We start from the raw sequence: 114,170 nt of genomic DNA, 5'->3' as shown, positions 1-114,170 counted from the left end.
GATTCTGGGACAGGCTCCAGCCCACTCATGACCCAAGAAAGGTAAGTAGTATAGAAAATGTAAGATTCACTAATTTGGGCTTCAAAATGTGTCTTTAAATGTATCAGTGGTGCCACAAAGACTCAGAAAATAATAATTTAAATTAAATCAGGCTGTTGATGTAGACAAAATAAGTGCACTTAAGTCAATTTCACATACAGATTAGAGGACCTGAGTATATGTGTAGTCACAATACCCGCAACATTTTTGCGATATTTGAACATGCATTTTATCTGCTGCTCAGTTCACTCACAAACACCTTCTGACTTCACGTTGCCATGTCTGATTTGAAGCCTGTCAGAACCGCTCACTGACAGACTCAACTTGTGAATACGAGCCATACAAACACCCACACACACAGCTCCACCCACACTTCTGCTCCTCACCTCCTGCCTTTATCCATCACTCCCTACCTCCATCTCTTGGTTTGGCTTTGTGAGCCGGTAGCCTTGTACCTTTTCTCTTCGTTTTTCAATATCCAGTTTATTTTTAGCAGCCAGGGCACAGAACAGGGGGCAGAAGTTTTTCACTAGAGCTCTTTAGTTGTGTTCAGAGTTCTCTGTCTCACCAAGGTCCCTGGATTATACTTAGACTTGCAGCAGAACATGGGGACAATATCTCAGTAAATAGCCAAGATATTTCTATTGAGGATGGAGTCCGCCATGAGAGGCGTTATTATACTCTATGAGAATGAACATGTGTCAGTGCTCAAGGACAAGATCAGTATCAGAAAAAATCAGAGATGTGCTACTGCAGTTTTTAAGGTAAAACATGCATCACTCTTAAATTTGAATGCAAGAAAAACCTGTGAACACTCTGGAAAGCATTTGTTAAACATGTAATATTTAGAAGTATATATTTGCATGTAAATATATGTTCTTATAATTGGGTAATTTGGACCCGTGTGTCTTTTTTCTTGTTGTGGACACATGCAGAGTACTGTACTGTGACATACCAGCACAGACACAGACTCTTTCTCTCCACAGTAAGTTGGTGCTGATGCGGGGTTGCCATGGTGACGTGATGTAGATGTGTTACATCACGAGAGACCTCCTAGCAGCAGATCTTTCATTGAGACTCCCTCTCCACCTTTTTTCTTTCCCCGTTTCTCTCTCTGCGCTCCTCTCGATTAGCTCGCAGCCTCATTTTCAGACAAGATCAAGATCAGATCAGATCAGATCATTTGGTGTTATCTCACATGCTCATTTTTGATGTGTATCGTCTGGACATATGTTTAAGATTAGCAGATAGAGCAAGGAGTTGCATAACAAAAGCAGAGAGTGGGCTGATTAGAGTGAGGGAGGAGCAGATGTGCTGAATGGGCTTCATATCAGCCAATATTTGTATTGTTCTTGTTCTTTTCTTAGCCTCAGTCCATTTGTCCTCTTTTCCCTTGCTGTCCTTGCTCAAAATACACCTCTATTGACCTGTCGTTTTGATACCGATCATGTGACACCTCTCACAAATCTGCCATTATTGTTTACTCCATTTTGTTCTCCTCTTCCGTGTTGTCTACAGCGACCAATTTACTGATTCATTCATCCTGGGCTGATTCATGAATGGATGGGGTCAACTACTAGCCAGCTGTGGCTTGTTCATTTCTTCCCATTGAGGCCTGCTCTCTATTTATGGCGCTCCAAAAATACATTCAAACAAAAACAAGACCTGCATGGTGTCAACAGGCTGGAAAACAGGTAACAAGTTATAGCATTTTTGTCTGGCAAACTGCCTTTTTTTGTGGACATTATGCTCCTATTGGTTTGCTAAAATACTAAATTAGAAATGACTATAACAAGCAAGTTTGGATGAATTGACAAATATTAGAAGTTTGTTGTGATTTTATGCATTTTAGGAGAGGTTGTTGGGTAGACGTGAGGGGTCCTGTGGACAGTTATTTAGTGGAGTATTTCATTACATCAGAACATTTGTTTGGGTTATTGAGTATAATGCACACTGCTAGATTAAATTGCCAAATATTATGTTATTAACTGTTCAAATAAATTGCATCTAAGCCAGATACAACATTAAAATGCTTCCATACTTGTTTATACACCTGTAATAATAATGATAATGCGATATTGTAATATATGACAATGTAAGTGTGACAAGGACCGTTTTGCTGCTTAATTCTTAGTTTTTATATTTAAACGTTGTTGGATAATGTTATGTCAAATTTGCTTCCTCATTATTAGAGGTCCCACTGCTGCATGCATAAAAATGACAACAATAGCTGCAAAAGTAACCTTTTTATTCAAATATATATTTTCATTTCTTCTGACCTTATTAAAGCCAGATATGAAGATGAGTATTAAAGTGATAATCATTTCTTTTATCACAAACTGAACTTACACAATGACGATTACAAAATACATAAATGACCATAAATTATTGTTATTACACCAAATAGGGAAATATTTCACATTTTATAAGTTGTATCAGATCTGACTAAACAAACAATATGTTCTCTTTGCTTGCCAAAAAGGTAATTATCAAAGAAATGTTCAGTGCGTTATTCGTGCCATTATTTGTATTTGGGATCAAACTTTTAACAAAAGGTATAAAACTCCAATAAAAGAAATCATTATAGACATATTTTAGATTTGGGAGGGGTAGTGTTGGAGAAAACTTTCTGTCAACATTACCCACAGATGCAGAGCTTTTGAATATCAGTTATATTAAAACCGTATTTTACAACAGGCGCCTCTGAGACCACAAACACAAGAAAAGAATCATTTTCTGCAGGTGACAGATGAAACATGTTGTCACTTCAAAACCACGTTTAACGCTCTGGAGTCCAGGTTGATTTTGACTATCCATGTGTTCCTTTTTGACTTTGTTTTGCACCTTTTAAACTGTCCGCAGCCCACATGCACGGTATCCTTTTGTAGCACAAACTCAGCTACAAGTCTGACATCTCATTTCTCATTTCCTACCAGAGCTTATAAAGCTGCAGAAATATAGGTACCCATAAAAATCTACCTATTTTTATAGAACTGCTTTAGGTTGTAAAAACAAATCACTCTTTATACACAGAAATACAGACAAAGGATGCAAGAAGTTTTCTCAGCTTGTGTTCAGTTATGTAATTCTAGATAAAATATGTTCATTATAGGCATCAGTGAATAGACAGACTCCAGAGCAGCATCATGACATGTTAGGAGGAAACGTTATGAAGTATCTCGCTGATAAAATAATAAAGTATGTTTACTGTGCTGTTAAAGAGGCCCTGGGGTCAAAAGATCACGGTTAGATAATATTTTACTTAAGTAAAGGATCTGAATACCTCTTCCGCCCCTGCCTGTGGGAGTCTTCCATTCAGACTGACTCTTTATGAGTTTTGGAGCAACATTTTAACCAGGATAAAACTGTTCTGCACACTGCCTGGTGAATCCACAATGAGCTGTATTTTTTCACCCGAATTCAACAAAGATGCCTCAGCAGCCCATATTTCATAATCACAGCCCAAATATCTGTTTCACAATCAGTTTCTGTTTTGTGATTCACAAAAAAAAAATCCTCTCCAGCTTCTGATCCCTGCCGTTCACACACCTTCAAGTTTTTTCATTTTTGTTATTTTTCTCAGGGCTGAATGTCTTTTCAGCATAGGTCTCTTTTGCCGCTATACACCCACACACCCATAGCAACACGTTGTCGTTTCTTGGTAACCACATTTACGGAATGAGTAAAGAAACTGAAGGTAGAGGAGGCATGGGTAAGGTCTAGCTGAGAGCTTTATACAAATCTGTCCTCATGCAATCAAGTATCTCAGCTTAACTTTAGTTTGTTTGAATGACAGAGACAGATAGAGATGCTTTTGGGGCCTGTGTTTTATTTGTCTCCACATAGGGAACCTACTGTGTGTGCAGTCATCCTCTCAGTCACCTACACAGTCACAGTATATTTAATTACAATGCTGTTTATCACTGACACGTGACCCATTATCCTGCTCGCTGCAAAAGCCTGCACTAAATTCCCAGGGTGTTCGTAGGCGATTACACTGACCCGAGGTAATGAACATGCCCAGCAATTGAACCTGTAATTGGACCAGACTGATAAACTAATTATTTCCAGAGCTAACAAGAAATGTTGTATTACAGGGAGACAATTTGGAGAGTATATCGCATGTAAGCTCCTGTGTGATATGTGGAGGTCACTTCTGCTCAACAAATGCACGAACAAATATTCATATTAGAAATAATGAGCGGAAAATCCCACAGGATTTATTTCTAAATTATAGGAAATCCATTAAAAAATCAATATGTTAAGAAATGTAAATCTAACACGCTAAACTAGGATGATGAACATGTTATAAGCATTATACTTATATAAGCATCAGTATGCTAGCATTGTGAACATGTTAGCATGCTGTTGTGTATAAGTACAGTCTTGTCACAAGGCCAGTTTATAAAAATATTGCACTATGGATAAACCTTATATCATAGGTCTATAGCAGTAGTTATTAAGATTTAAAAACAATGAGGCTCTCCTGTTGGTTTCCGAGATCAGTGGTTCCCAGTCTGCTTTTGTTTTTTCTGACATATCTTCCTTTGTTTCTGTATAACAGCTTTTCTATATTTCTTAAATCTTCTACGGAAAAACATAAAGTTTACAGCAAATATTGAATGTAGCCTATTATGTGTCGGTAAAGGCCAGTAGGCACTGAATGCAAACTCATATGCATCATGTTTGTTGGGTGTCTTGTTTTTTAAAGTAGTCACTGAAGTGATTGTTAATGTAGTATTGTGTACTTGTCCTCTCTCCATATATCTATATACTGTATGCAAATCTCCAGAGGAGAGGGCCATTTTCTGCCTCATGCCCTCACTAATTTGCACTCCCTAATCACCAGGCCCTCTTTGTATTGTGCAGCCTGTTTTTGATGTCCTACAGATTCCACTGCCCGCTCTTTTCGTTAATGAACTAATCTCAGTGCTCGGAGGTTGTGGGTGGAGGAAAATGGCACTCCACTTCGCTCTTTCATTCATAAATATAATACCTGCATTGTGGTGTAGTGGAGGGGGAAGGCATCGAGGGCTTTTTGTAATGCAGCAGGAGGAGATCAAAGCGTTAGACCTGGGAACAGATTGCTCCTCCATCATGGCAGCATGTCTCAAACGGGGCAACAGAACAGCATTGTGTAACATGGAAAAGGTGTCTTTTCTGCCCGCCATGTTTGTTCCACCGTGGTTGGTGGACTCTGGCCCGCATGGTCCTTCGTTTCTCCGCTTCCGGCCCCACGCCGTCCCCCACTGCGGCCTACAGGGCACGGCTTGCCCAGAAATGAGATCATACTTGAGCAAAGGTGCCAAAAAATATGAGGCCTGGGCACTCCAGCACTCCCCTCTGCCACCCCAAACACTCCTCCCACTTGTCTGTGTGGGCAATGCCACTCACAAACACATGCTGTCCTATGTGAACACCCACATCATGCACACACACGGGCACATGAACACTGACACAGACACAAGCAGATATTGGATGCAAACACAGACCTACAGCACAGATATACAAATGCTTTATTTGAACCCTGCAGTTACATTACTACACTCACACACACACACACACACACACACACACACACACACTGTCTCTCCTCTGTGCCCACTGTACTGACACAGTGTCCATGGATGGATTATAATACAATGGACACATAAAAGGCCCCTCACCTCTACTACACAGACAAAATGGCTGCAAACATCTTGCATCTATAGAGTCTGTAGTAGTTTGGTGTTTGGCCTCACTCATTTTAAGTCTCATTGTGGTTGTTTTATGTGTATTTTTAGTTGCTTAGCATCTCTTTGTGGTCTTTTGTGTCTCTTTGTGGTCATTTTGCGACTCTTTGTAGGAATGTCTTGTCTATTTTTTGTCATTTTGCATCATTTTTTGTCATTTTGCATCTATTTTTAGTCTCTTAGTGGTCCTTTGCATCTCTTTGTGGGCCTTTTGTATGTCTTTGTGGCCATTTTACATGCCATTTTGGTCAATTCTAATCTATTTATAGTCATTTACATCTAAGTGGTGTTTTACTTCACTTTGTGGTCATTTTGCGAAAATTACTTTTGTCTGGAGGTTTCTGTGTCTTTTTGTAGCCGTACTGCGCCTCATTCCGGCTGTTTTTGCATCTATTTTTAGTAATTTTGCATCTCTTTGTGGTCACTTAGAGTTTCTGTCAGTGATATTTTGCAGGTGAGGCCCCTGGTCCTGTGCCCGGTAGGCCCATTCAGTAATCCATCTATAACAGTCTCAACCTGTTTCAGTCTGGTTATCTTTCTGTCTGACTGCCAACAGGAAGTAACTGGAGACCACTACACTCTCTGAATGTGAGCACACACACCTCCTACCCTACTTCACTCTTTAACACCATCACCAGACTCTGTTATCATTGTTCTCCATCATCACAAGATGCAAAGTTATGCAAGAAAAAGTCTGTGCTACAATATACTGGAAAATATTTGTATGCTGTAGTTTCTGTATTGTACATTATTTGTGAGAAGTAGACAAAGTTGCCATCACTTTTTCCTCCCACAGGTGTGAGTTCATGGAAAACGGGAGAAAATGTAGGCTCACTAGTCAATTAGGTTATAAAACCAACACTCTCTCCTCAGGTTGTTGCTATTCCTGGACTGCTGCTGTGAGAGGAGATCTGTGTGATCTGCTGCCCCCTGGTGTCTGAACGCAGTCTGCTCTGATTACATAAAACAGGGCTGTGTGTGTGAGTCATCACCCCCCAGTGAGGACAGATGGGAGGTGTGTGTGGTGTGTTTGTGTGTAGGACTGGGCGGAGCAAACAGCAGTGGACTGTGAAATAAGGGCTTTCCCCTCTCTCTTTTTCTCCCTCTCTCTCTTTTTCCTTATTTTTTTTGTGGGTCAGGAGAATCACTTGGGAAAGTGAAGTGCTGTGACAGTAAAAATAGAACAAAAGGCTGCAGAGCTTCAGTCTTGTCAGGTTTAAACTGCAGCCATTTGCTGCCTTGCGTCTCTAATTTGAGCTTGTTAGTAAATTGATTCAGGATTACTCTGCCTCTTCCAGGAGCAGAAATTAAACATTTTAATATTATTATTGAAGAAGAGAGAAATCAAGATGGGGAAGTAATCTTTCGGTCTTTTTTGTATGCTGATATGATTCCAGGATGAGGGATGGTGTTAGCTGATGATCGTGTAGAAAGAGGCAAACATATTTTGCTATGGAGGTCCGTGTTGAGTGTGTGGGCACAGATCAATCTATCTTCTGACCTTCTGTCTTTCTCTCTTTATATAAAACTCGTCTAAAACCCAAAGATATTCGGTTTGTAATAGTATCAAACATAAAAGGTGCAAATCTACTGGAGAGACTGGAACCAGCAAGGCATCTAATGCAGTTCAGTCCTACAATAGATCCTGCCTCCATGAGGATTATAATGTTCTGTTTTTGTTGAAACTGTTTTAGAGATGTGATAGATTCAGCTGTATGGTCATTTTGGAAGATGTAGGGGTTGTGGTTTCTATTAAACTGTACTGCGGTGATGTAGTCTAGCTTTCTTTAGTCTAGAACACAAAGATATTCAGTTTATAATCGTATGAACCACTACCAGGGAATGTTTTGCATTTTTTCTTGAAATATAACTGAATTGTTTGATCAAATATCAGAATAGTGAACTAATTAACTAATTGTTTTACTGTGAAGAGGTCCCAGAGGGAGGGATGCAGAGATGAAAAGGTATATTGTTTTATTTGGGTTTAAATTTTAGACAAAAAAGTACAACACAAACAGCAATGTGACAAACCTACAAAAGGCAGTGATGGAGAGCATGAACATACAAATGAACAGTGGAGGGTGAAGGAGGAGCGCGGATGCTGAGGTCTGATCTGAGTGGTTACTGAATCACGTCTGTCAACAGGAAACAGGGCCGACAAGAATAAAGTGACAAACAGAGCGGAACCGAAGATAAGGATGTAAACTGGTGAAAACAGATTAATCTAGTGACGCTGGGCGTGAATCACTCCACCAGAAGGCAGACAGAAAATATGCCACACAGATGTGTTATAACCCTGAAACCAGACTGATGAAAATAAATCTTCAGGATGAAATCCCTTTTTATACACACTGAGCACAGAGTGGTGTTGTCAGATAGCTGTTAAGTAAAAAAAAAACAAACAAAAAAAACAACCGTAAACATGACACATTAAACACAAGGGAGCAAATTTGTCTGCACTAATTACTTCAAGGCTGTTATCTATCTGTGAGACATTAATGTACTGGTGTACTGTACATGTGCATATTCTTACACATAATATGGAGCGGTGACAGAAATGTGTGGCTTTCTTTAGACAACTAAGTACAAAAAGCTAAGAGTGTAAAATCACAGTGACTGGTTGAACTGCATCGACCACTTTGGTTTTACAGCCCCATTTTCCTTTTTTGCATCTGTGTTTCTCCCCAGCTCTCTCTTTCTTTCCATCTTTCTCTGTCCCTCCACTCTTCTTCTTCTTTAAAAGGTGTACGGCCCGACGTAGATGGAGAGTCTGAGGGCGGAGCTGGTCTGGTAGCTGCCCTGGTAGCTGAGCAGAGGGTTGACTGACACCATCTCCAGGTCCAACGTGTACTCTCTGGGCCCCGAGACAGCACGAGCCAGCACCAGCATGGCGCTGATATTATTGATTTGCTGGAGAAAACAAAACAAATATTGCTGAACACATTTCTCACAGAGGAAAGACTATTTCTATGTGAGCGACATGAGGTCATGGGTGTTTTACACATCCAGGAATAGTTTGACATTTTGTAAAATATACACATTCCTGTATAAAGACTGGAAAAAAAGGGGGAAATAGTTACCCTGCTCTGCCTAAAGAGGAAAAAACATCTACAAGCAATTCTAAGGCTCAGAAATAAACATCTTATATCTTTAAACTTTAAGTCTTTGTGCTATGCTAATCTTGCTGTAGCTTCATATTTACCATACAGACATGGTAGGAATCTTCTCATCTAGTTATTAGCGAAAAGCAAATGAGTGTATTTCCCAAAATGAACTATTCCTTTAAGAAGCTCTGTAAGAATGTTAAGGGTGTAAGTTGCCCCACCCTAACAGGACAGAGTTAATCAGCCTGCATGTGCCCACACAATCCTGAGAAAAGATCTAATTAGGTTAAACACTATGATATATCTGGTTTTAATTTGAAGAGGATGTATGGACATGTGTCCTCTGACTACAGGTTTGCAGAAATAATTCTCACCCTGATATAGAAGTCTCCGTTTTCGTCACCAGAGCGGATGCGGAAGGTGTTGTAAGCCCCCGGAGACACACTGGTGGCCTGAATCTGGAAGATATCGGAGGGCACAGAGCGCTCCGAGGTGATGCTCATGTAGCGGTGGACAATGGAGAAGGGCAGATCTCGACAGGCAGGCTTGTTGACAGGACACACACAGCGGCTGCACACACAGACACACACACACACAAAAGTAAACAACAACAGTGAGAATTCACTTTGAGTGTTGCACAGGAAACTGTAGTGATATTTGGTGCAGAAAAAGATTAGTAGTTCATAGATCAGCCAGCAGAGGGAGTAATATGACTGAGTGGAAAGTTCTCCTAAAATCTAAACAAAAATTGAACAGTAGCCATTTTTTGCCTCATGTTTTTCTAAAACACATTTTATATTGGCAAATCATCTGGGATATGTTAGTAGTGACCCACACCTGTTACCAATCCAACACTTGTTCACGTCTGTAATAGTTTTCTTATTGCACTGGACCTTGTTCAAAAGAAAAGGTTGCAAGTTGGACTCATATGTGGAAAAAGTAATTGGGGTAATCTTGCAGTCCGAGCTATACTCAATACAGGGGTTGATTATATTCTGAGCTGATGGCCAGCACATATTTCAGTAATTGGGAAAAGCTGTGTGAAAGTGTGTGTTTGTGTATGAACACACACAAGCTTTCATGAGGTGTCACTCACTTCTCAGACACCTGTACATAAGGGTCTTGGCATCGGTTTGTGTCCACACACTGGTATCTTCCATGGATATTCACGCAGGTCTGTGTGTCGGTACACTGGTGTTCTCCCGTTTCACATTCATTTATATCTGCAGAAGAAAAAAAAGCTCATGATGTTCGATCGAACAGGAACAGGATCAGAGTGGAGCTGCTGTCAAAGAATGAATAAGTATTGACTCAGTGCAGCATTTGTGACTCTGAAAGCACAGAGAGGTAGGTGTTAGTTTTGGGAGGAAATGGAGGCGGGTGTGCTTACCCTGGCATAGTCTGGTGCCCAGCAGCTGGTATCCTTCTGGGCACACGCAGGAGAACTTTCCCGGTTCGTTGACACACTGGTACTGGCACAGGTAACTGGAGTAGCTGCACTCATCGATGTCTGTCAAGTTGCAAGTTTTATTAATTGTTCACAATTAGAGGTGGAACGGGAACAGAAAACAGAGCAGATTGGCATCACAAATGCTTTACAGACAGAGTGGGTCTCTTACCGTTACAGGCAAAGCCATCAGGGCCCAGCTCGTAGCCCTGGTCACAGCGACACAGGAAGGTGCCGTACGTGTTGTAACACCTTTGAGAGCAGGGGGCACCCATATCACATTCATTCACATCTGAAAAGAGGGAGGGTAGATTCAATAACTCATCTTTGTAACTTGACGTATTCCAAAAAGTACATAAATAAATAAAAGCTGTTACAGGATCAAAGCTCAAACTGAAAGCAGAAGTCAGAATGATAGCACCCAATACATTTAAAGGCCTTGAAAACAAATGTTCTCAATCAGTTTGTTGCTATGAGTGATGGAGTCCAATTTGAAAACCAATTTTCTGTCAAAGTTGGAACAATTTTAGTTTCTCTCTGTGCTGTTTTTCCTCACTGGTTTAAATGTAATGACAGATATGTGATTGTTGTTGATGTTGTCAGGCCACCGTCACATTAAAAGTGATCAAACCACAAGTGATGAAGCAAAGTCACTCAGTTTTTGTTGTTCTCTTTCAAGACCCTTTAACAGAAATGGTTTGAAACCACAAAGGCTTGAAGACATTTGACAAAGCTGAGTGAGTCTCTGTGGGACTGAAATTGATTGGAAGGTATCAGTACAGTGTGCAGACCTTTTGCCTGATTTCAGAGAGTGGCTGTGACAGCTCAGTCTTGTAATCAGTTGCAGAAGGCGTCACTCACCGATGCAAGACCTGTTATTTCCTGCCAGCTGGAAACCAGGTTCACACTGACAAGAGAAGGAACCAGGGACATTGACACAGCGATGTTGGCAGTACCTGTACCTGCACTCATCGATGTCTGAGAGAGAGAAATAGAGTCAGAAGAGAGATATTCATAATACTTTTTCTGAGTTGCCATATTTAAGCCTGCTTAGCTGCACTAGTTCAAGGATAAATTCTGATTATCTCACCAATGCACTCTGTGCCAACCTTGCGGTAACCATCTGGACACTGACAGGTGAAGGCACCCAGTGAGTTGATACACTGCTGGCTGGGCTGACAGTCGTGTTCGTCTCGCTCACACTCATCGATGTCTGTGTTTGTGGGTGAAGCAAAACAAGGACACACACACAAAAAATACGTGTGAGCAAACGCAGCATCATTCAGTGTGACAGGAAGATACAGCGTGGCTGTTGGAGGGCAGACGATAGCGACTGTTCCCCTCATTTGCACCCAACAGCTGAAAATATAACATCATGTTGAATCATGTTTGCTGTCTCATGCGGGCCACATGAGCACCTCTCCAAGGAGGTTTCCTGCTGCAAGCCTGGTTCTTAAAACACAGCAGCTGTTCTCGCGTGAAATCTTCCAAATTCCTACACTGTCTGTCTGCCCCCCGTGGACTCATACTCACTCACACCCACACAAATTGCACCAACATGCTGCCTCCAGTGCCAGCACCTGCTACAGCCACCTGTCCCTCACATTCTGTGGCCCCAGACAATAAATTTACACAATCACACACACACACACACACACACACACACACAAAGACGCTTAATGATCACTCATCCTGTGGCCACCTGTCCACCTCCAACCCCCAAACCTACAAACCTACAAACCAGACACCCACCCACACAGCTGTCTCCCTGCGCCTCGTAGCCCAGAGGGCAGGGGTTAAGGGTCTCTGTAGGCGTGATGGCGGGCTCTGGGGCCGGGATGACTGACGCAGAGCGGGGAAGGCACAGGTACCCTCCATAGTGGTTGAAGCACTTCATTTCCCCTTTGCAGGCATCTGGAATGGTCTCACACTCATTTATGTCTGATGGGAGACGCAGAGACAGAACTTAAGGTACTAACCATACCGAATGAAAAGGATATGACAGGATGTGAAGAGCAACAGGATGATCAAAGCTGTTACTGTTACATAATAATTAGGTGGTGAGGTGGAATAAATGCAGGTGAAGAGAGCTTTACCTTTGCAGTGCTCAGTCTGAGGGTCCCAATGGTACCCATCTGTGCATTCCTACAAAGATCAGCAGAGAGAGAGAAAGAGAGTGTGAGAAAATGACAGAAAGGAAGATGTGAACAGGCGCTCTGAGCCAAGTAGTTGCATAATAAATTCATAATGCATAATAAATCCCCAGTAGTGGGATGCAAAAAAGACACAGAGGACAGAGAAACTTGTTTCCTCTGGAGTCATGTAGGAGTGCTGGGCAAGAAAGACAAGACGTCTGCTGCTGTTAAAGGATTTGTGACATTTTAAACTTCTTCTCTTAAGCCAAATGTCACTTAAAAACAAAGAACTTAAGACTGCTCTTTGGAAAAAGGGTCATTATCGTTCTGGAAGAAATACACTGCTGTGAGCTTCATGGAAAGAAAAAGTGAGGCCTAAAGAAACATGGAATTAAAACAAAAATAACCCCCAGCTATGACTTAAATATAAAAAGGGGAAACTGCTGTGGAATATTAAACACAAAGAGGATGAGGAAATAAATGGAGCAAAGATTTGAAGCCAGCATTTGAACACAAAAACATTAATATCAATTGACAGGTGTGATATTTATTTATATGTGTGATATTTTATAAGTGGAAAAGAAGAAGAGAAGATGCAAGGAAAAAGAGGAGAGAGAGAGAGATTCATCCATCCTTACCGTGTAGGTGTCACTTTCTGTAGGTGGCTGTGAAATAGCACTGCGGAGGAGCACAGACACACATATGCACACGCACAAGATTGACACACAAGCACCCTGCATACTAATGCACTAATTTGTAGGCGACGGGGCAGGAACACACATATAACATGCACACAAACACACCAAGACACACGCACACACACACACACACACACACAGCTATCAGACAGGTAGCTCTGCTTTAAAGATGAGAGAGGCAGCTGACTTTGTGATGTGCAGCGCAGCCAAGAAGTGGTATCTGTATTTCAAAGAGAAACAGGGGGAAAGACATAAAAAAAAAGGCAACATTAGAAACGTAGAAGTCACAAAATGGTTCGATTCAGTCTAAAAAAAAAACACTCTGGTTCTATAAGCTGTTCCCACTGATGAAATGGATAAATCAACTCGGAGCTAAAGCGCTGGAGCCAATTTTTAAGTAGTCAGTCACAACACAAACAGTTAGCTTCTTGGACCTGATTCACTGTTTGTCAAGCAAACAGTTCCCCCTTGATCGCAGCAGGAATAAATTGAATGAATCACTTTGCCAGGTAAAAACATAAACATTGTGACGTACTCAATCCTTCTGCTGAAAATAACAAAGTCAACAACACAGAAATACTTTCATATTAGCTGCTCACAGAAAGCCCTCTGTGTCTGCAGACTGGCAGACTACAACTCACTGGAATGATAAGTTTCGCTGAGTGCTGCCTCCAGAGGTTCGGTTTACTGTGCATCAGAGCAGCGTTAGTGGGAGCACATGAATCCTGGCTCTTACTCACATATTTTACAACAGCATCTCCTGTTCAGCTGCTTTAATTTCTGAGATAAATTTGACAGTGTTGTGTCTCTGTAATGTAAGAGGGCATATGTCTTTGACAGTCATGGAAAATAAATCTATTCAAGTACCTCATGAGAGTGTAAATTGTATTGTTGCTCTATTTATTTGTTTAATTCATTAATTGTAGCATTTCCACTTTGTCTTACTTTATACTCAACTACATTTCATTGAATTATTAGTATACAATAAAATGTGCCAGCGGTTTGGCGAGCATCACTTGGCTCTGCAGTGGGTACCAGGCTGTGCTGTCAAAAACTTACTAGGGCCCCATGACAGGCAACGCGATGCTCTAGCCATGACACAACTTACTTTGAAGCTGCGTTTCACTCCTCCTGTCACTGAAGCAGAGGGCTGATACTCGGCAGCGGAATCCAGCCTGATATCTACATTATATCTGCTCAGGTTGAGCTACAGCTGCTGGCCCTCATCTTCATCTGAAAGCCACTGGCCACACAGCTGTCCACCCAGCATCCCTGTGCCACTGGTTCCACTGGCCCCTTGACCTTTCTTACCAAATAAGTTATACCAAAACTACTACTACTACTACTACTAGTGTGTAAGAGTGCAGCGAAGTCTACAGATCCATGCTCAGTGTTTTCCGTTGCCCCACTTTACCTCTACCCACAAGACTCAACACACCTGTAGCAGGTTATATTCATTTTTGTCTATTATACCAACAGCTAACAGCATGCTAACAAACTACACCATGTCAAGGTAGTTAGCATGTTGCTCAACCCACCAAGCAGCACCCAAATAATCATCTTAGCAAGCAGTAAGGCACACACACTCTTAGGTACTACATCACCTTAGGCTGACTAGCATGCTACCATGGCTAACTAGCATGTCTACTAAATGAACCAAGCAACCTGTTAAACTTGCCAGCCCACAAAGCTTGCTAGCATGCTAACTCAGTGCTAAGCTAACCAATGTACTGTCTGAGCCACCAGACAGTACACAGCATTTTTGACCCAACTACCATGCTAGTTAGCATAACATACTAACAGCTAGTTAGCTTTTGGACATATTTTACTTTGTGCTCCACTACATTTATCCGATGACTTAAATTGATTGAACATTCAAATTATTGTGGATTAACGCCCACACAGGTGGTTTCAATCACATGGCTGATTAGATGGGCACAGGTTGGACTTAAGAGGTCACCAGTGACAAGCTGTAACCTGGACAGGAGTGGATCTTTTACTTTGCAGACTTTAAGTACTTCTTCCACCACTGGCCTTTTCTACAATGGTCTGTACAGTGCAATGATTTCTGATGTAAATTTATAGTGAATTATGTTTGGTGAGCATGCCAAAGGACTGGGCTTTTCTCCCAGCAGAGACACAGCTATCGTTCAGTTAATGTTCCTGGAGAGAGGCTATAGCTGACCCTAAACATAAACAAATCACTTATTCCAGCGCCCGCAGACCAAAAACGTAGAAAAAAAAACAGGCCAGTTCAAGGAATTCAAAAAAATTCTGAGCAAGTGCTGTTTGCAATGTCAGTGAGCTCCAGTTAAAATACATGACAGGAAAGTTATAATCACTGCCTGTCTACGTGCATAGACACACGCTCTGATGTAAACTCCACAGGCCACATTTACAGTCATTGCTTATTGTTGTATTGCATGATGAGACAAACAGAGGGCCAAAGGGTAATGCGGACAACCTCAAATACTCAACGGATGACATCACAGGCCATTCATGACCTTTGCATGGTGAGAAGCAGCAAAAGACATCTTCACCCTGTAAGCACAGACGGTAACACATACCACAGTGCAATCAGAAAGCCGCAGTACGTGACCTCTCTGAATTGGATCGGTGACCACTTACAACCAGCGAGAATGTGACCCAAAACCACCCAAAAACAAACTGACCATTGGTCCGGGGTCCAGTCAGTCACTGGCTACTGAATGTGGGCAGCAGGGATGCATGGGTGTTGCCTGCTGCCGCTGGAGATCAAGTGGCGGTGGACCTCTGGAATGCCCGTGGCAAGGATGTGGGCGCCAGTTCCCAGCTGGGATGCCCTGCCACGGCAGTGGTTCCCAGAGTATCAGGTTCTGGGAAACCCCCCATGGTTCACACAAGAGGATAGCTGGTGCCAAACCTCCAGCCACTGATCCCCTAACCCCTCATCTCTCCTCGTTGTGTAGGAGGATGTCAGAGGATGTGGCCAGAGTGCAGAAATTCATTGTCTGGGTTTTGACTACCAGTGACGTAGAGAAACAGGTTGACTGTAAAACAACCTCTCATGACAAATAAGCGGCAAGTATTTTGATTACTCATTTCTGTAATTTATCAATCAAAAATGCCATTGTTGGTTCCAGCTTCTCAAATTATAAGGATTTGCTGCTTTTCCTTATCATGTATGATAGCAAATGAAATCTCTTTTGGTTTTAGACAAAACAAGACCTCTGAAGACATCATCTCGGGTCAAAAGAACTTGGTATGAGCATTTTTACTACTGACTGTTGATATCTACTAAACAAAACAATGAATACCGCCACTTGATCTCCAGCGGCAGCAGGCAACACCCATGCATCCCTGCTGCCCACATTCAGTAGCCAGTGACTGACTGGACCCCGGACCAATGGTCAGTTTGTTTTTGGGTGGTTTTGGGTCACATTCTCGCTGGTTGTAAGTGGTCACCGATCCAATTCAGAGAGGTCACGTACTCCTATTATGTTGCTCTAGTTGAAAACTCAAGATGTTACTGCTTCAACGCCTGTTAAGTACAGTATTGACACCTCTCATGATAAAATAATTATAATCTAATATGATTAGGCTTGTGTTGGCTTCAGTAACAGCAGGCTGACCCATTTTTAGAATCACACAGTCAGCACAATTCAGCAAGCAAAATGTTATAAAAGTGACCACATGGGGACACACACTTGGACCACACACACACACACACACTGTATTCTGTAAACTGCAGAATGGTCATGTGTTGTAGTGTATACATGGCTAGGTTTGTGTTGTTCTGCTCGGTTGTGCGTGGAGCAGCCTGAGAACACGGTGGCCCAGCGCGCTCAAGCTGCGCTTTGTTACCATTGTGGCAGTGAACCTGCAAATCCACAACCAGGGGGTCACCATCTCTCACACAGACTTAACTCCTGTTCTGGGAAACACCACAGCCAATAATGGATTGTGGCCTGTAGGAGAAGTTCACACAGTGTAACTGTAAGTCCCTCCTGAGCTGCTCTGTTCTCCCAGTGGTGATACTGCTCTGTCTCCCAGCGTAAAGGCTGTTTAAAGGCTGTGATGTATTAGTGTATGCATGCATTGTGGCAGGAGATGATGGGTCGCACTCAGGGGAACAGAGCTCCTTCCTGTCACCTTTATAATCCCACCTGAGTAATTATGGTGAGGGTGGAACTGTCACATGCTGGCTATTAGGAGTATACTGTATAAACAGTGATAAAATACACTGTCAAATATTAGTAAGGCAGCAGCCTAGAGTGTGTGTGATCCATTTTCCAAGCGTGGTTTACGTGTATGTGTTCCCATAGCTGGCACCTGTTTCTCTTGTTCAGGAGCTGCAGTTCTCTTTACTTTTCTCTTTCTCTCAGAAATTCAAGTTAGAACTTGTTGTTTTTTCTCTCTCCTCCCAAGCGACCAAACTGAGAATGTGACACTGACTTTAAATGTTGTTGAAGGTGGAAGAATTTTGCAACATACTGTTCAATAATACATGCCCTGTGACTCATTGCCTCTCTTCCTGTCTACCCTCCTATTACAGTCTGAGAAACACAGAGCCAAGAAGCAAACTACACAGACTGTAGGCCACGTTATCTTGGCTCTTGTAAGGAGCCAAGTGTAGCTGGGAGAGCAGAGCAGAGGAGAGAGCAGAGCAGTGGTGCAACTGTGACGTGTATGGCCTGTACCAGAAAAGTGGGTAAGAGGCACATCTCACCTCTGTTTCTTCTCCCTAAAAGTCTCGTAAACATGATAAGTCACCAACCCGTTCTCTATTTGACACAAATCTCTTTTACCGTGGTTATTAGACCTTAAACAAACACAGGAAAACTCACAGATGAATCTTTTCGGATGGGTCTTTTGTCTGTCTGTCTCCTTCTGACCAATGTGTCCTTCTGCTGGCTGCAGTCGTCCCGGCTGAGCTGGCGTACAGAAGTGGTCCCTTAAACTCCTGCCTGTATGACCCTGAGAGAGTGAGTGGGGAGACCGACAGCTGGAGCAGCTGAACACATGCAAAGGGAGGGAGAGAGAGAGCGAGCGAGAGACAGAGAGGAGAGAGAGAGAGAGGGAGGAGAGAGGGACAGCCCATTCTTACCCCCCCGGCCCCCTGCACTGCCATCCTCCACTCTCAAAACCCCCTCTCCCCGACCCCCCCAGGATGCGAATTCCTGGTCTGCGGGCCAAATACCAAAATTCCAAATCCGTCCAAATCGCAGGCGGAACAACAACTCACAGATTCACACACTTGCCCCCCCATCTTCTTACAAAATGCCCCCTCTCACTGGTCCCACAACACACCTGGTTTCATTTAAACTAAACCCCCACAAAAGCCCCAAGCTCTCCCACCCTTTTCTCCCTCCCTTTTCCCATTTACCCCCCATCTATCTATACTTGCCTCCCACATCTTTTCCTTTTTTCCTCCATAAAGCGACTAAAGCCCTTGCTCTCGTCCAATCTGACATGCAGGATATTTATAGCGGGGGAGAGAAAAGTTAATGGAATGTGGACAAAAATTAGAGAGTAGAAGACAGAGAGAGAGAGAGAGTGTGGAGACCTATTCGGAAAATGTGTCAGCTTATTTTGCAGAATAAAGTGGTGGCGCTTTCTGGGATGAAATACTGAAAATAAACTACTATAATTATTCTTGACCAACGAACCAACTTTGCTGTTCCACATTTGCACATGACTAATCCATTACAGCAAGTGGAATCACTTTTGGCAGTATTTTTTTCTTGCAAAATTTGCAGTCTGTTATGTTGCAAACTGGTTAAGATGTTGCTTAACCCACATTACACTTCATTAGTCTGACTCAACTACAAAAGTCAAAGTTTACGGTCACCCACAAAATAAAAGCCTCTTCAAAATTAAATGCGCAGCAAGCACATTACTACAATTGCAGGATTCATTCCAAGATACGTTCAGAAATGTAACACCCATTACGAAATTATTACCTGCATTAAAGTTTAAGACCCAATATTCTTAAATAGACATAGATATTTTTAGAGAGTGCGATAGTTCTATTTTTTAAATTATGGGAGTGATTACTGTATTTTTCTCCTGTGTTTGCTTCTTAGCCTCAGAATGTTTATCTGCCCTGTCCTTCTGGGTGGTGGCAGAGATGGCAGCTGCCATTACAGGGAATGTTGTTAAAAATCACACTGATAACCCCCCAGTTGGTCCCTTATTCCCATGACCACACACAGGCATCCCACACGCTGGCTGAGGCCTCACTTCACATCATATGTAATCTACTGGTCATATTTAACATCTTTACAAATCTGCTTTGGTGATTTATATCGTCTCTCTCTTTATCTCTAATCTCCATCCGAAACTCACAAGATCAATAAATCTTGTCCCTGGGATGGGTTAATGATAACATCTCTTCCAAATAACACAGCAGATAAAACATAAAACAGAATGACATTTTCATGTAAATATGTAAAATTTTATTTACAAACCAATTTTACAGACACTGCGGAGACACTAGGGCTTTGGACAAAGAAGCTGAGAGCGATAATTGGGATTGAGAAGCAGAATTCATCATAGCTGACAAAACAAAGCCGAACAAGCACAAACTGAGGGGCTAGCATAACGACTTCAGCGGGGGGAACAGAGAGAAAACAAACCGAGGGAAGAGCGGGGAGTGGGGCGAAGAAAAACCTTCAGTCGTGATACATTTTGAAGATACAGCTTTTGATGACGCCCATGTATCTTTCCCACACAACCTGATGTCTGAGGGGCACAAAACAAACAGACAGAAAGAGAGCAAAGTGTAAGTAAATGGAGCAAGGAGGTAGTATAAGTCTCATGACAAACTGTAATTGTGAAATCTGAGTGAGGAGCGTAAATGAGGCAATCTTTGTCCACTCTGTGTAAATGGAGGGGGGGGATGTTTCTTTTTATGAATATCTCTTTGTTAAGCATGTAGTGGTGCAGGGCTGTGTAAACCCTTAACTACATTCCAGAGTGTTTGCATGAGAAACAAGGTAACTACAGTTTAAGAAATCAGGGCGAGATAGGGTGACACCCACTGGTAGAACAGAGACGTCAATATTAGAGAGGATTTTAACATACAGCTTTATCCTTGCGCAGAGTTTAATGACTGCCCAAGTGTTATTATCAGTTAGTTTTATCAAAGTCCTCTACAAAACCCTGACTGTATTTTTAGCATGGGTAGCCCCCATGGGAACTGATAACCCCGGCAGGATTGGTGACAGGCTCTACTCTACCTAAACTTTACAGAATAAAAGCACATTAACTCACTTGAATGTGTCGAGTATGTGTGCAGAGTTGGTGTAGTGAGTGAGGTAGAGTCTCATGTCTGCAGCTGTCCATCGGTCGGAACGACACGGCTCAATAAACTGGGGGAGAAAAAGGAGGGGAAGAGACGTTACATCACACGGCCTCAAAGACAGACTTTAAAAGTGGACCCTGCCTCAGAAAAAAGGGTTGAATGATCTGCCTTTGCTTGAAACAGTTGGAAAAAAGAAACTATATTTTGTAGTACACACCTTCTCCACAAGGTCGATGAAGAAATCTCTAACATCTTTTGTGTTTGTTAACTTGGCGGCGATGTTGACAAGGCCTCTGGAAAGATTCTATTAGAGGAAAAAAAGAATAACATTCAAAAACTGTTATTCCCTTTCATCACAGATGTTACAGATCAAGTAAATTCAGGATAGTATGATGGTGTGATGTTTCTCACCTTGAAATTAGCCTCCATCTCATTAAAACCTTTAGTTTTTCCTCTGAGGGCTGTACAGACCAGACTAAAGAGAGGGAAAAGAATGGGAGAGAAGTTGTTAATGACAGGGTGTGGATAAAATTATAATTAAAAGTCAGTATGTTTGTCAGTAATCAGCACAAATGTGTAGATTTTTCTGCACATGTGTTACCTTTTGTGCTGATCCAGAAGATCTTTGTCAGTGATTAAAATCTTCAATTCTTTCAGCTCTTGTAAAAACTCTTTGTCGAGATCCACATCCATGTCTTCCACCATGTTATCTACAAAGGAAACCCAAGTCAAACACGGTCAAATCTGTTTAAAGGATGTCTTTTCTAATTACTATTATCGCTTGTTGTGCTTTTTCTTATAATCATTCAATTAGAGTGCTATTACTCAAATTCAGCCCGACCCAAATGACATCTTTCAGTTATAACTGGCCAATTGGCAACTTACAAATTTCAAATCTTCATTCTAAAGAGGATCTGCAAAACCTGAAGGACCTCTGGTGGTCAGTGAGTCTCACTGAAGGAGGCGCCACTCTAAATGCTCCTTATTCATTATAACCAACGTAGACAGCATACCTCTTCTTCTTATGCCAGACATTTTTTAAGTCATTTTAATATTTTGTGTCAAGTTCCAATTGGTTTTTTTTGTACTTTTGTTCTTCTTGGAGTTTCTACAAAAGCGTTATCACTCTGTTGGCCTAGTTCAGATAGTTCCAGCTGAATAATATATCTATTATGTAACTGATTAAAAATGTTATATGTACCCCTCACATTTCAGATAAAAATGTCAGCAAACGGCCAAAACAAACAAGTGAAAATGGCTCACCAACAGCCCCAACAGTCCAGTTGTTGATAAGCTGCCCAGCACAGAAAGCAAAGTCCTGGAAAGTGAGATATTGTAGCTTTCTTTTCCCTGTCTCAAAGCGATTGTTGGCAAAGAAAACAATGGCAGCATAATCCCTGAAACAAACAGAGACAGCATTATAGGAGCTAACACACAAAAAAACAAAAGAGGGAGACTTAGACTATCATAAAACTAGTTTGAATATCCTGAATACGTCATGCCTTTTCAGGTGCTGTTTTGTTAGACTTAGCCAACAATGCAAACCCATGTAGTAATTCATCACGAAATAAAACAAATTTGAAGCAATACCAATGCTTTGGGAAATAAACCTGAGGCAGGTGGGCTTGTGCTTTGTTCTTCTTATTGATTACCTTGCAAGCTTGTCAGAGAGAAGAAAATGCTGACGTATGTTCTCCACCAGGGGTCCCTTCAGCTCTTCCACAACTTTGAAAACACGTTTGAAGTTGTCAAACTGGAATTAAACGAATTGCGCAGGAGTTTTACTAAAATTACAACAATGTGACGTGTGTAAAACCAGCATGCGTACTTGCTCTACAGACATCCAGCTGCCTCAGCACAACCAATAACCTGAACTCACTGCTAGACAATATATTAGACAATAAAAGGTGTCAATTGAAAATGTTAAATGTCAGAAATTCAGCTTGTCACTAAAACTCATACAAATAGAAACCAACTACAGTGTAGTTAGTTTGTTGATCAAGACATCACATGCAATACCAATATAAAACTAAAAGCCAGATTTTAGGAGCAGGATCAAATCTCAGCAGTTCACAACAAAACAGAGCAGGATCTTTTAAAACTGCATGAGGCTCCACTGATAAAGCAGTGACCATTTTAAAACTGATAATAAGGATGAACAGTTAGATCTTAGAAAAGAGGCACTTACCGACATTGAATAGGACAAAGTTGACTAATTTCAGTTTCACCAAATTATTCTGGCCCTGTCAACAAACATGCTAGCATTTCAACCTAGTGGCCTTCATCAGAGCGGAATAAACTGGTGAAATGAGATTAGCCAGCTTTGCCCCTGAAGATCTGTGTGTGTGTGTGTGTGTGTGTGTGTTACCCTTTAGTTTGGGCGATTTAACGTTAACACAGATGTTCCAAGTGCACTTACCTGCCGTCTGCAGCTCTTCAGTGTCACACTTGTCTTGGCACTGATATCATCCAAGTCTTTCTTGGTTCCTTTGGAGAGTTTCTTTCCCAAAACTTCACGGACAAATGAATCATCAAAGGCGTAATATCTAAACAGGGAAACAGAAAAGTGAAACTTATTAAGAATATATTATCATTTACTACGTCAAGAAATAAGAATAAAGTAATGGGGTTTACTAACAAACATATGCCAAGGTAACATCTCCCTTAAGAGGAGAATAACCTAGTTGAAGGACTAGATATATTCCAAGGATAGAAAAATCCATAAATCCTTAATTAAACGAGACATGTATGACATACATTTAAATCAGCCACTGGAAACACATCAGATAATTGAAGGAGAATTACAGAGAGCACCATTACTGCACCTCTCTATGAGGATGGCTTGTCGATGAGGTGGGATCTGGAACAGCAGCTGGTTGGCTAGTTTGGACGGGCTGTGCAGCAGACGCTCACACATCTGGAAAGTCCTGTACTGGTCCATGGTGTCACTCAGCAGAACATCTGCACTCGTCTCACACTCCTCCATCACCCCTCCCTCCATCCGTACCTTCACTGCATCATTAACTGTTGGATAAGTCAGACCACTGCATTAAATTATGTTTTTAAACAATCTCCTCCCCTCTGGGGCCCAGATTGTGTGCATCTTTGCAAAACATCTCTTGACAAACAAGGAATCTGTAAAAGCAGCTCTACTCATCTGTATATACACCTGGAGTACTCTATGACCCAGAGATCCATACATCTATGGTGTGACCCATACCTGTGTATCCATCCAACCAGAGCTGGTAAACCTCCTCATCCATGATAGTGGTGTTACCCACGAACACATCCAGCTCTACTGCCATCTACGTGGAGGCAAAGAAGTAAACGCAAGTGGGTAATGAGATGTATAACATGCGTTCGTCTTAAATCAGATTAGTTGATCACTGAAAGAGCCTAACAAAACCAACAGGGCGACACAGTACCTTGTTTTGAGCGTAGTCCCAATCAGTTTCAAGCACTGGGCTACAATACAAGCTAGCATGCAGAGTATACCGTTAAATTCTACTGGTTGAATTTATTTCTTCTTTCCATGGCGTCCTAATTAGCGAACATCCTCTATTAAAGCCTGCCTAGCAGCTTAGCCTGCTGTGCTAGCTAACGTCACGATGTTAGCAGCGCCAGAGGAGACTAAACTGACAACCCGACAGCAAAACGGCAGATTAACAATGAAATTAACATGACGGTATAATCAGGTAACTGGTGGAGGTTATTTAAAACACGAACATGTGCTAAAATAGTTGCGTCGCTGTATTACTATGGGTGCGCAGTGTCAACAACAGCAGTCATGCAGCAGCTTCTTCCGGTTTGGTCACGTCACAGGAAATGCTGCTCCAAGCATCATGCAGTACTCAAGTACAGGTAACGACGACCATCAATAGCTCAGGTGCTTCACTTCGCTATTTTATTTGCTACTTTATAGCCGCTGGGTAAGATCTTACATGACTCAAATCAAATTCATTCAAATTTCATTTAGGTTAGAAAACATCATCATCAATATTTATTAAATAGTGGTTTCTGCTGTGACTGGAACAATCAATTGAGTTGGACTTCATTGAAAAAAATTGAACAAGGCTGGTTTGTATATTCTGTAATTGCCAAACTGTTGCTTACACCTGCCACAGCTGTCTCAAGAAGACCTCCTATTCTCAGGTTGTTTGTGTATTATCTGTGTGATGCAGCACTGATCTCACGTCTGTCAGTGCTCATGATGAAAAGTGCTTGGTGCCAAATAAAGATGTCTTGCCATGTACAATAGTTAATTATGTATTTTTTGATTACAGCACTGAGGGCAAAGTTTAGCTGAAGACTAATCTCTTGTCTTCGTCCAGGCTATATGTCGATGTACATGATACGTGGAACATGAAGTCTAGATTAATGTTTAATAAGCATCACTTATTGTCAGAGTAAAACACTACAGACACACAACTTGCAACAATATTACCTTTTTTGCTTTAGTGCAGGGAAATAGTTGATGTTGTGTTTAGAGACTTCTCCTTTATTTTTGACTTGTCAGAAGCCCACAGCAATTATAGTCATAGTCATGTAGTTTCCATGTATGTACTGTAAATAAAGACAGTGAAACTTTGGATTGTGTCTATAGAGCTTTAATGTTGACAACTAAAATGGCCAATTAGAGTACTTCATTATTTCAGCCAATCAGAGATCTCCTTTCTTTTGACTAATCAGAGAGGTCCTTTCTTTCAGCCAATCAGAGTGTTTCTTTCTTTCCCTTAGCCACCAATGCTTAGTACCTGATAAGGATGACTTGCTAAGTACAATAGTTAATTACATATTTAAGGATCGCAGCACTGAGTGAAAAGTTTGGTAGCAGACTAATCTCTTGTACTCCTCTTAACCAGCGCCTTTGACAGAGAGTAGCGACACTCGCAGAGACTTCTGTTGTGTAATGCGGAAGTAACGTGTGTCATGAAGAGAGCAACAGTTCTGAACAGGTGTAGATCAGATCGGTAATATGTGTCATCACCACGCCACTTTTTTAAGGAAAACAATCCTCTGTCCCAGTTAGACGGTGACAGAGTCCGTGACAGCTGAAACGATCCTGACAGAAGGGTTTTATGGCTCCAAGCTACATGCTAATGCTACAGCGCTACTGTGCCGCTTATCTGCCAATGTGTGAAATAAGCAAATAGAAATTAAAAACCCGTTAAAGAGGAGCTTTTAGTTGGACCCGTGTTGTTTATAGGCCACTAGCAGTTAATTAGTGGTTGAAGTTCAGGCTACACTGACCGGGTAATTTACTAACCTGGAGCTTCAGTAAGGTAAAGTCAAGTGTCCATCAGGCTGATGTTTACATACACCAGAGAGTGGATCAAAAACATCTTTTAGGTGTGTCTTGCGCTTTTTAGGTCAATTAGAGTGGATGTATATCTGCTTGACATGGTCATTTTTTAAAGTAATTTCATTCAGGTGATTTTTTTATTGTTGTTTGGTACTGAGATTTTACATTAAAGCCTATGGAGGAGGATGTTCTTAAATACAGTATATTTTGTGCAGTTCCATCTCAGTAGTAAAAAGATACAGTGTGTGTAGTAACCCAAAACCTACATCAATGGTCACATTTTAAATATTATTACCACACTGCTCAGAATGCCTGTTGATTTTTTGTTTTGTAGGATTATATGTCCTACAAATGCTTTTATTCTGGAACAATCATACGACAAATTTTTGCTCTGCATCGGTGCATCCGTGTGTTAGCAGCTCCTCCCCTGACAGAGCTTCTCATTAGTAGTCGGCTTCCACATTTTTATCTATCTGCGTTCCTTCTGCGCTTCTTGTTGCCTCCTGTTCGCTACACTGTGACACTGTACACTGTTATCGTAACAATGCAGCGACAATGATTGCATGTGTGCGCCACTGTTGTTATTCAGCCTGTTCCAGCTACAGCTACAGTCATAGCCATGTCCATGGTTACAGCAGAGCCAAGGCAGACGACTCCCAACCTTTGTGGCTACAATCTGACACAATGGCGACAATAATAACGCACCAAAATTGTATTACAATAACAATAACACCAAAAAGCCATTTATTTCTAATTCACTGTTTTTTCTGACCAGCAAACACACACACACAGATATATAGATATAGATATATAGACAAAATCGCAGTGCAGACAAATTTAACAGTTGAACAATCTAAGATAAAGCAGTAATGGTCAGTGTTCTTTGGGTTTCTATCAATTAAATTATATTGATTCTAATTAGAGATAGTGCACAAACAGTCCAGTACTTTATTTGAATACCATTATTATCGAAAGCATGAAAACCAGTTTCATTTGGTGAACTGATGTGGGCTATATAGGTTTACCTCAGGTTGTCATGCTTTATAATATACATTCTTTGTGCTGCCCCCATTTCTAAACCCAGGCATAATATTGGGGGTGGCTTGCAGCATGCCGACCCACCTTACAGCCTGGTCAGGGTTGACTGTGAACCTTAAAGTAAAGTTTTGGCAAAAACAATATGACCATTTGGCCTGCTTCCTACGACCTGGGTAGCCTACTTGGACGATGACTTCAACATCCAAGGAGCGGATTGTAGCCTAAACCCAATAGATGACTACATCCAGAGCTATATCACTTTACAGTATAGTCCCAAGTGCTGTCACTCAACACAAACATGCCATGAAGTGAGAACGTCATGAATAGCCAGACGAAAATCAAACGACAATGGAATTATGTGAAGATTCAAATTACAACCTCGCATTTGTCTGCCATGCAGTAGCCCATTGTTGATTTCTGCCCTTTTATTTGTACTCGGGGTTATTTTATGTGTCAGATCAGAGATAGGCCTCTGTGTGAGCACCGGCCCCCCTGTGTGCTTTGCTTGCTGCGTGTACACAATCTGCTCTCTTTTCCTCTGGCGATTAATCTAAATAAATCCCTGCAAATCCCTCTCCTCGCCCTCCCTTTTCTGTGTTTCTGAATGTGTCCTTCAAAATCACAACATAAGGGAAAACGACTCAGTCAACGTGTCTTTTTGTCGGATCTCTCGCCGCACATCAACACTCTCATTTCTAACCTCACATGACACCCTGATTCCACCCCCAGTTCCCCCTTGCACGGTTAACACCCTACATTGTTATGGCCTCAGTGAAACAATGGAGGTGGGACAGAGGGCGGAAGGATGTGGCTGAATGCCTCAGCATAAACCCATGGAAAAAAGCCTGCAGTCACACTTTCCGACAGAGTCCTGAAAAGAAATGAGTACAACCAGGAATCAGTCGTGATGGGCTGCAACTACATTGTACTGTACATGTCTATCAGAGGTGGCGTGTAGGGCCTACTGACGTGTCTCTCCTGTTTTATAAAGGGGTGGGGGTTTGGGTGGGTGTGTGTGTGTGTGGGGGGGGGGTTATTTGTGAGGACGAGGTTATTGAAGTGGGTTCACGCGTGTCTTTCCTACTCATTTCCTTTATAAATTGTGCTTATCCATGTTGTTTTGGTTTCAGAGCATGATAGAGGTAAAAATATGTTTTTGAATCCAAATGGGGGCGCACAAGATCCCGAGAGAGCACATGGAGCAGCTCTTCATCCTCACATCTTGGTGTTTCTCAGTGTAGCTGAGATGGCCAGAGTCACTTCAGCTGGATCGCTGATTCTATTTGGCCATTTTACACCCATACCATTAGTGTGATACGCCAGGAAACACTGGACACCTCAGAGGAAACCACACATATTTCTGAACACTATCTAACCAACATATCAAAGCAGAAGTCTACATCAACACTAAAACTTCCGGGAAAATCACTCAAAATAAAACCAAAGTTGCCGAGGAACATGATGGCATTGAAACAAGAGTAACTCGCCATCAGTGGAGGTAAACATTGCAATAAGAAAGAAACCGATATTGTATTCCTCAAAACAAATGTAGCAATACCTCCTCACTCCTTTCATCATAATGTCACGAAACGGCGCTTTTATTTTGAAGGCCGTAAAGACCGACTTCCGGTACTGCAACAGCTTGACGCGCAGCTCGCTGCTTAACGGAGTCACAGCCGTGAAAGTGGCGGAGGCGGACATTGTTGTGGTAAGAGTCCAGCCCCGGAGGATGAGCACAGATGATGCATTTATTGTGTGCGGATAGAAGACGTGCTTGGATTGTGATTCATTTTGTTTTTGTCTCAAAAGAGTGAATCGTTTTTTTGGGAAAAGGGAAGACAGAAAAGCTGCTGTACCGTACGGACTCATCCTCCAGCCACCGGAGTTCATTCAGCCGAGGCGAGCCTGATGAGACGATGCCAGCGATGTAAAAATCACCACATCTGCAGGGTGTGCATCCGAGGCTGCTGGATTAAGCCTCCGTGGATCGACCAGGCCTCGGTACGTCCAGTCCAGAAGAGCCCACGGGGCGGCTGTTGCCTTCAAAATAGTGCGAGAGAAGGTAAAATAAGGACAGTTGTAGTCTTGGAGGCCTTTGGGGAGCACAGCCTGCTGTTGAGAGGATGACAGACTGACATTAACGGGGGGTTGCGGTGCATTTTCATACACGACCTCATTAAGACATTGCCCACGGAGATCAGCCACTGGGTTCGGCACAAAATAACACTGAAGTCACAGCGCCTCGAAGAAAGCCATCTAATTAAAGATATCACATGTTTCTGCTATGATTTGGCCTCCGGTGCTGTCGTGATCGCACACATGACATCTGGAACACGCTGGATGCAGATGAAGACGAGGATGTGATGTGTTGAGCATCCAGCTACATCTCAGCGCTTTTAATATACTCTCAGGTACCCTCTAGGTGTAGGTTTTTAATAGAAAATGGGTAGCGACGGCGAGATAATAAATAGAGAGCTGTCAAAGATGTCTGACGAGGATTTGCTGGCGTGCTCCAAAGAGGAGCTGGTGAGCCGGCTGCGTAAAGAGGAGTCGGATAAAATATCAGCTCTCATCCAGCGAGGACGGCTGATAAAAGAGGTAAATAAACAGCTGCAGGGACACCTCCTTGAAATCAGGGAACTGAAAGTCATCAATCAGCGCCTGCAGGAGGAAAACGTGGAGCTGCGGGACCTGTGCTGCTTCCTGGACGACGACCGGCTCAAAGTGAAGAAGCTGGCCAGGGAATGGCAGCTGTTCGGGCATCACGCAGCCAAAGTGATGCGGGAGGACCTGGGCGGCTACTTGAAAAAGCTCGCCGACCTGGAGCGCATGCAGGACGGGCTGGTGAAGGAGAATTTGGACCTGAAAGAGCTGTGTCTGGTCCTGGAGGAGGAGTGTGTCAGCAGGAGTGACTCCAGCCCCGGAGGGTCCACCGAGCTCAACCTGCCCTGCATGGTGGCCCGGGACCTGGGGGACGGCAGCTCAAGCACAGGCAGCGTGGGAAGCCCAGACCAGCTTCACCTGGTGTGCTCACCTGACGACTGATCGCAGCTTTTTGTCAGCAGTCAGGGCTCCTCCGGCTCAAAGAAGGAACATGCAGAGAAGGGGTGATGTGATTGACAGAGACTCAGAAGCTTTGTCGGACAGTACAAATCAAATTGGTGCAAAAGCATTAGGGCTTTCTGAATGCTGCAAAGATGTGTGTGCCACTAGGTTTTTTTGCCACTAGGACAAAGATTCTCCCACTAGAGACATTTTCAGGACTTTACAAAGACACTTAATAGATGTTTGCCAGATGATAATGTATCTTAATTTTACAGTGTTTTTTCTAATTCTTCTGTTTTGGGGAAATGCTCCTTTTTTCAGTGGTCTGTTATTGAAAAAAAAAAATGGGACCAAAAAAGTGGGTCACACATATAAATTTATCTCATGCACTGGACTAGCCTACACTGGTAGAAGCCTTTTTCCTATTGCACTGGACAGCGTTATCATGGATCTTTGTATCACAGATCTAAAGATTCATTTCAATCCAGTTTTGAGCCATATTTAGTCCACTGAAATCCAATAGCACTGAGATAGACGAGTTGTGATAAAAGAAAATATGGAACTATTTGATATTTGCTTTTGCTAGACACCCAATAATGTGTAATATTTTATGCACTCTCTCCCTCAGGACAGGATTGGAGTGCCATGTGTGCATGATGATTGTCACCATTTGTACAGGCCTGTTAACCAGTCTGATGTGAAGGCCCTTCAGGTTAACTGTGGGTGGGGCCGCTGTGCATTATGTAGAGTACATGTGCTAGAGCCTGGGCAGAGCCAGCACACTAGTTAGGGGTTTGGATCAGACGACATAGATGTCCTTGGACCTCACTCAGAGCTGAATTGAATAAGTTCTGTCACCTTTTTTTAATCCAACTGGAAACTCTTTGTATCAAACTGGAAGGTCTACAAGTTTGAATGATTTCTATTCTATTCGATTCTATTCTATTCAAACCAAGCTGTTTCAGTTCACTTGTATTACATTTTTTATTACATTGTTGTTGTTAGTGTTCAATTAGCGTATCACAGAGTTTGTTTAAGTTGGCGGTGGTCAGCTTGTCTTCTGTAACTCATGCTTTGTATTTAACCCTGTAACATTAGGGATAATCTTAACTTTGACCCTTCTTTATCTTGATTTATCTGTATTAACTAGCGTTACTAACCGATTTCAGTTTAAATCATAGATAATGCTCATGGATTAGAAAAGATTTATTTTGTCGTCAGCTGTTTATTGGTGGGCTATGCTCGTAGTGCATTGAAGAGCTTTAAATACAGTGGGTATGACACTTTGTGCCGTTCTGACCTTTCTTTGTGTGTTTGACTTTGCAGAAACAAGCATTTACATTCACACAACACAGAATGAAGGATTGATTTCTGCACTTGCTGTTTTCACCTTCGTGTCTGAACCGACTGTGCATGATTGATGCTCCCTTCTTGTCATACAGACTGACTTTATGGATGTTCATCAGTTTTATTTTTGGATCCCTATTTGCACAGTCTGGAGAGCTGAAGAGGGCAGTAATGCTTTTACCCACTTAGTGATGCACAGACGCCCTTTGACAGCAGCACACTGATTTTTTTTTTTCATGCTCTCTAGCTCTCAATCAGACTCCTGGTTCCATCACTATTTCTCTCTCTAACCCCATTTCAGCAGAGCAGTTCAAGGCCCTCTGAGCCATGTATGTATTAGCATGAGATTCGCTTCATTTTTTTGGAAATGGAGCGACGGAGAACACAATGTTCACAGTTGAGGAGCATGGAGCCGTCATTAGAGCGTGTCAATGTATCTTGCAGCCATCAAACTATTTTAGTGAGTGTCAGTAAAAGGGCTGCAGTTTATGATTGTTTTCATTATTTTGATTAATCATATAATCAATAGCATGTCCAAAAAAATTAAATATGCCCATCATAATTTCCCAGAGTCAAAGCGTCAAATTGCTTGTTTTTCTTCTAAACACAAAGATATTCAGTTTAAAAACACATACACGCAGAAAATTGGAGAAGCTGCAACCAGTATGCATACTCACTTCTCTTTTTTGCTTGATTAAACGCAAAATAGTTGCAGATTAATCTTCTATTGATTGACTAATCAATTAATCGAATACTCATCTAATTCCTACAGTATATCTTCTAGTTTGAGTTATTCTGTTGCTTCAGTGTTCACTTTACAACATTTTAAAGTGATGTGTTGCATCATTTAAATGATTCATTCTCAGTTGAATCGGATAAATCATTGTTTTTTAATTGTATTTCGGTCTAATCATCTAATCCTTCTGTTGTCTGTTTGTTACCAATAATAACAATGATATTACACCACCACAACTTCCACGCAGTTATGAATTGTTGTTCTTTATTGTCTGACAAGTAGTGCAGTTTTGACAAAAGATAAAAGTAAGGCACTGCCCACCATTCATTAGTTAGAGAAAACATTACCAAAAATATATTACACTCTCAAAAATAAATACATGATTATATAATCTGTATCAACTCCTACGGCCCAGCCTTAGTGGTCAATAATTTGCATAGAAGATATTAGGATTCTTAAAAGTTTCATACAAAAATAAGGACCAGCAATTTGTAAGTATTCTATTTCCCTTCTTGAGGACGTTCATAAAGTGTTACATAACACAATGTAACAGTGTGACAAATCATAATGACTATAAAGATATTAATAGATGTAGTTATCAGTTATGTCTATAATGCTTGTATAATTCTTTAGATAATATATATTCTACATGCAGTGTTTTCATAATAAACCCCAAACATGCTTTTATAATTAGAAATATAAAGACTTTATATTTATATCAAAACTTGTAAGAGTGTAACATTCATATCCTGATAATGCCCCTAATCATCTAAGCACAGGATCAACTTTCTAAATAGATTAAATGAAGCAGCTCATTTAGAAATGGTCATCACAGTCATCATTTTCATCTCTTTCCTAGAGATCCATCTGGTTTCATTCACACTATGACTGCATGGAAATGAACATTAGTGTTTTGCCAGGATGACGGGGCCGTCCATCACAGAGTGAGGATGGTCGGGGAGTGCAGGGAGTGATCGGACTGGTCACCACTGCTGCTGCTGCGTCGATGAGCTATCCCACAGGGCTGTGGGGCATAAGGCTGTGGGGCATTTCCCTGCTGTGACGCGGCGTGAGACGTGACCGAGGAGCTGGCGTCTAACGGGGCAGAGGGATAGGTGAAGACCATACCAGCTGTGAAGGGCGTTAGAGAGGGAGTAGATGTGAGAACTGGGGTGTGGAGCGACTCTGATTCAGTGACAATAGCAGAGGCAGCCGCGGCCACGGGCTTGCTGGGGATGGTTATCTTTGGTTTGGGCTTCTCCATCTTTGTCGGCAGTTTGGTTGAGCGTCCAGGTGTCCCAGAGTCTTCTGGCTCCATTTTGATGCCTCCCAAAGAGGAAATTGATGGATTTGGGTCAGAATCCGAATCAGAGTCCTCTATTTTACAAATGGGACGGTGAGCCTCCAGGACCAGCTCAAGCTTGTCCTTTTCCTTTTGTAGTTCAGCTATTTCCTTCTGTAAACGTGACTTTTCATCCTCCAGCTGGTCAGTCTCCTACACCAGGGACAAGCAGAGAAAGACAGATATATATATTTGTAAATCCTCTCATGCCTGATTGAGACCAGCGCTTTGCATTGATGCTGTGACTTTTGTACAATGTTCACTCACATTTTGAAGTGTGTCTGTCAGCTCCCGACGGCGATTGCGACATTTTGCTGCCGCCAGTTTATTCCTCTCCCTTCTTACTCTGCGTCTCTCCATCTCTTCCTGGGACAACAACTGAGACACAGAAGAAAAAAAGATTAAACACATGAAATAGGTTAACCATACACAGTGAGTCAAACTCTTTCACGTGTCAAGTTGGATTGTGAAACCTTGTTGCTTTGGGCAAAAAGCAACATTCAAAATTTCAAATGTATAAGGAGACATGTTGGGAGTCCAGCACAGGCAACATGAGACAGGAGAAACACTACCACCATGTGTGTGCACTGAGTCATCACAATCATGGCGGGTGAATGATTTTGAGAAGTCTGAGCTTTTGTGCCTTTGTAACACACTGACTCTGACTTCATCCAGCGCCCTACTGAATAATTGATGTTCATCCAATGTTTCCCGCCCTTTCGGGGTGATGAGTCAGCTCAGACCCCAGTAGTGACTCAGGTGTGAGTCATAGAAAATGACTTGCCCCTGTGAGTCACATGACAATCCACTTCCTGTACCATGAAATTACAACTCCAAGAACAAAACTGACGGGGATGTGTGCCAACGTGTTCCTGATGAAACAAATGATGGTGGCGAGCTTGATGATGGCATTTAAGGTTAAAGTTGCGTGGAATTGGGTCACTTTAACATCCACGCTATCTAGTATTGACATGTAACATTGGTCTGCTAACAAAAAGCAGATCTTTGCAAACAGTGTGTCAAAGATGATCATTTCACTGAGTCAACATTGACTAAAAGTAAACACCAAAGAACATAAACAGTGTGTGTTTGCCTCTGAGTAGCAAGTTTTCCTTTTTTAAACTACCTAAGAACTGAAAACGTATTTAAATGACGTGTGAAATAGCATGTCTAAATAATCTTTTCTTATCCTTGTCCTGCCTCTAAATGGAGCAATTTGTGTAAGTCTAAAGGAAATACTAGAGTTGTGTCATAGTACACTACAGGATATTACACACTAGTTTCACAGAAATGATTGAGTTGCAGTCCACACCTTGCTATCTGCAACCCCTCTAGGAAAAATACAAATCCCAATAGAGCTCCGTTTTACCTCAAGTTGACAACACTGAGTTTTTAAACAGAAGAAATGCAACAAATCCACAAATATCAGACTCTCTTCAACATATGTCTTTTTCGCACTATGTATCTTAAACAAAGTTTACATTATTTAAGGACTACTTTCTTACATGTTCATCGTTCCTGCGCCTGGTTGAAGTAGTGGGATTTGCAGCTGCTCTTATGACCCCTGATCTGTAAAGCTGGGAGTGGGAAGGTGGTGGGCCCAGCGGCCTTGCCCCTGAGAGGGATGGGTAAGGAGGTACTGGAGATCGTGAGGGGCCCGGCGAGGGCATGAGGGAGGGCTGGACCAACCACTGAAGGTCCTGGTTGGTTGTGATGGCATTGAGGCTTGGCACAAAGTGACTGCTGCCAGCCATTGTAAATTTCTGGAAAAATTGATGAAAAAGAGAAGGTGGTTGGAGTTAGTGGACAAGTGTAGACAGATGATGATCAATAACAAAATAAATGGTGTCTAGGGCCTAAATACAAAGTAATTAAAGTAAAACATATCATGATCATTATATATACATATATCTAGTTTGACTTTTTATTACATACACATAGAGTATAACAACTTGCTTAACTGCACAAATGTTACATTTTACTTTTCTAGCTTAGTTGACATGCTGTATGACCCCTAACTGTGTGTGATAACCTGTTGCCTGGTTCACCGACACCTACCTGCTCCTGTTGTGTGGTTGAAGTGCTGCTGCTTCCCAGGGAAACAGAGTTTGACCCTGAGCTGCCGGCTGTGTACGCTGGACTGCCTCTTCCTTGACCCCCAAAGTTTCGATACATCCTTTCGGTTTAAATAAAAAAGAAAATCGGGTCCAGATGGCGCCTTCAGCTGACACTGAATTACTATTGAGTCTCGTGTGTGTCAGTTCAAACTTGGGGTAAACCCACCTTATTGCGGTAAATCGGTAGAGTCCAAACGGGTGTATCTTCAAGGGGGAAAAGAAAGGACATATACTCTCGCTTTTTTTCCCAAATCGCCTTAAAACGTCCGAAAACAACTTTCAGCACATCCTCTCGTCTTTACTCATACATCCAGACACCAGACTCCGGGAATGATTGTGAGGTTGTAAACTCTTAAAGCGGTTCAATATAGGTTCACGCCCCTCCGCACTTACGGGAAATAGTGTTGTCTGGAATCTCTCACGAACCTGACCACGTGTCCTGACGTCATTGACCATATATGGTGAGAGTTTCCTCCTGAGAGAAACACCCGGGATCCCTCAGACAGACACCGACGCCTCACCTCATGGTCGATACGTGAAGGTTTCCTGCTCTGTGATTTTTCTGACTTTTCTGATGCAGCGGTTAAACCTGTGACAGTTTCCTCCTCCAGTGGAAGTGCTGTCACCTACATGATGGCTTGTTTACGCTAAGGTTGCATCTGTAGAGTAAAAATCTACTTGGACAAAGTTGATATTTATATGTGTGAAGTGCACTTTGCTCTTATTTTAAGATTTTCTATAGTTAAAAGAGATAAGGACACTATTAGTATGTGATTGCCACAATGTAAACAAATTAGAGGCTACTTTGTTAAACCTGAGTGGACAGAATGTATCACTGTTAAAATTTGATTACTTTTAACTTTATTTATTATGCAAAGTTCTTTTTCCTAATGCTTCTGCAAAGTTTTCAACACTTGTATTTAGTGATAAATGTCATTTTAGCTGCTGTCAAAAGAGTTCTCCTTAGTATTATGTCAAAGCTAATAACTTTAAATTCACACTGTAAAACATCATACAGGAGTTCATGATATAACTTAATTTAACTAATTAACTTAATCTAAGTTGATATATTTTATAACATTTTTTGTCAAGGTAACTTAAAAATCATAGTTTTCAGATCAATCTCAGCTCTTACAAATACTTTCAGCATTTGCATTTAGTTATTTTGTGTAATTTTAACTGCTGTTAAAAGAATACAACCTTACTAATACGTTATTATTTATTTAAGTAATGTAAAATTATGGACTTTAAAATGTACTCCAAAAGTAGAAATACTTTTAAATGACAAGAGTAAATTCCAACATTTCTTCTGGTGTAATAATAGTTAAAAGTCATATGATGAAAAAAAAAGCAGGAAAACAAAGCATGCCTCTCTAATAATACTATAATACTCATATCTTGAATATGAATGAACTTCAAGGTTGTGTCTATGTACTACAGGATCGGTTATGAAGTAGATTGTAGTAGAAGTAGTATAGTGTGGGCAAAAATGGGTGCATGTGCTTAATTGTGCTGAGGTTTTTGGCAGTCACTCTCACTTCACAAACCACATCGATGTGCATGCATGCCTGTGGAGATGAGTCAGTCAATTACAACAAAGCTGCTCGATTATCTCAACGACTGTTTTCTACTTGCAAGCACAATATAGTACCAAGTACAGATTCAAAAAACGCACATTGTAGATTCGGTAAGCTGAGTCTGTCACAGCAGCTGCTGACCTTGCAGTCCCTAAGGACACAGTTCCCGGCAAAGGGCTGATTTCTCCTGGCTGCTGACTGCTGCACCAATGTCTCGCATTACTATTAATTTTTTTTCTTGGGAATAAGGATTGTCTTAAAAAACAAGATTTGCTAAAGCTAAATGCAAATGCTGTTTCTAGTCCTTTAAAAAAAATCTCTTTTTGGGAGAAAAAGAGAAAAAGCAGTGCAGATTAAAGGTGGTTATCTATGATTGAGGCAGTGAATTGTGGACTTCAGTCATTTCATAACTTATGAATGAAATTACAGACTGTGAACAAAAACTGAAACTGCCGGGGGCATGACATTTAACAAGGCTTATACCTGTTACTCATCTGCCAATTCTACTGCTGTGTCTCAGATTTCAGATTTTAAAAACATTACACCCTATTATAAGGAGGACACACATGCAGGATGGTATCATATGAAGGGAGTATAGGGGAAAGGTGAACGTCAGATGACTAAAGTTTCAGGAATGCAGTGATGACACACTTGCAATGTGTCTAATAGGGACATGTCACAACATGTTGGATACCTTTTTTTTCAGATTACACACCTTCATTCCATTATTGACTATTTCTTTTATCTTTTATTTGGCCAACAGAGGTCCGCTCAACTCACACGGCCATGAGATTTGATCCATTTAAAAGAAAAAGATTTGTTTGTAAGTTTATGTATATTCACCCATGAGAGTGTGAGTAAGTTGTTGTTAAGGTTTCTCTTTTTACTCCACAGTTTCCCTCCAAAAGTTGCCATTTTCTGGAGTGGGTGAGGGAATTTTAGATTCCTTTGCCATTTACTCACCCTAAATTTCTCCACATGTATCCACATAACTCATCCACACCCACCCACACACTCACCCTACACACATGTCCCACACACACATTCTTCACAGAGCGTAACAGCACCCTGATGCTGCATACACTTGAATTTATTTGGTTTAGTGGGTGTTGTAATTCATGTCTTGTAAATCCATGCTTTAGTACCATGGGTACACTATCTTACTGTGAATGTGCAGAGCAGTTTTGAACATGTCTGTACAGACAGATCTGATTGTCCAGGTCAGGTTTTGTTGAGGTGCTGTTGACATCATGCATACGTCATATCTGTCACTCATGATGTCAATTAATGATGGCTTCAATAAATAGAGGTGGTAAAAGCATAGATCCTTAACTGTACCTATAAATCAAGGTAGTAGTCCACGTAGAAGTCAAATTGTTTAAATATTTGCAGCCAAACGTAGCAAAAGAGAAAGTAGCAGCAGTGGTTCAGATGGTAATAAATCTAACTTTATTATATAGATTACTGTTTAGTACTTTAAAGCTTTATCAACCTATTATATGTTTTAGATATGAAAACTTAATCTGCAAAGAAGTAACTTCAGTGACATCTGGTTAAAAGTACGATAACCCTAAAATGTGGTGGAGAACAAGTATGAAGTTGGTAAAAAAAAATGTAAATACAAATTCAAAGTAAAATTAAATGAAAGCAGAGTGAAAGTAAAATGAAAGTAGACAACCTCAAAGTTGGATTTGAACTCAGTGCTAGTACATGCACATGATGAACTACTTTTCTACGGTTAAATAAATAAAGAAAAATAAATAAAACTGGCTTGACTTCATGCAATAAGTATAGCCATGTTGTAACTGGTGTAGCAATACATTAGCCTTTAATTATTGATGGTATCACGTTTCTTATCATGTTCACAATGAAGTGAAAAGTATTCTGCTGTCAAAGTAAACTTTAAGTTTAATATGCAATATGCTAATATGTTTTGTTTGAATATATCTGATAAATTGAGGGAACTTGTGTCTTGTGCATGCTGGTGTTAAAATATCTCGTGTTATTTTCTGATCAGAGATGTATTTAGATTGAAGCTCCTCAAAGTTTTAATATCACCCACCGACCTTTCCCCACAAAACAGTGAAGCACGGAGAGAAAACAGTAAAGATGTACTAGCTTAACCTCTTAGCGGCGTGTACTGGCACATTTGTGTACTTTGATGCTTTGTACTTAGACAGTTTTGTGCCACGCAGGCAGCCTGCAGTCAACCAACCGCGGTGGATGGGTGGGATCAGCCCGAGCAGTCTGGCAGCCACGTAGCTAGCTAGCAGCGTTAGCCGTGTAGGTAAGTACTCTAAATGCTCGTTATTCACTTTATAGTCATTACGTTATCTTTCAGACAAGTTGTGTGGACACCTGAGAAGCTACTGTTGACTATATATGTCTCACATGTGCGGCTCCATCGCGTATTAGTTGAAAATATGATGATATTACCGTAACTAGCAGCAGCAGTGGTTACTGTTAAATACGTTCATACGTAGCCAGGTTAGCTAGCTAGCTGGGTAGCTAGCAAGTATTAGCATAAAAATGTTGCAAGTTAGCGGCTTACTGTTATCACGTAATGTAATGCTGTCAGTGTTTGCAGTAGCGAAACGTCACTAAGCTTTATTTAGCCCCCTGGATAAGGTGGTTTCGCGTAACGAAGCGATTAATAAGATGAAATCTAAGTTGGCTAACGTCATTGTTTTTACTTTAAGCTAACGTCAGCGACCGTCACAATGGACTTGCCACATCATGGGTACCGAGCAAGTAAGTGGAAATGTGAATCATTATCAGTTACCAGGGTTGCAAAAAAAATTGCTTAATATCCACCCATAGTGCCAATTTCCTGTTTTCTTACAAATGCAAGACACACAGGGCTCAAGTGGTGCTGTCACATGAATACTTGATTAAATCATAGCTGCATGAAGGTTATACTGTCTATGCTAATTGGTACACGTGAGGTGGATAAAGATATTAGAAATACCTGTCAGTATAATGTAATACACTTCAACTGCATCACAAACTGCAACCTCCAAAATGTCCATGAAGTTGAATCTACACCTCTGTTGAACGTTTTGAACAGTGTACTACTTGTAATCATGCCTTATCTTATGAAGGTAAGGCACGATGACAAGACTTTGAGAGTCGCTCATATTGAAGTGTATTCTTATTCTTATTGTTATTCTTTTGGAGCTGTGTGTAACAAAAAGCAATTTCCCCCTGGGGATTCTTAAAGTGATTCTGGTTCTGATTCTGATAGTAATTTAAACAATGGATTAAGGCCTTTTGCAATGACTGTAGTGAAATGTATTAAATTTCTTACAAAAGCTCAGCAACACAACAGTATTTAACTCCTCATGTTATCTTCACAAAACATTGTTTCTCTCACATTGTTTCTCTCTTGCTTAGTGAAAGACTTAAGGATTAACATATTAACCAGTTATGGTGGATTTCAGTATGTTTGTATGTATGTCTACATTTGATGTTGTGGATAATAAGCCAGTACCTCCATGAATTTTTGAATAGAAATTCAAATGCACTTCATTCACTTTGTTGCATCCACCTTTTCCACAGCTAAGCCAAGAGCTCGTGCCGCTAACCCCACAGCAGACTCTGTCCTGTTTGACGACACCAGCTCTGCAGCACCAGCAGTGAACAGTCAAGCATACTACACTCCGAGCTACAATTTGGCAGGGCCCTCAAATGACATGCACGGAGGTGCTGGTATGGACAACCTGTTTACAGACCCAATGGCCAATGCTGCAATGATGTATGGCTCCTCATTAGCCAACCAAGGAAAGGATATGGTAAACAAAGAGGTGAGGAAAAGCAGGTCATTCACAGTCTTCAGATGTGATGTATGGTGCTGTATGCAAGATGAGGTTAACCCAGTAACCTATAAACAAGTTCAAGTCCTTGATTGTGCAATTGGCACTACATTATACCTGCAAAGTGATTAAATCACAAATTGACTGTTGTAAACACAGATTTAAAGTTTCTCTGTAGCTGTATGACCAAGCATACAGATGTAAACACAGCTCAACTCTTAAATTATGTGATATTTTTGTCCCAAAAGTGACTCCTGCGTCAAACAAGTTCACCATTTTCAACTTAGAGAACAACTCCACTTCATTAACATGGTCACTCCAGGCCCAGTCTGATACACTTTGCTCTTCAGCTACTCTTCAATGCTCCTTTGTCTGATATTAGCCACATCCAGAACCTTTTCACAGTTGAAACTTACAGACAATCATTTCGAGGGAACAGGCTTTCAGTCAAGCAAACCATTTTCTGGTCCACTTATAGAATGACAGTTGGGAAATTTCCTCACCCAGGAAAAAAGGGAGAACAATTGAAGTAATTGTATTACTTTTAAATGGCACATAAATAAAACTTATGTTGTCCTACTGGATTGGCAACTTTGGTACATAGGTGGTTAAAATACGTAGACTGGATTTTAAGCCAAAGTGATGCACAATCCTGAGGGCAGACACAGCCTTCTTTAAAAATGACTATGACTCAGCTGTATTTGTTAACTTTGGCAAACTGTCACTCCTCATCTGTCAAATTAATGTTTGCACTTCCTTTGCCTTTCAGATCAGCAGATTCATGTCTGTGAACAAGCTGAAATACTTCTTTGCCGTGGACACCAGATATGTATTGAAGAAACTTATGATCCTCATGTTCCCTTATACGCATCAGGTAATCAGAGCCATTCATCCCATCAGACTTTGTCCCACATCAACGTACGTGACGACCCAAAAAAGAAAGAATGCATGATTATTTTCTCTGGTATCATATTTTCAACAACTTATCACACTGAAACCATGCAAACAAGGTAATCAGCCAGTTAATCACCACTCCAGCTGTATTTATGGACATCATAATGCTGTGACTGCCAGTGTGGATATAAAAGCACATTGAGCTCAGTTAATTCCCACGCACTAACTTATTCAGATTGTAGGTTAAGTCACCACTCCAAACATTCTGTTCCCTGATAATATACAAACTACACAGTGCAAACAATCCTTACACGACTAGGGTCGCATAGTATTTACACACATTGGTTTTAACGTTTTGAAGCCTTAAGTTTGGCATTTTGGCTGTCGCCATTAGAAAGAATGCAGGTTTCATTGAGTCTATGAGTCTGCATAGAGTACTTTATAGCTTTATAGCTATAGGAGTATGGTGATTATTGTCAACAAATCTGCTAAAAAGACCTAAAGTAATATTAAATTCTGTATTTACTCCACTCTTATTTGTAATGGATAATCTACCAATGTTACCTCTAATTTATCATTGAGTTATCATGTTAAAATAAACATTCATATAGTGATTTTGTGAAAAATCACTATATGAAAATATATGAAAAAAGAAGATCATTTATATGTAACAGTCTTAGATCCTGCAGGATGATTCACACTGTGTGTGTCTGGTCTCTGCAGGATTGGGAAGTCCGTTACCATCGGGACACTCCACTGACTCCAAGACAGGATGTGAATGCACCTGATCTTTACATACCAAGTAAGTTTTCTATATATACAAAGTTGTCAATAGCAGAGCATTTTGGAATGACTCTGTGTGTTAAGTGTACTTTTTGTCTTGTAGCTATGGCTTTCATTACCTACATTTTACTTGCTGGAATGGCTCTCGGAATTCAGAAAAGGTGAGTAATTCGTCTTTATCTAATTCATTTTATGACTCACAGTAAATATGTTCGTATCAAAGAAGTTAAATAAGAGGGGTGTATTGTCTTTGTGTGAAGGTTCAGCCCAGAGGTTCTCGGTCTGTGTGCCAGCACTGCCCTCGTGTGGATCATCATCGAGGTCTTGGTGATGTTGTTGAGTTTGTATCTGCTGACTGTACACAGCGACCTCTCAACCTTTGATCTCATCGCCTACAGCGGATATAAATATGTTGGGTAAATGTCATGTTATTCTTCACATGCATATGATTCTATTTTACTGACAAAGCGAATTGATTTGATGATGATTTTTAGACCAAAGCTTCAGTATTGTGTACATCAACTGTTATATTAACCTATTAACTGCTAAATCAGAGATGTTAAAAGGCACCTTTGTGAATAAGGCATTTTTAGATGTAATAAAAATTCATGTTGAGGTAGTTGAAGACATAATGATATTATTTCATGGCTCTCCTCTAGGATGATCTTCACCTTGTTGTGCGGCTTAGTGTTTGGCAGTGATGGTTATTATGTGGCCCTCGCCTGGTCCTCTTGTGCCCTTATGTTCTTCATTGTAAGTATTTTGAGTCCATATTGACATTATCCACTACATTTATAAATCTGACGTATTTGAAAAGGTTTTTTCTGAAACAGGAATCCAAATCACTTTGGAAAATTTTATCTCAAACCAAGTCAGAAAATTAGATTATTGCTCTACTACAAACTGGACATTTAATTTAGTTAATTCTTGAGCAAAGCCTGTGTATAAACAAAATTGTGTGCTTGGAACAATCTGGGTAGAGCACAGTTCTGAAGTTTGCACACAAATAGTCAACATACTATCTGGCATAACTGTAATATACTTTTGTATAATTTAATACCACACAAGCATAATTATAACCTCAAAACTATGAATTTCCTATCCACAGCAGTATTGTGTTTCCTCTGTGTGGCATATACATATGCTGATTGCCTATGTAATTAAAACTAATTACTGTATACCATAAGTAGGTCATGTATTTACTTATTTCTTTTGAGGGGGGATCAAAAAGATCATGTAAAATAATAATAATAATGAAGAAACAATACACAAAGAAAAGAGGGCAGCAAATGCAATGAAATACATAACTGTATAAAATATATCAAGGTGTGTAAACACTCAGGTTTAAACTTTCCAGTGTAGCCATTAGGTGGGATAAATACACTGTGTTGATGTCTTGTGAAACAACGAAATGCATCAGAGCTTAGATACTAAAATACCTGAACAATGACCACTTTATGGTACATGTGGTGAAAAATAGACAAAGGCAGGACTTAACTGCTTTAAATGTTTTTCATTGCATTGATGATATATTTAATCCTTTATCTAATCTATCAATCTTTAGCTCTATTTTTTAAAAATATTTTTAAAGGAATAACTTAATATTTGAGAAATATGTTTATTTGCTTGTTTATTTCTTGACAAGAATTAGTAGATCATTACCACTCTCATGTCTGTACAGTAAATATGAAGCTTAGTTGATCACAATACTAGAAACAGGAGGAAACAGTTAGCGTCAGCAGCTAGCAAGTCATTGTTGTCAAGGTAACAGTGCCAGGCAACCAGCATAGACACTAGGAAGTTATTGATCCTGGCCAAAAAATAGACAAGAGACATAACCCGGTAAAACCACACTGTGTTTTTGCTCTTCACTTGTACGGATTGATTAAAGGAGCTACAGTGTGAATTAGTGAGCTTTAGTTGCTGGTAGATGATTTTATTTGGACACAACAAAGCTAGCTTTCCTCCCTGTTTTCAGTCCTTGTGCTAAGCTAACTAGCTGCTTGCTGTAGCTTTATATTTACCACACAGTCATGAGAAGAGGTCATGATCAATATTATCATCTGACTTTTGGCAAGAAAGTGAATGTTGAACTTTTCCTTTAATGAAGTCAGCTTTGTAACTTGCATGTCATTTCTGTGCCGTCCTCACAGGTTCGGTCTCTGAAAATGAAGATCCTGCCCTCTCTCTCCTCGGACTCGATGGGAACTGGATCAAGTGCCAAACCTCAGTTCCGTCTTTATATCACTGTGGCCACTGCAGTCTTTCAGCCAGTCATCATATATTGGTTAACCTCTCACTTGATCAGGTGACGCATTTAATGACCTCAAGTCCAAGTGCGTTGGGCCCAGAAAACGTGGTTGTTGAGTGTTTGTACACCTGCCTTTGTACGCTCTTTTGTCACTAAACTCAAAACATATGTAGACGATGTTGAACTGCAGCGTGCGTTGAGCTTGTCAAATGGACTTGTTCGCAATGTCATGGTTTCATTGATTTAACCACAATGTGTGACACAGAAAACGTCTCACTGGAAGACTGTTGTTGTCCGCCATGAGTGTACAGTAACACTGACAGATGCTTATTTTTGCCCACTTAACTTTGAAAACGAAGGGCTTTTGTTGGGCGATTTGTTTAATCATAACTCAGATTCAGTTCAAGTTTCTCTTTATATAATGTCCCTGACATGGTTTCCAGTATTTACGCCACAGAGCGCACACATGCACACACAGGAAACACACATCACACACACACACACGATTTGCTTGCCACTTTTCTGGAGTGGTAATGTTACTGCATTAGCTCAATTTCTCTTGTGATTCCTGGATTTTATTTATCTACATTAGACAAAGCATGACAATGTTTGGATTTTTGTAGAAAAAAAATAAATATATTTAGCTTTGTGTATTCAATTTTAACAGTTTCTGAGACTTTTTTTTTTTATGCAAAGAGTTAGTTCTTCTTTATCTGGTGTATCTGATCTGTTTCCTTCGGAAAAATACAGATTAATGTGAAGATTTCATTGACAAAGTAACTGAAATCCATTTAGTTCGAATTTTAAAGTATTTAATTTAAAGTCAATTTTCTGGGAATTTATGTTTACTACATGACATTTCAGAGGGACATTGTGTCACTTTTACCCCAATATATTTACAGAAAATGCCGTCCTTGGTTAGATGTCATTTTAAATCCACTATAGTATGTAAGCTCATAAAACACAAAGCATTACTAGAGCTGAAATTGCCCTCAGTAGACTACCTGCAAAAGTAGAATTATACTCAAATATAGTCCATTAACTCAACAATAAAAGCAATTTTGAGCTCGTACTTTACAACATTATTGCTATTTTGTGACAATTTATACATCAACTTGATTTAAGAGAAAAATTGTTCTTTTCAGTTTGTTTTAGATTTTACAGTAACTAGTTACTTTGCAGATTCAGATTTTACACACAAATTAGCATATTAAATGTTTAAAGCACATTTAAATGCTGCTTAGACATTAATGCATCAGTAATGATAAAAATAAACCAATACCATAATACAAAACAACACAAGTCACTATGCTGAATGACTACTTTTGATACATTTTGTTGATGATAATAATAACAGTAATTAATATTGTTGATACTAGGACACCATATAATGTGTAAAATACTCTCAGATAAATGCAGGCAAACATGATGAAAACACCAGCATAAGCAAACCATAACAAGAGACATGTATGCAGGCAGGTGTAGGGGGAATAAAAACACTGTACGGATTGAGCAGGTCAGTCTGAGCTGGTGAGTTTTGAGAACAAATTCAAACTCTTAAACAATGTTAGACTGTCACATGTGTTGCTCCCTACAGACCTTTAATTCAGTACATTTTAAAAGCAGGACCTTAAGTTGTTACTGCATGTTTACACTGTGGTCATGCTAAAATTTGAAAAGTGTCACCCACTATTCTAATAGTGTGGGGCAATGGTGGTGTGTCAGTGTCCCACCCTGGTCTCTTTAATAGCTCACTGTGGGGCTGTACGGTCGGGAGCGCGCCTGGGAGCGCGCACCCTGCAAAGCGTCCTTTTGGTTTCCATGGAGACGTCGGACGGCAACACACCGCGGAGGGAGAGCTGTTCAGTCCGGCTGCAGTTTTCAACACCACAAACTCACCTTTAACTTCTCAACGACGTGCTCTCGGACATTTGAGCAGCTCTGAGTCCTGCCAGTAGAGGGGTTTCGGTTGCTTGGTGAGTAGCTGGTCAATGTTATGCTCCTGCAGCGCTGGCTAATAACACCGAGTGGGTTACCTGTGAGAGGAAAAGGCGGCTTTCTTGACTAAATGAAACTTTATATTGTTCCGCCATTTGCCCGCTGAACTGCGTTGGAGAGCCATGTGGCATTTCATGCAAACTTTCAGAGCGGTATGAATTCATTTTTACACGCAATAAGTCCATGATTAGTTAGTTAAAGGCATTTAATCGATGCCGGCTCACCTTCTGTATGTAAAGCTAAGAGAACAATGACTTTGTGAGACCCCTGCACCTGTCCACCGGCCACCTTTAGTGTGTGTTAACACGGGAGATGGTACTGTAAGAGCGGACACACGGTGGACTTTGGACGTGTGGTGGATGCTCGCCAGAGGGGAACGGAGAGCTAACATTTAATCCAGCTGTGCAGTTTTCTCTTTTCTGCAGCATTTGCCATCAACTCTTTTAGTCTAAAACTCTTGAGTCTGGTTAGCCAGCATGTTTGAGCTATTGTCTTTGCTTGGTAGTTAGGTTTAATACTCCTTTAAAAACAATTAACAGAAAATACACAAAGTTGCTGTGTTATTTCACTATCATTTCTGTCTGCCCTGAAGAGTGTTTTTGGTAGTTTTCCTCAGGGTGTTGTATGCTGCACATATTGTTATTGTATTGTGAATGCACGCTGTATAAATAAAACTTGACTTATGCTCGCTTTTAATCCTGCTGTGCATTAATCAGCTGTAACTTTGACTGACTCCTGTCATGTCTTTCAGCAGTGGTACAGCTGAGTGACCCCGGATGTTTCCTCCTGGGAGAGAGATGGAGAGTAGCTCTCACACACTGCCACCTTCGTCAACATGTCCTACCATTTTCGGAGGGTCCCAGCCTTTCTCCTCCTCGCCGCAGCAGACCTGCTTAAGTGGTCACACCTCCCTACCACTTTCACCTATTTCTTTCCCCCCGTCCCCTACCTCACTTTCTCCGGCCACAGCAGACTCCTTCCACTCTTCCTCCCCTCTTTTGCACTGCACAGCGTCTCAGTGCCTTGAAGGACAAAACAAACATCGCCTCAGTCCGGCAAATATATCCGACCAAGATGACCTGACCTGCCTCAGCTGGCTGCATCAGAGAGGCAACCTGCTACCACTGCAGCCCCTTCCCAAAATGACACCACTGCCTCAGCTAGAGTCCTCCGCACCCACCCAGCCTCTTCCTCCAGCCTCGTCCAAACCCCCATACTCCTTCAGTAGTCTGATTTTCATGGCAATAGAAGATTCACCTGACAAGAGGCTTCCAGTGAAGGACATCTACGAATGGATTGTGAACAATTTCCCCTACTACAGGACAGCCTCTGGAGGCTGGAGGAACTCTGTTAGACACAACCTGTCCCTGAGCAAGAGCTTCCGTCGCATTCAGAGGGACAAGAGCCAGGTGGGGACATGACTCAGGCTTTCCACATTAAGAGCAGCTTCGTCGTGTTGTGGGCAAAGACGTGCTTATATTACAGGACAGAGGTTCAAGCATCCATCCCACTGAAATGTCCTTTAACAGCACACTGAATCCAGATGTGCTGCTCTGTAGTCAAGTCAGCAATTACACTGCCATATAGGGAAACTATTATAATGTCCTCCACAACTGTTACAGTTGTTTTACAGTCTAATGTGTTCGTGTTGCCTCAGACTAACAATGAGGTTTTTGTATGTTTGCTCCAGTCAGTGGGGAAGGGATCGCTGTGGTGTGTGTGTCCAGAGTACCGGCCGGCACTCCTTGAGGTGCTGAGGAAGACCCACAGTTATCACAGCACCAACAGCAATCTGATTAACAAGCCTGCACTGTGAGTACAATCAAACAGTTCATGTATGTGCAACATTTTTTTAAAAATAATCTTTTACTGCATGAATTCAGAGTTAAAAATTGCTTATTTAGCTATGTGTTCAATTGTGGTTATAAAAGTGGTCAGTTGATTATTATACAGTATTAAAAAAATAAAAGCACAGCTCTTTATATCTGTGAAGATGGAACTGACGAATGTTTGGTTCCCTGGATTAACTTGATGATTAAATTAATTGATTATCAAGTGGAGTAGATACCATTTCTAATGATTGCCAAGATGCTGTAAAATCTTTTATCTGTCACATAATAGACAAAAAGTCAATAATTGGTATTAGTGGTGATCCAATTAGTCGATTAATCAATTTACAGATAATTATTTGACTGGTTTTGATGTCACTTGTGGAAAAAAAGCCAAGCTTTTGCTGGCACCAGCTTTTAAAATGTGGGAATTTGTTTCTTTTCACAGAATAGATTTAATATAAATATCTTGGGATTTTAGACTATTGGGTGGATAAAACAACTTGCAAATTGTAATGGGCATCCCTCTCTATTTTCTGTTTTTAATAGATAAACTGATTGATTAATTCATTGTAAAATAGGAACAAAAGTAATAATTAGTTGCAGCCCTACATTATATTCCTCCAGTGAGCATCCTGGGTATTCCTGTGTTGTGTTTTTTTTTTGATAATTCAGCATTTTCTCTGGACCGTTTTCCAAGCAGAGCAGTAAAATATAATTTGCCTGTAGTGTTTGAGGTTTCTCTGAATAATTTTACATTTTAATTACACTCTCATACTGAGATGTATTTTAAACAAGCAAAAAAAACATATAAAACATTTTTCCTTCTTGCAGGTTGGAGGGAGCTGAATTTGGGGTGCCTCCAGTGTGTGACTCTTTGGATATCTCAGGTCAGTGATGATGATGATGATGATGACAATGATGATGAGGCTCATAACAGACTCATGTAACAGCCCTCTGTGACACTTTTATTACCTGCGGCTTTTCTGCGGCTCTACAGCTTTCTCAGCATCCGACATTGTTCCTGTGTTTGTGTTCTGTTGTCATGGCAACAACCTTCTATTACCGTGGCAACACAGCAATAGCCTAGCTTAGTCTCCTTTATGTCCCCTCGTTTTATTTCCAAGCCTATGCACTATATGGGCCTCACATGCTCACTGAAGAATCTGTCAAGTGGTTCAACCAGCGTGCGTGACGACATCTTATTCATATTTTTGTCTTGCTGTCTGATCTGTCATTTCCTACTGTTATTGTTTTTTTCTCTCATGCAGATCCCCTTACCCACACCCTCCTCCTCTCCACGGCCTCATCCCAAATCTTAACCAATGATAACCCGACATTCTCTGAAAACCCATCGTGCCCTTTGACCCCGGATCATGAGGAGCTCGTCACCATGGAGTCGGTCGAGTACCAGCAGGAGGAGGTCAGCGGGGAGATGGAGAAGGACCCCCTATCAGATAGCGGGTACATCGAGCTACACTACTACCAGTCCAACCAGTACCAGTACCTGGTGTTGCCTGGTGACACCGAGCTCGACCTGGAGACCGTGGAGATCCTTCAGCTGGATGCCGAGGCCCAGGAGGCTGCTGGCTCCCTGCTGGACCTAGCAGGTGGCGGATATTAATATTATATCTCATTTAACAGTCACAACTGATGCAACACTTCCATGTCCACGTCCATTGTAAGAAAAAATACTGCAACAAACCAACATAGATGGGGATTTATGTTTTTAAGTCTTAAGTGATAATGTTGGCAAATCTGCTGCTTCCTCGTGAAACGTTGACACTGCCCTGATGCTAAGGTTTTGTTTTGTAGTTAGGTAAGAATATAGATCAACTTTTTGACGGACTAACAAGACTATGGACCCCATTACTTCACATGTATTCAGACACTTTCAATGCAGAAGCTGAAGTTACCACTGTACCATACAGTGACATGGACAAAGGCTTGAGAGTGGCATGTTAACTGAAGAATATGGACTAAATTATACTCTGGCATTTTAAGAATGAGAGGGAAGTATTAATAGAGTGAGGTCTTTAATACAATAAGTTTGTATTGTGAGTTTTTTAACACATTAAGTTCATTCTCAGGTATGTAAGGACCACTTCTGATTCAAGTAGAAATAATGTTTCTCAATCAGGATATTTCCCAGGTTAAAGAAAATGTATTTAATGTTGACACCTGCACAAATGTACAAAAATAGCTCTTTGGAGGAGTACACTGAGCAGCACACTGACAACTCACAACCACCAATATCAATCATTTCAATATTGATATGTCTTATCAACCAGTTCTTCAAAGTGGTGACCATGTTGTCTTTATGAGCAGATTTTCATTTAGGTTACTTTATAAGGAAAAAAAATCCAAACAAACTAAGGTCTGATATCTTGCCCCTCAACACTGCTACTGTAGCATATTTTGAAAATCATTGCTGAGTATAACACTCATTTATAATGTAGCTGCATTTGTAGATTGTACTCAAAAAGTGGGAAAGCACTGCTCAATTACAATAATATTATTGTAATTTCTAGTTAACTACCTTACACCCATCGTCATTCTTCAGATCATGTTTGCTAGGGTTGATTTTATGTGCATGATATCATGTTACTGAATCCTTGAATGCGTTTCATTTTTCTGTGAACAACTTAAAAATGATCTTGTAAACTAAGCTAAGATTAAGCTGCCTTCAATCAGGAGTAGTTTGATTGTAAGTTTATTTGGAGTTAAAATGATAAAGATGAACTCACTGCCATTTAAACCATTTGACATTTCAGGGTGCACTGAATTTCTTGTTTGTAAATTGTATGTATTTTCAAAAGATTTTGTAATCTAACAATTAAAATCTGTCATCCCGTTTTTATGAGTTAAAATGGCCTCGTTTTTAATGTTCAGGTAGCATTACCAGTTTCCCTTTGACTGGATTGCAGTTTGTTACCATAAATATAACTGTAGAAATGTTTGGGTGTTTTCTTCACGTACGGGTGTTGATGCTGTTTATACTAATTACCATTAGATGGCACAACAACACAGCTCACTCCACCAAATACTGTCTGCCAAACATTTACAAGCTATGTCCTCAAACAAGAACCTGTTGCTAAGCTACAGTATCATTTTCATCCCTGAAAGCTCTCGATGTGATTTGTGTAAACCAAAACGCCCATCACTTATCCAGTAGTTCCGTATTCGTAACTTCACATTAAAAACTACATTTCCCGTAGTTATGAGACATGTTTGGCATATCGGGTAAGGTAGTTCGTACACAGACTAATGTACAAGCAGGAAATTGCACAAAAACTACACTTCCCATGCAACATTGCGCATACAAGAGACGGAAGTGTGCGAGTTTCGTGGTGGAAAAAAATTCTCATATTTGTTTTCATGCCAGTGTAAAGAAAAGTCACGTTTGAGACTTCTCTCGACTCTAATGAGATTGTGTTGAAGCTGTTTGAAGACAACACAGGTAACTTTACGCCACGAAGCAGAAGCTAATGCAAGGAGATACGATAGTTTCAAGCTAATCCGAGCTAAACATCTTAAAAGATTGGTTCAAAGATAATCTGAACTGTCGTCTCCTGTAACGGCTAGCAGCAGATGCTCGCCAGCTTTTTACTGTTTTTGTTTGAGGACATGCGGGCATACAGGCTGTTAGCTAGTTTGATAGTCTGTTAATAGTTATGGGCTTTATTTAGCTGTTGAGCCTCAAATATATTCATGTTAACTTTAGAGATCTTAGCTTAGCTTTACTGTCAGCGTAGACAACAACGATAAGTGGCACTTGCTAACATGAAACCACGTTATTAATTACAGAGAAGAGACTGTACAGTTTAGTTTATCACATGCTCATTTGCTCATAACAAAGCGCAGCCAGAGTAAAAAATGGTTTGGTCCCACAGCTGCAGGTTTATTTGCTTCACTGCAGCAACTCGGTCTCACACACTCACAGGTCAGAAATGCCTGGCATGCTGCAACTGAACGCCACACCTTTGGAGGTGTTTTTTTTTTTTGGACTAAAGGAGAGAGAGAGAGAGAGAGAGAGCTTTGGGTATTATAACCACAGATAACCTGTCATGAAAGCACCTCCCTGTCTGACTCATCATGGGAGAGGACATCCTCCACACAAAGCAGCAACAATGAGGCCCATTGAAGCAGCCAAGTTGAACAGTGTGTTGGAGAGCATGCTGAATCCTCTAGCTGGAGGCGAAGCAGCATGACACCCACAAGAGCATCCCACAGTTGGCTTTACACAGAGCCAAATATTGTGTCTGAAGGGAGGATCAGTGCATGGCTAATTCACCCCCACCCCCCTTTTTTCAGTACAGGCATAATGGTATTTAATAAGTAAACAGCTTTCAGAGTGATTATCACTCACATCTCATAGCTTTGTGAGGGTGGAAAGCTTTTTCAGCAGAGCGATTTTTAAGAAATCTGTCCTTTAGGCCTACGTCTAATGCCCAGTGTCATTATTGATTAATGTAGTGATTATTTTGTTTGTCCTTTTTTTCTTGTGGCCAATTTATTTTTTAAATATTTGATATTTACTGAACATTTCACATGCCACAGTTGCTCAGAATAATATTGTTTATTAGTTCATTAATTAATAACACTATTGAAATGTCTATTACAAGTTCCACCAGCCTAAACAATTCTGTAGAATTGCTTGTGCCCAGCCAGCATAAAAACAAAAAAAATTGTAACCACCAAATGTTTCATGATTGTGCTCTGTAAATAAAGATATTGTAAAAAATATTTTTTAAATATGTTCTGCAGACTAAGCAGAGAAATAACATTGTGCTGATTCAATCAGAAAATTAATAACCAACTTTTTTTCTTATTGATTTAATTGTTAAAGTAATTAATCAAGAAAAGATTCACAGTTTCGTAAATGTGATTGTTTGCTGCTTTTCTATGCTTTCTTTCATTTTATACTGATAGTTGTTTGAGGGTTTGAACCGTCAGTTATCACCTTATCATTTTTCACTTTTTGTGACAAATTATAGACATTCAGATTAATCCATAATAAGAACAGTTATCGGTTGCAGCCCTACAGTTGTTCCAGTGCTAATATGAACCTGATGTTTTTGTCTCTGGTATTCACAGGGACCAGTACCTTAAGGATGGGGAGTGAACCAGGCCCAGTTCAGATCGTCACAGTGTGTAAGGAGAATCACTCCTTTGCCTTGGACACGGAGGCTTTGGCTCGGGTTCTGTTGGCTCCTGAGGTCCGAGACAAACATGTGGTTGTCCTGTCAGTGGCCGGAGCCTTCAGGAAGGGCAAGAGCTTCCTGCTTGATTTCATGCTTCGTTACATGTACAGAGAGGTGAGATCTTTCAGTGTCTCATATCTGTCAACAGTATTCAGGAGTCAAGATCACTTCTCTACAGGTGATTTATTTGATGCTGAAATATTGTCATGTTAACTAATGAGTGCTATGCAGCAGGGAGGTTACACCCAAGTGATGCTGACGGTATGATAATCTGGAAAATCACTAACAGTCTGTGGGTGGAATGAAAACCTTTATGCAGTCATGCTACAGTAATGCCCGTCCCTGCTGTAACATGTGAACTAACTCGTTTGCTGAACAAAGATTCTTGTGAATTTAGTCATAAAATCTGTTAAGGAGTGGAGTTCAGCTTGCTTGTCTTCACATATATTGTAGGCTAAAATAATGCTTGGTATTACATTTGCTGTGCTCATTGTTAAGTCTCTATTTGAATAACTCCATCACATGTGCTGTAGTGCCACCACAGGCTACTCACTGCACTCAAAAGAATAGTTAACTGTGGAGATAATTATGACCTGATGGAGTTCACACCCCACTTAGTACTTTTTTTGTGTTTTAAGTTATGCAGAGAAGCCTCAGTCTGCCCCTGACTGATCCTGAAAGTGTAATTTGTCTTTCTGCAGGGTGATGAAAACTGGCTGGGTCAAGATGATGAGCCTCTGACTGGATTTTCCTGGAGAGGAGGTTCAGAACCAGAGACAACAGGCATCCAGCTGTGGAGTGAAGTTTTCCCTGTCCAGAAGAGCGATGGGACAGAGGTACCTCAGCAATATATTTGTTCGTTTATGCACCGTATGTATGCCTGTATGTTGGGGGATGTTTACATGTTACGGACAAATTAAAATAAAACAAAGTGTTTAGACCTTAGTAGTTTATAATTAAAAATATTTTCTATGAAAGGTATTTTTTTCACTTTCATCACTATCTGATTTTTGTTTAAAATTCATCTCATATTGTTCTTATATCGACTTCATGCATCTGTGTAACTACACACTCTCTTTTTTAGTCTTTTAGTTATATATATTGTATATATAAAGCAATAGAAAACTATATATCACTCCACAGAGGAACATTACAGTTGGAGAAATACACCTATACCTTTGTACGGGTCATAATGTGTCCTGTACTTTACTCAACATCTCACATTAATGCAGATGGTTGCATGTGTGATGACCCTTTTATACTGCTATATTATTTGTTTATAATTTGATGGACATATTCAAAACAACTTTATAAGAGTATCCTTTCTTATATATCATGCACTGTGTTTTTTTCTCTGTGCTCCCGTAGGTGGCAGTGGTGCTGATGGACACTCAGGGAGCCTTTGATAATCAGTCCACAGTGAAGGACTGTGCCACCATCTTTGCCCTCAGCACCATGACCAGCTCAATACAGGTGACTGATCTCCTCTGATTATCACTGATTTAGTTTTCTGTAATGATCCTCGCATTGTATGCTGACATGGTTTCTCTTTTATAGATCTACAATCTGTCACAGAACATACAGGAGGACGATCTGCAGCAGCTACAGGTCTGTTTACATGAGTAAGAGTCAGCCTGATGATGCTCTGATGTGGTCAGTGAAGCATGTTTCAAAATGATCAAGACTGTAAGATTTAGTCTTATTTATTGTTAAAGCCAAAGGATATTAATTACACGGGTCTTAGATTCACCAACATTAGGTGCTCTCCAGATCTCTCAGTGTTAATTTTGAGTCATGGCTGCCTCCTCCTCACAGCTGTTCACTGAGTACGGCCGTCTTGCCATGGATGAGATCTTTCTGAAGCCCTTTCAGGTAAGAGAGACCACAAGATTTGATGCATCGTTGCATCTGATACATCTGATTGCTTCTTTCGATTGTTGGATGCATTCAATGTGTATTTTTCCTCCCACAGTCTCTGATGTTCCTAATCAGGGACTGGAGCTTTCCCTATGAGTATACCTACGGGTTCAAAGGAGGAAAAGAGTTCCTGGATAAACGGTTACAGGTGCCAATTCTTGCTTGTTGATTTGTCAGAATATAATAAAGACACGTGGCTGATCTTAGATACTGAGTTTGGGATTTCACCGCTCTGTTACATTGGTATTTAAAGGTTAAGGAGGCCCAACATGAGGAGCTGCAAACAGTGAGGGAGCACATCCATTCATGCTTCACCCAAATCTCCTGCTTCTTGTTACCTCACCCTGGGTTGGAAGTTGCTACCAGCCCTGCTTTTCAGGGACAACTTTCTGGTATGAACCACTGTTTTCCAGACTATTGTAGTTTGTTTTAAGGTTTTTTATTTAGCAGAATGCTGAATATCCTGAGTGCTGTCCTGAGTTTGGGTGTGTTTACGTTGTCAGATGTGGCCCCAGAGTTCAGAGAGCAGCTGCAGAGCCTCATTCCCAAACTGCTGCATCCTGACCGTCTGGCCGAGAAAGAAATAAATGGAAACAAGGTCACCTGCCGCGGCCTGCTCGAGTTCTTTAAGGTAACACCTTTTCCATCTGAGTTTTCCTGCTAAACTCAAACCATCTAAAGTTGCGATTTTTGTCTCACCAGGCTTACATCAAGATTTACCAAGGAGAGGACTTGCCACAGCCAAAGACGATGCTCATGGTATGTGTTAGTTAATTAATTCTGTCCTTTTTGTCTAGACACCAATACCTTTACAGGGTGCTGAAAATCGTTGAAAATACTTGATTTTGTACTAAAATGAGAAAATGCACGTTGAGAGTGCTTGAAGTTGACCTTGGAAAAGATGTAGGAACCCTGCATTTAACGTACCCCTGTTTGTCTCACAGGCAACAGCAGAGGCCAATAACCTGGCAGCCGTGGCATCAGCCAAAGATCAGTATTACAAGAACATGGAGAAGGTGGGTTCACTTACATGTGAGAGAATGACTGTATTTGTTTCCCATTTGATCAGCAGAGGAAGGATGTATAAGCCTGTTGTATTCTAACAAGTAATGGCTGGTAATGATCATGTGATCCTGACTACAAACCTTATGTCTTGAGTCTCTTTTCTCTCTGTTTTCCTCTCTCAGGTTTGTGGGGGAGACTTACCCTATGTGGCTCCTGCCTCTCTGGAGGAAAAGCATCACTTTTATTTCCGAGAGGCTCTTCACACCTTCTCCTCGACCAAGAAGATGGGCGGACAGGAGTTTTGTGACCGTTACCAAGCACAACTGGAAAAGGAGCTGGAGGAAATGTGGCAGTCGTTCAGTAAGCACAATGAGGTAACAAAACAGTTTTTCTACTTGATGAAACAATAATACCATATTATTTATATTGTTGTTGTTGTTGCATGTGTTGTGGTTATGACATTGAATATTCATTTATTTTTTTCTCTTTGCTGTAAAAGTCAAAAAATCTCTTCAGCGCCTTCCGGACACCCGCGGTGCTGTTTGTCCTGGTGTGCTTCCTCTACGTGCTGTCAGGAGTGTTGCTCTTCATTGGCCTGGCTACCTTCGCCCTGGTGTGTGACTGCACTCTGGGTGTGGTCATGATGTCCATGCTAGCGTGGGCCTTCATCCGCTACTCCGGTCGGTACCGGACTGTCGGAGGAGCCATCGACCAGGCGGCAGGTGTCGTCCTAGAGCAGGTGAGACTATTGGGCCAGAAGGCAGCGGACAGTAACTCATGTCTGTCTACATGGTTTGACAGGCTCCTAATAATGTCATTGTAGCCTTTTTTGTCAGTGCATGTACCCATAAAGTCACTAGAGGGAGCTATTGACGTTCCCAACATCAATGGCATCCAGCAATCTAAAGAGAAGAGAAATTAGTAGTAATCCAGTTTTTGACTCACCTGCCAGAAACTGGTAACAAAAATGGCATTAACAAGTTCCAGGTTAGTGATAGTTTATAAAAGCATGTACTGTGAGATATTCAAAAACTGTATATGAGAACAACAGTTAAGACTCCACACCACAACTATAACGATGACACAGTGGATGCTGACATCGTTAGCGTTGTGGTTATCCTTCTTGGTGTGGACGGCCCTTATCTGTCTCCTTATTCTGCTGTTATTTCATTGGTTGACAGTATGAGAGTGTGTTTGGCCAGCAGGGCAAAGTTTACCAACAAGCAAAAGCTGTTATAGCCAGGCACTTCCCCTGGCTTAGGTTGGGTCATTTCTGACCTTCTGAGAGCAAATCAAGTCTTTTCATCAGAGACGGCCTTTGGTCGTGTGGCTGCTAAAAATCACAGGTTAACCATGCGGCCTTGCAAGCGAACTGCTCTGTCCCGTTAGCGCTGCCTTTCTACTTGATTTCTCTTAGAAAATGTTTTAAAAAGTCATTCATCGGTTTGACACAGAAACGCGTCAAAGTACAGGAACTGAAGTTGCTCTAACTTCCGTTTCACTTTGACCACACAGTTTTTTGTCAAGTTGACGCCTCCTACTCAACCCCCTCTTCCTCACAGCAGTAAAAATGAGGCTGAGCAGTTTCAACGACTAAGCCACAACTTAAAACGGAAGTCAAAAAAACAGAAGTCAGCATATGTTGAGAGAAACTCTTGATACAGTATGCAGCCACATTAACTGTCTTCCCTTTCTGTCTGTTTTTCAGACCACGGCGGTGTTGAACAAGTCGAGAGGCACAAGCACCGGTGGCCAGAAGAAATCTAGTTAGAGGACCTCTGACCCTTCATAATCTCGATTCAATGCAACAACACGAGCACACATTCAGCACTAAAGCCTTATCATGCCACCCATTGGAACAAACATGCAGCTAAACCACATTGGCACACGGTAAAAACATGATGCCAATTCACCAGCATCTTTATTATGCACATCACTCTGCCTGTTAACGTCTGGGCTGGCGTAAAGTGGTAGATAACTGGAGTTAAAACTATCAAACAATCCCTCTTATTGATACTTCATGTCTTTAATTGACACTGCCATGATTTTACAAGTTTACAATTGGTCTTAAGAGACAAGTCGATGTTTACCTTCAAACCTATAAGACACTTAGATGTTCTATCTCAGCTGAATGCATGTAACAGGAGAAGTCAGGGTGCTTTTTCAAAACAGAGCTTCGGCAGCATATCTTTAGATAACTACCTTTAAAAAAAAAAACAAATGCTGGCTTTAAAGCTTCTACATTTATACATATTTCTTTGTGGCTATATTTTTTTTACTTTGTGGCCTTAAAAACATTCCGTTGTTTTTGTCGACCTGCTTCATATTTGATATAAACTAGCCTTCCTAGAAGGGTGAGCAGTCAATACTTTGGCAGGAGAAGAGGATATGCACTTTTATATAGCACAGTAGGTTTTGAAAGTTGCACATAATGGGAGTTCAGTTGAATCTCATTTGTTTCAAGTGCTTTGCCGTTTATTCCTTGATGGAAATATGTTCAAACTTTGTAGATTTTGATACTATATACTAGACTCTAGACTGTAGATAAGACCTTATGTTCTGCAAAAGTTTCCAACTCCAAAGAGAAGAGATCATAGGAATACTCAAAGGTGTTGAGCGTCCAACATGATAAAACTACGACCAGTCAGCCAAAGATTTAGCTTTAAATATTTCAGTTTTACTGTGGCCGTGTACTCTTATCACTTCAAACCTCAGTAAATAAGCTAAAATATTATCTGCAGTGTAAACAGGAGAGTCACACACAAATAATGAACAGGACGTTTAAATAAACCAACAAAACATGAGTAATGAGCAGTAGAAACCAACAGAAAATGGATTTGAGTGGCTGTCCTGTGTCCTGCAGCCATTTGACCAATCAGCCGTTGGTCGAACATCAGTCATACAGGGAATTAAAAAGGTGGGACTGCACAGTGGATTTATTAGGTTTTAGTTTAGACTGTAGTCCGAAGTGATTGTGCACTTGAACAGCTAAACACACGTCTCATGTGATCAGATACAGAGAGTGGTCACAGAACGTTGATTAACACTGCTTTAGTCTCTCAGTGATACTGCAGGTTTATAGTCATAAGAATACAAGGCCAAAACCGTAATGTGGAAATGTGCTGCATGAAAGACTTTCTCAATCCATGATTTCTAACCATCGTTTTGCACATTCCACGTCTGTTCCTTTACACAAGAGGAGGAAAATTCAAGATGTTGTACAAGCACTTACTATTGCACTCGCCCTCCTCTTTGGTGCTGTTTGCACACAGCTCATTCCAATAGTGAATAAATGCATGCAATACTGTAGTAACAGCTAATGTAATCATCTCCTGCAGGGCTATGGTGGCCTTGATTTGAGAAATGCTGTTTTATAAAGAATAAAAAGAGCCTGAAACTGTTAATGCGCTTTCTAATCTCTTTCTTCAACTGTTTTTATTTTTAAAAAGCGGCACCAGGCATGAATGCGTGCATGGAGGGTGTGCAAAACTGAAAAAAGGGAAATGGGATGTTTTTAGGGCTCTTACCAAACACATCAGACACTTACTATGTGACAAAATAGTGGACAAAACCTCTGAGTATTATCGTCCACCTTCAGTCATAATCCACCAAACCGCTACATATGTCTGTTTTTGCAGATTTGATTTCATTGTCATTGTACACAGAATGTAGCAAAATAACAAAATGCAGTTCAGCATCTAACCAGTTAATGTAAACAGTATCAAAGTGCAAATAGATATTATAGATATTGATTGATATTGATGACTATAGAATGAGCAATAAATCAATATGGAACATGGTACGGTAAGTAGAAACAATAAATCATTATACAGTATGTGATGTAATATGTAGGCTACCGAAGCCATGTGCACTCATCTAACTATGATATATATAAAACAGTGGTTCTCAACCTGTGGTCTGGAGATCCCAAAAGGTCCATGAGGGATTCCAGGGGGTCCCCAGAAAAAGAGAATTTCACTTTTATCTAATTAACAAGAACTTTGCTCAATGATTTCTAGTAATAGTTTCCACACTCTTCACTGCTAATGTGCCAGATCACAGTATAGACCTGAGACTACAACTCAACAAATACGAGCTACAGCATGCTGTGTACCAATATGGTGGTCCTTGACACCAAAGAGCTAAAGCAAAGGTAAGAGATATAAACAAAGAACCACAGCACGCTGTGTAATGCAAGGTGTAAGGCCACAGGATGAGCAATAACAATTCATAGTATTTACAGCAGGAAGAGTGAGTTCTGTGAGTGTCATAAAAAGCTACCATATCATTCTGAATGGTGGACTTGAGACTGTTGGCAGCACATGAGATCATGTGTTCTTAATATGAATTTGTGTTGTTTTTACTGGTTGTTTCACCACATAATGAATGTGGGTCATAGTTTAAAGGGTCTGTGTTTACAAGCACAGAGCTGTGACGCTTCAACTCACATGCCCCTATTATTATTATTATTGTTATTATTGTCATGTCCGGTGAAATTATGATGATGACGATGATGATGTGTCAGCCCGGTCCCTCATATCCTCCCGCTGCCCTTCATCCTCACACTGACCCACTGTGAGAGTCTGCCTCTCTCTCCCCTCTCAGAGATGCCGCGTACAAAAATCTGCTACAGCGAGTTTCGTGTCCCTTGTTTCCTTATATGGTGATCAGCGTCGCGGCCCGACCCTCCTCGCGCTGTGAGCGAGGCGCGTGCACCGGCCGCCGCCGCTCACCGTTCACTTCCAAATAAGGAAGTGAGTCCCACAAAAACCGCACGGAGGGGAGGGGAGAGAGGAGGGGAGAGAGGGGGAGGGACGGCGGAGGACTTCCTCCCACCCTGACAGCCGCTTTGCTCCTGGCTGGCTGCTGAATGTCGGCTAAAACAGCAGCACAGCAGCAGCATTATTTATTCATCACCTATCCCGCCATTAGTGTAATAATTAATAGCGTCCACGTCCTTGAAACCGACACTGCGCTGGCTTCAAGCAGAGCCTGCATGTGTATCTTTTGTTTTTTATTAACAGGTTATAATAACAGCAACAAAATAAAGGTATAGCTGTAGAGCATCCGCAGTCTGAAACGTGTGGTCTGATCAGCGGGTTTGATCATAATCTCCTTAATTCAGCTGTAAATCAGGCACTACTGGAGCACTATTGAATACTACTATAATCGTGCACATCTGATACTACCTGGGGATTTGTAGGTTTATTCAAATACTACACAAACACATATTCCCATAATGCTCTCTGCTTCCTGTTCGGTATGTTTGGTTTGTTCATGCATGGTGGCCGCCAAAGGAGACATAGTTTATTAATAAAAGGTGCCAACGATGAAAATATTTTAATATACATATATATATTAGACAAATTAAGAGGTAAAAATGTTGTTTCCCCTCAAACAGATGCCATTAAAGCGTTGACCGTTGTGTTAAAATAATTTTATTGCGCATCCTGTTTAATGTGCACACATGAGATGCACAGCAGAAGATATTAAATAATTAGATGGTACCAGATAATGCTCTCTGTGTGTGATCACTGGTGATTAAACACACGGATCAATAGTAAACACCAGAATAACACAGCCGGGCTGTCATGGCTGACACATGCGCGCTCCTGCTCGTGCACTTCGCTCATAGCCGGGGTCGCGCATATAGGCGCGGTCACGTAGAGTATCCAGTGTGTGAGCGAGACTGACGATTCATCACCCTGGTCCATTCAGCCTGCACCCAGACACTGACCCGCTCAGAGCTACAGCCATGGTAGGTCTCCCTCCGTGTCTTTTCGTCGGTCTAGTGTGGATGTGCTGTGTTTGCGCTGGTTTGGGGATGACTGTGCTGGTTTTAGCGTCAAACGGGGTTTGTGCCGCAGGAGCCGCTGCTAGAGTCGGTGGTGTCGGTCCTGGAGGCTGTACGGCTAATGGCTGTTTCCTCAGACCGCCGCTTTTTACATTCAGCACATTTTCAGCGCCGTAGTTCATCTGAGACCGAGAAAAGAGACGCGAAAAACGAGTGAGAGGCCCAGAACACTGGCGCCATTTCCTTCCTCCAGACGCCGACAAAGAGCTGCCAGGCTCCGGTCTGTGTCTGTCTTCTCTCCGTCGCTGCTCCTTCGCTCTCACCGCATCGAGTTGCCGGTACTTCACCCGCACGGTGATACCGCACATAATGACGGCGCTGCGCCGACAGGTGCAGCAGCGCCTCGGGGCTAACTAACCAGCTAACTGTGTATTGTTAGCCGAGCTCTGGCTAGCGTTAGCCGAGCCACAAAATGACATCCATTATGGCCGGCGCTAGCCGAGATTTTCTGGTTCTTTGTCTGTACACGGCGAACTGGCTAAAGGCGTTTTAGACGCTGGTGGACTACGTGCTCCAAACAAGGTCACTTTCCGCCCACGGTGATGCAACATAGACAATTAGTTGGCTTGTGACGGGGTTTCGGTTTGACACTAAATGTGTGAATTGCGTATCGGTCGGTGCCTGTGAGCCGAGCTTTGCCTTATATAGCAAGCTAGCTCTCACATGTGCGTGTGCTGCATTCATGGCCCCACCCTGAATTTGGTGCAAAGACCATTTTCTTCGGTGGCGAATTACAACGATTCAGAAATTAGATTAAATTTACTGCCACTAGCCGTGTGTGAACGCTGCCATGTATCCATTAGGATGTAGTTAATATTTGACGGAATTGTCACCATTATGTAACGCTAGTTTGGTAGTATTGTGTCTGCTAGCTGCAGCTAACGGGCCGCTTCCTCTGGATCTTCACGGTCGGTACTGCGCATCTTTTTTTGGTTGCGCATCTAATTTATAAGGCCGTTTATACACGGCATGCCAGTCACGCCATCAGATTACTATAGCAAACCAACAGGGATTAATTAACAAATTCCTTCATTCATCCACACATAGAGATGCCAGATACCACAGAATATCCTTTTTTTTGTGCAACACGCGCATTTAAATATATATATATATATATATATATATAGGTTGTTTTTTTTAACATCCAGCTATTTTGTGTATTGCCTTTTGTTGCTGAGCCTGCAACGATGACAACCTGCCACCAACTAAATCTGCCAGCTGCACACAGTCCCCTTTTTTGCATATATTTCTTTAATACCAGTGTGACTATGAACCCATTAGGCCAGTGTTTGGGAGTCAAACTGGTCAATGTGATACTGGTGTGTAAAGGAATTCTTGGGTCTGTGGCTAGATTTGCATGGAGTCACTTGAACCTTGTCTCCCTGCTTAAGATTAGATAAGTTAAGAGTCTGGTGATCACCATGGTGATTTTAGCTCGCTGCTACAACAAAAAAAATAAACAGGATATAAACAATATCATGGCAAATTAGGCCAAATCAAGTCAGTGGGGAGGAAGAAGTAGACACAAAGAGGTCTTTATTGACTGTACAGATGTAAGTCATGCTTGTGTCATAAATTATTTCTTGGCATCATCATAGAGAAAGAATGCAGTGAGACGAGTGTCATGTGCTGACTCGTGTTGCATGTAAAGAAAGTATAAATATCTCTAGTCTTTGGTACAGACTTTGCTACAACTGCAATGAAAAAAAATCAGTACAGTTATTTTATTGATGAGTGCAGTTTTAAGGAAGTGAGTACGGTTGTTTGCTGGTTAATGATTACACCAAATCTCACTTATCTCACAGGTCTCTTTTACACCCTGAGCAAACACACAGTGCCTGCTTGTAGCTTTGCAGTTGGGATCCTTTCTTCTGTCTTTCCTGCCCCATTATTTCCTGTTTCATTGTCTGTTATTTCCATTGACACATTGCTGGTAGATAGCAGTTTTCTTCATCTTCTCCTGAGACTGCATTTTTTTCTGATGGGGTGCCTTAAACAGAGTCAGAAGACCTGATTGAGTGAGTTTATGGAGCAGCTGTAACTCTGCGATGTGACTTGTATTCTATATTTCTACAGAAGCCCCATTGTCTGTGACTAAGCTGTGTACTGAAATGCTTAATTCCTGACCACACCCTCACCCACATGGTGATCTTTATGGTAGAGACACATGGCTGTTCCCTCTGCTCACATAAGGAACTTATGTAATGTTTTATAGCTATATTCGAGGTGGACTTTGGACAAGCAGTGTGGCCACACAATTTTATTTCTGGTCTTCAGCGTTCTCACCGTCTGACTTTATACATAGTAAATGTATTTAAAAAGGCTGTACAGACCGACTCATCAGGTTTGATTTCATTTGGGCCCTCATTTGATCTTTGCTGACGATTGCGCAATTTGACAACTTAACTCTTCTACCATCATGGCTGACGCGTTGTCCTTGCCGCACCTTTTTGCATTTCAGAAGTCTTTATCCATGTCTTGTAAGGAGTGTGTGTGTGTGTGTTAGTCACATGCTGCTGTCTCAGGCACTTCCTCTGACTTGTTCAGGCAAAACTAGCGCTGTGGCTGCAACTAAGACTTACTTTCATTCTCAGTTAGTTGTCACTTGTACTTATTTTTTTTGGTCATTGTGTCACAATGTCCCAAGTTGAGATATTAAAACTGCTTGGTTTGGCCGGCCAGCAGTTCAAAACATTTCGTTTTAAAAAATCAAAAGACAAATATTCACATTTGAAAAGCTTGAAACGGTGAGTTTGACATTTATGAGTAAACAATAAAGCCCATTTAAAATGTCTTGTTTACATCGTAGTGATCTCCTGAATCGATCCAAGGTGAATAAAAAGATTGTATCATAAATAAAATAAAACCAACATAGTCGGTCGTTAGCATGATCAGTTTCAGAAAAACCCTGAAGTAATAGCAGCTGCCATGTTAAACTGTGAAAACATCAAACGCCGAGTTAACAGATTGTTCTCTCCACAGGCCTCCGGTGTGAAAGTCACAGATGAAGTTATCGCAGTCTTCAATGACATGAAGGTGCGCAAGGCTCAGGCGAATGAGGATGAGAAGAGGAAGAGGAAGAAGGCCATTCTGTTCTGCCTGAGCAAGGACCTCAAGAACATTGTTCTGGATGATGGCAAAGAGATCCTGCTGGGTGACTTGGGAACCACCGTCCAGGACCCATATCAGCACTTTGTGAAGATGCTGCCGCCAGATGACTGCCGCTACGCCCTGTATGACGCCACCTATGAGACCAAAGAAACGAAGAAGGAGGATCTGGTCTTTATCTTCTGGTGAGAGCTGGCATTGAAGAGTTTATAACCATCATTAAGACAGCACGTGGCTTTAATAATTTTTTTTCCCCCTTACTCACAGGGCCCCAGATAGTGCCCCCTTGAAGAGCAAGATGATCTATGCCAGCTCAAAAGATGCTATCAAGAGGAAATTCGAAGGTAAATAGCAGTTTATATTGTAGTTTTGTTGATGGAAAAGCAGTTTGAGAATCACAAAGCTGAAGAAAGAAACCTGTTGCTTTGAATAAACTCCACCTGAACATACCTAAAATTAAACCTGCACTAATCAATATTTTGTGATGAAAGCACAAAATGACCGCCACCCAGAATTATCACCTGATCTCTTTGAGTTCATTGTTTAGCAGCCATGACTTTGGTTCCTTCTCACAGCAGTTTTGATTATTTTTGGCAGCAATAGGCAAATTGTTTTCAGTGGGGAAAATAACTGCACACAACCTGCTCAAAAGGTAGACAAAGTCGGCGTCTAGGTGGTAAGCGCACAGTGTCGCCACATATTTAACTAGATTTTTCCCTCTGGATTTGTTGGAGAACAAAACTGAGTGAATATTAGATTTAATTTGTCAGACATACGGTTACATGTTAATGTTGCTTTATGTCTGCTGGGTGTGTAAATTGTTTGATATAAATGCTGCTTGTTCCGCTGCCCCAATGTGGGCAAAAACATTCATACTGCTTAAAAGTCTAACAATATACAAACAGGAACTTAAGCATAAACTAGCCATCCTTAGTCTAATACATTTTTTTTTTTTTTTTTTTAAAGAGTAACCATCTCCTCTTATACCCAAAGGTAGCCCTCTTAAGTCTACTGACACAGTGGTAGTAGTGGTCTTCTGTGTCTGTAGTTCATTAATATTGGGTGACATCACTGGTCAGTGGAGCCAGTTTGAGTCCTCTCAATATTGATTTAATTTGATTTCTTTTTTTACTTCTGTTTTAAATGTCATTATCTTGAATACATGATTCTGATCGGCAAGGACACCTACCAAGTATTTCCAGCAAAACTATTCTCAATTAATGCGCACGCTACAGTAAATGAGTAACCATAGCAACAGGGAGGCAGTCAAAGCCTCTGTTTACAATGTATTGAACACGTCAACAAGCGAACAGTGAGTGTGGTCCCTCAGGTCCTCTCACGCCACAGGATGGAGACGGTTACACACAAGCTGCTCTCTGATCATGGGAGTGAGCCTGTGATCTGGGGTTTTTGTTGGCAATCTTTAAAAACTCTGCAAAGACCAGGGCAACAATCCTGTAGGATGATGTCAGCATAAATGGTCGTCTCTCATTCAACTGGCAGCTTCAGGCTGCAGCCGACAGTGACGTTACACATGGCCTGTCGTTTGTTTAATGACGAGTAGCTAGCTATCAGATTTTCACAAACATAACAACTGTACACGGGTGCCCTTTGAGGTGTCCATAATCAGGAATTAATGGACTGCTGCGTGTCAGATGGTTCCTTCTTCACGCCGCCTTCTTTTCCCATCATTAGGCATTATCCCTTACTAATCTCATGACGTTTTGAACGTGTCATTGCAAAAGACCCTGGAGTGGACAGGTCACTGGTTCTGCCTCCATCATGTGTATCTTTACTACATGTTTTCAGACAGACCTCTCACTACTAGTTAACCTGTTAGCAGTGGCCACTTCACATTCAGGTACTTGCCCATTTTGATGAAGTGAAATAGTCTCTCCTCTGAGCTATTCTGGGCAATCTTACTAACCAATGAGCAAGGCTTTTTACAATATTTAATTTTTTTTTATTTTGCATCTCTCTGAAGAACCTTTGTCAGGTATATTTGCTGGATAAGCTAATCCATATAGTTTCTCACAGGATTTTACCCATTTATTACATCGCCCCACTCATTAAACAGTTTGGTCAATAGACATTTACTAGGCAATCCCACTACAGGGACAGGCTTTTTTTTAAAGCTTTAGGGACCCAAACCTTTTTTTAATGTGGTGATACAGTGAGATTTATTTCTTTGTATTTCTCTGTAATTCTGTTGTGTTTATTTTGTTTTTGTCTTTTTAATTTCAGGTATTAAGCATGAGTGGCAGGTGAACGGTTTGGAAGACCTCAAAGACCGGCACACCCTGGCAGAAAAACTTGGCGGCTCGTCAGTAGTCAGCCTGGAAGGATCCCCTATATAAATATTGCCCCCCCCCCTCCCACTCTGGCCTCGTTCGAGGCCTTTCAGACACATCTGTTGGGTTTAGCTGTTCATTCCAGTGTGGTTTGGTGAAGGGCAAAAGCAGAAACCAGCACCATTTGCGGGACTCTTAGGGTGGGATATTGTGGGTGGGTTTGGGGTCAAGTGAAAAATAAATTCCACAAATACAGACTGTCATTCCAATTCACGCAACATAAAGATTATGAACAAAACACGAACTAGGGGAAAAAAATTAAGATACAACTGAGGAAGGATGACGGTGATGTTGAAACTTAAATACACATATTCATGTTTAAGGATGGGGTTTTGTTCTTTCCGGGTTCCATTTGAATGACTGCAGAGAAAGGGACAGATGACAACCTTTAGTTTTCCAACCATCAAATCAGTAATCGTTCCAACTACATTTTTTTTTGCCAAACTTCAAGTTAAGTTTTGTAAGTGTGTGTAGTTGAGACTAGGTGTAGTATGAACTAATTCACTCTTGATTGCACATCAAAACCTTCTCTGGGGGAACACGGTTTAAATATATATATTTTTTTCTTTTTTTGTTTTGTTATTCAATTGTTTTTTCTTTTTGAACATGCAAATTCCAAAACTTGAGTGATTCCTTTTTATTTCCAGTTCTGGGTCAGAAAACCATTGCATTTGATGTAGTAAAAAGACAACATTCCTTGTACTTGTTAAAACCAGGATCCTCTTAAAAACTTTGGTGTTCAAAGGTCTGATGGGGAGCGATGTGTATATGAAAGACCAGCGGTTGGAGTTAAGCCTGAATATTGAATGGTGGATGTTTTGTATCGCCTCCTTATCTCTAATAAAAAGCACTAAACTACTGACTTGTTCCCTCTTTTTTTTTTTTTTTTGTTTAGTAAAAACAATACAACAAACTGAGTTGTATCTTCTAAACCATCACCGTTGTGGTAGATTGTAAAGTCAAATTATGTTTAAACCTTACTCCACAAATGATTTGAGATCAAGAATAATCACCCAGTAAAATTAGGGCTGCAACTATTTATATTATCAGCTAATTGTTTAGTTTATAAAATTACAAATATATTAAAGTGCCATCACAATCCTAAATTTACATTTAAACTTTTGTCATACTAATAGTCTAAAACAAACATTCAGTTTATGATCATGAAAGGTTAAAAGCATTTACAGCTGAGAAATTTGTAACCAAATACTTCTGCCATTTTTCCTTGGAGAAAATAAACTTTTGCAGATTAATTCATCTCTAATCTCTGCTGCTGCCGTACCTGTCCCCACCACAGGGTGGCGCCCCGACACCACTCCTGAAAACCAAGTCAAGACTACTGACACACTGTTATAAATCTCTGTTTATTAAAATATATCAAGAATTTCTCCAAAAAAAATAAAGTTAACACTCTGTCTGTCCGGAACACACTGTTGTTAGGCCGAAAAGTGTCCAAAAACCCTGGAAGAGCTAAAAAAAAACAACTATAAAACCATTTCCCTAAAACCAGAGGAGAGAGTGAGAAATAAGAAAAGACAAGATGTCAATAGATGACCGTCACCCTCAGTAGGAAAATCATCTGGAGCTACTGACACACAGGAGGAAAAGTGTTTTTACCCCTCTTGTAAAAAAGTGGCTTGTGTTAATACTGTGGAAATGCTGACTGCTGTTCCTCAGGCTGTGGGCAAAAACATATTAAAAGATGCCGTGGTGATGATCTCACAGGCGGATTAGTTTAATAGGCCCAGAGGTTACAGGGAGAAATAACTCACTGAGGGGGAACTGGATCCTAAAGTGAGTGAATGGATCTATTGGAGGTTGTTATTCTTAAATGGGTTTTTAATCCTGTTTCTTTTCTTTTTTTTCTTTAGGGGAAATACAACATTTCACCCTGTGTTTTTTTTTTATCACTTTGTGCTCCCTTGTATTTCTCATGCTCAGTCCTGGACACAGTCCAGTCGGTTCCCATGCACCCAATAACAGATCTGCGCAAACTTCAGAGGGGTGATGCGCACGGCCACGTTGTAGTCCCGGTTCTCCCCATCTATCTCCAGCCACTGGTGTCCGGAGAAGATGCCGATGACCTTCCGCTCCCAGCGCTCCAAACTGTTGTCCCAAACTCTCCCATACACTCCCGAGCCGCTGGCTCCGGGCCGCGCATCACAGTGCTGGTATATCAGGTCGCTGGACTCCTCCTCCACGGGACAAAACCTGTACACCAGCTCCCCGGATCTGTCGCTGTCAAACCCGGAGAAGTGGATGCGGTTCCCCGCCAGGTCATCGGAGGAGGGAGCCACGGAGAGGCGCATGAAGGGGCGTCGGTGAGGCCAGCGCAGCTCCAGCAGGGCGTAATCAAAGTCCATGCTGGCCTCCTGCGGGCCCTGGATCCAGCCCTTTGGCACGCGTGTGCGTTTCACCCTCACCCAGCGGACCAGAGGCTTCTTGCCAGAAGTGAGGCCGGATTTGGTGCCGTTGATGGACGGGGGGATCAGGAAGCCCACCCTGAGCTTCCGCGCCCCCTTGACATAATCCTTCCCATCATGCACGCAGTGGGCAGCTGTGAGGACGTGCAGCTGAGACACGAGAACCCCGGTGCAGCCGGTGGAGATGCGCACGGCCGTGGAGAAAGGGTAATCCAGCAGGAAGTGGTCGCCTTGGATGTTAAATCGTCCGTCTGCTCCGTAGATCTGCCGCCTCACGCGCTTGTGCCTGATCCTGGCTCCCGCACCTCTCCACGGTGACGGGTGAGCAGGGACACCCCCCTCCTCATCATCACCCTCCACGTCCACGGTGGTGAGAGTGCGGGATCCGTCCGCGTACAGCGTCTCAAAGGCCAGCTTCTGCGTGAGCTGCTCCCTGAGGGCCTCGTGCTCTCCTCTGTGGAAGCAGCTGGAGTTGCAGCGCGTGGTGAAGTCCAGCTGGGTCCGCGCGCTGAAGCGGGAGCGGATGAGAGGCGTCGGCGCGTGAGGGACCAGCGTGGGGACGTGGGGAGGCTGCAGGAGGCACAGGGCGAGTGGGAGGAGGAGCTGGAGGAGCAGCAGCAGGTGAGTCAGGTGGGAGCTGTCACGTGGCGTCATGACGGTGACGGAAAACACTGCAGCAACACAAAGTAATCACGCACCTGGAGTGAAAAAAACCAGCTGAAGTTATCCTAAAGTGGCTGAATTCCTGCATGTTTGTCTGGAAAACAACTACAACCTCAAACAGGAACTAATCCCCCTTAAATCTCCCTCAGTTTGTCTTTGATTATAAATCATAGCTCCTAATGCAAGTGAGGTCAGCGTGCAAAGTCCAATGCTGCAACGCAGGCCTGAGATTCATCTGGTGTGGCGAGGCAACAATGGACCTCTTGTTCCTACAATATAGATTACCAGGAAAATAGGATTTCAGCCTGATGGAAACAAACCAGCATTTTAATGTCTGCTGGGTCCAAACCTCACAGACGAATTCCTAAAGAGGAAAAGAAAAGGGTCGATTAAAGGGGAAACACAGTGGCAGCAGACATGGTTGAGAGGCCAGAGTGAAGCTGTGCTGGTCAAAAAAGGGAAAAAAAGACATCATTAAAAACAAAACATATTCCTAAATAGGATCAGGACAGAAACTCTGCTTCATGTTAGACTGACGAGGTGAACAAGAGGTTACAGTAAAAACCCTCCAATCAAGAGAAGTTTTTTTTCCCCATCAAACATTAACTACTTCTCAGGACAGATTAGAGGGGACAAGGAGATACTTGATCCCCTTTAAAGGCTGTGGACCCTGAGGCACTCATGGCATGAAGAGGGCAGGTGTGTGAAAAGTGAAAAAGAAACAAGTTGAGGCACAGCAGCTAAAGAAAAAAGAGCATTATCCCCAACAAAAGGCAGGGTGGGGCCTGTCCACACACCTATGTGCTGCTCCAGAGGAGGCATGGTTACAAAAGCAGCTCCTGTAAGCGGGGAAAGTACAAATGTCTCTCCACTTTGACGTGTCAGATACATGACAGCTGTGGCAGACAGTCACAGAGGATCTTAAGTGGTAAATTGGCTGCTGGTGGAGAAGTGTATTAACCAAGTTGTGGTAAAACAGATGTGGTAAGGGTGATGTAAATCCATGAAATAGCTGTGTTTGCAGAGCCTGTTTCAGTGCTGAAACGCATTGTCTGACTCTTTAAGATGAAATTTCAAAGCTCTAAACCAAACTCTGCAGCAATTTTTAGGGTTTTAAGAGGCTCATTCTGATGGAAACAGTGTCAACATATAACTAGAGGCTAGATGGTGGGAGAGAATTGAGTCTTGGGCTGCCTCAGTAACAGAAGCTAGTGCCAATACACCTTCATAGTCACTGTGTTGCAGATAAAAAGGAAAATATAAAACTTTTTTCTCCTTCAGTGGACGAATACCTCATGCAGGGATCCAAAACACTCCAGTGTGGGTCTAAAGCTCCCTGTTCAGCACCCAGATGTGATCTAATCTTGTGTGATATACATGCAGCAGAGTCAAATGAAGTCCAGCTCCCTCTAACATGTGTCACACAATGAAGAATCACAAGTAGCTGGAGAGGTGTTTAAAGGAATGTTTAGGACCAGAAACAGCATGGAAACAGACTGAAAGAGGACAAATAAAGGGCTGAAACATCATCCAGAAACTCCATATTATCACCAGACTGTGAAAAGCTCTCCCTTTATTCATGCAAAGACCCCAATATGCCACAGTGGGGGTCTGCCTCTAGTGGGATGACTAAAAATGAGAATTCAATCAATCAAACCACTAAACTGTACAAATTACCTCCCGATTAGAGATCGATGGTCTGTGTTTACATGCCAGTCAAGTTTTCCTCCCCATCAGACGAGTCCCTCAGGGTCATTCCCAAGCTTTTCCTCATCCTCTCCGCTGACGGACAGGTTGTCTCTGCCTCCTCTCGTCCTCCAGAGCCCAAATGTCGCTCGCTCGCTCCTCCACGGCGCGCAGAAATAAAGAGACAGATGCTGACTGAGACGCTCCGCGCCGTCAGTCCCACAGCAGAAACCTGCCCAGCTCAGTCTGAGAGCCACAAATAAAAGTCTGAAAAGAAGTGTTTACTCTCCCTGAAGCGTCCTGCCTCACGGTCCTAGCGCCCCGCCTCCTCCCGCAGAGGGGGGACAGTCAGCTGGTGTGGGGCTGCCAGCTCAACCAATGCTTATCCTCACACTTTACAGCAGGTTTTACGTTTTATGTCATTAGCTTTTCAGGTATTTGATCATGAAGAAAAATATGCTGATCAAATGATCAAATGCTGGAGTAGAAGTCTAAGGGGTGGCCAAAGGTCATCCTCTGGGGAATATGAGTGTTTATTGTAGCCCAAAACCACTGAACTGGTTTTGGGATCCAGTATTTCAGTTCCACAGATGGACTCTGAAAAGATATTTCATTAAAGTTATCAGTATTTTATATTTCTTAATTTATCTGGCAGGGGCAATACATGTAGGCATTTTAACATTGAAATAAAATGAAACTAATGTAATGTATATAGGACGTCTAGCCAATGTATATATTTTATTTTAAAAAAAGTTACTATATGATGCATGATCTGAAAAGTTAAAGGGCATTTAAGGAATGAAATGAAGGAGTTCTGTTCTCCCCTCTATGCAAGGCATCATTGCTAGTGGATTGAAGTAGTAGACAACTCCTGGCTGTAATGTTATTACATTGACAGAAATTCTTTTTTCTGTCAATCAACTATTTATTTTACCAATAAGATCAAACTGACTGAAAAAAGCATCTACAAATTTAAAACTGTGCAAGAATTATTTTTTAATGTGCAGGCTTTCGGTCAGAGACCTTCTTTCTTTTTGGATCTGCTCCCTAGAAACACTGCAGCCACGGAGTCTAAATGATTTTTAGTGTTGTGCTGTGGATGTTTTATGATGGCTGTGGGCTGATGACTGTTTATCTCTATTGTTTTATTTTGTTGTGTAGTGTTGTATTATAGTCTCTATAGACTCTATAGAAGAGGAATAGAAAGATTGCACATTAAAACAGATTCTTGCTCAGATTTTCATTAGTTTTGATATATTTTAGCTCCAGCAGGTCTTATACAGGGTGTTTTTTGTGTTTCTTTGAAATTATTAAAAGTAATAACAAATGCCACTCACAAGTTATCACAGAGACCAAAGAGGTCTCATTCTGAATGAGAGGCGAAAAACACCAAAGTAGTTAGCAAATTTAACCTTTAAAGCAAATATTTTTGACATTTGTTAAGGTTAAACGACTGAGCTAAGTTTCAAACTGGAGAACAAATTAACTGTCAGTCAGCAAACTGAATGCAAACTTTCAGCACCAGTCAGCTGGTCTATAGACACTTGCTGACTGAACCAATTGTAAGTTCATTTACTAAGTTTTATGACACTGGATTACCTTGACCAAACTTTTCAGCCAACTTGTAAATTCAAGGCTGCAAGAACACTGAAAACATGTTTTTTTTTAATAAGTATAAACCTGTGATTGCATGTTTAAAGGTGTTTTACTGTCATATAATTTCATTTTGGCTGTCTGCAACATTTTCAGTTTAGCTCTTAAATGGCATAAACATTTAACATTCAATGAATCAACATGATGAATTAGTGTTTTTCCTTCTGTGATCATAACTGTTTATAATTTTCATCATATCAGGCATTTAGCACTTTCATCGGTAGCCTGCAGCAACACCCAAGCAAGAAAGGTCTTGTTTCTGGCATTACTGTATTCTAATTATCATCTGTGCCAAGAGCCATGACAGACAGAAGTGAAGACCAACGCCTGTATGTTCATAGCTGGCAGGCAAATGACTGTTGGGGCACGATGGCGGTGGCGTTCACCTCGTCCCCTGCTGCCTGACCTTGATCCCCAGGCGGTCTTTCATCCCACACTCATGCTCTCTGTGTACCTGTGGAATTTGGGAGGCCGTGCGACCGACGCTCCCATGGGGTTTGTTGAAGCTCCAGGGGTGCTGAAACAGAGCTCCCAGTCACAGCGACAGTGCTTTCAGGAATGCTGAGGAATCTCCCAACAAGGACACAAATCAGGCTGTCGGCACAATGTGGCCGCTTGTTGTTCTTGCAGGAAGCACAGACCAAACCTGCTCCTCATCCCTGTAATAAAATCTTCAGCTGATGCTGTTCCTGAGCCGTGAACAGTGTAGTGCTGACAGATTAAGTGTAAGGTATATTCCCTCAGAAATATAGAAGGGAAATCATTGTGGACGGGAGAGAGGGTAGCAGGCAAAAGGCCAGCGAGGTGTAAATGTGTAACTCTGTAAGCACGCTGTGTGTGATGAAGGTATCGCTGCCTGTTCCTCTAACACAGAGCGAGCGCAGACATTTCTTTACTGTGTGTGTGTCTTTGTCTGCGTGCACGCGTGTGTGTTTGGCATTGAGCAACTTGGCCTCTGTTTCTCTGTGGATTCCTCTCTTTCCGTCCTCTTCTTTTCGCTCTTCCTTCCAAAAAGCTCTGCTCATATTCTTCCCCGGCCCTGAAATTAAACCGAACACACAGGACAGATATTACAGGAATAGTTTTGGTTAGTAATGAAAACTCACATGTCTGGTTAGCTTAGCTTAGCATGAAGACTGACAGCAGTGGGAAACAGCTAGTCTGGTATTAGCACCTCTAAAGCTTGTTCTTAAGACATAATCTTGTTAAAAACTATTAAAAATCAAATCAAATCAAACAAACCAGACGTTATGGGTTATATAGTGAGGTTTTAGATGTGCTGGCTTCTCATTGTTCGCTCAGCAAGAAAGAAATTATGTGTCTCCCAAAATGTGAAAGTTCCATAAATTAGAAAAAATCCATGTTATTAATTTTCAGTAGCAACAAGTGGATTAAATATGATATTAATGCAATAAAAACTGGTTAAACAATAACATTCTTTCTTTGGCAAATCAGTTTCCTTTCTTCCTCCATGTCCTCCATCTGTTTTTCATTAAATATTGTAGCATATATACGATCTAATTCTCGCCAAGAAAGCAAATGAGCAGATTTTCCGATAAGATGAACTATTGCTGTGTTTTGGAAAACTATATCAAACTTCTCACACATGATGGAAACTTTCCCGTATATTTTTCTCAATTTGTCAACCTGTGCAAATTGATGTGTACGGTAGGAAGTCTTGTCAAGATAAGAAGACCTTTCAGGGTCCAGCTTCCCACCTGCCTCCTGTCTGCTGTACGGTAGATTAGCAGTTAATTGTCTAACACGTGTTTCAAGGTTCATTCATGGTTCAGTTTTCAAAAGAGGCACCTGCTGCATATTTGACAGCTAAAAGGAAAAATCTGCGTTACAACTGTTAAAAACAGCTGTTGGTAGTATTTCTTTCATTTCCGAAGCCATTTGTCTTGTTTGACAGGGTTCATTCAATTGTTCAGGCTTTACCTGCTCATTCCTCTCCAGGGCCACAAGGGGCTTGAGCCTTGACACAAGCTCCCAGCATGCTTTGGGTGGTGGACAAATAAACAATCTGAACAGGTTTCTAGTCCAACACAGGCCTGATTCAGACACTCACAAGACGTGTTTTAGATCATAAATTCGCCAGACTTGCATGTCTTTGGCATTTAAAAAGACACACGATTGAACGCAGGGAGAACTTGTCAACTCCACATGAAAGAAAATTCCTGGACTGAGAATCGACCCTGTGACACCGACTCACTGCTCCCTCTGTTTGATGGTGTCGTTTTTCTCCTCACTGCACTGCAGAGCTCCACGTCACTAATTGTGCTTCATACATGGACACCAGGTGGGACGGCCATTTTATTTGTCACCCTTTAGCTATGGAGCATCAGGTCAGTCATTGATTAGGCAGGCCTTCTGTTCAGTGAACAGACCAGATGTGAACATGAGAGCATTTAACACGAGATTTATAGAGCAGCACTTACTGCAGGAGAATTTTAGGATGTTGCATTTTTTCTGTTGTTTTCAGTGATTAAATGGCTACTACTTTCAAAAACTTTGCTTTCCTTGAATGATGTAAGTATAAACTTTTGCATCTGGCAGTCCAGATGACAGGAGTGACAAGTAATTATTGCTTTTTTAAAAGTCTTTGGGCTACAGCATGGGTGCTCCATGGGACTAAATCCTCTTGTTTTGTCTTATTCTTCAATGTAATTGGGGTAAAACAAATGACATGATGTCACATTTACACATTTTCATTGTATGGATGCTCTAAAATCTTAATATAAATCTTAGATGAGACAAAGACACCAGTTTCTCCTCCTACATGGACCAACAGACCTGAACAGAGGGCAGCAGGTTGTCACAAATAATTTTCTGAAAGGCAGAAAGATGAAAAAACCTTTCACAAAATCACTCTGGAAATACACTAAACAGATCTAAGATACTCAGCAGAGTGAGACGTATTTTTCCTCCTCTTTACGTCTCTTTAACACTGAGGTCCTGAAGGTCAGTGACCTTCCTCCTCAAACCCCGACCCCCCCCAGTCCTGAACACTCTCAGCCACTTTCTCTGACCCACACTCTCACACTTTCCAAGATGATTCATTTAAGAAAACAAACAAAAAAAATGCCTTAGAGACCCACTTTTTCCCCTTCTGGAGAAACGCCTGTCATGTTCATTAACATCTGACCACTTTTCAGGGAAGAGCGTTATTAGTCTGTCACTGTGTGACAGGGGGAGAGAGGAAAACAAATGAAGGAAACTGAAAATAAGAGCCACCGGGTTACTAGCTTTCTGTGTCACTTGTGTTTGACTTTCTTCATAATTATTCATTGTTTGTGTAGGATTCTCTAATATATGTCGTTACTGGTAGCTGTCGGGGCCGGCTTGTTGAGCCTGGAGGAGAGCGGCGAGGAGGATTCCACATGAGTTTAGTTCACACTGGGTATGCGTTAGCAGGCATACCTTAAATTTCCATGGAAATGGGGCTGCAGCATTGAGCACAAGCCAAAGCCTGTATTAGTCCCATATTGCGCAGAATGCATCTCTTATATGCGTTTCCTCGTGTGCAAATTGGACTGAATTTGTACATTAAAGTGGTGAACAAAGATGTGGCCCATTATAATGCCAACATGGTGGGCCGGGGGATCAAGGCTTCTGTGACCATTCAGCTGACATGCTGTGAGGGCCCCACGACATTTCTGTAAGCAAATGGGGATTTATTAACTGGATCACAGGGTTTTCTTTGCACTCTGTAATCTGATAATTGGCTTCAGATTCAAACAAGCCATCTGACCCTTAAAACAGTAGAGTGCAACTTTTATAACAACCCTGTAGCTCTTGACCCACTCTCGGCCAGTCCCTCTCATCACTTAGGAACCACAGAAACTGGAGCCTTTTCATAGAGATGTTCTTTAAAGAAGGGGACTGTGAACACAAAGAATGTCCCCTTTCTCCTCTCCAGCCAGTGCCTCAGTATTTTATGTCTCCTGTTTTCCATCTGGATGTATTTATTGCTTCTTAAACCAGTCCCTTTTCATCAAAAGCTCTCCCATCCCATCTGTCTGTCCTCTATCTCTCCTCACCATCAGGTCAAAACATTTTCCACATTTCAGTCCACGTGCTGCTACAGCACTTGACAAAGAGCTTCATCTGTGCCAGGAATTACCTTTTCAGACATTAGATTCTCCTCTCTGATAAATACCTCACCCTACGGTTGAGCAGACACCCCTCCTGCCATTGGTCCCTGGTTCTCCTGCAGGGCCTTGTGGGTACGTATGCAGCCCGACTTCCCCTCGGCATGATGTCATTTCAGTCTGGCAGCATGAGCTGTAAGAGGAAAGGAGAAAAAAGCGTAAAAAAAAACACAGTTAGCAAAAACAGAACTTTGGAATGCAAACTTACTGCGATGAGGCGGAGAGCGTGTCCCCTCATATCTTTAACCAGTCTGGGCAGAGCAAAGTGTGTAGGAGGGAGTCTGCTGCTGAGATTGGAAGTCGTCCCAAACGGTAATCTTTCCCTCCAACCTCTGGCCCCCATGACAACCTTAAAACATCTCTCTGGCCTGGACATATATGGGAAGGAGACGGGCATCTGTTGGCTTAATTTAGTGATATAATGGTTACAACAGGAATTATGGACCCAAAGGGCAAAATAAATCCACATTTCAGCATTGAGTCATGTCACAGATTGTTGTCAAATTAGTCAAAATGTCAGTTTTCTGTAGAGGGATATTGGCCACAGATATGTTGTCTCAATGAGATAACAACTGCATTTGGAAATATTGTCTAAAAATGATGTTAATGCTGTATAATATCTTATTATTTGACCAAACCCATTATCTTTGATTTAGTTTGTTTTTAGTTGTATTTTTTAGCACTAATATTTTTCCTGTTAAATTAATCACGACTCTCAAATCTTGACTTTGAAAACAATGCTGTCCCAATTGGGACATTAACAAAAGCAAATAATGTCCTCAAGTCCTAATGAAAAAATACTTTCCACACAACCTCCCAGTATGATGAGAAGATCAGCGCCAAAATATTCGATGGGAACTCAGTCACGAACAGCGTGCACAACTCAAGTGTGGATCGAATATTTGGGTAATTTTAACCAAAACCAGAGGAGAGGAATGAGGCAGAGAGTGCTAGACGTCTTGTGAGATGTGAATTGCTTGGTGAGAGAAGAAGAGAAGAGTTAATAGAGAAGTGTCTCTCCAGCTGTGATCAACGGTGACAATTGAGTCTGGAGTCATAGACGTCCATGCAGCTGTTAAATGCTGAGGATACTGCAAACATGTGAGCCAAAAGTACAATGACTGGCCGACTCAAAGCAAAGTTTATCACACCAATGTGGTTTGAATATTGAGAAAACATCAAAAGAGGCAGTGATAGAAGCACAACGCAGGCGACTGCAACCTATCTGACCACATGAGATGGATCAAACTTCCTCAAACTGTTTCCGTGGAGGAGAAAGAGACAAAAAAAGCATTCCGGTCATTTAAAGTGGGAGAACAAATCTGCTGTAAAGGACTCGGTAAACAGACCCAAATATTTACAGCCTCAGAGCGAACATTCCCGTCGACACTCTTCTGTATGAGTCTCTCCTTCAGACACAGTTGAATTTCAATGATGAGTTCGCTATTGGAAAAATATTCTAACCTCCCACCTGCATATCACTTTTTGACCCTCTAAGTATGTGATTATAATTCTCTGTCAATTACCTGTCTACCTGCACTGAACAGTTTGTTTGAGCTTTTCTCCCACTCAGAGATCACATTTCATCTATTCTTTAACAATACATAGTCTTTGGCAATACATCTATTTAAAGATATACGATAATCCACAACAACCTAATGTGGCGCCTCATCATGAATGTAATTATGTAACCCCATATCCAGTTGGTCACATATTCATATTAATTCATCATAGTTGAAGTAGAGGTATCTTTAACAAGCAACTCTGTGTGTGATCAATCTTGGGAAACAGGCCAGATTTCTTTTACTAATAATACAAAATCTTCTAAGCATTAGCATCAGTTTAGATTGTGTTTCTGTCCCATACTTACTGTCCTTTTAGCTCTAGTTTGGTCTCCACCAACTCCTGAAAAAAAATGTGTCTGTTTAGCTCGCAAGCAGCTTGACCATGTTAATGCCAAGTATGTCTGTCTGCTATGTGGTGCTGGGCAGGAAAACAAACTGTGGATTTTTAGGGCTCTTTTGCTAAATATGGCTGCCTGCATTGCTAATATAATTTTAAAACTCTTACTCATGTGTTTTTTATTTTGCAATTTGCTTTTATAAACATTTTACTAACCCTGCTCAATAATAACTTTTTTTGTTGTTGCACAGATTCCACCTCCAATTAGAGGTTGAAATAACCCAGTTAAAAAATGTAATGTACTTTGATAGTAATCTTTACTCTGTGTGCTCTCGTATCAGAGCAAACATTTCTGCCATCGTGACTGCAGACAGGGGCACCTGAGTCCTGAATGGAATGTTCTGGAGTGTTCCGGAATGTTATCACCATAGTTCCTTGCTCCAGAGAGCTCTAGCAGGTCCCGCCCACAGGAACTACACGGTTGCCAGGTAACGAAGAAGCCTTGATAACAGCCACAGTGTGGTCTGTTAAGGCAGTGTGTGTGTGTGTGTGTTTAGCCCAGCCCCCTGAACACAACAAAAAGTACCTTTAAGGAACAAAGCACTCGTGCTTGTGAGTAACCACCGACGCCCTGGCCTTTTAGATGAATGTGTTTCTTATTCTATTCTATCATTTTAGTTATTTATCTACCACCAAACTTTGTGGCACTGGTGATTTTCGTCCTTCGCGGCCTGCGTGAAGCAACGGGAGAAGATCCAGATGCAGCTCCAACAAACAGAGCCACGAGGCAGCCAGATTTCCTCCATCTGCTCTTATCTGCAGCTGCTAATCCTCGTTGTTACATGCTATATTAATTTGGCGACACTGCTCCGCAACAAAACACAACAGCAGTGTCCATAATCACTATCAGGCTCAATAAGCAGACATTTCCCAGGCAATATACTTAACAACTTGTCTGTGAATAAAGAGAAATAAAACCATCTTTTTCAGCCAGAAAACAACGAGCAAATTAAAGTTCTTAACAAGAGCTAAATGTTTAGTGCATGTGTTGTGCTGTTACTGCATTCCCTCAGTGAAATTAAAGCTTGTTTTCCACTGATCACCTCTTTCCCCCAGATATCTACTACAAGGCTTTTTTTTATGAGTCTGACTCTGCAGGAGCTTTGCAAGTGAATGAGGAGCTGAGCAAGCCAAAAGACAGCACTGGGAGGTTTTCGTGGTTATGAAAAAAAAAAAAAGAAGACGGAAGAGAACGTGGCTTCTCTTGCTGCATTCTTTCCTTCATCAGGAATTCACTGAGGTTTGGCAGTGCACTTTTCACTGGAGCCTTTTCCTGTTCGCCTGGGAATAACAAGGCCATCCATTTGTTGTCGCTGAGAGCTTTGAACAGAGAAGCCGCAGACTGGGCTTCAGAGCTGTCCAAGTGCTCAGGGCAGCTCCACACCCACAGTTTAATCCTTTAAACGCTGCATATCACACAGAAACAAAGCGAGCCCCCGCTCCCACTCTCCCAGACAGACCCCCGAAAGCTCATTTTCCTGAGAATAATACTCTCTATGCATATCAGCCACAAGCTCGGGTTCAGGGCTTTGTCCCCCTGACTGGTTCTCTTTTCAGCTGCGGACAGATTTATGAAGCAATGACGCTCATAATTGGATTCCAGCATGGCACATCTCTGCTCTGTGCTCAGCTGGAGCTTATTGTTTTTGACCATTATTTAATCCACGCCTGATTGGGGTCTATAAATTCAACAGACAGGAGATGGCACAGAGATTTACAGCTCCAAAAAGACATCAGAGCTCTGACAAATTCCAGCGACAACTGTTTAATTGTAAACGTATCTGAAGGATATTCAGCCAGATGGACAAAAAAAACCCAGAGGACATGAGTGCCTGAGAATCTAGGATGATCACAAAAGCTTTGCACACGCATGTCTGTTCATAATAAGCTGTAGAATCCAAAACACCCCATGCAAAGCCAAGGAAAACTTGGAGAAAAACATCAACTGTGTCTGACACCAGGGATCCAGTTGGAAGAGACTTAGAGACGTCCTGTACCAGCAAAACAAGGCAAAACTCTTCAGAAACCACCTGTCGGCTGTCGCCATCTTCTGCTATGTTAGGCACTAACTTGTTAGTGAAATACTGATTGTGTAAACCTGATAGAAATTACAGCCTGGTATAATCACTTTAGATCCACATCCCTCCCACAGCTGTAAGACAGACACATAAGATCCAATGACTTCTGTCACCAATCGTTCCTGTTTTTCCCTGAACCATGTGAGGCAGAGCAAACGTCTAATGGCTCAGTGCAGGCACTGGGACGGGTGACAACAGCCTGTAATCGCACAGAGAAAGAGAGAGAGGGAGAGGGAGAGGGAGAGGGAGAGGGAGAGGGAGAGGGAGAGGGAGAGGGAGAGGGAGAGAGGGAGTGGGAGAGGCACAAGAGGCGTCTGAGGTGGCCAAAGTCAGATCTCGGTATATAGACGAGGCTGGGCTGCAGCTGCGTGTCCTCACATTCAACTCCCATCAAGAGCCAGATCAGTAACACCATTACTCAGCCAAGACCTGGTCCCACTGACACTTGGACTAAAGTACTCTGAGATACTCTCTTACACAAGGTCAAACTCTTTATCTGTCTGTCTATCTATCTAACTCTTTATCTGTCTGTCTCTCTTTGTCTATCTGTTGCTGCACCTATAGTATTTATCAGTCCGTCTATTCACAATTCATAAACAGCTGTGTTCTCTGAACTTGTGTCCTTCATAGTGGTTAACACTAATGCTAATACTGCTACAAACAATAATGACAATAATGACTATTTATATAGCACCTTTCAAGAGCAAGGTTACAAAGTGCTTTACAATAAAATAAACAACAGATTTTAAATCCAACAACTTAAATTATAACAAGATTACTAATATAAAAAGTACAGGGAAAAGCCATAAGATAGAAATCAGTCTTAAGAGGAGAAGAGATTGCTACAGGTTACATAATTAGGAGGAGTTAGCAGGAGTTACATAATTAAAGGCCCTGAACAGCAAAGGCTCGGTCACCTTTGGTGATATGTTGGAACCATGTATTACAGGAGCCAGATCGTTCATGGCTTTAAACACAAGCAGTAAAATCCAATACTCAGTTCTAAAACTCACAGGTAACCAGTGAAGGGCAGCAAGGATTGGTGCAAAGTAGTCGTGTCTCTTAGTACGTGTTAAAAGCCTGACAGCAACATTTTGTCTTCGCCTGCTGAATCCAGAATAAAGTGTGTTTCAGTAGTGAAGTCTGGAGGATATAAAAGAAATTATGGTCTTTTCTAAGTCTGGAGAGGGAAGGATTGACCTCAGCTTAGTTTGCAGTCTCTGTTGGGAAAAGCAAAACTCACGTGAACATCAAAAGACAACTCTGACAACTCTCGTCAAAGATAACACCTCGTTGTTTTCCGTACATTATTAAATACGGCTCCTGGACTAAAACAGAGATTGTTCCTGCTGCTACTACTGGGGCCACAGTGGTGCCTCTGTGAAGCCTCTCACCGGTGATAAAGTTTGATCACCGCCACATGCACGAGGGTGCACATGTGATACACACTCCCTACATTTGGCGTGAGTGTGTATCACATGGGGCTTATGTGTGACAGTAATGCATATTGACAATTGGTGATGCAGTAATGTACCGTAACAGGTGGCAAAGCACCAATAAAAGGGAAAAACAAAAAGACCACAAGCTATAGCTGGGTGACAGTTTTATTATTATCTTTAGCTATTGTCCTAATCCTCCTCTTGTCCTACTTCATATTTTGTTTATAAAACTACAAAATAAAATCTAAAAGTACCTTAATTAGATGTTGAAGTTTTTTGTTTACAAGTGTAAAGAGATTTGTGTTTGCTATTCATGACAAAAGTTCATTCTAATATCATAAGTTTGATGAGCGTGATAGATATTTAAAATAACCTTCAATGCATCTTGTGGTCTTCCCATAAAACTATAGATAGAGAGTTGTTTCTGTTACTTAGCCTACCATCACTGATAGAAATGGGCTGGACAAAATAATAGAAACAGCTGCCAGTGTAACACAGTACAGTTCAAGAGCACCACAAACTATATCCAACAAAAAAGCCACACAGTTGAGTAAAACCTCTCTACAACATCTTCAACCAAAACTGAATATTACAACCTTCGTGGGGGCAGGATTTATTGCTGGGATGCTGTATTAGTTTTAGCTCTGTGTATATTCATATCACAATTTTTATGATTTTAACTGTATCCCAAAACCTGTATAAACAAAACACATTTTAAAACAGTCGAAAGAAGGTTTTGCCAATGTTTAATCAGGATGGAAGCTCATTCAACGTGACCACGAGGCCTCAAACTTTTTGCTGAACTCAAGCGGTTTAACCTCCCACCTTGCTGCAGTGATGTAGAAGTCTGCAAAGTGACGTTCACTGTTGGGTGGGGTTACAGCTGCAACAGACTTGGAACTTTGAACTTGTGAGGGCAGCCAGAAAGTGCTGGTGTTAAGTCTTAATGAAACTATCCAGTGTTCCTTTAATTAAGTCTGTGTGTATTTTCTCTTTAATGTTGGCCACCATGCCAAAGCCGTTTTATGTCTGCCCACTGGTCTCTTTCCTGCGTACAGTATGTGCTGCTGTCACGCTCTCCTCTCATGTGGGGGCCATGTCACCACAAGGTGTTGCTGAATTATGAGCCTGTGACTTGGCAGGGTGTTGAATGACTGTCGGCTTAAAGAGCGCCAGTTCAACAACTCCAACGCAGAACCAAAAGAAAGCCGCCAAATCCCAAATGCCCTCTAGTCACCCACAACAAACACCAAGAGGACACATGAAAGCCTCAGAGCTGTGCTGTCATTAGGTCGCCTAATATTTTGATTTTTTTTTTCACCTTGTGCAAAATATTGTATAACCATTATTTACATGTAGCATGAAATCACCTCATAAATACTGGAAGAAGAATGTGTGCTCTTTTCCAGCACCCTGTTTCACAGTTGACAGCTGCCTGTTATAGCTCCCTACTGTAATATGAAGCTTCACTGGAGCAGTTCGAGGATTAAGTGCCTCGCTCAAGGTCATTTCACATCTTCCCCGTCGTTATGAGGATACAGTGCTGACATTGTAAACCTGGTTCTGGCTCGTAAGTTGAGCTGGGACCATTAGTTGATTGACATAAAGCTGTCAACTATTTCCATAATCAACAATCCCTTCAAGTCATATTTCATGCAAGTGTGATGATTTGCAGCTTTTATTTGATTCGAAATTGCATATTTTTAAGATTGGTGGATGCACTAAACAAGATGGATGATTTTTGGACATTTTAAGGGGAATTTTCTCTCTTTGCTGAACATTTGCAGCCCCACTGCAAACAACTATAAGATGCAGTGTCCTCAGATTACACTGTGCAGAACACAGTCCGTAAGCTCTTTTCCATCTAAATCATATCTGTCTCTTCCTGTATATCAAACAAAAATATGGAAACAGTGAGTGAGTTAAAGCACCACAAACAGTGTGAACCTGCTGGCCATAAATCAGAGACCTGACAGCTCTATAACAATGGACTCCACCTGACCTTTCCTTGTTGCTGCTCTCAGCACCAGAGCTGCTGCTGCAGGGCGGTGTGAGTCCCCAGCAGGGCTGCAGAAAAGAGCGCCGCTGTTTCAACCCAAAATAAGGATAGAAAACAAATAGCAATCAATTCTAACTACATGTCAGGATATGGTTTATCACATCTGGCTATTGAAGTTGTTATGGCAGAGAGGACACGGGGAAACACTTCCTCTTGTCACTAGAGGATCCAAAAGCATGATTAAATAACGTGTAAATAAACAACAAACAAACAAGCTGAAGGCGTGCAAGAGCACCAGAGGAGGTGTTGATGGTGGTGGAGTTAATTTCATGTGGTTACTGAGCTGTGTTTCTTTGAAAGAGTTGCCCAGAGGACATGTGACAGACAGATGGAGCGTTAAGTCGTGACTCACACAGACACTTGATTTAGCACTGCAGTGACCAAGCAGGATGAGGGTTTATAATACAGAGAGTACAGGGACAAACTCCCTGTACTCAAGACAAGTTCCTCTGCTGTCTTGCTTGTTATAATATAAAAAGATATAAAGACTGATTTTCTGAGCCGGCCCACTCCCTCACAGCTTCGTCTCACTCCCTTCTTTGTGAGGCCTGAGACATGGGACTCATTCCACCCTCATTTCTTTATTCATCCTCCAAGTTAAGGTTTTCTCACTCTGCCCTCTTTCTTCTACTTTGGCTGTAGTGCCGGGAAACTCCAAACCATATCCAACAATGTCATTCAAGTCAAGCAGGGTAGAAAGTTAACATTCAGTGTTGTCTCCGCGGCCTGAGCGTCTCCCAGCTCTCCATCATCTGATACTCTCTCACTGAGCTGCAAACGGTGTCAGATTCAACTAGGTCAAGGCGTGGAGTGGCAATGCTGGATCTGTGCATGAAAACAAGACTGAACCTTGACTATCTGTGAACACCTATGAATGCACCTCCAAATACAGGCTTCTGTGGTTTCTCTGTACATCTAGAGATGCAAAGGTTGCTGCAGCAGCTTCAGCATGTGCAACATATTTGCTGCGCCCCACATGGTAAACGGCACATGGGAGTGAGGCCAGGTATCTTAATCCCCATCACCCTTGGGATTCCCCACCAAGAGATCCCATTAGTGAGGATAAAAGCTGTAATGTAGTCCGGAGAGGCTCGGTGGACTTGTGGTGCGCTGCAACCCCCACAGGCCAGCAGTGACCTCCATCTGATCCCTCACTAACTGGAATTACAGCTCCGGCTCCAGCAGGCAGTGTAAAAGAGCAATGAACTGTAAAGCATTTTGATGTCTTAATGAACAACATACACACAGCAACAAGTCCAATAAAGGGCACCTATAAATTTGGAAAGAGCAGTGGTATTTGCAGATACTGTAGAAACTGCTCCAAACAATTGAATGCAGGCAGCGTGGAGGGAATGAAGGATTTTAACACTCAGAAACACTTTGAAAAAGTAATGTCAGATAATTGGAATTGTTCCAAAGAAAAAACTCCATTCCTGCATGCACATTTTACACCGCTGCATTGATTTGTTTAAAAAAACAAGACATATCCATCACACAGTGACACGGTGCTTAAATACAGCCCATAAATACTTGATAGTCCACAGCTGTGTTGGAGGTGCTGGGAATGATGCTGCACGATGTCACAGTGTTTAAAAAAATGGCAGAAATATAAGCTTTATTTGTGTAAAGGTGTTTTTGAGAAAGAAAAACTGAGTCTCATATGTTGAAACTGAGGAATCCGAAGGGAGAAAACTTGCCTACATTCTTCTCAGACATACAGTGCGGCACATAGCCCTGGGTCAGCATCTGGTGTCACTGAGCAATAATCACACACAATGTGAACACGTTAAATAATTCAACAACTAGATCAGGAGATCAGGAAATTTATCCACTTTAATGATGTCTGGAGAGCAATCAGAGTGGGTGTCGGAGCGTGAAAATGAAGAAATCTGAGACACCTGAACACAAATGGCAACCCTCATCCCGAACGTAAACAGGGATGAAAAGAAAAAGGCCGATCACGTGTAATAAAGATGGAGCAAACGGAGTCGACTAATGATCAATTTTCGTGATTGCCAAAATATAAATGATTGTAGGGTTACGTTAATCAACACAAGAGGGGAACAACCCGAGCAGCAGGAAAACACTGATTACACAAAATATTATGATCGCTGTAATAAGCGGGTTCAGGTTTCAGGTCTAAGTTGTTAAATCATCACAGGTAAACAAACAAAACAGGGCTGTAATCAGTAGGAGGCCGTGCGTAATGACTCTGGGCCGCATTCGCCATGTTTTGGCCTCAGCTCTGTGTGTAATCACTTTAGTATGTTTCCCTTCATAGTTTATTTTGTGCTTTTCATTTTAAGTGAAACTAGAGTTTGCTTACGAGACGATGCTCTCAAGAGACCACTTGTCCAAACCAAACAATGAGGACACAGTCTCCTGAGCCAGGAAATCACAGAAAAATGTTACTGTAAAAGCAAAGATATGTGAACGTTTGTGCATCATCTGCATTACTCAGCACTTTATTGCCGCTCCTGTCACCTTTAACCTTTTGTGTGCAAATGAGTTCACCATGCTGAGTGTCTCTGTGTTGGACTTAGTTGGGGCAGTGATGTAACATAAACTACTAATTCTTCATGACTGCAATGTAAAAATGCAGAAGGTCGTGTGGACTCTGATAGCAGCTAATTTCCCATCCCCTGATCCATAGTAATGCTGATAAATGTGAACGAGCTCTGGACGTTTCTTTCCATCCCTCTTTCTCTTGTGCACAGAGCAGATTTTGTTGTCAAAGCTCTAGACCTTCCGAGTGGCATGTTACATGGAGCCCAGGAGCATCTGGTAAAATAAACAGTCTAATATAAAGAGGTTAACCTGCCCTGAGGACCCTCGGTCCTACACGCCTGTGATGCGGCTACATCACCTCCTCCTCCTCTACAAACACACAGATCCGGTCCAAAGTCCACGTCCTGGTCGTGATCCCTTCGTCTGGATACCGAGAGCCACATAAACCAGTGTCGTTTTCCCAATTAGGAGAAGAAAGGAGGTCTGGAGATGAAGAGAGACAGCAGCAGCTTCTGGAGTCAGCATGAAAGCTGCTCATTTGCGAACACCCCGCTGGGTTAATTCAACCCCTGCATGAGTGTGTATGTTTTCACACTGGCCTACTGAACTCTTTCATTTCATGCCATCGAAGGACCTCTGGTGTGGACAAATAGACTCAAAGGAATGCACATATAATAATACATCATGGCCGCACATTCGCACTTCACCATGGCTACTGTCTGAAGATGCTCCTCTCTAATAACTTTCTGTGTTAAATGTCTGATTCCTGTAACTTCAAATGACAAGTCGAGAGTCAGTGGTATCAGTAGCCTCCTTCAGCTGAATGAGCTCACCTCAGTGTGCGTGTTCACAGCTGGTTTCAATATAGGAGGAAGTGGCAGATAAAAATTGGTCAGAAGCAGCGAGAGGAAAACGGGATTTAGAGATCTAAATGGCAGAAAATAACACATATTTCACAACCCCTGCTGACTCAGGCATTCACTCACTCTACTCAGTCTGTTCTCAACAGAGAGCAGAGCGGCTGTGAGGAGACAGAATGAGATTTTAAAAGACCGTACAGAGGCTTCGCTCCTTTACTGCAAATCATATTTGGTCTGAGCATTTTCAAGAGCATTTATTCCACCATTTTATTTATCAGCTGGTTTCCATTCAGTGTGAAAATCAATTAGACTCTTGAAACTTATTGGAGTCACTTTATCGACCACAACGAACACTGAAACAGTTTTCATGCGGAGACATAGAGGAATCTGTCAAGTCTGTATGCTGATTATGAAGCTACAATCAGCAGTCTGTTAGCTTAGCTTAGCATAAAGACTGGAAACAGGGGGAAACAGCTAGCCTGGCTCTGGGTAGACATGATCATTGAGTTTTTTCATTTTATACAACTATAGTTTTACTTCATTATATTTTAGAAGAAAATATAATTCAAAACATGTTTGAAAACTATTGTAACTAGTTACTTTTCAGATGTACCAAACATATGCTAAACTCAGATATTGAATAAACTAAAAACAATATATAGCAGTAGTAGTAAAGCAGTCTAATATTCTTAAATGGGGTTTATATGAATAATCAATATGTTTACTTTTGTTAAGTACATTTTGCAGCCGATTCTTTTGTTCTTTCACTTAATTAAAATGTTGATTGAAAGAATTACTTTTTACACTGTGTAGTTTTACTTTACTGAGTCCTCATAAGAGCTACTTTTGTTCCAGATTTTCAACACAAATTATCCTACTTAAGTGCTGTTTAACTCATGTAACAGCACTTGTGTTTGAGCAGAAGTGGGAGTTAAGCCCTCCATATCAGGATTAGAGGAGGCAGCCCAGAGCGCAGACCTCCCTCCGGAGAGAGGCAGAGCAGCAGTGGATGTTGGCTGGACCGCAGCCCACCGCAGCACACCCAAGAAACTGGCTGCACGCGTGCTTTGAGTCATGTCGACCACAGAAAGCAATTCATCCTGCAAATGCTCTGAATGTGGTGGACGTAAGTAGCAAATATTTCAACAGATTGCCTCCCTGGACTCTCATATAAAGTGCTGATCACCTCTGTGGTCAGCTGGAGGCTCCTGCTCAGACAGAAACTCTCCACTGAACTGTCAAACCTCGCTGGTGGCAACGTGCAGCTCAGATAAGAGCAAGTGGAAATTGTGAGGAGACGCAGAGTGACAAGTCGTTTCAACACAATAACAGGTTTGGAGGTAGAGCATGTTGAGAAAGATGTGGGTTGACTGCACTTTTCCTAACGTGCACTGCCAGTGTCAACTGGAAACCTGGACTTCTTGCAGCTACACGTCAGGAGCAGATTCCTGAGGCAGATGGAGGAAAGCTGCTGAAAATCTGCTCAAGAGAAAGCTATGACCCAATTATAACAACAGAATGAAGTGCACTGACTTAAAGGATCACCAGACTTTCTCCTGTTTCCTTTGAAACTGTACAATGTTTGAAACTGCATCTGTCAGATGCTTCATTACACGCAACATGTAAATGCCAGAGGGATCCTTTTTAAAGTAAGTTATTTACTTATTGTGCTACTTTAACTTAAATCAGTGCACGAGGAACAGCCAAAATAAACGTGTACACATCCACACAGTGTAAAACCAGCCAATAATGACCACCACTCATTAGGCTTACAGAGGGACACTGCCACCTAGAGGCCAATAAATAAAACTACACACAGTGTAAACATGATAGACCCTGGAAACATCAGTGTGACAAATAAAAATATTTCCTGCAACATAACTCTTGCTGAGTCTTACAAATACTTAAGGTTGGTTTGACAGCACACAAGGTATTTTCACATTTTTGTATTTGTATTTTAACTTAAGGATCTGAGAACTTCTTCCACTGCTGATAAAGCTCATGAGATGTGGCTGAAAGCTCTGAAAAAAAGAGTCTTTTGTTAGACTACGTGTAGTTTATGTCAGCTGTGTTTCAGCTACATGCTAAGTCGGAGTGTTTTTACACTCGACTAGTGACTAAATTGAAGACTCCTTCACTCAAAAATGTGTTTTGCTGTGTTTTTTTGTTACTTGGATGTTTGAGCCTTCTGGTGCAGTTTGACACTAGAAGTCTGTTTTCACATTCATTTGCTGGACTGGGGAAAACTTCTTTGTTCTCACATAAAATCTGAGTTTAAAATGTTAATTTCTATTAGTCTAAAACATGTCTGGAGAATATCTTATTATTTGAAACAACGTTTTTAGTGCGCAGCTGATGGACATAATTCACCCACAATGCAACGCATAGAGGAAAATGGAGGCGCTGCAAACAGCTGCACAAATTAAAATAAACCGTGGATGGTTGTGAGAAATAAAAAGATTTTGAAAAATCAAAAAAAGTAGCGAATCTTTGCAGAAACATTTTGCTTTCTCTTTGTGAAGTGTTTCTCCAAAATCACAGAAGATGATGTGACAGAAGCCTGCTGATTGTCTTGTATATGACTGCAAAAGACTTAATTACTGTATGACATTATAGTAGTGGACATATGAAAATGGAAAACAGCCAAGACTGAAACATGAAGTTAATTTATCAGTTAGTCAACAAAAAAAAAATCGAACAGCAGCCACTTTGATTGATTAATCACTTAAAAGTCTTTTCAGTAAAATTCTCCAGTTTCAACTTCTTGCATGTGAACATTTGCTGATCATTTTAATGTTTTACAATGCAAATTCAATACCTTTGAGTTTGGGACTGTTGATCAGACAAAACAAGACATTTGAAGAAGCTGCCTTGGACTCTGGGACATTTTTTTTGCCATTATTCTCTGATAATTTATAAGATTGAAATCAATAAGAACCATTAGCTGCACATCCACAGCTTCTGTCTTATGTTGCCATGCGAGACGGAGTAAAAAGGAATCAAAAGAAGTTGCCTTATTTAAAGATTTATTAATTTATAATACAAGCTTTTATGTAGACCACATTGCATTTTAGTTTTTACACTTATTCATACTGAGCTAAACTTCATAGCAGTGACATTGATTGACAAAACACAAACCAAAGGACACTCAATGGAAGGAATCAAAAGGTTTCCGACTGTTTCTGAAGAAACCGCAGCCCATCAACACTCCCAGTGCACCACCTTATGTTTTTTAATTTATTTTTTAATTTTTTTAAAGACCACATGCCCTCACTAGTCCTCATACAGTATGCCACGTGCATCACACACCCTCAGACACACTCATACACAAACTCACCCACACTAAAATTGAACAAATACCTATACACAAGATAAAAATTGATATATTTAAATTTCAATATTAGTGATATTACTGGATTCCACGATAAAAGGCAAACAAGAAGTAAAGACAGCATCCAAATGAAAAGGAGGTCAAACACCACCAACGTTTTCCTTATAACTCTTCATCTAAGTGGGAGCAGCTCTCCCTCTGCCTTGTTCCCAGTGTCCAGTAGAGGGGGGGGTCTCACGGCGACGACACTCCTTCCTCTCATCTTCAACCGCTCCTTCTGTCTGCATTTAACTGGCCCGCCGCACTGGCTCCCGTTTCGAGGGAACATCGACAGTCTAGTCCATAAAGTCAGAGCCAGAGGTGCGAACACGACACCTGATGGCACACAAGCGATCCACCCAATCCCCTGACTCCATCTTTACAAGCCTCGCTGGGAGTCTGTTCCTGTTTCCTTGTGGACCTGAACGTCCCCTTGGTGTGTTTACACAGCTCTTCCCCATAAAAGTCTTTTCTCCATTGGTCCAATTCCAGGAACAAACAGGCGTAAGGCAACGGCACAAACGCCACTGGTGCTGATACAGACCAACCGGTTCAGTAACAGAGAGGCAGAGACAGTCTCGTGAGGAGAATGGCACATTTTCTACCACGTGGGGAATTAAGGTCAGCTCCTCTGACCAAAAAAAAAAACAAAAGCCATGAGGGAAAAGATGATGAACACAATAAACACTTCTGAATTAACAGACTGGTTAAGTGCAATGAGAGGGTTAACACCATTCAGTAAGACCTGGGGAAACATCCATGTGACTAGTAGGGATGGGTAATAGCCCAGACATCCTTTATAGCAACTCTGTGTCCATGAAGAGCAAAAGAGAGAAGAGTTCCTGGGTCTTTTTCACTACGTATGACAGCTCTTTAAAACTTGTCCGGCAGCAAACAAGTCGGCGTGGGAACATAGGTACTGTTTTAATGTCATGGTCTTCGAAAAAAAAGAGAAAAGGAATAACAGCAAATTCTGCCAACAGTAAAAGTTTGGGGGCAAAAATTGAATATATTGGCACAAAAAAAGCCTCAGATTGGACAAGTGTTCGACCAAAGCGGCTGACAGCCCCAACCAGACTTCCTGTGATTTATTCCAAATCCACAGCTGACAGGATGACAGGCAGGAGAGAACAGGGTGTATTTATGTTTATATATATATATGTGTGTGTGTGTGTGTGTGTGTGTGTGTGTGTGTGTGTGTGTGTGTGTGGTTAGGGTAAAGGGAAGGGGTTCTGTTTGCTTTACAAGAGGAGGCAGCAGTTGCTCTCTGTGGTTTTTTCTCTGTTCCTCTGACCTACAAAGACAAGACAGCACAGAGACACGAAGTGAGATAAAAACAACCAGCTGAAACTGGAAGAGAGCACGAATCGCTCCGCAGGCTTTCTGAGTGGGATCAGGTTGAGGCTGAGGTTAGCGGCCGCGGCGGCAGCACAGGATCACTGCATGATGTGCGTGAAAGGTCAAACAAAACGGACCGTGACGAGGCAGAGCTGGGTGAATTTGATAAAACCCAAATTTTTCTATATTTCAGCTTTCATAAAAAGGTCATAAATTCAATAGCCTACACAGTTTGCCATTCAAAGAAACTCATGTGACTCGTACATCCATGAACTTGTCAAGACTAATTATAAATTGATTTAAGAATGACAATTCAATGTATTTATTGTCCTAATAATTTATAATTACATCAAACAGGTTGTCAATTGCGTAGAGCAGTAAAGCCGGCAAACCACAAGGCAAAAAGAGACTAAAATTCATATAATTCTGACCTATTTTGTTCTACTTCCCTCCATCAGAAAAAAAAAAAAAGAAACACATTGAAGACCACAAACACAACATTTAAGCCATGTTATGTAATTTGCTACATAGCTACAAACTCATTGAACTTATGTTTGTAATGAAATGTTTTCTGCTGCAGTTAAACTGAGCTTCAGTGACTTTGAGGCTAAAATGCCACATGACATCTAATCCTGTACGATGATCCCAACATTATACTGATAAGTCTGGCTGCAATTCTACTAAAGGAGGAAACAGAAAAGGAGAAGACAGAGAGAAGATCCTCACCATGAGAGTTGGGCTCTGGAAGAGTCTCTCTGGCAACCAAGTGCATGACGGTCGTTCGGCCCGGCGGCAGCTTTAAAGCTGAACATATGAAACATAGGATTCATTGTTTCTTACTATAGTGTACACTATGACTCTATGAGCACTCTTCAAAAACAAGTTCCAAAGTGCTTTACAAAGACAAAGAAACATGAGAAATAACCATATGAATAATAAATACAAGAACAAAAGATAATAATGAGAAGTGAGGTGTGTATTACTAAACACAGTTAACACAAGAAAGGACAAAAACAGAAGAAAACCATTTCAAGAGAAAGCGATTGTGTTTTATGTGCACTGAAAGATTCTTTTCAGTTGTGGTGTTATTGAAAAATATTGTACTTCAGACAAAATCAGGCTAATGTTTTTCTGTGGACCCACAAGATGAGAGCTGTTACGGTGCCGCCAGGCCTACGTGGGACCGATCGAGACGCATTCACTTCCGGTAGTATTTGACCTGACCCATGTGATTTCCTGCTCCCCCTTATCTTCACCACCACATGGATTTTGGTCTGACCTCAGCTTCAGAGAAGAAGCTTTTTGGCTTGGCCACTTAAAACTGCACCACTAAACCAGCCCATCTGATTGGGGGTCAGTACCTCCCAGCTGTAGGTCGCAGGTACGGGGCAGAGAGTTCACGGGGCAAAAGGTTTAATGAATTTTAAATAATCAAATCAGACGAGCAACTCTCTCTCATTTGCTGCTTACTGTGCTTTGTTTTGACTCAGCTGCTCATCTGTTAAACTGTGTGCATCTCAAGAATAAGAGATAACTTGACTCCACTGTCTGTTACTATGACAACAAATGTGTTCATGGAGTCATGTACCCCCCCATAATACTGCTATGCTGATAAGAGCAGGATGTATTCAGCAACTGTGAAATTAACATAAGGAAGAAGTAAAGAAGACACACGTCTGTGCACAACCTATGACCATTACAAAGATGTAGATTTCATGGGAGACGTGCACACATTTCTGTTTTCCTTAGATTTACTGTAACAGATATACTTCACTTCTTTACCCCATTTTTGAAACATAAAATGCTACTGGCAGAAAAACTTGTTCAGCCAACAGTCTCAACCGTATTTACAATATCGTCACCAAGGAAATTTGTAATAAGTACTCTGTAGGTTGGGGTGGGCATCCGGTATGATTTAAAGCACAAACACAAGTTTGGAGTGAGCAACTCTATGACCTAGTTTTTCTTTCAGATGTTTATGTCTTGATGCATGATATTAGTACATGTAGTTTACCATCTCAGAAAAGGTCTAAATCACCTGGATTAAAGTAAAAATCACATTATGTGTTATACAAAATCTACATAACTGAGGTTGAAGGCTCATTACTGGCCTTGAAGGTGGCATTTTGACTGATAATTGTTTACACAAGGTCCACTTCCTGGAAATGTTGCAAAGCTTTCAATGCAATTGCCAGTTACCATAGGTGATAAAAGCCGAACCATGTCACAACAGAGCAAAGAAAAGAAAAAAAAAGAGCTCTAGAAAAGTTTCAGCACGTGAGACTCTTTTTAGTCAATCTGCAGGAGTGTTTTTAGTTCACTGTGGTAAGAGTAGTCTCAGTGATGGTGTCTTACCTCCCAGGGTAACGTTGCCATGAAGGAAGCGTCCCTGGAAGATGAGGCGCAGTATACTGGGACTGCTCACCCTCTCCTCCTCCCATCCTGTTGCAGAGCAGAGAAACAACTGCATCACTCACTGAGGCAAAGCACATGCCGGACATTTGAGGCCAATGCTCGTATGATATAAGGGACTATAAAAAAACTCTGATAGCAGTATATCAGTATATATATTAATGTTTTTTTTTTTTACATGAACATAACATTATCATTGATACCAATGTAATCTGCAATAGGCTAACATCGGCTGATATATTGGCCTGGCCAGGTCCAGCTTTATTGTTTACTGTCACTGTTCTACCCCGTAATACTGTTCGTTCCCCTTCCAGTCGCTTCTGACTTTCTAAATTAGCCTGTGTTCATACTGACTTCTAATATAAACAGTGTATATAAGGTCTCCATTACATGTATTATGTAGCGGTAGGCCATAAGAAAACAAGAAAACTGTCCTAGCAAAGGGATTAAAACAACAATGAATGTGTGACGGTAAAAGCTGTGACTGAACCAGATGGACTATTTAGAACAAAGTAATACAATCTCTGAAATAATCCATGAAACACAACACACAAAGAAGTGCACACTGATTCCCATAAAAACGTACCTGCAGGCCAGTTGTCAAATACATGCTTGGCGATGTCTGTGGCCGAGTCATTTGGGGAGAAAGTGAAGTCTTGCGTTTTCCCACTGACCAGGATAAGGCGGAGGTGCACCTACAAACACAAACAGCAAAAACAGCTCAATCTTAGTCCACAGCAGTGTCGTATGAGCCAGCACAAGCAGCAAACTTCCATTAAAGTTCTTCTTAATTAGTTGTGGTGGAATCCGTCCACTTCCTCTAACCTCTTCAGACATGAGGTGACCTTCAGAGGGCTGTGAAGAGACGGGCATTCCAGTCTAATTAGATTTATCCAAACCAGATCTCCACCCTTTGACTGGGCGACTTCATTCACTGAGGGCTTACACTGAAGTGAGCCCCTGTTGCCAGAGACGACAACAGATAAGGGTGGGGCTGACGGGGGAACACTGGCCCTTTAGTTCCAGGGCGCTGCGAGCTCCTCTCCGGGCTGTCGGCCTAATGCGATAACCCCAGGTGTCCCAGACAGCTCTGGGCCATGTTATTAAATTTACATGGCCAGTGCGTAGCCCAGAGGGGGACTGTGCATATGTGTGTGGGAGGGGTCTCTAACACTGGGGCTTCCTCCAAATTTTATCCTCCGGGCAACTACACAAACCGATCTGCTGAAAAAACTAAACCTAAAAATAAGAAGGAATGGCTTCTCTGACATGCCTTGAAGGCCTAAATATGAAACCAACACCAGGAAATCCATGTAGGACACTCGACACTTCTACTACAAAATTTAAAGATATCACAATCTCTCTTATTCTGACACACACACAACCTCTAACAGCAGCCTAACACACACTATAAGGCAGAGCTGACACGACTCATTGATTAAATAATCAACATAAAACTAATCTGCAGCTATTTTGATTTTCAACTTTTTCAAAATGCAGAACATTACACCTTGTAACAGCTTCTCAACTGTGATGATTTGCTGCTTTTCTTTGTCTTTTGTGAAGAATCTTACGCAGACTTTTCAACAGACAAAACAAAACCAACATGAAGAAGATTAGAAAAATTTATAGATCAAGTAGTTTGAAAATAATTGGCAGCTTAATCGACACTTGAAAATACCCATTAGTCTTAGTCCTATTTTGTAGTACAATTACCAGTCAAACATGTGTAACCATTGATTATTACTAATATGACAGAACAACTGAACAAAACACTTTGTTTAGCTGCTTTGGGCTGAAATGAAAGACCGACTATGAGGTTAAGGTGCAGATTTTACGGGTGGTCACATCCATGTTGTGTGAACAACATGGAAGATTTTTATACGTGGATTTTAAACACAGTCCCACAAATGTATTTAAATAGACAACATTTTGATCCCAGTTGTATCTACACCAGATGAAATGTTTGAAAATGGATGCCATTTATACACTGTACATCATAGAGGCTGATGAGCTCCATGATGGCGGATGAAGTTACTCCTCTGACCTGCCCAGCGTGATAAACACATCATAAGAAAAATATGATGTATATGAATGTAGTTTTTGGTTAAATTTGTTTACTCTCTTCATCATCACGTACAATATTTCACAAAAGAAAACATCTTTTGTGTAAATTACAACTATTTTTTGATGCATTTGAGACCTATTTGATGAACTTAAATCATTCTCATATCCAAATCCTGCTCCTTCTCATTGGTTTCAAGCTGTCATCAATAAAGGATTTTCAGTCATTTTTTTGCATTTATATTCATTCATTTATCCTTTTATTTTATTCTGTAGGCATAGCCAGCTCACAGCCAGGATTAAAATATCTCTCTGACCTGAATTATCGATCTATTTTAGAATTTTGTCATCTGATTTATGCTGCAGCTGGTTCTGTTACTTATCAATCCATTAATACATCATCTCTAATCAATCATGCCCCTACTCCAAAAAATTACTTTGAGGAAAAACATCCCATCAACTAAATCTTTCTAGCGGGACTTCTTTACTTAAGAGTCAGAATTGACAGATGGGATTAATTTGCCCCGACATTTGCCCTTCTTCAAAAGATGGCACATGAACTTTCTTTGGTTCACAAATCACAAAGGGGAGAACAAAGAGACTTAACCACGAGGTGTGACGTCAGGGAGGGACAACCCCACTCTCTGATCTGTTTACAAATACAATCCTCCCTCAGTGGTCCTCTGCCATCCCCTCCCCCCTCTGAACTGAATAACCTCGATGTGGGGTTACATGCCCATGTCATCATTAACAATCCCCATCCACGTCCCTTTCATCCCCAACAAAATAAAAACAAAGTCTGATCTGCCTGATGGCAACACCCTGCATCACAAAGGTCCTGGAGGTTCTCCAATTGAAAGAAAGACATTTAATCCTTAAAATACTGTTTTGAATTACTTTTTTAAGGGTTAACAGAGGCACCAACGGCTTATCTATACTTAATGCTGGTCAAGTTTCCTAAAAACATAACCAGGCTGCCCTGTGTTATAGTTGCCAAGAGAGTTGATCCATTAAGTCCCAGTCTGCCTGGCTGTGGTTTGTACCTAAAGTAGGTGCCCTCAACACATTTGATATTTTTGACTGAAAAATATATTTTTCAAATTTCTAACAGGGAGGCTGCGTGCCACAGAAGTGCTTGTGTTTTGGGGACTGTAACTAAAAATCATTTTCTAAATCAAGATTGTTTTTCTCAATTAAGCAAATTGTCTTTAAATGTCCTGTTTTGTCTGACTAAGAGCCAATAACATGAAGCCAGCAGACAGAGATCATAATTACGAGAAACTTTAATTCTCTGTATAACTTCTAATATAATAGACTCTAAATGAGTGTTGTCCATTCCTATGGTGGGAGGGGGCCATGGCCAGGACTTATTAAGAGGGTATAATCAATTGGCGTCTAAACCTTGAAAGGAAAGTAGGGCAACGTTTTAACTGAGATTAGACAGATGGTGTTCACAGGAACAGCAGTCACTGTCCCAGCTAAGTGTTCGTGTTGACTAATCCATGACCCCTCCTTCTCACCCCCACCCCAAACCCCAAATTGTTTTAACTTGGGGAAACGTTCATTCAGTGTTATCACCGTGATACTCAAACACAGTAATGGTCTATTTATCGTGCAGTAGCAGTATGCGTGACAGATAACGATGCAGAGAGAACACATGCCATTGGCAAACAGATATCATCACCTTAACTCTGTGTTGCTTTTGGAAAACAACTCCAGACCAGAAAAGGTGGCATCTCTCTCTCACCATATCAAGATCCCTCTGGGTGGTCATGGCTCAGGAAGGAGGAAGGCCGTGGATGTGGAGCAGAAAGGACAGGACTGGTGCGCTTCAACTGCTGGAGACGGGGCCAGAGCCCTAATACAAACAACACAGACACTGTGAGGCTGCTTCCCACCGCCTGGCACCATAACTGCACTGCACATAATCCATTATCCACCGTGCTAGCATGTCGCTATCGCCACAGCTAACATCATAACATTATCGATCTAACCTGCACAGGATCGAATATGTACCTGGAATCGTATAAGTAACTTAGTGAAAAAAACAGACTCACTTAATTTGCCAGATTAAAATAAAAAACTTGACTTGCCAGGCTACGGCAGCGGCGAGCTTAATAGCCTAAGTCTAACAGGAAACGTGAAGCTAGTTAGGCTAGCGGGCTAACGTTTCTTATATCAGCGTTAGCTAGACTCAACCGTCGCTGCTGATTAGCTGGCTTGAAGTAATAAAACACTTCAAGTTAAATATCTAGATAAGGTATCTCGCCCGATCACACCGTCTAGCACCGAGTTTTGTCCTGACAGATGTTGAAACTGAGGACTGCGAACAGAGAAGGCTTTTGCTAACATTAGCAGTAGCTGTTGTGTTAGCTTATGCCAACTCTGCTAACGCTAGCTGCGGGCTAACTGAAATGTGCAACTCTTTGAGCTGTCGCCCTCACCTGCATCTGATGAATGTGATGAGATTTTGCATTCAGTTGAGTTGAAGAATCAGCGGAAGGCGCTTTTCATGAGAAAAATATCGAGTGTGGATGGATATCGTTGACTGTGGGTATCGGTGGCTAATGGACGGGAAGACGCCGGATGTCAGCTGGTTGTAAACACAGAGAACGACCGCGAAGGCTTCTGGGAGTTGAAGTCCAGCTTGAGTAAACTCAGCTCTGTGGCATTATAAATAAATCTATATTGTAAAAAAAACATTTCCTTTAGAGCCACATCACTGTATAGCAGCCCTGATTACTCCCAGTACTCAGCATTAATGCTCATTCTTGTCTTTGGAAGTAATAGTTTGGCAAAAATGTTGAAATGAACCATTTCACATGGTCTTCATCAGCGGATTGAGTTTGCTCAGTTGTCATTAATATCTTAACATATTTGAACAGTATAAAACTACACTATCTGTTTAGTTTAATGTGAATTAAAACAGAGCCCATTGTTTGTTCAGTGTGAGTATGTTGTAATCACATTTTAAAGGCCCTGTTTTTACATACATGTATTTTGGGTTCAAAAGGAACCCTCCGTTGGCAGGCGAGGACAAGCAGCTAACAGGAAGCAGTGGCTTCAGGGCAATTGTACCCGATCAAAGTATGTCTAATAAAAGTGTTTGTTTTTCCGATTGTAATGCAAAATGTCTGACAACATTACGGAAATTAATCTTACAGAGATTAGACCTGTAAGATCCTTTTCATGTCACCAGAAACAACCACTGTATAGCACAATTCAAACTCCAATTCAGACTCCACAGACAATGTTAGTAATTTTAGCTTGCAGAAGATAGGAGTTGTTGGTCAACCGCTGCCTCAATCAGTTATTTTGTTTGTGTTATAATGTGTTACACAGGTATTTAGTTGGATCTGAACTAAACCTTTCAAACACCGAAGTCAACCAATAACACTAACAAACCAATTGAATGAGACAGGGTAAGACTTCTCAACTTCCATGTAAAATTACAATTTTTGTCAATCATGTCTGGCATGTCCTGCTATTTCTGGTTAAACAAAAAGGTTCTTGGTGAGACACTCTGAGTGACAATCTGAGCCTGTCAAGTGGCAAAAACAAAAGCTTTTAGTAGATATTTTGTGATCTAGGGCAATATCCTGATTTTTTTCAGCCGTTGTAAATCATTTGCCACCCTTGGCTGTCAGCCAAAGCGATCGACTGGACCACTTCCAAAAGTTTTTGTACCTAATAGTCATTTCAAACCCAAAATATGTAAAAATGAGGCAAAGGTGTAAAATTACTTGAATTATCCTTAAACTTAAAACCTCACATTTTCATCCAAGATGAAGATCCAGTCAGCAGGCCGATACAAACACTGATCCACCTTTGGGGACATGGGTGTAAAACCTGGCATAGAAAAAGCTAATCAAAACAGGAGACAGCTCAGCACTGTGGTGAGTCAAGCCTCCTTCCTGGTTACCTACAGACAGCACATGTTCTCTGGCCCCTGATGTTGATCCCACACCATGAACTGTCGGGTGAGTCATGGTAGAGCAGCTTTCAGATGCCTGGAGCCACAGCAGGCTTTTACACAGGAAGCCGGCCTCTTCTCAGGCATGACTCAAAGAGGCCAAAGAGGAACAGTGCAGGATTTAAAAGCAAATGTTAGAGATGAAGTTTAAGTAGGCTACAGTATAAGTCGGGATGTATCAGGTTTCTTTTCAGCAGGATGAACAGAGAGTATCACAGGTAAGCAGAATACAATACAATCAGTGGCATATTACAATTTTATGAGATCTGACAAATACTCTAAGAACTACATTGGGACTAAAGCACATAATACACCAAGACAATTCACTTTGCTGAAACCTTAACAGTAAGCTTTGCACTAAGGCATCGAGAAAAAACATTCAGTAAAACAAGGAGCATTTATTTCAACAAATTCAACTCTGGAGGCAGAGCAGATCTAACTGCCCAACATGTATCAACAAGCCACAACCTGAGGGACAGTGAATGCCCTAGGCACACACACACACAGTGTGAAGTGATCCATTGGGATGTAATTAGAAGATAATGATATAGGATATAGGATATGATGTCCCACAGTCCAAAGACATGCAGATTAATTGGTGACTCTAAATTACCTGTAGGTGTGAGCGTGAGCGTGAATGGTTGTTTGTCTTTGTGTGTTGGCCCTGTGATTGGCTGGCGACCAGTCCAGGGCGTACACTTCTTCTCACCCGAAGTCAGCTGGGATTGGCTCCAGCTCCCCTGCGACCCTGACAGATAAGTGGTATAGATAATGGATGGATGGATATAGGATATAGGATATAATGTCCCACAGTCCAAAGACATGCAGATTAATTGGTGACTCTAAGTTGCCCGTAGGTGTGAGCGTGAATGGTTGTGTGTCTCTATGTGTCGGCTCTGTGACTGAATTGGCTCCACTGCCCCCCCACCCCCTGGGATTCATATGGATAACCAGTATGAGAAGGCTATATATACTGCATATATGATTGACTAATGAGGTTTAATGTATACTGTCCAAAGTATTGGACCAATTGTATTTATTTATTTATCTATTTATCTATCTATGTATTTATTTATTAATTCCTTCATTCATTCATGTATTTCGTTACTTGGCTAACTGTCATACCAATAAACCCAATTGAATTAAACTGAGAACCTACAAGATGTTTTCTCACTGCAGGTTTTCTAATTCATCACATCTGTTGTGTCATTTCACTGTTCATCAGGTTCCTGTCAGCTAGTGACTGTACACAGAAATCATCAAAGACCCTGCCAGTTCTTAAACATCCATATGACAAGGCAATAAGTAATAGTCACACCTAAATCCATCACAATCTCCAGTCAAGTCTCAGATCTAAATCACACTAAGATACAATAAGAATAGTATAGTTAATATTTAAAAAAAACAATAAACTGAGATATTTTGTTCCTCAGCAGACAAAGCAGATAAAAATTTAATTAATTTCTTAGACTATAGCTCAAGCCAGCAACATTTTCAAGTTCACAGAATCCATTTCTTATATGTCTAATAATACGACTCTAGTAGAGCCAAAGTCACATATTTAATGGATGAAACTGTGACTCCAGTCAGACTTCAGCAAGTTCTCAACTCAACTCACTTACTATCTTATTCTGAGGTTTCAGCCACAGAAAGCTCCAACAAACTGTCAGATTACTTGTAAACTTTAACTTTACTGAAAATATAACATTTCGATTCCTAGACCTTCATCAGGTTTCAACCACATACTACAATCTTTATCAATGAATGGCTTAGCGTGGAACTGATGGACTGATGAAGATGAAATGTGGTTGAAATTCTCAAAAAGCTAGTAAGGGGACCTTTAATGTAAGATCATCTGTCACACTCATTGGTCCCAAGATGAAGAGTGAACTTTCACGCCCAACTTCTAAAAAGTGTCTGCCTCGTGGAGTAAAGATGGATTACAGACAGTACAAAATGGACAACTGCCCCAAGGCCCCACATCCTCTTTTTTATAGGAATTTGCAACACAAAGGCACAATATTGACTCAGGAGGGTCCTTCATTATTTCCTGACCTTGTGGCTCTGTTTTTGTTTTTGGCACTGACAGGCTCAGATTGTTATTTGAAGTGTCTTAACATAATGGGAAGCATCCCTACAGATACAGACCAGTAAGATATTCTTTGTTTAACTAGAAACAGCTGTTATATATCTCAGTTCAAAGCCACCAGACTCCATTGACAAAAGCAGTCATTTTGCAGGTTTGTTTGTTTGTGATATTGTGTATTTTAAAGAGTTAGTTTGGATCCAGTGGGTAGGTACAAATTCGCTAGCCGAATTCGCTGGAGTTTGCATGTTCTCCCCGTACTTGTGTGGGTTTTCTCCGGGTACTCCGGCTTCCTCCCACAGTCCAAAGACATGCAGGTTAGGGTTAATTGGTGACTCTCAATTGCCCGCAAGAGTGAATGCGAATGGTTGTATGTCTTTATGTGTTGGCTGGCGACCAGTCCAGGATGTACTCAGTGTCATCTTGGATTGGCTCCAGCCCCCTTGTGACCCTTAAGGATAAGTGGTGTAGACAATGGATGGAGTTTTGATCCAAACTAATAAAACACCAAACTCACAGTGCAGTGCACAAGGTGAACTTTTTTTTTTTCAGCCTTGGGGTCTATGTTATTCCAGTCACACAGTAGAGGGACACTTTTGAACATTATCTTTATTAGTTATATCGAAGCATGTTGTTTAGTAGTTTAAGTCTGTCACTAGTATCACTTCACTAATCTGCTTTAATTAAACCGTACATTAAGTGCCCTAAGTGCACTAGCACACTTTCATAAACGGTTACATAATGTACCTGGACAGGTTCGCGCTGCCTCCTTCAGATGCTGTTTACTCCAGTGCTGTCACATGAACGACTCGGTTTCCCAGAAATCCACTGGGCGCATGCGCAGAGCGGGCTGGCTGACAGTGGTAAACAGACGTCAGAAGGGAGTCTTCGCCTCGAGTCAAAACAAAACAAAACAAGTCAAAAAGACAGTGAAGGAGCGGATATTTGGACAGCCACAACGACGGCAACTTTTACAAAAGTCATCAGCGATTAAAAGCGACCACTTGGGGGGAGTTACCGGAGGCATTTGACGGACTTTTTCACGGATTGTAAACTCTGGAGTAGCAGGAGCTTAACCAGCTAACGTTACGGAGGCTATCGTGCTGTTTTCAAAGTGCGGCGAGTGGGAGCCGACAGACCTCCGAGGCGACCCAACTTCACCCAAACACCACCCGGGGATCCGCTTTGTAGCCTGTTTACGGAGACGGCGGGGCGGGGAGCGGCGGAGCTCCGGGCCTCGGTTTGGAGGGTTTTATAACCGCCTCTTCGAGCATCGTGCGCCGCGGCAGGAGTGTGGAGAAACATGGCAGATGGTGACATGCGCCCGGCCGCAATGTGGCGGATCATGCAGACCTGAAGCCCGGAGTTTTCTTCCTGCGCATATTTCTCTCATCTTCACCACTTTTTATCCTCTTAAACACTACTAAACTCTTTGCTAAATCGGCTCCCCCGTCCCTCCTTCTTGGCTGAAGTATCTCTGGTGGTTTTAGTTACAGCGGCTTTATCACACAGGCCGAAGAGACGGCGGCCACCGTCTTTTTTACACTTTTTTTATTAGTTGGAGAACAAAACCTTTGGTGGGATAATCAGCCGATCCGTTTTCAGGCTTGACTGGACTGTTCTATGAGTGTTTGAGTGTCGTTTTGGTGATTTAAAAAAAAAAAAAAAAGTTTGGGTCGAGGTTTTGTGGATTGTACAGCGCTCAGACATCACGTTGTTTACAAGTGGAGACGGACAGGGGCTCTCCTGAGAAGCTCCTTTGTAACACTAGACAGCTAATCCCTGTTTGTAGTGTTCATAGCTTTACAGCTCAGAGAAATCCCGAGCTTGAATGAGAAATTGAATATACATTTCCACATAATTTGACAATTTTGGTACGACATTTTTGATTTATTTGTAAAATATTACGGTATTACAGTTTCAAGTATACTTTTTATTACATTTACCCATTGACAGATATTTTTTAATCAAAATGTGTTGACAGGAATGGCATTTTTTGCATCCTTGCACCTCTAAGATTTAGTCATTCATTTTCATGTGAGCCAAAACCTCTGTAGATCCAGATGTTTGCTCATTTCCACTCTGCCACTTTTGTTTTTATTTCATTCAGACAAAGGGACTCCCATCCCAGCCCTCCTTCAGTCTATATAAATCGGAGCGTTTATGATAGTTACTATTAAGGAGATTATTTGGGTTCCCTAATCTCCAATCTGAGGATTAACTGAGGCTATTGGTGTGTCCAGATTATTACGTCTCCTCTCTAGGCCCCTCTGTTTACACCCCCGCAGTGGATGAAGCATATTGTTTTTCTGTCAGGTTTTTTTTTTTTAAAGCATCATCCGCTCAAAGTTACCCTTACATTCTAAAGGTAGATGTGTAAGTGGTCCCATCTGTCTGGTTGAGAGGAAGTTCAGAGGACCGCCATGGAGGAGTCGTCTGTGCCCCCCATTGACCCAGATTTCGAGCCGCAGAGCAGACCCCGCTCCTGCACGTGGCCCCTGCCCAGACCCGACATCTCTGCTGTCAAACCGGAGGGCGCTGATGGCACCGAGTCCGCCGCCGGGACCCCACCCGCCGATGAGGACAAGCCCGAGACGCAGCAAATCACGTCCGAGCCCGAGAAGGCTGCGGCGGCGGTCGAGGGCGGGGTTGTGGCCGGCGTGGGCGGAGCCGGTGCGACGCCACGCAAAGGATCATCCCGGCGCAACGCGTGGGGGAACCAGAGCTACGCAGATCTGATTAGTCAGGCCATCGAGAACTCACCTGAGAAGAGGCTGACCCTGGCACAGATCTATGAGTGGATGGTGAAAACAGTGCCTTACTTCAGAGACAAAGGAGACAGCAACAGCTCAGCCGGCTGGAAGGTGAGCAAATGGGCGGTGTACATCTTTACTGCATCACTTCACAGCTTGGACTCAATGCTTCAAGTGCCATAAGTCACAGATTTATAGCTTTAAGTTATGTTGCATCATAGGAGCGCTGGTTTGCAGAAGTGAGGGGCAAAAACAGAAAAATTAATCCAAATATCAAAGAAACAATAATTTTTTGTTGTGGGACAAAGCAGATCTGAGCTGACCTGAAATAAATCCGACTTAGGAAATACTTTTCTAGTGCAGGTCAAAGGAGAGGTTTCCATTTATTTCTGGCTTGTATCCCCTCGATACAAAGTAACAACTACTTCCTTCACATTCATATTCATCTATTAGTTGTGACCCACTTTTTTGAAATAATAAATCATTGAAGTAAATTAGTTTAAGTTAATTATGTCTAACTATCCAGTGGATCACTAGAAAAAAAGCTAAGATTAGAGGAAAGTCTGATAAAAAATTATATACTAAAGTGTAACAGAAGTGTAAATGATGTCGTGACCCCTCAGATTTATCCTGTGACCTTTGGCGTTTGCCCCAACGTCCAAGTAGGACGTAAGATGCCAAAATGCAATCATGTATTTCCGTGATTTAAGTGCTGAAGTTTGGCAGTGCTGAAGTATGTTTACTAGTAGTGAAAGTAAAATAAATAAAATAGTAGCAAATAGAATAATGTTTACTGACAGGAGACCCTCTCTTAATCTCCATAGATACACTTTTTTTTCAAGTTTTCCCTTTTTTCTTTCTCTCTGTTTTCAGAATTCAATTCGCCACAATTTATCACTCCACAACAAGTTCCTGAGGGTGCACAATGAATCAACAGGTAAGAGCTCCTGGTGGATGCTCAACCCAGAGGGAGGGAAGACCGGGAAAGCTCCTCGCCGCCGGGCTGCCTCCATGGACAACAGCAGCAAATTGCTGAAGAGCCGCATGAGGGCCAAGCAGACCAAGAAGCAGGCGGGAGCAGCGGGTCTGGGGGGCACTGGAGGGGCGCTGCAGGGTGACGGCAGCACAGGTTCAGCAGGCGCAGACAGCCCTAATTCGTCCCAGCAGTTTCCCAAATGGGGGGTTAACAGCAGCAGCCCCTCGTCCCGCGGCAGCCTGGACGACAACGACATGTGGACCACGTTCCGCCCGCGCACAAGCTCCAACGCCAGCACCCTGAGCGGACGCCTGTCCCCCATCGCTCCTGGACAGGAGGATGACGATAACCTGCCAGAGGACAGTTTGCTGGGAAGATACACTGCCAGCAACCTGACCCCGACCCTCACTGAGACCCTCATGGAGGAGCTGGATCTTATCGATGGCCTCACATTGATGACGGGGCAGCAGGGAGGGGCCAGTCCCAGCACAGCCCCACCGGCACCTCCCACTCCGCTGCCCTCTGCCTCCACTCTGCTGCCTCGTGGCTCAGGCTTCTCCTCCTTCCATCAGCTGCAACCATCCAGCCTCCCACAAGCCTCCACTCACACTGGGACCCAGGCCGCCATCTCTCAGTGTGGGCCCAGCAGCAAAGAGCCGACAACCTTCAGCAACTCCCTCTTCAACCCCATGTCCAGCACCGGCACTCGTGGGAGCGGCCATTACAGCCCCCACGTGCCTTCCAGCCTGGAGGCGCTCCTCACCTCTGACTCCCCTCCTCCGAGTGATGTCATGATGACCCAGGTGGATCCCCTCCTGCAGAGCCCTGGCGGGGTGGGCCTGATGGGCCTGGGCTCATCCGTGGTGGGCGTGAGATCCAAACCCAACCAGCTGCTGTTGGGTAAAGGGCTGGAGCCGAACACGGTGGCCCCCATGGCGCTGCAGGCTCAGATGCAGCCGCAGCAGCATCACCTTCACCGTCAGCAGCAGCCGCCGCACCAGCCGCAACCGCAGCAGCAGCAGCCACAACAACAACACCAGCATCACTCTCAGATGGGGTTGGGGATGATCCTCTCAGGTATGTCTCAGGACCCGTCACAGCTCTCTGCTCTCAAAGCTCAGCACGCCACGGTGCCAGCGGTGGGCTCTCATCCTGGAGGGCCCGTCGCCTCAGCCAATCCCGGCTTGAGTCTGCAGGGGATGAGCCAGTTCGGAGCTCCGTCCTGCTTCCAGACCGTACAGGACCGACTGCCCACAGATTTGGACATAGACATGTTCACCGAAAACCTGGATTGTGACGTGGAGTACATCATCAACAGTGACCTCATGGATGGAGATGGCATTGACTTCAACTTTGACCCCATACTGCCTGGAGGCCAAGGCTACGCTGGCCCAGCCACCACACAGGGCTCCGCTCACAGCTGGGTGCCCAGCTAAGTCTTCCGCTGATCCCACGAAGTTAGCCAGGTACTCTGATCACCCTCAGCCTCTGTGACCACACAAACCATTAGGGTGCCACTAACGATCATCCTCATAACTGATTCTTCTGTGTTCACACTTTTGACCAATTATTTAGTCTCTGTAAACATACACACAAAAAATGCACACATGTAGTTTTCCAGAGGCCAAGGTGACGCCTTCAAGTGTTTCATTTACCCCAAGATTCAATTTACATTTAAATAAACAAAAAAAAAAATTGTCAGCAAATTTGTCACATTTGAGAAGCTGGAAACACAAAATGTTTGGCATTTTTGCTCGATAAACAATTTAAATGATCAATTTAAAGTGATCTTAGTCTATTAGTGGATTAATCGATCAACAGAAAAGAAAAAAAGCTAAACATTTGCCCTTTTCTGCATCTCAAATAGAACAATTTGCTTCTTTTCTCTGTTTTTATATCACTGTGAATTGAATACATTTCGGTTTCTGGGACAAACTGAGACATTTGGAGACGTCATGCTCTTGGAAAGCTGTTTATTTTTTAGACCAAACGATAAAATAGTACATCAGTACGACTGATGCTAAAAATAACTGTTAGTATCCAAAACAATTATCAAAATGATTGCTGATTAATTTTCTGCTAATCGACTGTTTTATTAATCAGCACTATGCAGTGATTTACTTTACAGATGTGAACTCTGTGAGCTGATTGTGTCATAGCTCATCACTTACATAATCTGGTTTTATGAACCAATCAACATCGTCTCATTATCCTCTCTTCTTGCAGGAACTGATCTCCAATCAATATAACCTCACAAAACAACTAAACGACTGGTGCATTCCTCCTCCCTGGTGGCTGAAGATACTATTTTCAAATTCGAAAGCTTCTCTTGGACTTTAAAGACAAAACCAGACCTCACACATGTCATGTGCCAAGACATGCGGAGGACAGGGAGGAGATTCAGGCTACTATGCACAATTTTCTCCCTTTTTTTAAAAGAAAAAAAAACAAACTAAACACTTGCAATGATTTGGCTGCTAGCCGTTTTTTTCTTTTTTTCTTTTAATCTGAACTGATGATTTTAAAAGACGTGTCAGATGTTTTCAGAGTGAAAAGACAAATCATTAACTCCCCTGAGCTGGGAGTTTATTTTGAGTTACGTTACACCAGGATAGCTTTAGGGTGGATACGGTACTCCGTGGCTTTGGTATTAAAGACTGCGTGCTCTTGGAGAAATGGCCAGTTTTCCATTGACGCCTGCCTGGCATGAATCACCAGAGCGAGTGTGTTTGATCGTGTGAGTGAGGTGCACGTAGCTCTGCTGCACGGCGTTTCATCACAGGAGTCGGTGGAAACTTCAAGGACTGTGGCTGTGTTGTGAACAGGATGAAGACTGGATGACTGGAGGCGTAAAAATGTTTGATTCAGCTTTGGCTACACATCTCACCCAACCGTGTACTGGGACTACAATTATATGTAGGATTCAAATTTCTCACTGTAGAGACAAAAGATGACGTTAATTTTTCTCTCCAATGATTCAACAGTTAAGAGGGTTTGTATTTGCAGTTTGGCATTTTTGGTGTTAAGGTAGACGTGTCAGTTAGAGGGTGTTTTTTTTTTTTTTTTTAATCCCTGATGTGCAGTTAAACTAACAAAATGAAGAAATGTGATTTGTGAATTTTTACACAGGGCATTCAAGGGTAAATTTATTTGCCAACAAGTGATTGGTTGGCCAAGTATTACATTGCGTCAGACAGCAGCATGCCTCCACTGTCAGATGGTCTACCTGATTCTTCTTTTCAACGAGCCGGTGCATTTTCAAAGCACTTAGGTTTCCTGCAGCACAGGGACCCCAAACTAGGAGAATATATCCACAATAGGTTTTATCATTTCATTAAGAGAGAGTTTAAATCCTGAAAAAAAAAAAAGAAAAAAGATTTTTAATGTACACGTTGCACATGTACACAATGACATGCTATGCAGATTTATCAGGAGAATTAAATGAAATCTTGAAGGAAATTAGAAATTCACTTCTTGAAGGGTTTTGCTATTTAACATTTTCCTGATAATTTGTCGGGTGGCGAGGGGGACGTGGACGCTTCATGTCAGATTATCCTCTCACACTTTAATTATTCAGTACTTCAATTATTCAGTTCAAGAAATTAATTCACTGTGTGAGAAGTACAAAAAAACAGAATATATTTGATTATAGTTTTAATATACAATTTAGATGGAGGTAATAAATGAGATATTAATACATATGAATATATTACTAATGACAAGTGATTTTTTTTACATTGGAAGAAGCATTTTCAGATAATTTCTAACGGTAATTTTCTATACTTTTATTTTTGTAAAGGATGAGATGCATGTAGATTTTTTACATAACCAAAGGAACACTAATAATTGCATTTGCATGGCATTTAAGGAGCGCTTGGGCCTGACACAGTATCTCGGTGTACATACGCTTTGCAAATGATGCCCATAACGTGAAATCGTACTCTGAAAGATGAGCGAGGCAAAGTGCATCAATACTTGACCATTTTAACTAAAGTTCCCAATGATCTGCCTCATTGTTTTCTGCATTAATCGTGAATCCAAGTAAAAAAAAAAAAAAGAAGAAAAAAATCTGTGCTGAAATGTGGCACGACGAAAAAGAGAAACGTTTATTCTCTCAAGACAGAATTCTCATCTCAAAACGAGACTAATGCAACTGTTACCTCTCAGGGTCACTCGGGAGAAAAACGACAGGAAAACAATTCTGCACAGACATAATCAGATCTCCAGAGAATATCAAAAAATGTTCTCTGTTACTACAGACTGGAAACCAACACACCACGTCTTTGTTTTGTTTTCCTGGAGACGTTTCTGTCGAGTTGATCTCAAATTTGACTTCCCTTTTTAGAGAAATATACTGTGGCTCTCCAGCCATGTGTATCATTACTAGCCTACTTGCCCTTTTTTTTTATTTTATTTTTTTATTTTTTTTGTTTTTTGACTGCCAATATTTAAAACACTATAGCATGATGTTACTCCGTAGCAAAATGGACTTTATTTTGTCATCCCCCTTTAAAACGTTGTGTTTTGTGTTTGTATTTAATTACTTTGTTCATGACTTCAATTTTTTGTGAACAGGAATAACATCCCTGCAGTTTAAACTCTTAATATTCATCATTTCACTGTAGCTATGTGGATATGTTAGCCTCTGATCTGTATAAAGCACTCTCTTTTCTTTTTCACAAATGTTTTTTTTCTCTCTCTCTTTTTGAATGGTGCTAGATGTCATTTGTATCCTGGAGTACACCTCGATGCAATGGGTGCATATCAGGGCCTTTTTGAATTTTCTGTATACAGCGCAAGGATCTTGATTTGGTGTTATGGTAAAAGTTAGCACTCAATCAACAGTCCTTCCCCGTCTTTGTTTTTATGTTTTTATACACATTTATATATATACATATATATGATAACCTCCCCCCCAAACTGGTCACTTAAATAGATCTGGAAACAGAAGACCAGCTTGTTCAAACTGCATGATTTTCTTCTTTTTAAAAAAAAAAATCATAACGTGTGTAATTATTTTAGAAAGTTGTATAAGCCGCAACGCCCCCCCCCCATCCCCCAGTTCTTTTAATTACTAATGTCCAGGTGGTGGAAGTGTTATGAACAGTTGATAGGACCGACATGTCACAGGAGAGGTGGCTGGTTTGTGAGGATCTGCTGCATCAGGCTTCGATGTCTCTAGTTTACTGTTGCCTCCTAAAGAAGAAAAGGAGCAGATGTGGTGTTATTGCTTCCCTTGTATCTCCTCTATGTAATTACAACTATCTACATATTATTTTCTTCAGTTTTCTTAAGCTAGCAGTTAGTCCCTCTATGTTTGTTTTTTGAAATTTTAAATTGCCCCATTTGATACAGCATTTTAGTATTCGGCATGGGTGGGTTTTTTTTTTTACTTTAATTTTTACCAGAGGGGAGGGTGGGGTGAACAGGGAATGATGAGTTGTGCATACGCCAATTATGTTTCTGATTTTTGACTAATGTTGATAGTTTTTCTTTCTTTCTTCTCCCCCACTTCAGTCTTTTTTCTTCCTTTACAGCCAGAGATGACAAACAGTTCTGAACAGCAGAAATAAATTCAATAAACTGTTTAACCCACTTTGTTTGACTCCTTGGTGTAAACTTGGTGACTTTAAATGTCTCATACTTATGCTTCTTTAAAGTGTTCAGGTCTACAGGTCTGCCACTCGGGGGCGCTGTTGTCCAGTTATACAACTATTAAGCATCCAACTCGGTCTATGGTGCCCATCACAAACACTGGCACCA

At 41.6% G+C, this 114,170-nt stretch overlaps 11 protein-coding genes across 12 annotated transcripts; 6 read left to right on the top strand and 5 right to left on the bottom strand.

Annotated features, from left to right (window-relative positions):
- Positions 1 to 7,728: 7,728 nt before the first annotated feature.
- Positions 7,729 to 18,144, bottom strand: efemp2a (EGF containing fibulin extracellular matrix protein 2a). Its single transcript, XM_070836534.1, has 11 exons — positions 17,982 to 18,144; positions 13,096 to 13,375; positions 12,419 to 12,467; positions 12,075 to 12,263; positions 11,413 to 11,535; positions 11,184 to 11,300; positions 10,495 to 10,614; positions 10,266 to 10,385; positions 9,972 to 10,098; positions 9,250 to 9,445; positions 7,729 to 8,681 (listed from the first exon to the last, which is right to left on the bottom strand). Exons 2-11 carry the CDS (start codon positions 13,195 to 13,197, stop codon positions 8,508 to 8,510), a joined length of 1,317 nt encoding a protein of 438 aa, XP_070692635.1. The 5' UTR covers positions 13,198 to 13,375; positions 17,982 to 18,144; the 3' UTR covers positions 7,729 to 8,507.
- A 1,438-nt stretch (positions 18,145 to 19,582) lies between these two features.
- fibpa (fibroblast growth factor (acidic) intracellular binding protein a) lies at positions 19,583 to 24,235 on the bottom strand. Its single transcript, XM_070836868.1, has 11 exons — positions 23,866 to 24,235; positions 23,661 to 23,745; positions 23,266 to 23,464; positions 22,860 to 22,986; positions 22,093 to 22,193; positions 21,704 to 21,837; positions 21,042 to 21,150; positions 20,852 to 20,915; positions 20,658 to 20,744; positions 20,410 to 20,507; positions 19,583 to 19,878 (listed from the first exon to the last, which is right to left on the bottom strand). The coding sequence occupies exons 2-11, from the start codon at positions 23,743 to 23,745 to the stop codon at positions 19,809 to 19,811; spliced, it is 1,074 nt and encodes a 357-aa protein (XP_070692969.1). The 5' UTR covers positions 23,866 to 24,235; the 3' UTR covers positions 19,583 to 19,808.
- A 4,238-nt stretch (positions 24,236 to 28,473) lies between these two features.
- ccdc85b (coiled-coil domain containing 85B) lies at positions 28,474 to 31,401 on the top strand. The gene has a single exon (XM_070836971.1). The coding sequence runs from the start codon at positions 29,223 to 29,225 to the stop codon at positions 29,823 to 29,825; it is 603 nt and encodes a 200-aa protein (XP_070693072.1). The 5' UTR covers positions 28,474 to 29,222; the 3' UTR covers positions 29,826 to 31,401.
- A 766-nt stretch (positions 31,402 to 32,167) lies between these two features.
- On the bottom strand, positions 32,168 to 35,683 carry fosl1a (FOS like 1, AP-1 transcription factor subunit a). 2 transcript variants are annotated; one of them, XM_070836695.1, is made up of 5 exons: positions 35,534 to 35,683; positions 35,309 to 35,426; positions 34,756 to 35,013; positions 33,518 to 33,628; positions 32,168 to 33,403 (listed from the first exon to the last, which is right to left on the bottom strand). In XM_070836695.1, the coding sequence occupies exons 2-5, from the start codon at positions 35,423 to 35,425 to the stop codon at positions 32,846 to 32,848; spliced, it is 1,044 nt and encodes a 347-aa protein (XP_070692796.1). In that variant the 5' UTR covers position 35,426; positions 35,534 to 35,683; the 3' UTR covers positions 32,168 to 32,845. The 2 variants fall into 2 exon arrangements, with proteins under 2 accessions (XP_070692796.1, XP_070692795.1); XM_070836694.1 differs by having other exon boundaries at positions 35,309 to 35,683.
- Positions 35,684 to 39,144: 3,461 nt separating this feature from the next.
- On the top strand, positions 39,145 to 45,348 carry yif1a (Yip1 interacting factor homolog A (S. cerevisiae)). Its single transcript, XM_070836642.1, has 9 exons — positions 39,145 to 39,231; positions 39,644 to 39,695; positions 40,503 to 40,747; positions 41,526 to 41,630; positions 42,374 to 42,452; positions 42,537 to 42,594; positions 42,694 to 42,849; positions 43,093 to 43,186; positions 44,587 to 45,348. Exons 2-9 carry the CDS (start codon positions 39,665 to 39,667, stop codon positions 44,743 to 44,745), a joined length of 927 nt encoding a protein of 308 aa, XP_070692743.1. The 5' UTR covers positions 39,145 to 39,231; positions 39,644 to 39,664; the 3' UTR covers positions 44,746 to 45,348.
- A 2,131-nt stretch (positions 45,349 to 47,479) lies between these two features.
- LOC139206709 (forkhead box protein N2) lies at positions 47,480 to 50,135 on the top strand. Its single transcript, XM_070836267.1, has 4 exons — positions 47,480 to 48,099; positions 48,369 to 48,494; positions 49,346 to 49,401; positions 49,783 to 50,135. Exons 1-4 carry the CDS (start codon positions 47,480 to 47,482, stop codon positions 50,133 to 50,135), a joined length of 1,155 nt encoding a protein of 384 aa, XP_070692368.1.
- Positions 50,136 to 51,849: 1,714 nt separating this feature from the next.
- atl3 (atlastin 3) lies at positions 51,850 to 58,858 on the top strand. The gene is made up of 14 exons (XM_070836291.1): positions 51,850 to 51,971; positions 53,609 to 53,829; positions 54,417 to 54,551; positions 55,084 to 55,188; positions 55,273 to 55,323; positions 55,531 to 55,587; positions 55,688 to 55,780; positions 55,886 to 56,024; positions 56,136 to 56,263; positions 56,335 to 56,391; positions 56,577 to 56,648; positions 56,820 to 57,011; positions 57,137 to 57,376; positions 58,346 to 58,858. The coding sequence occupies exons 2-14, from the start codon at positions 53,626 to 53,628 to the stop codon at positions 58,406 to 58,408; spliced, it is 1,536 nt and encodes a 511-aa protein (XP_070692392.1). The 5' UTR covers positions 51,850 to 51,971; positions 53,609 to 53,625; the 3' UTR covers positions 58,409 to 58,858.
- Positions 58,859 to 62,281: 3,423 nt separating this feature from the next.
- On the top strand, positions 62,282 to 68,809 carry cfl1 (cofilin 1). The gene is made up of 4 exons (XM_070836292.1): positions 62,282 to 62,395; positions 65,474 to 65,784; positions 65,867 to 65,943; positions 67,844 to 68,809. The coding sequence occupies exons 1-4, from the start codon at positions 62,393 to 62,395 to the stop codon at positions 67,954 to 67,956; spliced, it is 504 nt and encodes a 167-aa protein (XP_070692393.1). The 5' UTR covers positions 62,282 to 62,392; the 3' UTR covers positions 67,957 to 68,809.
- Positions 68,810 to 69,295: 486 nt separating this feature from the next.
- prss23 (serine protease 23) lies at positions 69,296 to 73,084 on the bottom strand. The gene is made up of 2 exons (XM_070837342.1): positions 72,714 to 73,084; positions 69,296 to 71,044 (listed from the first exon to the last, which is right to left on the bottom strand). The coding sequence occupies exon 2, from the start codon at positions 71,025 to 71,027 to the stop codon at positions 69,888 to 69,890; it is 1,140 nt and encodes a 379-aa protein (XP_070693443.1). The 5' UTR covers positions 71,028 to 71,044; positions 72,714 to 73,084; the 3' UTR covers positions 69,296 to 69,887.
- Positions 73,085 to 92,452: 19,368 nt separating this feature from the next.
- On the bottom strand, positions 92,453 to 101,223 carry ubl3b (ubiquitin-like 3b). Its single transcript, XM_070837245.1, has 6 exons — positions 101,064 to 101,223; positions 100,367 to 100,477; positions 97,142 to 97,250; positions 96,499 to 96,585; positions 94,870 to 94,947; positions 92,453 to 94,099 (listed from the first exon to the last, which is right to left on the bottom strand). Exons 2-6 carry the CDS (start codon positions 100,391 to 100,393, stop codon positions 94,047 to 94,049), a joined length of 354 nt encoding a protein of 117 aa, XP_070693346.1. The 5' UTR covers positions 100,394 to 100,477; positions 101,064 to 101,223; the 3' UTR covers positions 92,453 to 94,046.
- A 4,985-nt stretch (positions 101,224 to 106,208) lies between these two features.
- Positions 106,209 to 109,868, top strand: foxo4 (forkhead box O4). Its single transcript, XM_070836573.1, has 2 exons — positions 106,209 to 107,542; positions 108,305 to 109,868. The coding sequence occupies exons 1-2, from the start codon at positions 107,102 to 107,104 to the stop codon at positions 109,841 to 109,843; spliced, it is 1,980 nt and encodes a 659-aa protein (XP_070692674.1). The 5' UTR covers positions 106,209 to 107,101; the 3' UTR covers positions 109,844 to 109,868.
- The last annotated feature ends 4,302 nt before the right edge of the window (positions 109,869 to 114,170 follow it).

Source organism: Pempheris klunzingeri, chromosome 9 (genome assembly GCF_042242105.1).
Source record: "Pempheris klunzingeri isolate RE-2024b chromosome 9, fPemKlu1.hap1, whole genome shotgun sequence".
NCBI lineage: Eukaryota > Metazoa > Chordata > Actinopteri > Acropomatiformes > Pempheridae > Pempheris > Pempheris klunzingeri.
The sequence above is the reverse complement of the archived record's forward strand: the minus strand, read 5'-3'. Positions and strand labels throughout refer to the sequence as shown.

Excerpts from the sequence above, each read along its gene's own strand:
- efemp2a (XM_070836534.1), bottom strand. The coding sequence starts at position 13,197 with ATGCAGGGTGCTTGTGTGTCAATCTTGTGCGTGTGCATATGTGTGTCT. Across the intron at positions 10,386-10,494 it reads TGATGGCTTTGCCTGTAACG|ACATCGATGAGTGCAGCTAC; the intron begins GTAAGAGACCCA and ends GCAACTTGACAG. Across the intron at positions 8,682-9,249 it reads ACGGAGACTTCTATATCAGG|CAAATCAATAATATCAGCGC; the intron begins GTGAGAATTATT and ends TGTTTTCTCCAG.
- fibpa (XM_070836868.1), bottom strand. The coding sequence starts at position 23,745 with ATGGCAGTAGAGCTGGATGTGTTCGTGGGTAACACCACTATCATGGAT. Across the intron at positions 23,465-23,660 it reads CTGGTTGGATGGATACACAG|TTAATGATGCAGTGAAGGTA; the intron begins GTATGGGTCACA and ends CTTATCCAACAG. Across the intron at positions 21,838-22,092 it reads CTCTCTGACAAGCTTGCAAG|GGATTATGCTGCCATTGTTT; the intron begins GTAATCAATAAG and ends TGTTTGTTTCAG.
- ccdc85b (XM_070836971.1), top strand. The coding sequence starts at position 29,223 with ATGGGTAGCGACGGCGAGATAATAAATAGAGAGCTGTCAAAGATGTCT.
- fosl1a (XM_070836694.1), bottom strand. The coding sequence starts at position 35,425 with ATGTATCGAAACTTTGGGGGTCAAGGAAGAGGCAGTCCAGCGTACACA. Across the intron at positions 33,629-34,755 it reads GGCGCAGGAACGATGAACAT|TTGTTGTCCCAGGAAGAGAT; the intron begins GTAAGAAAGTAG and ends TCTGTGTCTCAG. Across the intron at positions 33,404-33,517 it reads TGACAGACACACTTCAAAAT|GAGACTGACCAGCTGGAGGA; the intron begins GTGAGTGAACAT and ends TCCCTGGTGTAG.
- yif1a (XM_070836642.1), top strand. The coding sequence starts at position 39,665 with ATGGACTTGCCACATCATGGGTACCGAGCAA. Across the intron at positions 42,850-43,092 it reads AGCGGATATAAATATGTTGG|GATGATCTTCACCTTGTTGT; the intron begins GTAAATGTCATG and ends GCTCTCCTCTAG. Across the intron at positions 43,187-44,586 it reads GTGCCCTTATGTTCTTCATT|GTTCGGTCTCTGAAAATGAA; the intron begins GTAAGTATTTTG and ends CCGTCCTCACAG.
- LOC139206709 (XM_070836267.1), top strand. The coding sequence starts at position 47,480 with ATGGAGAGTAGCTCTCACACACTGCCACCTTCGTCAACATGTCCTACC. Across the intron at positions 48,100-48,368 it reads GACAAGAGCCAGGTGGGGAC|CCAGTCAGTGGGGAAGGGAT; the intron begins ATGACTCAGGCT and ends TGTATGTTTGCT. Across the intron at positions 49,402-49,782 it reads TGACTCTTTGGATATCTCAG|ATCCCCTTACCCACACCCTC; the intron begins GTCAGTGATGAT and ends TCTCTCATGCAG.
- atl3 (XM_070836291.1), top strand. The coding sequence starts at position 53,626 with ATGGGGAGTGAACCAGGCCCAGTTCAGATCGTCACAGTGTGTAAGGAG. Across the intron at positions 53,830-54,416 it reads TTCGTTACATGTACAGAGAG|GGTGATGAAAACTGGCTGGG; the intron begins GTGAGATCTTTC and ends GTCTTTCTGCAG. Across the intron at positions 57,012-57,136 it reads CGTTCAGTAAGCACAATGAG|TCAAAAAATCTCTTCAGCGC; the intron begins GTAACAAAACAG and ends TTGCTGTAAAAG.
- cfl1 (XM_070836292.1), top strand. Across the intron at positions 65,785-65,866 it reads GATCTGGTCTTTATCTTCTG|GGCCCCAGATAGTGCCCCCT; the intron begins GTGAGAGCTGGC and ends CCTTACTCACAG. Across the intron at positions 65,944-67,843 it reads TATCAAGAGGAAATTCGAAG|GTATTAAGCATGAGTGGCAG; the intron begins GTAAATAGCAGT and ends TTTTAATTTCAG.
- prss23 (XM_070837342.1), bottom strand. The coding sequence starts at position 71,027 with ATGACGCCACGTGACAGCTCCCACCTGACTCACCTGCTGCTGCTCCTC.
- ubl3b (XM_070837245.1), bottom strand. The coding sequence starts at position 100,393 with ATGACCACCCAGAGGGATCTTGATATG. Across the intron at positions 97,251-100,366 it reads CCCAGAGGGATCTTGATATG|GTGCACCTCCGCCTTATCCT; the intron begins GTGAGAGAGAGA and ends TTGTGTTTGTAG. Across the intron at positions 94,948-96,498 it reads TGGCAACGTTACCCTGGGAG|CTTTAAAGCTGCCGCCGGGC; the intron begins GTAAGACACCAT and ends TCATATGTTCAG.
- foxo4 (XM_070836573.1), top strand. The coding sequence starts at position 107,102 with ATGGAGGAGTCGTCTGTGCCCCCCATTGACCCAGATTTCGAGCCGCAG. Across the intron at positions 107,543-108,304 it reads ACAGCTCAGCCGGCTGGAAG|AATTCAATTCGCCACAATTT; the intron begins GTGAGCAAATGG and ends CTCTGTTTTCAG.